Consider the following 144,179-nt stretch of genomic DNA (forward strand, 5'->3'; position numbering starts at 1 on the left):
ATTTCCCTCCAAAAAATCTATGTTTATCACTGTTTAATTAATTCTTGTTTTTATAAATGGCATTCTGTATTTTTACCATGTGACCATCCCACACAGTTCTGTAGAGTACATTTAATGGAATAAATGGAAGCCTGCTAAACAGAAACACAGAAACTCAGCAGAGGCAAACCACTTAATACCAATGCCTGTAATGAATTTCCTAACTAACTGAACCACTTCATAAACTGATAACGTAGACAGAGACTTAGCTATAAAGGCCCTTGATCAAGCAGTGGGCAGAAACAAAATGAGAGGCAGAGCTGTAGCTATCAAAATCCATTTTGGTCAGGCAAGCGCCTGAGGCACTCCCTGTAATGGCTTATTTGCTGGCTAAGTCAATATTTCATTCCTGCAGCCCAACTGGAGTGGAATGCTAAAATACAGAATTTCTCAGTCCACCAGTGTTGTTTCAAATAGAGCCTGAATAACATTTGGTTTCTTTGATTTTTGCCTGTGACTTTCTGCAGAACAGCTGCCAGGCACAGAGGTGCCCCGGAGAAGTCAGAAGCTAGGTCAGGACACACCATTGTCAGGGCTTGCCACTATTTCATGTTGTCTTGTACTGGTCATTCCTGCTAGAATATAACAGCATCCACAGTAGTTACATATATATATATATCTATATATATTTAGGAAGAAAGATTTATTCTCCAGGCAGAAATCAGGTTGTCAAATATTACTCACTGTTGCGATATTTTTAGTAATGTCCTGTGGTTTCTGGCACAGATTTTGGGTTCGAGAATTTGAGAAAGCATGTCAGTATCAGTATGAAATTTTTATGTATTCCAGTATCCACAGATCTTGGTGCTATTAGAGGGACAAAATTAATAATGTGGTAAACGACCCAGCTATATACTCTTGTTCGGTCAGTTAGTTTATTAAGATTGTGTTTGACACAAGAGGTCTGTGGGTTAAGGATGTATAGTAATGCCTTTGGAACTTGTCTTTGTAGAAGGACATAATCTTCCTTCTGTGGGAGTGATGTTGTTCAGCTCACCCCCCTTCCCACTATGTAGAGTGCTCTGTACAAGGGTACCATTTACATTTTCATTTTCTCTGTTTCTCTACAGTTCATTTTAAGCCTAGAAAAATGTATAAATAAGTCAAAATATTCCTTTCACTTTGTCGTACATCACACTGATTAATAGAGCTAGTTGATATATTTTCAATTTGTCAGAATACGTCATTTTTCTGAAGTCAAACAAGAATGGGAGTCTGAGACTCACTGCCAAGCATGAGGATTAGCAAATAAGTCATGTGAGACACCTACATTCAAATCTTGAGGTTGTGCACGATGTGGGGTGTAAAAGTCTGATATAAAATAAACAGATGACATGTATGGATGATTTTTCAATAAATGTGAAAAATATAATCTTTCCAGATTTTTTTTTTGCTATGGTCTGTCTTTGAAAGAAAGCAAGGCTTTCAAAATCTTTAAATGTGGGGAAAAAAACCTGTGTTGTCATCTACTCAGCTCTAGTAATCAGCAATGAATTCCACTGTTGTACTGATTTTTATTTTCCCAGTTACATGAGCTTTCTTTGAAATTCCCTGAGATTTTCCTTTGTATGCCCTAATACTAATTTAATTTATATCTGCAGGGATATATTCCCAGTAAGCAAAATACACTATTACTCTGGGCTTTAAATTTGGCCTCTAAACATGGAGAAGTGATCAATTTCTTCAACAAGGTCCTGCTCCTGAAACAAATTCACAAAAAAAAATGGATCATTGCTGCTATTGTGAGACACAAAGATCAAAGAAATAAAATTTTTCCTTTGATACCCTGTGTATTATACAGTCTTCAATTTTAATAAAAGCAACACATTCATACTCATTTAAATATTACCACATTAGACACAATTTCTTGAAAATAAATGATACTTTCTTATTTGTCAACATCTTTGGAATATGCTGCATAGCCCGCTGAATCATTAGTAGTAGAAAGATTTTTAGTAACATTTGGATATAAATGAAGTTCATGGTCTTAATTTGCTATGGAGCTGAATGGCAAAAATGCCTGGATGGTATGTGGGCAAGGTGAGAGAGGGGAGGATCAGAAGCAAGACCTTGCTGCTCCTGTGGCTGCTCCTGAAGGACCTGGGGAGGCTCTGTCTCCATTGCAGTTGGCTGCAGCGTCACCCCAGGAAGCCCGTGGGCCTTGGGGAAAAGGAGGTTTTGTCTTATTGCTCAACACATGCAAACACCTAAGGGAACTTCTGCTTTGCAGTGTCACCCCATTTGACAGCTGAAAAAGAGGATGGACTTCAAAACTGGTGGTTAGCTCTGTTTGCACTTCATACTGCACTGGCTGCTGCAAATGTCTATGACACCCAGGAGGGACATCTCTGGTGTCTTAATCAAAGAGACGTAACACAGCACCCAGTTCTGTGGATATTTGGGCACAATCCTGAAAATTGCTGTGCACTTGCTGGGGAACACTCAGCTCTTCCCTGACAACTGGCATCAATGACAATCTGGGCAAGGAGACTTCAGTAGTCCAAAGGACCTCAGTAGTTTCAGGAGGTGCTGAGCAACTGCCTGGATGGCTACCTCCATCTTCCGGCCCAAGGGAGTATCAAACAATTCAGACTACCTCAGGGAAGATCAAAACCTTCAGATGGAACAGAAGAAGTTATTCAGCTGCCTAGGAAAAAAGACAACCTTGAATGATTAACAACTGTGTGAGAAAGATATTAATAATCACGTGACTGAACATGGTATCTAATAAATAATTCATGAACTCACAGAAAAGAATGGTTCATCTGTCCTTGAAAAATAATTAAGAAAGATGCCTGGTCATGCTAAGAATTCACCAAAGCGCATCATTCTGAAAAAGAATGAAAACATGTCTGTATTTGCATTCTATTAAAGAAATCCAAAATTCTTATGAGAAGGCGAATTAAACACAATGTTTCAAATAACTATCAATCTCCTATGTAATTGTCAGAAAATCAGTTTCCAAAAAAAGCCCCAAAAAGCAACAGTTTCCAAAAAATCTTGACTTACATAGGCAATAAAAGAAATAGTATAGCCATAAAGCAATCCACAAATTGGACAAGAAAAAAATCACCAAATTTCCATGAAATAAAGCTTATGGTTTTTATTTTTCAAGAGAAGCTGACGAGGTTCAATCTCTTGTCGGGAATGGTTGACCAGTGCTATGTTCCTTGTACTAAATTGCTTCACTTCTTCCCAGAAGGACAGGAAATGTGTTTCCTTATCAGGTTATAAAACAATACTGGAAAATTTGCAATTGTAGTTAATGATGGCTGAGGTCAGTAGTTCAGTAATGTGAAAAGCTAAATTCAAGAGGTGTTGGAAGCATTTTGCAATGCACTTGCCCCAAAATATTTTCATTTTCTTCTTTGCCAAAATAGGTCAATCTGAGAAAAGTCTCTCCCAGATTATTTGCTGAATGAAATACATAATTTAGAAATATTAGGGATAAAACACAATGGTTGTTAGCTAAAATATTTCTTCTGTTCTGAATTTCAGCGTAATGCACCAACTCTTTCAGAGAGCAAAACATACCACTGTGATCCCAACGGTATTTGAAAATGCCAAGCAAAAAAATATCACAAATGAGTCTGAACCACCCAGTGCTGAGAGGAGGGTCATCATGTCCTTCCTTTGTAGACCATGCTTGCTACCAATGGGAATTTTACACCATTCTGCACCTGTCCAGGATTGTGTTATTTCAAGTGTGCACAAGTGTGTGCACAAGTGCAGGTCATTTTCTGCTTGGGCATTTCAAATGGGACCATGCTGGGAGTGTGGTAGTCACCAGCTGTAGGATGATGTTCTGAGAGGTACCTTTAAAGGCAACTGAGATATATATGTAAAGCTGATAAAATGACTGTGCATGGCATGTTGTCCTTCCACGGGGAGCAAAAGATCTCCATACAGCTCTGGATGCACACTTATTAAATACCAACAAAGCTTTCATGTGATTAGCTCTTCTCTGATCTGTTAGGATCATAGGGGACAGAAGATTAAATGCAATGTGTCCTTTGGGTAAGGGAAGCATTTCACCTGCATGAAATTAAAATTTCCCAGGGACTTTTTTCCTAATATTTACTATAGTAAGTTGCTTATGTGAGTTTGTGCATGTGTGTTACTGTTATTTTACAATAACAGTGCAGACTTGGTTATAGCACTCACCCAATTCATTTTACATTTTAGCAGCTTAAAGAACTGCTTCATTAGGAAACAACAGATGAAGGTCTTGTTATCACTACCATGCAGATGAGATACTTAGGTGTATACAGGTAATACTCACAGAGGAATTGTATATGTGCTAAAGAGCAGGTGCTTTTTCTTTGATTTTATGGTTAATGAGAGACATCAAACATATGATATTTGCCCTGCTAAGCATTGTTTGTCAAGAAATAAAAAGTTACTAAACATTCACAAATGCTCTAGCTTAGCTGTGTGAGTACACCGAGATCAAGTTCGTTGTCTTAACGAAAGAACATATCTCTTGTGGAGAGTAAAGACCAGTTCTAGTGTTGTTGTATATCCTCTTGATAATGGTAATTACATTGCTTTGTCCGCTTTGCCTTGCTGTTTCTGAATTTAACTAGATGAAAGCCTTCAGCCAGTAATGATAGCCAGCTTTCTTTTGGATCTCTGCCAGCAACCTATAATTAAAGTGTTTTCTTGAGAGGGGACCACGGTATAGTACCTATTGTGCATTATGTCCTTGGAACTTGACTGCAGTAATTGAAAAAAAACACCCAATTTATACCTCTTTCTGTAGCTTGTCACCTCATGGGATTGTCGTAAGTGAAATTTTATAACTGTATTTCATGAGAATGTAAAAATGGACATAATAAAATATCTAGCAGTGAATTAAGCTAGCTAGAATGAAGGGACTAGTTCCAGAATAGAAGTGTTCACACACGGAATTATCAGGAGTGCCCACTGAGCTTTAAGCGCACACCCAACATTAATCTTTTAAGTTTTCTGGTATAGATAAGACCTACTAATTCAAGTCTTCTTGGCTATGTAAGTCAATATTGTGGAGCAATAGTTTTTCATAGTGGCTCCAGTCAGAGACCTTTGAGAAGCTACTGTATACACTCAGCTCCATCAGGCAGATGGAATGGCTTTTTGTTTCCTAAGAGCCGAACCAGAAGAAACCATCATCTAAAACCTGAACTGTCATGGTAAAGCTGAAAAGATTTCCATGGCTGACAGTTGTGGTGTATGGTGTTTTGATGATCTCTAGCAACTGCCAAAATGAGATATACCTGGAAGTCAAGAACCAACCTGCAGAAAGCATTATTATTTGTTCTTAGGAGAGAAGCAGTGCTTTTCAGGTGCATTGGTTATGAAAAAAGAAAAGCATAAAAACTATAAGAACGTTGCCTTCTACATTAATTCCTACCAATCTTACTGGTGATATTTTATATTTTGGATATATGAAACAATACTATTTGTATACTTTAAGGGTAAATGGATTCGTTTATACTACTTGTGCCAAGGAAATATCTGGTTTATTTATAACAACAATCAAGGTAGGATCCCTACTCAGAAATCTTTCATCAAGTTCTAAACATTCACAAAATTACTGTGAGCAAGGCCCCAAAATATCGATAGAATATTGCTCCATACTTGATATGCCTCAGTAGAGATGAAGCTACAATTAATTACTACTGAAGCAGAAACTACTAAATATTCATGGCTTTGTTATTTTCCTAATGAAATCTGGGAAATTTGATGCAGACTCTGTTTAAAACCTTAAACTTTTGGTTTGGTTTTGGTTTGGTTTAGTTCTTATTTAAAGAAAGAAACTAAAAGCATATCTACGAAGAGACAGGATGTGTGCTTTAGAATGCTTTGCTCCTGGTGGCTTTCTGATCATCCTCATCTCAAAGACACTTGCAGAAGTGCAAAGTCAGACTGTACTTCAGGAACTTTAAAGAAACAGAAATTACATTTTCAATGGGAAGACATATTCAGAAGCTTTCCATACATTTTCTGAAGTGAGAAGGAGTTTTGAAAGAAGCACATTTTGATAAAATTCTTGGATGAAAATCTGGCTGAATTTGGATTTAGAAAATCCATCTTTTTATATGGGATTTAAACACTGTTCCTTGCAAAGTTATTATTGAAATGAACCTCAGTATACTGATGATCCACATAAAGTTTGTACACTTAATTTTTTGGAATTTCTTAATATATACATGCAAACTCTGCTGTGAACACTGTACTTGTCTTAAATCGCCTTAGTTTATTGTTGTGTTGTGTTAAAATTCCACGTGATGGTGACATACAAATGATGTTAAACTTTGAGGATCTTTTATTCACATGGAAGCTGCTTTAACGGAGAATTGGTTATTCTCTTGAGTAAATCAGGATTTCAAGTGTCATTGTGCTGGAAAAGTCTATTTATATACAGAATCTGCCAGCATCCCATTTATTTCCAGAAGCAATGCCAAATAATCATAAATGATGGCAGTACTCTTCTGTTTGTTAGAAAAAAAATACTTTAAGACCTATGGAATTAATATCTCCTGTATAATCCTCAGTAGGATGTTGTACATTCCAGGTTGCATGATGATCTAAGGAATCGCTATGGCCGATAGTCTGGTTCCTTTGCCCAGAGCAAAAATAGATCCAAGAAATAAGAAACTTGGAAGCAAAGCTGGAGAAGAAAGAAATTTTGGAGTAGGTTTAAAAAAAAAAAAACAACACTCAAACACAAAAATCTCCAGTTGTCTATACAACTCAGAGTACATTATGAACTTATTCCTTCCATGTATGAAAACATCTGGTAGACAACTTTGATTGAGCTGCTAGAATCCTTGGACATATGAGGCCTCTTAAGATCAGTAAATTTAGTTTAACAGCAGAGGCTTTTCCTCGAGGTCTTTCCCTTTGCCAATTACAGATTCTTCAAGGCCAGCCGGTTCAATACATCACAAGCAGACATGCTTACTGTGTTAACTTCTAATGTTCTGTGCACATCACATGGCAGTTTGCTGCCAGGCACAATCAGGTCTGAAATAACTCTGCTCCACAGGTGGGAGTGGAGGACTCCTGGCTGATTCTCTTAGACTTCAGTATGGCTGCTCATTTTTTTTTAATCAAGGTAATTTCCTCTTTATTATTACTGGTACAACGTGAGAGAAGACCAGAGATTGTCTCCCTCAACCGTAGATGAGTGTATAGGGGTTAGGGGATCTCTCCCACCTTTTTGAAGACTGAAAGATGGTGTCTCTCCCCTTAGATGAGCTAATGAAATGGAAAAGAGACTGAAACATTTTAGAGTCCAACATGTGTTTCCATGTATGGATGCAGTGTCTGAATCCAAAACTGGGGCTAGGCAGAGTTCTTCACTGAATGTATGATTCCTCTTCGCCTTTTTTTTTTTTTTTAAAGCAAATCTTTACCATTCTATAATATTAACAGTTTCTTTCATACTAAATCATTATACTTAGTTAGCATTTTAACCAGCTGCTTATAGATTTATGTTATGGTTATCAATTTTAGACTTCCATATTATAGAGGTAATTTCAGACAACTTTTCTGTGATCTTTTCCCAGCTAGTAACAGTGTCTGAGGCCATTGCTTATCCCATTTTTTTTCCCAATGTTTGTTTTATAGTTCATTTAACTTCTTTTTTTTTTTTTTTTCTTATTGTATACAATCTGATGCACTTCTGAATGCTTAAATAGGTTTTGCCTTAGAAAAAAAAATCCAAATAATTTTCTGGTAATCAGACATAAGAACAAATGTTTCTTTAACCCAGAGATATTAATAGTAATGATAAAGTAAGCAAGTTTGGAAGTCCAAGATTCCTTCTAGAGATTACTATTTCAAAATTTTTCTAACTCCATATCAGTGATCCAATGGAATTTGGAACTTGAATTCTTTAACCATAGTATTCAGTGAAAGCAGTACAAGAACGACATAACATTCGCAAAAAGTAATTTTGATCCAATTCCAAGGAGAACATCTTGTTTTGCTACAGATGTGCTTTAGTACTAATTGATTTTTACTTTAGCAGAAAAGCTATTTAGAAGTGTTCCAAGATACAAAACTGACACTGCAACACAAACTGTATGACATCGAGCTATACTGTATTTTCTCTTTGCTCATCTTGCTGAAATTAAATACGGCCAGAAGAAGTGATACAGCTTCAGTGAATCTTATGTTAATGCTTTCCCAGAAAATGTTTTATTTTCTTCCTAAATTATTGATTGTGCTATTAGAGGTCTGTAATAAAACTTTAATTACTTGTTAGAGGCTTCACAAAGTATGACCTGCTGGAACATATGGATAGAGTTGAAAGAGAGTCATCTGACTACAGGAATTGCAGCCAGCAGGACAAGACATTTACCTGGGTAGAAACTTAGTACCTCTTGCAGATTTCTAGTGTTTTGGGCAAAGTGATTTTCAGCTGAAGGGTGACTGAATGGTTTTCAGTTGACTGCGTTATGAAGTATACCAAAATACAAAAAATACTCTCTTGAATCATGTCTACTGTCATTTTGAACTGTGAATGTCATATTGTAGTGTCCTTTCCTGTCCACAAGCTAAAATTCATCAGTCTAGGGGGATGTGATGGTATGACTGGCTGGGTAGATGCGGGAAGAGCAGTGGAGGCTGTCTACCTCGACTTCAGCAAGGCTTTTGACACTGTCTCTCACAACATCCACATAGGCAAGCTCAGGAAGTGTGGGCTGGATGAGTGCATGGTAAGATGGGTCATGAACTGGCTGGATGGCAGAGCTCAGAGGGTTGTGATCAAGAGTGCAAATTCTGGTTGGAGGCCTGCCATTAATGGGGTTCTCCAGGGGTCAGTGTTAAGTCCAGTCCTGTTCAACCTGTTTATCAATGACCTGGATGAAGAGACTGAGTGCACCCTCAGCATTTGCTGATGATACCAAACTGGGTGGAAAGGCTGATGCACCAGAAGACTGTGCTGTCATTCAGCGAGACCTCGACAGATTGGAGGATTGAGCAGAGAAGAACCTGATGACATTCAACAAGGGCAAGTATAGGGTCCTGCATCTGGGGAGGAATAACTCAGACACCAGTACAGGTTGTGGGCAGACCTGGAAAGTAACACTGCAGAGAAGACTTGGGAGTTCTGGTTGACAACAGGTTGATTGTGAGTCAACAATGTGCCCTTGTGGCCAAGAAGGCCAATGGTATCCTGGGGTGCATTAGGAAGAGTGTGACCAACAGGTCAAGGGAGATTATCCTCCCCATCTACTCTGCCCTGGTAATGCCACATCCGGAGTAGTGTCCAGTTCTGGGCTCCCCAACTTAAGAAGGACAAGGCATCAGGGAACTGCTGGAGGGAGTCCAGCGCAGGGCAATGAAGATGATTAAGGGAGTGGAGCATCTCCCTTATGAGGAAAAGCTGAGGGAGCTGGGTCTCTCTAGCTTGCAGGAGACTAAGGGGTGACCTTATTAATGCTTACAAATATATTAAGGGTGAGTGTCATGAGGTTGTGGAGTCGTCTTCTCTGGAGACATTCAAAACCCACCTGGACACCTTCCTGTGCAGTCTCATCTAGGTGTTCCTGCTCTGGCAAGGGGATTGGACTAGATGATCTTCTGAGGTCCCTTCCAATCCCTAACATTCTGTGTGATTCTGTGAATTACTGGAGGGAGTCCAGTGGTGGGCTACGAAGATTATCAGGGGCCTGGAGCACCTTTCTTACGAGGAGAGACTGGGAACACTGGGTCTGTTCAACCTGAAGAAGAGAAGGCTGAGAGGGGATCTCATCAATGTTTATAAATATCTCAAGGGTGGATGTCAAGAGGATGGGACCAGACTCCTTTCACTGGTGTCCAACGAAAGGATGAAGGACAACGGGCACAGAGTGAAGCACAGGAGGAATATGAGGAATCTGAATATGAGGAGAAACTTCTTTACTCTGAGGGTGCCAGAGCACTGGAACAGGCTGCCCAGAGAGGTTGTGGTCTCCTTCTCTAGAGACGTTCAAAACCTACCTGGACACGTTCCTGTGCGATCTGCTCTAGGTAAACCTGCTTTAGGAGGTGGGTTGGACCAGATGATCTCCAGAGGTCCCTTCCAATCCTAATCTTTCTGTGATTCTGTGATACTGTATCATGTAAAACATATCCATTGTCTGATCTCGAGACTGTTATTTTCAGATGCTTTTCACTTTGTATTCTATAGCTCGTTGCTTGAGATAAAAGTTTTGAAAACAACAGAAGTTGTGCCTATCTATCACTAAGAACTACCTCTTGTAATATAGTTGAAATAGAAAAAAAATAATTCCTACTTTATGTGCATTTGGATGACACTGAGGCTCAAGAATTCAATGATCTGTCTTCTTGGCTGTCTATTTAGACAGAAACATCTCTGTGCCCAAGCATATTTAAGTTTGTTGTAGTTGCACTACTTGTACCCATCTTGGCCTGTAGCATTGCTCTGGTGATTTCATTTCAGGATAAAAGCTTGGATTTAATTATCAGTATAATTGTTTCAGGAAAAGTGACTTTCAGCAGATGGGAAAATAACAGTATTAGCAATTATGATGATCTTATTACAGTGTTTGCAAAGTTTGGGAAGGTTTATTAATGAATCTGAAGTCAGATATATTGTCATATCCAAAATATACACCCCTTATTATTGTCATTGGGACTTAATATTTCCTTATGGAGTACAGGGATTCAAAAAAACCCTGGTGAAAATCTAGGAGCATGAAATCATGTGTATTAATAATAAACTTTAAGATAAGTGAGAACAGGTTTATGTGACACTTCAGCAAAGAGGGATGGGTGCTATTTTTCTCCAGACAGGTAAAGGAAGACACAGGTCAAAATAAAGCAATCCTCACTAATGATCTTGCAGTCTTCTGCTTTTCTCCCTAGTGAGATTGAGGTTAGCTTACAAACTACAGGGCACTGAAGAACAGCAAGGGCAGCAAAGAGTGGTTAAGAGAATAGAAAGTCCTCCTAATATGAAACTTCAGGAGTAGTAGGACAGGAGAAAAGTCTTGTTGAATGAAACAGGAAGACTCAAGAGAAAGGAATAATAGGAATCGGACCATGGTGGCACCAGAGTGTTCAGAAAAGGAACAGTATGTCACAGCAACTGGGCTGGCTAAATAACAGGCTTTACAGTTCACAGATTTATTTTTTTTTTTTCTTTTTAATTTGGCTTAGTTTCAAATTGGAACAAATCCATTTTTTTTAAGAAAAATTTCTTGAGAAAAAAAAAAATTCCAGGAAAATGTTTTGGAAACACTGACATACTGTGTTTCCAAAACCACACATTTCCCCCTGACCCTTACAGCTGCTAAATGGAACTGGCATTCGTGGAAGGCAAGGTCTGTGGCTCAGCTTAAGGCTTTCTGGTTTTGGGTCAGCAACCATGGGCAGGCAACAAATAATGGGTTTGAACTGAACTTTGACATATTTTAGGTTAGGGTTTATGTTAAAAATATTTTTCTTTTTTATGTGTATTTTACATGTATTTATATAGCCTTTTTTAATATATATATATGTATACATTTATCTATTTTTTTACTGGAAAATTTTGTCTAGAAGGAATTGTGAACTTGCTTGTAGAGGGTTTGTATGTGTTTGACTTCTTCACATCTCTGCATAGCAATTCTAAGCATAACAGATTACTTGCTTTTGCTATTTTGCTTTTCACAATCTATTTTAAAGGAAATCCATAGGTCATCAAACTCTTGCAACCCAAAGACTGAAAAACTGAAGTAGACAGATGACACACTGCAATCTCATCTACTCATACTTATTGTGACTATTTGAGTTATCTGGGATATGTCAGTATAGCCTGGAAAGATAATGGTTAATTTTTTTTTGTAGTGTTCCCTGTATCCTCCTTTGAAATCTTTCTCTAAATGCTTCCTTTCCAAAAAGTTTGGCCACTGTATGATTATACTTCTAAGATCCAAGAACAGAAATAACAACCCCCAACAACTCACAAAAACATGGCTAGTTTTAAATGACAAATAAATTACAATCTGCTGGTGGATACCAGCATGCAGCAGAAGTATGAATAGCTCATGTCAATTATTCACAATGAATCATCCACTCAGACTAACAGCGAAAGAAAAAAAGAGTGAAAGATATGAAAGAAGTGGGAAAAAATCAGAAATTAGAGATAATTCAGAAGGCTTAGGTTTTTGTCTAGATGTGAAATTATTTAGAGCTCTTATAAATATCAGCATTTATAGTTTTGATTAAAAATGTAGTGTGATTTGCTATCTGAAAAAATAACTGAATGTCTTTTACTTCAGCTAGCAAAAATCTTCTTGTTGCCCATTAAATTTGCAGTTCTTAACAGATCAGTGTTTCCAAAACATCTCCGGATGCTTTCATATTATGTACAGTGTGTTTATTTTGTTATTTGAAGTCTGAACAGTAAAAACTATTTGGAATACAATCGAGTTAAGCTTCAGATATGACATGATATATTTAGGAAATTTTTGCCATCTTTGTTGCTATTTTCCATAAATAATTAGGTTCTTTATTAGTATTTAATTGATTAGATTAGGTAACTGAAATAAGTTACATATCAGCTTTCCCAATGATTTACTCTAACATGAGCTCTTAATAATGGCTGAGATATGTTTCCCTTCAACAATGATATCTCTGCTGGCAATGGAGGCCCAAATGCAAATGACAGATGTTTCACAGCTCTCTCTGAAATATTTTTGTAGTTGAAAAAGACATGAAGATGAATTCAAAATTACCACATTTTGGAATTTGCAAAATATTTGAAGACACAACTGAACCCACATTTAAGATGCTCTCATGAAGATATTATGGGTCTCTTCAGGAGGAGATCTTATTTTAGGAGAAATTTTATAGCTATAAAAAATTCCTACAGACAGATTTCAGAGATGGACAAGTAAACAACTGCACAGAGAACTTTGCTCTCCCACATTTCAAAAAATGTGCAAACAGTCAGTGTTTGTAAATTTTTTTTTTTTTTAATATTTCACTCTCACTGTTTGAATAAGTTTGGCTTACTGATTGACATTTAAGCTCTGTTTCTTTGTTACAGGACTGGTTATAACCGTCACAGGTTATTTCCTTAGATTTCTGATTAGATAGATGAAAATCTTATAATCCAGTTTATGCTGAACATGTTGATAGGAAAAGAACAAATTTGTCTTACATGTTTTTGAATGCATCTAATAAAAATTCATTTGAACATTCATCCTGAGAATTCAAGACCATTTTTGAAAGCAAAGTCATAATAAATTAAGGCGTGTTTGAGATAAATTATCTCTGATGTCAACCAAAAGATTGCTTTGCCTTTAGGAACAAGTCAGTAACTTATTTGGGAACAACATTCTGGTGTTTTAGCATCTTTAGCCCAAGTTTAAATGAAGTTTAAATGAACAGCTAGTACCAGTTACTTAAATTAGCAGATTCAAAGCATAAGACTTCTTCTTGTATTCCTGTGTATCTATATAAATAGATAAATATATATTAAGGAATTTAATACAGATTAGTTTCAGGGTTTGATTCTACTTTTAACTTGACTTACTATTCACTTTAAAATAGGTGATTTCTCTCAGTTTAAGGAACTCACTACAGCTTTAAGGCCTACAATCTCTTCTAAAACCCACCTTGCTCTGTATTCTGAAAGATTTTGTGAATTTTCAGCACTTGGTCTTTTGGAATTTTTGTTTCCTGAAATATAAAACCGAACAGTTAATCTTGCATAAATATTTATAGATAATAAAACTGATGTGTAATTTGATACTTTTCTCAATTTAAAGGAAAACATTTGGTGAACTCTTGATTATATTAATTGTGAATAACTTGGCAGTGTTTCCACTTTTTAAGGTGTCATTTTACAGTTGTATTGTAACACTATCTTATCTGAACTCTGTACAATCTGTTCCAAGGGTAGAGAGATTAAAGAACAGAAAAAAAAAAAAAAAACGGAAATACGTGTTTTCAATATATAGACAATATATAAATTAAAGAGAGATTATTTTTAGTTTTAAATGCATGTTGTTATATTTGGAAATACTCAGTTTAAAATGAAATGCTAGGGTGTAAGGACATGTAAAGATATCTCTTTACATTAAACAGAAATCGTGTTCAAGGCCTTCATTTTAGTGGTTGCCTTTTCTATAGTTTCACCCATCTTATTCTGAAAATCTCTTTATAGTACTTACTGTAATAAGCTGTACATTTTAGAATGCATTCGGGGAATTTTAGTTGGGCTATTTTACCCTAATGTCCCCAAATACTATGCAGTATAATAAAACACAATGTGGTTAGAAGATAGTTGTAGAGCTTGTGCTGTACTACAGTTTGTCACTAGTCTTATTGCTCTCTTCTTCATTGCCTGGGATGCAATGATTAAAACCAAGGGAGAGCCTTCAAGTAAACCAGAATGAGTCTTCCTACTGAAAGAAAACTTCCTCGTTGCCACTGAATTTTGCCACCCAAAACACATGGACAGAATTATTATCTCAGTTTACCTCTATCTGAAAAACTTGTTATTGGTCATTCCTGGGTTGCTTAGACAACCTGGACATCACCACATCCCAGATCTACTTTTTATTTGTATGACTGGTTTAGAGCCATGTTTCTTTACTTCTCTTTTTTTTTTTTTCTCCCCCTGGCTGTTTCCATGGAAGCTGCCACTTTAGTTCTGCTATACTCCCTTAAACACCTGTTAATCATCTGACCCTTTCTGCAGACTTGATCCCTTGAGCATCCCCAGCACTGGCAGTGAAAATTCAGAAAGATGTCAAAATTCGTTGTTGCAAGACCTGCAGGGTACCATCCCCACAACTTTAATTATTTTGTGACTTCACATTGCAATAACATTGTCACTTAGTTTCCTACAGAGTTGCTGCCTTGTTAGATTAAGGCAAATTTCTTTGTTTAGACTTGATTCCAGTTCCACAGAGAACCTTTCCTCTGTTTTTCTAATATTTATGAATGCTTTGTCCTTGTCCATGAAAATGGTTTTGCCTAGTGATTTTTGAAGTCAGATTGGCTTAGCATACCGTAAGTCACTAAGGTACCAATATGAATTTAGTCTCTGTTATCGCTCATTCCCCTCTAATACTTTTCATCACATCAGGATGCCACTCATTGACCTGAATCAATTTCTTTTCTCATTCAGAACATTTCTGGTCTTGAGAAAAACCCAGCACAAGTTTAAAATACTGAATTACTGGAAAGATAACAAAAAACCGGAACAACTTTTTTAAAAAAGTGTCTGCAGGATACCCTGTTACCACGTCTCCTCTGCCTTGAAGAGTCATCCTGAGAAATAGTCACCATTGCCTTTTAGTAGGTTTTACAAATCACAGCTACACATTTCAGTCTCACAGTAATACAACGACTCCAAAACATTACTTTTTTTGACAATTTCTTTTATATCCATATTTATTTGCACTAATCTTGACTGGTTTCTGACAATCTATTTAATCCATCCACTACTCACTAGATCTACTTTGCAATCAGTGGAGCAAATGAGGCTCAAGTTCTTAATGTTTCTTTTTACATCAGTGTTTTAGGAAACCAATGACTGGTGCCCACTGTTAGGAGTAAGTTAATGTTGTCTTATGAGAATAGTGTATAGCTTTAACTGCATTTACTGATTACTGCTGGCTGAAAATCTGGGCTAATTAATAGATAAAAACCTTCCTAATTCTTTGACTCAGTTTTCTTAGTTTTAGTTTTTAGAGTGTCTTCTCTAGCTGTTTACACATTTTTAAATATTTTATTTTCTTTTATGTGTAGTCTTAACTCATAATTTCCAGGTATCAGTAAATAAACAGGAGAAGCAATCTTCCATTTTATATAGGTGGAGAAAACAAGTTATATCTCAGCTTTAGTACTGCTTGGGCCTCAGACCAGTAATCCCTCTTAGAATCAATATTGAGTTGGTAACCTTAATTGAAAATAATTTTGTTTATGCTCTCTTGAATTTGTGTTGTTGTATACAGCTCTATGACTTTACAACAGTAGCTTTAATGCACCTATAACGTATTACATTAAAACAAATACTGAGTGCTAACATTCCTTTCCCCTCTCTGCTCCTCCCAAGCCGTCAGGTACAGGTAGCTAGCAGATGATAAACCTAGTTTCTAGGTTACGAGCAAACCAGATGGTAACACATAGGGAAAGAAAAAAAAAAAAAGGAGAAAACCACGTTATTTTGTTGTTGTTGTTGTGGGTTTTTTAGTTTTGTTTGTTTGTTTTTGTTTGTTTTTGTTTTTTTTTTTCCCCTGCACTTATTTAATTAGGTTTTCATATTGTTCTTTACCTAAGTAAACTTGTGCTGAAAACACATTTCATTCCAGGAAAAAGATGCTGCTTTTCAAACTGTGACTAAAACACCTATGAGCGTTTCAAGTTCCTAACTGTTAAAACATGCTGTCATGCAATATAACAACGTCTAATACATGCAAGTGTGTAATTATGCATAATAACTAGTTCTCATTGTGTATGTTGATAGGAAGGATAAGGGGGGGCTGTTGAGTATTTAGCTGGTCCTCTGCACCTGCATAAAGCAGACAACTCTTCTCACTGTGGAGGAAACAAGATAATGACAGTATGATATTAAATGCAAACATCAATTCTGTGGAATAAAATACTAGGAAGAAGTCTATCAATTAAGGTTTGTTATTGTGAACGGGAAAATTATGCTGCATGTCAGCTTGAAGACAAATAAGATACTAGTGGAATGGAATCCTTAATTCTCTGTTTAAAACATAGCTGTTAAATCCATTATTACTACTTTGGAGAAGATTTATATTGGGTATTTAAGCTTCTGTTTGTGACAAACTCTCTCTATACATATTAAACTCTGCTTGGGTTCTGAAGTAAATAATGAGACCGTTAGCCTGTGTGATCTAATATTTTAGACTAAAAGAAAAACAAGCCACTGTGAAAACATAATTGTACTAATACTGGGACTCTCAGCAGGTCTTATTAGCTCAGGCGTAGCCCTGCATTAATGTAGCTAAATGGCTTTTGGATACGAGATGGTTTGCATCCAGCCAATTTAGAGGTGGGTGGGACTAGACCATGGTTTTCTACATCCAACAGCATAAGCACACACTAAGCCGATGAGTTATTTATAAAAAGCAAATTAATGTGTTTAGGAAAGATTACATTCTGCTGAAATATTTGTGCTAGCATAGGGATGTGGATAACTACTGTCTGGGGCTGATGAAAGCTGGTAAAGACTGCTTCCAGAGATAAAAACACTGCTTTCAGAGAAGGAAGCACTCCATAACACCATAGCTGTCAAGATAGCAGTACATGTTACCAATGATTTCTCCATGACTTTCCCCAGTAAAGGTCTTTGGAAGAAGAGTAGTTAGAAACTATCCTCTCTCAGATTTAGCTGATCTTTAAATTACTAAGGATATTGTGTCACATCCTTTATATTCTGAACCTTGGACCAGGACCTCAAGTAGACACCATCAGACAGCGCTGGTGGGCAGGTTCCTTGTGGCATCTCAGAGGCAATTTCTGTTGGTTTCCCAAGCAAACCTGTCATGTGTTGCTGTTAAATTGTAGCAGATACAAATATGAGATGGAGAAAGCCAGATCGCAGTACTCAGGAGTTTAGTCAGTCACAATGGTTACTCTAATCTTTTTGAGGGAAACATCTCCATCGGACTTGTTAACAAATTAACTATTCTTTGGTACTTAGTTTGGTTTCTTTACATATCCAGCATTTTTAAAAAGAGAATGGACCCTTCACTATAGCACTGGCAGCAGATAGTGCTAGCAAGGTTTTGTAGTGGTTGGTATCAGCACTGTCACCTCGTTGTCACAGTAGCTGTCTGAATAGTCTTTCATTTCAACATAGTACAGATAAGAAGGCAATGAACTTAAATGCACAGGTTAAATAAATGCTTTGAAAGTAAGGTCAGATGAAATTGGCTCTGGACAGATACTGATATTGTAAGGTTAGAATGGAGCAGAGGGTCTTACTGTAGTTACTGTTTAACATTTAGTCTGCTGAACATAAACCAACAAGGGCTTCAATAAGGTAATTGCTTGTTTGCTGTTCAGCTCTTAGAACATTCTTGCAAATCCCGAATACTCCCACTGCAGTCAATTATGTTGTGTTGGATTTAAATGAGTAACTATGTGCAAAACCTCAACAACACAATCCTAACTCATTGTCGTAGCCTGGGTTGCTGTGCAGGGACATGGTATGAGAAGGTTTCTGTTGAACAGCCCATCTGCTTCTAATAAAGCATATATTAATGGTAATTAAATACAGTAGAATCAAGAGGGAGAACAGAAGTTGTGTTCACATCATACTAGAAGAACATTACTATATACTTAGCATTAATGTGCAATAATCATATTCAAAACCTGACAACTCCAATCAGCATTGTAGAACTATACAATTGAAGTATCAGTGTAATTAAGAGTAAAGCTTTCTGATAGCCCACATTAGAAACAAATGACTGTAAATTTGAATAATGTGCTTATCATGAAATTGGCCATTAATCAGATCACTAACAGCATTATAGCCAATCATAAAATAAATGGATTATCTTGCTTAAGAACAAAACACTACCTTTCAGCTCATCTACAGTCCAGGTTATATGTGTGCGCGCATATTATATCTTGAAGTCCTTGTTTCCTGAGCCTCTGATTTCCTCTGTCTATGATTTTGTGAGATTTGCATGGAGTTGAGGCAATACATGTCAGAACTGGGTAAATGGAAGGGAGAAAGTAGTCACTCAGTCACTCTAAAGCCATCAAAATGAAGAAAACGTAAAGAAATCGAAACAAACGCTATTGACTTTGCTTATTTCTTTCCCTTCAGGAATACCATTTTCAACTGTGCAGATTTCCATCAGTGTACCCAGAGTTATTGCCAACATCAATTTCAAGCTTACTGTTAACAGAATATTTTCACAAATGTCTTGAGAGACGCTAAGTGTTAGAGATGACCTCTGAGACCGTATCACTCCTAAAAGGATTGTGGACACGCTTGCCTACTTTTTCCTTGGCATTATCTTCATTAGTTTTGTGGTAAGTTGTATTAGTTTCTCGATCTGACTGGGAAGCTGATCTTCCCAGCAAAATGTTTTCATTTGGACAAATTAGCTGAGTTGTTTCACCCCAGAATCATCACAGGCCAAAGAAGGCAGCAAGGCAGGGAAACAAGATGGGGCTAGAAGTTTAGAGCAGCTTAAGCAAACCTTGAAAGTCATTTTGAGGGTGGTGATTTTTATGATTTCTGACTTACACCAAAGACTCAGAAAACAGCTAGAGTGGTTTCATGGATTGCAATAGGCTTTGAATGGAAATAAACACCAGGTAGTTTCTCTGAGAGCTTTCAGTTACTTCCATACAAGAAGAATGCAAGGCCTGCAACTCCAAATGTTATTTTATTACAAATAAATAAAATATTACTTTTATAATAATTATAATGATGAGAGATTTTGACTGCCTGTTTATAACTAGCCTCCTAAAGACTAATTAACAGTCTGGAAGCAAATTCACCTAGCTTCAAAGTGTGAATTAGTGCTTCAGAGTATTCATCTATTAATAGTATTATTGTTGTTATACCTGTGATAATAAAAGTAAATAAATGAGATTAATTTTGTAGAAAAAAGACATGTCTCTATTAGACCCACTTGGTACAGATATATAAGATTTTTTTAGTAATGCAAATCATTCTTCCAAGCAAAAATTTTCCAGCTGAAAATAGTTGGAGAATAATTGCTTTTATCTTAATGTAATTTCATTAAATAATTAGACAATATGACAGAAAAGGTGACTGGGTTCATACCCATGAAGCAAAGGGCAACATTTTCAAGCAGATAAGTGATGAGAATATTGGTTGGGATGGGACAATAACCAAATAGATTAAGATGATTATTATGTTAAAGCAATGGTGAGGCTCTAGAAATCTCATTCCCTGGATAAATCATGCAGCTAGCTATTGGAATTCAGTCTCAAGCACTTGAAAGGCAAAGGCAATCCAGAAACACACACAGATCATGCTTGACAAGCTGATTGCCCTTTTTAGTGATATGTCCAGTTTTGTGCACAAGAGAAGAGTTGTGAACATGACATATCTTGCATTGCGTGAGGTTTTGGACACCATCTCCCACAGCATTTTTCTTTGTAAGTTGAGAAACTGTGGGCTGGATGACGGGACTGTTAGAAGAAAATGACTGGACCAACAAGTTTTAAGGGCAATAATCCACAGTTTGAGATCTGGCTGATGGTCAGTACTGACCATAATACCCTGGGTTTGATATCGAGACTGATATTGTTCAATGGCCTTGAACAGTATCATGAATGTTGACACAGAGTGTACCCTCAGCAAGTCTGTAATGGGAAGGCAGTTGACTGAGAATACTAACATCTTATTCTGGAGAGACTTCAATAAATTTGAAGATTGTTTCTACAGAAATCTTGTAAGCTTCAACACAGAAAACTGGAAAGTTCTGTTTAAAACTCTTGTTTGAAAGAGAGGAGATAAACTCCACTCGGACTCCCACTCTACTTCATACCTTGTTCTAAATAATTTATTTTTTTGTAGAGACTGTATGTAATATATATCAAACATACTGTATGTGAAGTTTAACAGACAATCATTGCAAGTGACAGGAATCTATACTATGACAAGGCAAGGATGTAACTCACGGGAAAAGAGAGAAATATACTCTGATGATCTTTTCCACAAACTTTGTTTTTAATATATTTAATATAATTGTACAAAACAGTGAACATTTTTCCTTCCTAGTTGTGTAATTTCAAGGCAAGAAAAAGAAGCATAACAAGAACATATGGAGTAAGGACTTTCAAAAAGAAACAGTTGGCAAAACTGTGCTTCAGATTGCTGTCAGAATATCAGCCTTTCGGCAAGCTTGGAGTAGAACAGATGGGAAAAGTCAAAACTGGTAATAGTTTTCCATGTTTGACACAGGAGAGCGAGTTAACAGTCTAATTCATCCTTGGCATAAGATAATTGCCTTTTTAATTTTTTCTTTTGATTGTATTTCTGGCCAAGGTCTTTTTGTTCTCTCTATTCCTATACCAGGGCCAGAAAATTGCTATAGATTATACGTATGTGTTGAGGCTTATGCACTAGGCTATGAAGAATGAGGTAGGACATGAGATCTATTTGTCAGTGGAACACTAGGCTCCATTTCATCCACACGGCATGAAAAGAAAAAAAATGTGATGAATGGGAATGGGGTGAATGGCTTGTGCCTTTCTCCAGGATGTGTTTCCACAGGGTGCCTACCTTTGACAGGCTTCATTTCAACAATTTGGATAATCCTTTTGATTTCAGAAGCTTTTTTTTGGGACTTCAGTGGGACTTTTCATGGACTAACAGACATGCACATGCTTTAGTCTCCTGGTGTTGTGCATTACTGGAATGATAATGCACATCTGTATTGAAGTGACGTGACAGATTCTCAGCATTTTACAAATACAACTTGAATATATTTAACCTTAAAAATAATAATAACACAGTTGCTACATGATGAGATATAGTTAATATCACAGCACATGTAGGTCTTGGTACTTGGTTCTAGGACTAGTGGAGAATCTATTCTCTACATACAGTTAAATGCTAAAACAAAGGCCAGAAAAACAGCCCATTTTTTTTTTTTCTCTCTTCAATGACTGTGTCAAATTGTCTCCATATACTGGTATCTGCTGTACCACGCCTCAAAGTGGGTAGTGTAAGAGAAGTGGGTGATAAGAGCTGTGAAGCTGATTGCTTATGTAATAGCACAGTATAAGATCAGTCCAAACGTGAGACAATAATGATAAACTTTGCAATGTAGCTTATGATAACTCTTGTCCAAAATAGTTTAGGGTGTCAATTGAGGCTTCTATCTCAAAAGTAGGTGGAGGATGTGTTTGAGGGACAGATGAAGATGCAAGGTTCCCAAGGTCCACCTTCGCAGTGATATCAATGGAAGCTGGGGATAATGAATATCTTATAAAATTAGATGTTCTTGAATAGATGGAAGCCTTCCGGAATAGAGATAGCTTTCAGGATAAGGAATATTATGATAATCCGCAAACAATCATGTCATACACTAACTTTGTGAAATATGTCCTCTACCTACTTATTTCATAGCAGCCTAGAATTTATGTAACTTGAAAGTGAGTTTTCCCTGGTACCCTTGATTGACTGCAATACTACTGTTCCTAAGAAGAACATTTTTCAACCTCTTTAGCATGCGTGTGTTTGATACCTACTTTTGTAATTTTACACTTGGAAGGTAAGAATTGTACCTATAATCCTTCAATAAGGCAGCACAATGCAACATAATTTTCTGAGTGAACTTCTGAAGGAATAGAGTCATTTTTAGTGGAATAGCACTTGAACTGCATCAATTTTATGTAAGAAATTTAAACGTAATGAATACACATAGAAACTCCACAATTCCACGTGTTTGCTTGTTTTTTTTTGATTTTTTTTTTTTTTTTCCCACCCCAAAATATTGGAGTCCTGTTAAATAGGTGTTAAATACTTGCAGGCTAATAGAGCTAAAGCTGTTGAGTTTTATTGAAGCTTGGATGATGAATACTACTAGCTTAGTTAGTTTTAAAACACCTGGTTATAACAACTAAAAGGATAACATATACTACAAGCCTTCTTGATTTTTAAGTGGTAGAAAGAATGCGTCTTCAGGAGCAGTCAGGAGGAGAAACTGAAAATATTCAAGCAATATAGGTTGATATTTATTATCTCAGATCAGAAATGAGATTTTGACCAATGCACTGTTGCACAGTTATACATATGCATTCTGATTTGATCCTTTCTACCATGGTGGCTCATATGATGATTTCAGGCTTACATGATGAGAAGGTATTTTTAGGAGAAAGAGGGATAGAGGGAAATATGCAGATTCTTTTTTCTTTTCTCTTCTGTTGGCAAAAGGAATTGTTGATTTACTTAGTTAATTGATAGTTAGTCTGAGTCAGAGATCTTTAATTTTAATTTTAAATAGAATACAATAAAAAAGGTGGAATTGAGAATAATTTCTTGGTGTTCTTCCTGACATTGTTCTGTTTCTTTCTGTGATAACTCTGAAGACAGTTTTGACACATTGGAAGCTCTTACGAAGCAGCACTAGGTCTATACACTGTGTGGCTGTAACCACCAAGTCATCTCATTTGAACTAGTAAATAACAGGACAGTTCAATGTATTAACATCTTCTGCACTCCCTCTGCTTATGTTCTTTTCTCAAACATCTGTGGAATCAGCAAGCATGCTGTGGTTGCTATGAACATTGTGGTACAAGTTGGTAAAATAGAGAGCACTTCCTCTTCCTTCTCTACGTTGCTCTGTTGCTATGTTACATAGCTTTTAAATTTTTACTATCAGAATGATGTTATATGACCAATTCTGCTGTATTTCCTGGTAAACAGGAGCAGCAGGACTTGACTTTACTTAGCTGTTTACATCTTTCAGGGTCATTTCTACTAAACGTATTGAATTTCAGAAATTCCATTTAATAGGTAAGTATCAAAAGAATTTATGAGAAATCTGTGATTTTGCAGACATGAATAGTTGCAATGTTATCCCAAAGAAATAAGGCAATGTGTAAATTAAAGAAGGAAGCTTCAAAGCTGATAGCTTTGTGAAACAACTAGGAACATATTACAACATACTATTAGGGAGGGTTCACAATTCATCTGAGCTTGACCTTGGAAACAAAGTGATTCAAATTCATCTGAGCTTGACCTTGAAAACAAAGTGATTCAAACAATTTCAGCATTTCTAAAAGATGTAAAAGGAAAACGCAGATCAATAAGAGCCAAAATATGCTTCAATAACTAGATTTTGAATGCTATCTTTATTTAATATCTTATTTAATGGTTGGTTCTTTTGGGAACATTTTACTTAGTTTACTGTCCCACTACTATGTAGGGTATTTTTTTGAATTTATTTAACTAAGAAGCTCTTGTAAAGTATATTATCAATGACTTGCTAAACAGTCCCAGAAAAATCATTCTTGAAGTATTTCAGTGCCTAAAGTGTTGTTGCTGAAATGGATGCAGGAACAAATGGAATTCTGTGATTATATAAATCAAAGTCGGACTTGAGGTGTGGAAAAAATCTAAATACTCTGCATGACTACTTAAATGATAGTAATTGTTTTTCCTGTTTTTCCTTTGGAGTCTGACGATAAAGATACTTTTAATTCATGCTGGAGCAACTATAATAGCAACTGTGCACAAACTGTGGTTCCTGCATTTATACCTTCCTATGACACTTCAAACTCTTGCATTTTAACTCAGTTTCTTACAGAACAAACTGAAATGAGTAGATCTCAAAGGAAATGAAATATTAATGGAAAAAAATAGATCTGTGCCAGATGATAACATATGCCACAGAACAGGTAAGTTAGTTAATAATTGACAAAAAAGTAATTTCTTTAACACATGGAATCATATACACTCTATGGTTGCTAAAAAGAAATGTTTCAGGCAGTACTGACAGGTGACCTTGGTATTATTAATTTAAAAAATGAAATTAAATAGATCTCTAACCAGAGTCCATTAGTGACTCAAATCTCCAGAAGTTAATATCAAATTAAAAACACTGAGATTCTTTTTGCCCCACAGTTTTTGAGATTCAATACAAGTTATTAATATAATTTATAGTTTCGGTGATCAGTGAGGCAATATTTGGAAAAAAAAGGTAGAAAACCAGGATCTATTTTTGTTATGCTGGAGGCTTACTTGTTCTGAAAGACAAGAAATGAATTTTCTGTTCATAAAATGAGCTAACACAAGGTGTTGTAGACCATTTCAATGCTATTAAACACTTGCATAATTTAGCTGGTCTCATATTGATCCTATAAAATGGGGTTAGTTCCTGTCTTAAAGAGGATCGTCCATCTGAGTGGATCCATTTCAGGTGTTGTTGAGGCATAATCAGTTGCTAAAGAGCAGGCTTGGATTCTTTAGGTAATTTCTGTCATGTATATATTTTATTTTGCTCCGCAGTAATCAAAAATGTTAGATTTTCAGTGTCAATTTTAGCTCAATAAAGATCCTTCTTGAATGTCCACTTTATGTCTTAACAGTATTTGCTGTTGTGTGTCAATAGCCCTTGTAAAAAGAACTACTAAAAGTATTACGTTCTACAGTAATATGGCATTGATTTCTTCTTAAGGAAAGATAACAGCTTCTGTAATATCTCCACCACCAGTCTCAGTTGTTTGCTCCCTTCAGTATCACCTGCAGTATTATCTCTTTGCCTTCACCAGGAGGGGCTCTTTTACGTGTAAATGCAATTTTGGATTGTAATTTATTTTAGGAATCCATTTACTCATTTACTGTGGAAATCTCTTTAATTGTGGCTGAGTTTAAGATCTTTACAGCCAGACATATAGCCTAAAATGCAAACATTCTTGTTAGATCAACAGGACACAAGTCTGTCCATGTAATTAGAAAGGAAATGGGCAAACATGCATATTTGTATTTCTGTGATACCTTCTATGGGGACTGCATCAAGGGTGACAACCAGCAATGCATGGAGAGATTGCAGCTCCTCATACCAAAGAAAGAGCAAATCATGATCAGGCCAAGTAGTTCGGACTCTTTCAGTTTTAGTTCAGTGCATGATTCAAACTTTTCTCTTCAGAAAAACTGATTTTTTTTTTTTTTATTTTTTTTTTTAATCTTCTCCTTACTGTAGGGACTTAATGAGACATTAGCTATTTTTTTGGGTAGCAAATCTGAGAAAAAGCTCTATACCTTTTTATCACAATGTTTACAAAAACACGTGTGATTACAAAAATTTTTAACTCCTCTCATGTAATAAGTTTTGTGATTGGAATAGTGTAACTTCTGATCTTTGAATTTTCTTTCGAAAGACATTTTCTTCTATTGGATTTCTGTTAGAAGATTGAAGAATTACTGGACACCATGAATCCTTAATGGGAAATTATTATTCTCTACCTTAGGGTGAAATGAGAAAGGCGTTATTTCTTCTTTAACTTACTTGGCTGTGGAGCAAAACAATTTCTGTAGTACAAGACCCTTATCAGAATTCTGTCACTTGAAGTTATCCTCACAGATCAACAGTAGCCTTGATAGATCTATAGCTCAAAGAATAAACTGACTATGTTGCTTTGGGTCTTTGATTGACACTTAATACCTTTGCAAACTCTTCTTTGAAATTTTATCTGCATTTTAAGACATGAGGAAAAGCATGTAATAGAGGGGTATGCTCTAAATCTACAGACATGATTGCCTAAAAGTAATTTTTGCCCTGCTTATTTTGTTAGTAACAAAAACCCACAATGGTCTTAATATCAATGCTATGGCTTTTAAGCAGGTTGTTAAAGTAGCACAAGTTCTTTTAGTTCTGGTATATTATTCTTTAATTTGCTATTATGATATATAGTTATATTATTAAAATAATTTTGCTTGAATAACTAATTCCCTCAAATTCCTGCAACTGCATTAAGAAACAAACCTTCTTTCGCTTAATGACTGAGAGTGAGGATGCTGTCAGATTATGACATGCTGTCATTGCTGGTACTGATCCAAGAAAACTAGTGAGAGACTTTTGGGATGTAGGTACATGTGTTGGGTTTGTGTCGCAAGGTTTTGGTAGCAGGTGGGCTACAGTGATAGAGCAGCTTGGTGGCCATCCGTAGTTCAGCCAGTGTCAACCCACTACAGTACAGCAGCAACAAATAGAAGACCAAGGAAAATGGGAAACCCTCGTGAAAAAAAGCACATGAAAAAAGCTGAAGTACTCCATGCTTTCTGCCATTGATTTTTATGGGAGAAATCATCTTTCAGGCTTTCTGAGTCCCTGCAGCAGACTGGCAGACTCTGGGGAGACAAGTACTACCCATACTAGAGGAAAATCAGGTTAGGGACCACTTCAGCAAAAGATAAAGGAAAAGGCTTAAAGTTGTAGCATGGAAAATTCGAATTAGATATGAGGAAAAAACCTATCATATTGAGCTCGTTCAAACACTGGAGCATATTGTCATCGGACACAGGCACCTGAACACTTTGACAACCTGGTTAAACTGCAAAATTGAATCAAGCTATGATATTGCATGGTCAGCTGAGGCCAGACATTGGCATTAGGACCTTCCTGTCTCATTCTATTTCCAAGCAGTTCAGAGCAGCTGCTTGATTTTCATCTGTTTGAGACAAAAGACCTGAAGGGAGAAGATGTTGAGAGCAAGAAGCTTAGTGAGACTGGAAGGAGAGTCTGCAATGAGAGCAGGAGAATCAATTAGCTGCCAGGGTGGGACCAGAGACTGGAACAGTTTGGAGAAAAGAGACACAGTGACAACACTCTTCTGGTCCCAACAGTGAGGTGTGCTGAGGAAGGTGTTGGGACCAGGGAGGATTAATATGTGATCAAGTAATTAAAAATCTATTTTAACACCTATTCAAAAGGGAGGTGAAATTATTTTTTCAGAGGAACATAATTGTGGAATTTATTTTATTTTACTCAATGTTGCAGTTTTATTTTTCTTTGAACATACCTTGTGTGCATGTCTCATTTGAAGCATTCTTCAATATACGGAAAGGTTATTTTAAACTGGTTTTAACTGAATAGCAGTGGAACTGGCTTTCAATTGAAGAGGAGTAAAAGACAGTAAACAAATCTAATTTAAATATAGAGTTTCGTGCAAGTGTTTTCCTGATAAGCATTATTTCACACATTACCATTCTCCTAAACTTTTTAAAAATAACATAAACAGACAAACCACACAGTAAGGGAAGTATGCCCTTAAAAATAAGCAAAAAAATATTTCCTCAGCGGGCTTGCAAAAATGGTATTTAAAAACTTCACTTCTTCCCCACTATTTTAAAGGCTAAAACACTGGGCACAGATCTATTTCTGATCATTTATGAGCTAATTGCTGCACTTTGTACTGAAATAGCTCTCTGGGATTAGAAATTCTGGTTGCAGCTGTGGAAAGAGAAATTCAGAATATTAATGAAGCAAAGACTTTTGTTATTTGAGTATTTTTATTCAGTTTTTTTTTTTTTTTTGTATTCTCTGCTTTTCCAGTATAAACTGTAAGAGAGACACAGAACAACAAGAAAAAATGAGAACGGTTATTTGATTATTTTTTAAACTTTTATAAGAGAGAGAGGAGCGATACAGACTTCATATTATTGCATGCTAAATACAACTTCATCACCTCAACATCATTGGAATAATGGGAATATGTAAGTGGGGAATAGCAGAAGATAAAAGCTCTGGAAAACTGAGACCAACTTTTCCTTAAGATTACAAGATGTAATGTGAATTAAGACAATTCTTTTAAAAGATACGCAAAGAAGTAAACTGATTTCTTTTTTTTCCTACAAAGTATTTATTGGGTCACTGCTACCTAAAATGTCTGGACATTTGTATTTGTTTTGCTATGTGTGCCTGAGCAGAGACAATATCCCTGGGGCTTTAGGCTTCCAGTTCTAGACTTAAGCCTTGGCAACCATCCACATGCAAAGTAACAATCTACCTTCAACTGGAGATGCTGCTGCTGCTGCTGCTGAGACTCGATTAAAACTGGTGGAACATGGTGAAGTTATCTAGCAAGAAGAAGCAGGTCACTTAAACCTAATATTTCCACTGAAGTTTATTCCTGTGCTGAAGGAAGTTCTTCCTCTCAACTGATCCCTGTGGCATTTGACTTACAGCTGATTTATGAACTGGTAGATTAATACACGTACTCTCTGACCAACCACTTCTCCCAGTTGCTCCTTACAGCCAGGCAGGAGAGGCCAGAAGCAGGTTCTTCTGCCAGAACAGGTCCTGCTGCTGGCAAAGCGTTTTCCTGGGGCCTCCTCAGGCTGTGGCAGGAGCAGACTCTGTGCTGGCTGATCTTGGCATGCCAAATCCCGGCTGTGGCAGGAGTTTGAGCTGCAGACAAGCCCCTGGTTTCTAAAACACTTTTCTCTTTGAAGTGGAACAAGTTGTCACTAGACTGCTTTTTACTTCTGTCACTTAACTTAAAAGAAAACTTTCCAAAAACATACTTTTCAAAGGATAAAAAGAAAAAAAGAACATTATTTCAAATTCGTGACTCACAATCTTATTGGTGTGAGTATTAAATTGTCAATAAACTCAGGTTGACAAAAAATAGTTCCGCATTTGTTGATAATGGAGAGAGCTATAAAATATTTCTTGGGGAAATAAACGTTTTTGAGAAGCCAGTAGTTTTTCTCTGCAGTGATTTTTTAAAAAGAAAAATGAAGAAATATTTAGTGGCAGTAACTATTATAGTTTTGCTTTGGAATCACAGCTTTTCCTCTAGGAAAAGGCTTCTATGAGGCACAATGTTTTGCCTGCTCAAATGCATATAGTTTCTCTGAATCTCTTTGCACTTTTAATATTGACACAAATGAGTTGGGCTGAGCCAGCATTATGTAATGGAATACAACAGAATAACACAGCTAGCCCAGGAAAAGCGTTTTGCATAGCTGGACCACATGCTGGCAGAAAGCTTCCCCATTGTGTGGCAACAGAGCATTACACATCAAAAGTTACAAAATAGAGGCCTTGTATACATATGCAGTTATTAGAAAAATCACAGAAACAGTTTAACCACAGCACTCTGATTAAACATGAATAAGAAAAATGGATTAAAACTGCTTTGGAATGCCGTTTTTCCAGAGTAAAGAACTTTTTGCATGCATTTAACTTTACTATGAATACTCCCATTGATTCCAGTGGGACTGCTCTCAGAAATAAGTAAACCACTTCTAAATGTTTGCAAGATTAGCCCTTTCCCAGTGGAATTATTTTGAATATATATTGGCTCAATAGGGATGGGAGTAGATCTAATTTATCTAAGAAGTATTTCTCAGATAAAGTGATACATGGAATTTTATTTCTAAACATAGTGTTTTGAGACTCTTAAATTCAGGCTAAATTTGGTATAGGTGTGTTCCTCACTGTGCTTCAAAGACTCCAGAAATCTGGTGTCCTGAATGCTAGATCCAGATCCTAAATGATTTAAGATGTAGTGATGATCAGGCTACAGTTCCATTATTTGGGATATGAGATCAATGCTATTTTAAGGAAGATCTGCCTCTCTCCATCATATCATGTGTGTAGATACATCAGTATCTCTATATATCTATGTATAAATATACATATATACATGGATTAATCAATTTTTTTGACTCAAGGGAACAGGTCTACAAACAGTTGTACTAGCACAACATAGGAGATGTGCTATGGTGGGAACTCCATAATCTCAAAAGGCAGCCACAGTTTCTTCATTGCAGGATTACTGCTTCAATCTTACCATGCTTAGCTCTAAGGGGCCTGAGCTTGGGGTTGAAACCGTAATGTTTAGTGAAGAATCTCAAGTCTCCAGACGGTGAGAGAGTTGGATGGTTGGGATTGTCATGTGTAACATCCACTGACAGGATCATATCTAGGTCAGGCGTTGTGAAATGGAAAGGAGAAGGGTTTTTGCATTTTATTGGAGGCAAGCCTTGTTGTGAAAGATTAGTAACAGAACATAAAATGCTCAAAGAGAAAGTAAATTTTTTTAGGGCAAACAGCATAATAACTGCACCCAGAGTAGAAAAACAGGTAATAATAACTTACCATATACAACTTTTATGTAGAAGAGAAAAACAGAATGTGATTTCAAGTGTTTTATGGAAATATACTAAAAGGATATTAGAAAGAAAATGAGCTAGTAGAAGAAAAATATGTTATGGATACTCTGTGACTGGCCTTTGAGAAGCAAAGAAAAGCAAAAGTGGCATGGCAGTAATTAAAAATATATAGTATCATCTTTCTCTGTAAAGCATTGTCATCAGAGTCAGTGAAAGTCTGTAGAGGGATCAGTGACCATTTGTGACTTTTGAGGAACAAAGAATACCTTTAAATATTCTGTAGCTGCTGATAAAAATCAGGGGATACTTGGAAATTAGTACCTATTCTCTTTCCCTGTAGACAAGGAGACAGAATTTCTTGTACCTATTTGCTGTCAGTTTGATTGATATAACTGTGGAGAGGGAGTTCATGCTTAGTTTGCTTAGCAGTTTATTGAGAATGGATAATGGTACCCCATGATAGACCTAGCTCTATTGTGGTAAGCGCAGTCCTTCCCAAAGAGCTGACATTTACACAATAATAAATAACTATAAACAATGAACAACTATTGCATGGCAGGAACCTAAAGAACATTTACTATTTGCTTCTTCCCTGGAGCCTCTTACTGGTTTTGTGCTTCTGACATTCCCAGGTATGGCATTTTGTACTTGTTTCAAAGAAATTTTATCAAGACAGCAAGTGCTTACATGCTATTGTGGTGCTAATTTAAGAAATTGCATCCTTAAAATATTATTAAACTGTTGTTTGCAGTGGTTGACTTACATTTGGTTCTGTCTTTAGCTTGTTGTTAGGAACTGCTTGGAACAACAGAAAATGTTTGGCAAAAAATGGCAGTCTGACTAGGTTTCTGAATACAGACTTTTTTTTTTTCTTTTGTTAAACTAAACTTAGCAAATTGTAAGTTACAATGTAAAATTCAAGTAATTAAATCCTAAAATATGTTTTAATGTAAAGAATACCTATTAAAATAAAGAAGATCAAATAGAAAAGGTCTATTAACAACTACCTGTGTAAAAAATCTAACATGGAGGAATAAATGTTCATGCTCTCACACACTCTTTCACTCTCACACATACTTGTTTGCATTATAAATTAACGTGGAAGCCTTTCATTGGTGAAACGGGAGAGCTAGTTCTTTCCAATCACATGCACAAGTGAAGGCATGGGTGTAACTAATTATGCAGTCACTTGTGTCTCAGACGGAAAAAAGGATTAACTCTCCATGTGCTCCCTTTTTCCTCTCCAAATGTAGAATGGAGTCAATTAAGATTTTAAGTGTTTAGATAGGCAATAAAAGACTCTTAAACTGGAAATGTGAAAGAAAAGGCCTGTGAAATGTTATTTTTTTAATATGGTTACACAATGAATGGATTTCTTTGTTATAAATTGAAACTATCCACTGGATTAGATGGATGTAAATACAAAAAGGAGTGTTTTAGAATGCTTTGTAACTATCAAAATATTTACATATATTTGTATAATCATAAACTTGATCTTGGAAATGTTGTACTTTTAAATTGTTGCATATGGTTTCCTTAGCAATGCATAAACATTACAAGTGAAAATCTGAGCTCTCCTTTCAGCCTGACTTCAGTTTTGGAATAAGTAGAAATCACCCTTTCACTGTGTGTGTGTTTTTTCCATATTTAGTAAAGTTTTATTTAATATGCAGTTCTAATACGTATTTACTTCAGTATGTCTTAATTTCTTTATCTCTTATAGTAATATATGTATTAGGAATATATAAGGAAACTCTTATGTAGAAATCATTAAATATAGTGGGAAGATTTTCTCTGAAACAACTTTATTTAAATCAGACCATTTCTGTTTGTTTGAGTGGTCATAGCTAACAAAAGCACATTATACTCTGTGGGACATGCTTCTTCACATAAATAAACCGACTGGAATCTTCTTTTGTATAAAAATGCTATATTTGCCAAAATATAGTGTTTTATCAAGAAACTTGCAAGAAAAGCAAAGAAAACTAAAGGCCAATCAACACAGGTTATATTAGTTTCATATTTAGCATCCACACAAGCTTGAGAAAATAGACATAAACTGAAAGTGAATTGAAATGTGCTTTCTCACGTAAGTATTCCAGTTGCTGGGCTAGACGGTATCAACACTGTGTCTCCTCGAGTCTCTACTGTGTGGTACTTTCCCATTTTGTGCACAATATTTTAATGTTCATTAAAGCAGACAGTGTGAGATGTGAATAACATTTTAGCCTGTGAGTTAAGGCACCTGGGTTCCAGTCCATGGTCTGGAAAAAGGTTTAATAATCCATGAAAAGGGAACAGCCTGAAAAGGAAATACTGAGGAAGCCCAGTAAAGTGGCTTTGTGACTTCTAGTTCCGGAGTTAACAGATATATTTGCATGGCCATTTTGTATGCCAGCTCTAAGCAATACTTGGTCCTGAAAATCAGGGCTCTACAGCTGTAAGATTTCCAGAATTTCATACACAATTACTGAAGCTCTTCAGTCTTGATCTAAAAGGAGGAAAGAGTTTATGCTGCTTATGCTTATGCACTTAGCCTCAGTCAGAGAACTGTACTCTCTGTTTTTTTATATAGTGAATGAATGGAAAGAGAGTAAGAGACACTTCTCTGTAGGGTGAACTGGAATGTGAATATAAAGCAGATGCTCTTATTTTTCTCTGTGGAACTGTCTGTCTTTATTAAATATCAGATTGGTTCTTGAGAGCTTGTGCCTCAGGTTAGGCAGTATGACTACCCCTGCAATGGCTACTGTAGTAACCAGCCTCTCCAAAGCACAGCCATACATGGGAAGGACTTGTGTATTTAGGGCCCTAAGAACTGAGCAGAATAAGTGTTTAGTGGGCACACGCAATAGGATGTTAGTAAGTATATGATGGTTCTAGCATTTAAAAGGTATTTCTTATGAAACCATTTTTTCTAACCCTTAAGAAACCTAACATAAATAGTAAAAAAAAAAAAAAAAAAAAAAAGAGACAGTGTAAAAGAGAGACAGTTGACCTTCGTACTCTCCAGAGTCAGTGCCTTTACTAGAAATTCACGTGAGCTATTTCCTGATAAATTTGGCTTCTCAGTTAGAGTAAAACCTTTCTGGTGCTTTTATTTCGATAGTTTTTGTTGACCCAACTTTTGTAACTGAACTTGTCAGGGAAATCGAGAAAATAAGACTGAGAAAGAGCAGAAGGAACATGGGAGAGGACAGTGAAGATGTTTCACTGAAGTTACTTATACAGTATTTACTGAAAGGCTTTCCTTTTTAACTGCTTCTCTGTTACAATCAACTATAATAAATAGTTGAATATCTCATGCTATGGTAGATGCCAAAACATATTTGGGGGAGTATAGGAAGGCAGGGACTGCATGATTAGCATCACTTTTCGTATCCATTCCCTCTGAAGAATCCAGCAGTTCTTGGACGGGAATTGCTTTGGCTTTGCTGAAAAAGGTTTCCAAACAGCAAGAATTGGAAAACACTGCTATCTTGTGGCTGAATGGGAAGCAACAACTGGAAAAGACAAAAGGGTGTACTCCCTCAACTGCCTATTAGATCCAGCTTTTTATCAATAATAATAAAAATAGGTTGCGTAAAAACTGGAGTCTTGAAAAAACAGATAATTTGTGAGACTTTGGAGTGGGGGAGTGAAGAATTTCTCCAGATAAACTGAGTTTTCCTCTGGCTATGATTTTATGTTACCCTCCGAAGTCCAGGTTTTTAATTCTGGAGTTTGCACACATGTCTGGTTAAATTCAGTTTGAAGATGCTGACTTGATAGAAACAATGCCATTGGTGCATGCTACCTAGAATTTTCTGAGAATGTTTGTGAATGCTAGTTCACTGCAGGTTATAGCTAAAACAAATAAATGTTTTAAGATTTTAGAAGTTCTTTGCACTTTATTTTGGAAAGTTCAGGCATTTGGTTTCTGACTTCCAGTGCTAAAGGACCAGACTGTCTTCTCTGGTCTTAGCCAACAACTTCTATATCTCTTATACTTCCTGTGATCTCTTGCAGACTCATCTTGCACCTGCTTGAAAATGTAATTTCAAATGACTAATAATGCAGGGCTGAGGTCTTTGTAAGGCATTTCCATTGACTTTAATGGAGTTCTGTGCAGTTTGGCAGAATCCAAAAATCTAGATGCCAGTTTTACTTGTTGGTTATCACTTAACCATCTTCTATGAATGAAAAATGCCTTCCAAATTTCTGTCTATTCTTTCCAATGTTAGCCATGAATTTTATTTCCAGGATAGGATCCTCTCTTAATTATAGCTATTGAATTTCAATCTGTAACATCTGTCTTCCGTGACTGATAATCTGTTCTCTGTTCAAATCCCAGTGAAGCCTTCAATCCATAAAATTACTTGTTTAGTTCATTAATATCTTAAACTCAGGAGAAAACCAGAGGCTTTGGGGACAGTGACAGGTTTTAAAATAAGATGTTCTAATTTGCTAGTGTCTTTACTACAACCTAAACCATGATGTTATTCGTTTGGGAATGTTCTCACTATAATGTTGGAGTTGCTAACATTTAAATGTAGATTCTTTTTCTTCCCATACATCTGATATATTTTTTTCCTAGATAGACTGCTGTAAGCCCTAAAAACAGAGGGAAGGAATAACTAACAGAAGAAACAGGAAAATGTGTGACTGCACATAACTTTGTGATAGGAGACAGGATAGGAGTTTTGGCAACTGAATTTTGCCGATAAATGGGTTAGGAGTGGATTGGAAGGCTCTGACGCAAGGTTGAAGAACCCCTTCTGTTCATGTACATTTCTTTGCTTCTATTCCGCTGTCGCAGGATGAGTAGAATGCACCTCACTCAACAAAGAAGCAGAAACATGTTTTATTGAGGTAAAATGATAATTTTACAGAGTTCAATGAATTTGATGCAGTTTAACCAGGTTAACAGTGGTTTGACAAAGTTCAACAAGTTCAGTCGGAAAGTTCACCTTAATTACTTCATGGAGGAAAATTGAGTCAGTCTCAAAATTATTTACACAGAGACCAGAGATGGAAAGGGTATGGAAAAACCTCTCATTGAGTCATGCATTTCAGAATGGACCCCCTTGCTTTCTAAACTCCTTCTCAGAGAGGAGTCTAGGTGCAGCTGTGTCCAGACAGTCTCAGACTTGGTCAACAGTGAGGATAAAAATACAAGGAATGAAGGAGAGGAATACGGAGGTTAAAATGATTAATATTGAATGTTCACATGGACTGGTAATGTTTCATTAGTATCAATTAAACATGCAATCAAAATTACCAAGGCAAAATCAAAGTTACCATATTACAAGGTTATGCATGGTATTGGTCACTTATCAAAGATCTGTCATTGGCAAAAGGTCTCTGCCTTGATGAGCAACCTTGACAGGTGTCTCAGTTCAACGGGAGATCACTGCCATGCACCCATGCTGCCTAGCAGGGAGAGCTCAAAGAAGGCTCACCCAGGCTGTCATATTTATGGAACAAATTGGTTTGCTTATAGTAAAATCATATGCAACAGGAAAGGGATGCATGAGACTTCTTGTACCCACATCTTTCTTTATTCCTTGACAAATGAGTCTTGGAAAAGCCAGCTGCTATTCATATGTCTCTTGATTTTTTTTTAAATTTTTTTTTTTTAAGAAAAAAATTCCCTTGCACATCCCTAAAAAATTAACTCTCAGGTTTCATACCCAGTAGGTTTCAGATGTTCACATTTCACCTTGGAAGATATGACATTTGAGGGAACCTGACACTGAATATGGAGTAAAAGCACTGAATTTTATAGGGTACAAGATAAAATCCATGAGTTTAAATCTCTGAAATAATTAATGGTGAAGGATAGGAACACTGAAAACATGATGAGCCATCGTGGGAGATGCACTTCCTCCCAAAAGCAACAGAAACTTCTAGGCTGATGGACCACTATGTTCATGCACACGCCCCTTCTTTGACAGACAGGTCTCTTGACCAATAAAACACCTTAGTTGAGAGAAGTTTCTGGATCACTACCATAAATGACTACAGCTCAGAGACAACTATGGAGCTCACCAGAGACCAGTTTGGTTGGTCTTTCTCAAAGTAGTGGGTCTGCAGTGGAAAGCTTTCATCTTCAGACTAGGTCACCATCTAAGGAATGTTCCTTGAGGATTGTGGCACCTTGCCTTATTGGTGTGCAATCCTCTGGGTACCCTTGAGAGTCCTCACTTTTTATGAATGGGAAGATGTGCATTTTGAATCGTCATTCTAGAATTTTGGGGTCCCTTGAGTCTGAATTGTCTGGGTAGTAATTGAAATCCTAATCGGTACCTGAATCTGTATTTCATAATGTTGTCCAATAATTTTGGATAAACCCTGTTTCTGGTTGGATCTCTGCTAAACAGTTCTGGTTAGAATAATGTCTGTTTGGAGCTTACCTCCTATTTAAACTGATTTTTGGGGTTCCTCTATGACAGTTTTGGCTAGAAATTGGAGATGGTGTTTATTGAAGCAGTTTTTCCTTATTCTAGGAGTTTTGCATAATCGGTATTCATTTTTCTACAGATTTCTGCCAGCACAACTACAGAGGGAGGGTGGCACCTGACTGCATGGCTAATGCATAAAAAGCCTGTTGTTAAAATGCTGTGGCAAAATTTGACTTGTTACTTGTTGGGACTTTGCAAAGGGTTTAAAAGTTCTACAGCTCCCCATTAGCATCTTCTGCTGCAGAGTGTGTATTTCTGATTTTTGTGATGCTGTGATTATTACTTATCTGGCAAATTTTTCTCATCCATACTTTGGCTATATCCATGCTGGCTCTGCATAGCTTGTTTCTCTTCTCCGTGGCTAGAATAAGCCATATGGATTAAAGCGTGTGGTCTGGCAGACAGAACTTAGGTCTGTGCTGCTAGTGTTTTGCCAATGCATTATGTCTACAAGGTGGACCTGGTGTTGAATAAAAGAAGGACAGTGTAACATCTGTCTCATCTCACATCATATAATGAAGACATGCTTCAAGCGTTCTCCAGTTCCTCAGGCTGCTCCATGGGAGTTGGGAGACAGAGAAATCAAGGTATCCCACAGGGACTTTTGAATTCCTACTCTTTCAGCAGTCCAACAGTTGTTGCATCTGTAGATAAAGAGGAGGGTCAGATTCTTCTTAGCATTTCTCCTGTGGAGTCTGCATCTGTAGGTAGCCTTGAAGACTGTGACTGGAGCATGTAAGATGCTCAGCCTGCCGTAGTCTGGCAAGCAGACACGAATCTCTGAGCGAGGACAGGGACAGCCGATAGGTAGTCTTATGGGAAACAGCGAAGATGCGAATCAAATGACGTGCATTTTTTTTGTTAGGTAAATGAAGCTTGTGCCTCAGTGACTATGTTTCTTGAGTTCAATCGCAGCATTCAACAATCCACCAAAGAGAATTAAATTACATATGTGCTATGCATCACTTACAGATGACCAGAATGAGTCCTCCTCTACGAAAGTATTTACCATTGTGACTGCAGCTGCGGAATTGGGCACATTTTCAGCTTTCAAATGAGAAGAAACATGGCTGGAAAAGTAAATGAAACCTGGCTCAAGCTCCTTTGCAGAATAACTCTTCAATTAGTTGGGGGGTTTTACATTTTGCTCTGCTTTGTGAGACATTTGCTGGAGGAGAAATTAAGACTATCCTATTAACAGAGAATTTTGGTATCCTATTTCAGTCTATTTTAATTGTTTTGAGTACAATCTCATTCTACAGGTGCTATGTGAACAAAATAATAGATAAACAATAAGCAGCGTTATTAAAGTGCCTGAAAATGACAAACACTTTCACTTAATCTTCTTCCATTACATATAATGAAATTCTTTAAATATTATAATTTATACAGATTCATAGACTAGTCAATGTTTAAGCTTTCAGAGGATTTCTATTTTTGATGAATCAGTATTACATGTTAAACTAGTTCTGAATACAAATTGCTCTATTCACTTACAAATGCAGTAGCTACATCATTTTGCAGCTTGTGGAACTGTTAGGGATCCAAGGGAATCATGGTGTTCAAAATCTCATTACTTATTTTGAATTTCAGCCCCATTTGTCACATTTGTCATCTTGTAATTGCTGTTTGGATTATAGCCTACGAAATTCTACGAAGTATTTGGTGGGTTAACATTTCTATTCTCTATGCAGGTGCATATTTTGGCTCCCTATAGTATGTTTTGCCACTGACTGATAACTTTTATGGAGTGAAGAAGTGGAGTCCGAAGTAATCATTTGCACCTACTAGTGAAAACATAACATGCTGGGACACATAAAATTACTTTAAAAACACCGCATAGATTTGATTCACCCATTTTGTGCAGTGAGAGATTGTTTTTAGATCTCCAGTAAATGCATTTTTTATATACCCTAAGGTGGGATTTTAAAACAAAGACACCCTAATAAGAAGGGAAACATTTTTTTTTATTATTATTATTATTTTTTTCTTTCCAGCATCTCTTACATTAAATATTAAACCTGAAGTGCCATACTAGATTTCTGTTATGAGAAAATGTCATGTCAACAGGCATACTTTGGATTATGTTGTAGATTTTGCCTAAGTTGTTTCATGTACTTAATGACGAAGCTTAATTTTTGAGATAGGAAGAGCACGAGTATTATTTATGGCTAATGATATCTTGACTATATTACACAATTTTGTGTGTGCGCTTTTGTATGAGCATGTGTATAAAATACACATTTTTAGGCATTTTGGAATAGTCATTATATGTTTAACCAACTATTTTAGAAAGGAAATGTTTAAACAATAGCAAACCATACTATTTAGAATATTAACAGATGTTATTTCCACATGTAGCTCAAATATTGGGACATACTTCAATACTTGGGCTATTTCTGTGTGTCAGCACACAAAACAATACTCCTGAGAATATTTATTCTCTTGTCAAAAGCTGAAGTTTCATCAGCTAAAATTGAACAGCACTTAAACCAATTCATTCTGGTGGTGGAAAAATTTTGCACTGTAACTATAGCATTTTACAAATGCTTCCTTAATACTTTGTCAGTTGCTGCCATGTAGAATTTGGATAGCTCCACCAGGAATGTACTGGAATTGAAATCCATGTGGAAGGAACATTGCCTTGTATGGGAAAAAGCATTCTGATTAAAAAAAAAAAAAAAATTAAAAAATATTGTTTTGTTCCTAGCCAGGAAGCTGGTTTCGTGTTAAGGGGACCCTCTGTGTGCCAGCTAGATTTAAAGAAAAGTCTTAAGCCTCCTGCTGCTTCATTGTTGTTCTTGGATTTGATTAAACTTATGCAAAAAAGGCACAATGGATTAATATATTAGCTCCAAAACAAAACAGTAATGTCAAAGAAAGCATGAAACAAAACACAAAATGGGAGAGAAAGTCATAACAGAAATTGCAGAAAATTTGTGAGGTACCTAACTGGTATTAAAGCTTGTCACCAGGGACAGATGGTCACCATAGCAATTTTTTTCTATGGTTGTTTATGCTTTCAAGGTTATTTCCTTTGTCTATTGTTCAAGTTTGTATCAGTAAACATTATTTACATTTGTATCCATTTACCTTTAATTTCTGGAGAAAGCTTTATTTGAAAAACATTACTACTATTGAAGTTGTGTGGATGAGTGTGTTTCACATAGAGAACATGGAAGATGAGCCCTGATCTTCAAATGTTTTATTCCCGTAAGATTTTAGGGAGAATCTGAGAGGAAAGAAGGGGAAGATGCTTAGATTGAAAAAATGGCTTAGAATAGAGACTACAATTCAGGGTATAATATATTACAGTATATTTGGCTTCATCATTGACCTCTATCATGAATCCAAGAAGCTTCAGAGTAGAGCTTTCAAATTTGAGATATCTTAAAGTCTGATATTTTACTTTAAATTTATTGCATTAATGAAGTTAACTGATAGCAAAGCCAAACATTATTGCAATAGATTTGACACTTTGGAAAAAGAAGTTTCCTTAAAAACCCCAAAAACCTGATTGTCCTTCAAAACTTGTACTGTCATTAGTGTGAACACAGTGGCTATATGTTATCATAATAAAGTTTTAACTCTGCTGTTAGTGAAACAATGAAATATCTATGGAGGATTTATGGAGCACTTCCCCTTGGAACCCCTTCCTTGTGTCTTTTCATGCAAAGCTAAGGTTAAAGGGATTAGGTGAGAACCTGGAATGCAAGCAAGAGGGACGCCAGGATGAACACAACAAAGGACAGAGGTTTGATTTATGAACTGGAGGGGCACAGAATAAATACTAGTAGAAAACTGCTTCAGGTTAACTGGAGGAACTACCCACATAAGAAATTCAGTGATGATGTTGATGTTGATTAGAAAATGGTTACATGACTAAGGTTGGTTGGGAGACAATACACTGCTTGGAGTAACTATATTGGCCTGAGGGTGTTACTGTTCATCTAACAGTTTACCATCATGGACAAAACAGGGTAGTATTTGCCTGACTTTTGAGGAGTCTGTATTCAGTAAAAATTGTCTCTATTGTTGGGAGTATGCCTAGGATTGAATCTTTACCTAAAAAGAGATTTGGTATGTAGCGTTAACAGTTGGACTCTGTATCAGTAGAAAGTATTGGTTTGGGGTTTCTCTTATACTGGGTATCCAGGAGTTTAAATAGGAAAAATCACTCTTATTCTGAACCAAGCAAGTCCACAAATGGAGATTATATATTAATAATTATCTATTTGACTGTGTTACCATCATTAATGGTAGTAGCTTCTGTTGTAATAGCTATTCAGCATAAACCCCAAGAGTGAGGGTGGCCCAGTAGTACGGGAACAGCTTTTATTCTCCATCTAGCTGTATGGAGGAAGGCTATTTGTCTTCTTTTTGACATGGTGTTGGTTTTGGAATGCTCCCTCCCACCTGTGAATGAGGTTGGGTAGACGGTGCAGTCATCTGTGTCTTCTGTCAAAACATCTTGATTCAGAGCAGGATTCTTCGATGTCTGCAATGTCTCTCGCTGAAAAAAAAAAAAAAAAAAAAAAAAGTTCTGCTTTCTTGTGGAGTTCTAGGGAAATCTGTCATCTGATGTCTCTTAAACTTCCAAACAATTTTGAGTGGTGACAGTAGCAAGCTTGATGCTTTTAACTGGATATCTAACACAGGAAATCAGTAGGACGGTTTCAAGAGTCAGATGACCTCCACAGAGATTTTGGATTTTGAAACGGTTCTCCAGATCCTGCTGTGGTTCATTCTTTGCTTGGCCACTGCCAAGACTCTGAAGATGTTCATACAGAGTTCAGGAGCTGTAGTGGCCTTCCTCCGACACACCAGTTAGTCTTGCCTTTTACAGCCTGAGCCGTTACTGGCCATGACTGTATATCATGATGCCCTGGAGTTATAAAAGCTTCCAGCTGTTAAGGACCCCTTTTCTTACCTGTCCACATCTGAGCCATCTGGCTAGGCAAAGCTAAAAGATCAGGAGGTCAACATGGAAGTTCAAATTACCCTTACTGAGTCTTTGGAGCCTCTCAGGTCCCAGCTGTCTGGGATCTCAGCCAGTGTGGAACCTCACTGGGAATTTTCTGCCCAGTGCAAAAGCCAAAGGCAGAAACATGCGGTGTCCTGATTGATCTCCTGGTAATTCAAAAGGTAGATGCAAAACTCAAATTACTTGTACATACAAAAGAAAAAAACATTCATTTATAGATTAGTCATAGCTCATGGGAGGTATGACTCATGAGCACTTAAGACTTGGGGATGGTAATATTGCATTCAGTGTGCTTTCTATTTCATACATAAAACTGGTATTCATGCAAAGTGATGGTTGAAAAATTACCCAGCTTGAAGTCCAAATTCAGAGTTACAATTGAAAACTCAACTTGAACACTGGCAATTCTGTTATGTCTGAAAATGAAATGTTAGAGATTACAGGGTAACACAAACTCTGCTATTTCCTTCCTCAGAATGTGACAATCTGGTGAACCTCAGCAGTTCCCATCTAGGGTTTCTCAAAAGTGAGGGACAGACAGGAATACTATGGGACTGCGAGACTAAGTGGTCATCATGTGCAATGAATGGACCATAATGCAGAGGGATATAAACTCACACCACCACCAGTTGTTAAGTAGCGCTGTCAACCTGCATGGATCAATGTGAGCCAATCTGTGTGGCTTTGAGCTGACCAAGACTACCTCTCAGTTGGGCCACGCTGCTGCTGTTGTGTGACCTGTGCAGATCTTGCCATATCCAAACTGTTGTCCATTGAGAGTATTGATGTACACAGACTCTTCCCTGCAAAACTGCTACGGAAAAACTTCCTGGGTGAGAATGTGTGGAAAGAACTGAGGAATCAGACACCAGTTTTCTGTCTCAAAGGAAAATTTTCTTTTAACTTCTTTCAGTCTCCCCCTGAGCCCTCTTCATGTCAGCGTATTTGTCTGAGGCTGTGCCATTTAAAGACACCTAAGCTTTCTCAGAATAACTGAACTCTGGAAGAGGCTGACCCTGTTCAGAAGAGCTTTATGAGAGCCTGAGAGCACTGCTCTGCATTTTACCATTTCCAGGGTGCACACTCATCCTCACAGCTGGAGCTGGATATTTTGCAGTATCTGTTGTTGCTCCTCAGGCTGTTGGCTCTAAGTGGTAGAGCACTAGAGCTCAAGACAACTTGCCTTTTTGTTGTCAGTCTGTTCAAAGCAGAGTCACCTAGAAGGATGACAGTTGTGGCTAATAGCCCACCTATGTTCTTAAATGTGCTCAAAGGTATTTGAGTATAGTATTTGTGCATTTACTCAATTATATTAAAAATTATACACAGAAGTTGGTGTCTTTTTAGCACATTTCTCAGTGTGAGATAGTCTGCCGTTTAGAAGTGCTCACTTTTCTTTGTTGACTTCAGAACAAAAGCTATTAGCTGTGAGTAAATGTCTCACTTTAGGGCAAGCGATGAAACTTGTCCTGAGCTGGGAGCAGTGAAAGCATGTAATATTTCTAGGATACAGTATCACTTTCCTGGGTTTTGCTCACTAGGAAGTCAAAGACTGCAGAGTGGTGAATGCTGCCCATGACAGATTTTCTGGTGACACAGATCATATTAAGCTGCTAGAATAGGCAAGCAAATGACAGCTAGAATGTCCACTGAGCCTTGTGGCTTTTTTTTTTTTTTTTCTTTTGTTCCTCCCATGTTAATCCTCACTTCATGAGCAGAAAAGCATTTTTACAAACAATTTGCAAGAATGAATGCACGAAAGGAAACTACAGATACAAGAAAGTATTGGACAATTTGTCAATATTGTTCATCAGCCTTGACATTCATCTGATCTCTTTCACTATGAAAATTCACTACAACTTGAAGAATAACTAGTTTTGAATTAGTTATTCCAGAAGGCATGAGACAATTGAACTACATCTGATGTCACACGATGCATAGATAACTCAGCTATTACATCTTAAAAAAAATATATAAAAAAATCCCTGAATACCTGAATATTCAGAATCATTAGAATACAACCATTGTTAGCTTAATGTCTGTTTGATGTGGGTTTTTTTGGTTGGTTGGTTTGGGTTTTTTTTTTAATTTATTTTGTCTCCAAGTGTAGCCAGTACCTAATATTTCAACATATTTAGTGGTCTGAAAAGGATTAAGGATCTATATTACCTCCTTATTAAAATATTTGGGATAAAGAAATGACTGACTCGGATGCTAAACTTAAGTTTTAATTATTTTTATCTCTAATTAATGGTTTTGCTTTTTAATGCTTGTAAAACTCATTCTGTGGTGAAAACTGTTTTTTGAGAGAGAATACAATGCAACTTTGAAATGAATCCCCAAATCTGAATTTCTACTTTAATTACTGAATAAGATCGTGATTCAACTGTACAGCCAGCTCCAGGGCACTGCTAGTGCATTGAAAGTTAATGAAACAGTAGATGGCGCTCAACAATCTGCAGGATTTTTAACAGTTTAGATACAGTAAACTTGTTCTCTGCGGGTTAAAGTCAGAGTAACTTTAATGGCAACAATACTAGAATTTACATCAATCTAATCTCCAGTGAAGGGGTCTGCTACACAAACAGCAGGCTGATTAGGGATTAGAAGCTCACTCAAACTGTGAATTTTTCTTTGTTTTGCAGTGCAGATGCTGTTGAGTGGTATACTTGTCAGGTTATTGCTAAATGTCTTGCATTATATTATTGTTAAGCTGTTCAAGCATTTGATTATTTATTGATTGGCCTTGTTATCAACAACCATGATTTTTTTAACTACTAAATTTGTATAAAGAGGTAAAAAACTACTTTAGATTGCCCCGTTTCCCTTTCTGTTCTTATATCCCACCCACTCTTGAACTTCATTGCACCTAATTCAGAATGGTTTAACCTTACGCATGGTTCGTGCCAGTTCTTCCTCCTCTGAGATACCATGAATCAGTTTGTGTCCTGTAATAGTGTCATTTTCTGGGTTATTTCTCGTGAGGTGTTTGCTTTCCAGGCTCCCGTTAATGTCCAAGATGTCTGTTTTCTTTCTTCCATCAGTGCTTTCATTGCAAAAACATCTGGGCTGGCCCACTGGTTCAGCTTCCAGCTAGAAGCACTGGAAGCATGACTGTCAGACCTGTCATAAACTGGAAAAGCTCCTGTCTTCGTGTTGACATTGGCACTGAAACTGCTGCACTGAAACAATAAAACTGGACCCAAAGGAAACAGGAAGTAAAATAGAGTATTAGAGTAAAATGAGAAAAGCTCATTTCTAAGAAACAGGGAATTTATTATGAAAAGTCTATAGCTGTGACTTTTTGGGGGGAAGAAAGCCCTGTATGAAACTGTTCTCTCAGTGCAAAGCCTTGTCAACCTTGGCAGAGAACAGAATGGCAAAACCTGTGGTGAGTTTCCCTTCTCCAAAAGCCAAACCACAGTGATACTAAACTCTGAATTACCATGATAGGACCTATCACCTCCTTGACCCCTTTGTCCCTTTGTACCTACTTTCTTACCTCTTGTTTGTCTTATCATTTTTGGATTAGGAAGTTTGTTGGTTGTTTTTTTTTTTTTTTTTTTTGCACTTTTCTGATGCCTGAGTCTTTCTGGGTAGTGCTGGAAACAAACAGACAAAAATAATGGGAAATAAAAAGAGGAAGAAAAATCTGTTTAGTGGCATGACTGTTAACTGGTACTCCCTTGGTGCAACTCAGTAAAATAAAACAAATAGTTTTCTGACAAATACACAGAAGCAAGTTTGAACAGTTTTCCTTTTAGCTCCTAGGGTATATTCTTTTGCAGAATAAACAAGACAAGTATGGCTGAAATGTTTTCAAGGGAATATTAACCTTCAGGAAGCACAATAAACACAGACTTGATTTCCTTTTCCTTCCTTATATAGACAACCCAAGAAATGCTGCAGAAAATGAGGAAACCAGAAGCCAGAAAGGAAGCAACATACAGAATCTGAAGCACTACAGGTCTTGTGAGCATTAGATAACCATATGGGTCTACAGAAACCATAGAATAATAGCCATCTTAATTATAAATCAGTGATGAAAGCAAGCTTAACCTTAACCCCATTAAAACAGCAGCTGAGGAGATCTCATCACATTGGAAAAATGCAGTAGAGTGGAAAGGATGCCCGAAGAATTATATCTAAAGAACCAATGTAACAATCTCTGTATGGTCTTACAATAGTTGTGTTAACTTAATTTGCTTTTAACATGCACTAGCTTTGTTGCAACTGTTGCCACAGGAATGAAGATCATCCTTCCCTGTCTTGGATGGCATGTCTCAAATAGTTGCAAACTTTGCTACCTGCTGTTCATGACAATTCCCTTAATTCAGGTATTCAGTATAAGCTGTTTATACCTTTATGCATGAGGCAATTCCCTTCCTTTTAGGCTATTTTCTGGGGCTAGCCACCATTTCAGTGTCTGCAGTAACTGAGCTCCTGGTGTCCTCTCTGCTGACAGTATTCCACTACTGTAGCTGGTCATTTGGCATGGCTGAAGGTGTTTTGTTTCAGAGGAACTGGGGAAACGTACTGGTGGAACGTACTGGTGGAAGTTATCATGTGCTTTCAGTGCCTTCCATTTCTTAGCTTTGACTCTTCACCAATCCAGTTCTGCATTGACTTTGTCTAATGGAAAAACTCCTGGCTCACAATACAGACTAAATTTATACAAGAAGTTTCTGGCACGTGTAGAAATACTTCTAATCTTTCCAGTACAAAAGTTGTAAAATTTTAGCCAAGAAGTAAATCATGTTTGGGATCTTATTTTTGTTCTTTTGATGACAATTTTTTTTTGTTGTTGTTGTTGTTTTGTGACAGAAATCTGGACAATGGATGAATTAATCTGCTATCGTAAATCTGCTGTGTGGAGGTCCATATAGTTACCCCAGTTTATTTTTGTAAAAAATGGAAACCAACATGCCTCCAAAGAAAGTCTTCTCGCTCTGACTGTTTATAAGTTTAACTTGTGCATTACTAACATTTCTGTCATATTCCTTACAATTCTTTTTGTATTCTGTGTTGTGAGCAGGCAACAAAGATATTACCAGCTATTACATGCTCTTACCATGCTCTTGATGGATTTATTTTTCTAAAAAACTTGATCCTTTCTGGTTTAATTTTCATCAATATGTAACAGACCAGCCCGTAATATTCTTGAAGTACAAACTGGAGTTGTCCTGATGAGATGGTGTTTGGATCTAGATCAGGTCCACAATAAGTTGTTGTTCATGTTGTGTTAGAGTTAGTACTTCAGATTTGGCAGGACCGATTCCTTAAGCTGTTTTAGATTTTGGCTGTAAAATACCCAGAAAAAAGCATCTGAAAATCTTTTGTGTAAACTGTCTAGCATCAGTTGTCATAAAATATGTAGATTCACTTGTCACGAAGTTAGAAAATAAAAAAAAAAGATTTTAAGTAATTCCATTTCTCCTATAATCAAATCCTGTCATGAAATAGTTTCAGATTTTGAAGTAAGATTCAAATTTGATTAGTTGATGACTTTTTGAGTTGGTTTGCTGGAACAGGAATTGTGTCAGTGTATCTGGGTGATGTCGTAACAGATCTCTGATGTTGGAGAGGTACATTTGCCATTGTAAACTGAATTATCGTGCTTATGTGAGCTAATACATAAAGTCATACTAAATGGGTGTTTCTGTACTTCAGGCAATTACTGGAGTGTTTAGACCTCTGCCAGGAATACAGACACTAGCCTTCAAAGTTGGTGCAAGACTTATCTCAAATAAATGTTGTGTGTGCCAAAAATGCAAATTAATGAACCAGTTCCCAGGAACCTGGAGAAATAACTGAAGGTAATATAATACTAGATTGCTGTCTGCTGGAATTTAACGTAGTTGGGGTGTTGCACAGGGTCTTCCTCCAGGAATTTTCCATCCAACATATCTACCAAGGGAATCCTCACTTTGAGAGAAAACCAGAAATAGCTCTTTCAGTATTCTCATGCTGCTTGCAGTCAGACAAAGAAACAAATCAAGACTAAAGGGTTAATATTCTGTGATCAACATCACATGATGATATGATGCATTTCAGTAGAATCACACTTGACCTTTAAAGAATTCTATAAACAGTGCCTGAAAAATGTTAGCGGATGTTCTGTAGCAGAAAATGCAAAGTTCATTAAAGGTTTGTACAAACAGTTTGGACATGGAAAACAAGTGAGCAACTGCTTGGTTGTGGAAGCCATCTGAATCTGTCTGGGTTTCAGAAACTTTGGATGACGGTGTAACAGGGGTAATGCTGAGTGAATTGCTGTTTCTTTTTTCTTTCTGTTTGGTCCTTTAATAATTTTTATAGTGAAATTAAAATTGTGAGATTGAATAACATATAGTTACTGTGAGGACCCTGAGGACACTAGTGGGCGTCATGGTCCTACTACCTGCACCTGGGACCTCTATCCACAGCCACTGCCTAACCCATTGTATGAAATAAAACTAAGTAAAATGAAAATATCCATCCATCTTCAAAGTAATCTTCTTTCCTTAATATTTGGGTACTTGTGAAGTTTTTTTACCATTCCAGCCTCATAGAATATTTCAAGTTGGAAGGGACCATAAGGATCACAGACTCCAATGCCTTGCTTCTCACAGGACTACCTAAAACATAGAATACAGCTTCACTCTGTGCTCAGCTATGCTACTGCAATTCAGATACTTTAGATCAGATTTAGGTTTGCAGCGTTTTTTGCTCATTTGTAGATGACCTGTGTTTCTGGTCAGAGGATCATAACTTTTCTCAAGTGAACAATGAGGGTAGTTTGGCAGATATCATGAAGTATTACGTGAATTTCATTGGAACTTATTCAGTAAGTACTCTAATTCAAACAAAGTGCAGATGTCATCATCAGCTAACTACCTGTGCGCTACTGCCAAAATTTTATGCATGACAATTTTTTTTTCCTTATAGGAGGATCTTTGCAACTTTCCTACAAAGCATTTTGTTATAGTCAATAAATATTAATTACTCTTTGATTACCCTATTTGGTTACCCATACCACTGAAGATCTAAAGCTCAAGGCAAAACTTCAGAGCAGAGTGCCCCACAACAGCCTCATATAAAGGAGAAGGCTGTCTATTTCCAAAACAATGAGAAATGAGCAAGCAGGAAGAAATAAGAAAGCTGTACTGGATTTCTCTAGAGCTGTATCATGTATTGGTAACTTTTTTAAAAATCAGGGAAGGTTGGCTTGCATCAAGTGTCCTCACCACGGGAACAGAATTTAAGTATGCTGGCTCCTACTTTTCATTCTAACTACTACGTGACACTTCCTTTTGGAAATTTTCCTGCTGAAATAAAACTGGAAGTTATTTCAATATTGCCAGATATATCCAAGAGTTTTTATTCAAGCTCATAATAAAAGTGCAAGACAAAAAAACCTCCAGTCAAACCATTGCAATTTTTATCAATGTATGTATCAGTACAAGGCACTGATTCAATACAGCAAATATTTCCATTTTGCTTCATACATGGTTGCCATCAAGAGACCCTTATCTAGAGTGTGAAAATTGGCTGAACAAACACTTTCTTTCACTGTCCAGACTGATTAATTGAGTGAAGTTAGACATTGCCACAATTTACCATCTTTCCTAATCAGATTAAGATTTGACTTCATATGACTCCCCTTAAGTTTATGAATGGTCATAAGTTTCTAAGCTCATTTAAAATATTCAAACACTGTTTTTTTTCCCAAATAGAGACTGTGAGTTGAAAATTTTACCTTTATAAAAGGTAATTGTTCAAAAAACAATTCAAAAATGTCACAATAAATCCTTATGAAGTAGGAAGGAACAAAACTGCTATTTCAAGGAATTATTTATATGCCCCTGGTTATGTGTCAGGTATAGCTCTTCTCTCACCCATTTGAATGGTATTATATTTTCTTATCCCAGTAAGGACTATATCTTTAAGTGTGTTCCACTGTACCACCTGCTTTTTGGCATGAGGGTTTTGATGTGTCATTTAAACTTTACTGCATTTCATTCATTATACTGCTAATATTATGAAACACATCATTATACTCATACTGAGTGTCACAGCTCTGCAAGAACAAATCTCATCATTCTTGTGTCTGCAAATCAGTTTTGAGTGAAACCAACATGAAGAATATTTCTCCTACATCTCTGCCCTTCCCCTGGCTGCTGCAGAAGATGCTAATATGGTTCTGCTCTTTTTTCCACTTTTTCATCTGTGAAAGAAATTTCACATTTGGTTTCTACATTTGCCTGCTGGATTCTTTACTGTGGTACGGAGCTCAGGAAATGTCACTTCCATGCATCTTTGGATTCCTATGTATTTGAAAAAAAACGAACAAAGCATCTTCTTAATCTTCAGCATTTCTGAATTTCATCTCTATACAGGATTTTCCTTAATTGACACATAAATATGTATATATGATTTTAATGAATACTGAAGTCAACTTTTAAACTTTTCATAGTACTGTTGTGAAGGTATTGCTATACCATTAATTTGTTTTCTATTGAACACACTTGAAAGACTTATGGCAGTTATTGTATTTTATTTATTTAAGTTTTGAATAGTGCCTTTAAAAAATCCAATTTTTCCTCCATTCTGCATTTGCATTTTTGTTCCAAAATACAGTAATGCTGCCAATGAGTTATGAGAGTTGTTATTGACAATACATATTTAGAACCATGTTAATAGCATGATGGTGTCAACACACTATTGCTACATTGAAGAGAAGCTGGTGCTCCTGTGCTATCTACTCTTACATGTTAGCATGAGAAGTGTGGATTTTTTTTTTTTTTTTTAAAGTAGTATTTTATGAAGAATGCTACCTTTCGTGGTTATGGCTATATTACAGTGGCTGTGGCACATGTTGCCTGAACTAGCTTTACATTATCTACTGGGATAAATGTCACAGTGTGGCGTAGAGCAGCTGGATGTTCACTGTGAGCCAACCACCCAAATCTGTACTCAATATGTCGAGTGTTTCTTGCAACCCAAGCTGAGCTTTATGCTTTTGCTGGCTTATGCATCCATATCAGCAAAATTGATACCAAACCACTTGTGAAGGTGGCCACTTGCCCTGTGGGGGCCTTTCAGGCACATTTCAGAGCATTTCGTGGTCCTCCACCAGATGACTAAAAACACATACAAAGAGTGGATTGTGAGCCACTGGAAAAAAATCACAGTGTTTAACTTCAGGATTCTCTTAACAAGAGCTGAGGAAGTGGTTTCTAGGAACTGGCCTGTGTATCTGAAAGAGGAGGGGTGGATTCACTAGTTTATATCTAGCATCAGTATATAATTGATTCTGAAATTATTAAACTATTAAACTAAACTTTTTTTTTTTTTTTGTGTGGTTTTTTTTTTTTGGAAGACAGAGGGATTCTCTGATTTCACTGCAGTCTGCCATCTAATAAGGAGACTGTAGGAGGAAATAACAGCCAAAACTCGCAGCCAAACTGAGACATCTCTGAGAAACAGGATTAAGTAAATGGAGAAAGAGAGTAAAAAGAAACATACAGTCCCTTCTTTGAACAAGTAAAAGGTTGACAGTTCTGTTGTAAGTATCAAAAACAGGTATAGTACCAGACAGATAGAGATGGAGAAAGATGATGTGGTACTTCAACCTGCTAACTTCCATCAGCTAGAGACCAACTCAGATTTCAGCCTCTATCCCAGGAAATCCGGAGAGCTGGAAGGCTCCTTCCTCTTCCCTGTGGTTAAGCCTTAGGAAGGAGCATGAACAGATGGAAATGCTGAGACCATGGTGGCTGTCCGTTTTGGCTTAGCTCTTCTGTCTGCCTGCACAGGTGAATGGCTGCTCCTTTCTCCATACTGTAAGCTGGTGGAACGTTTGCCAGTGTTGAAGGAGTTGAACCTCATACTTTGGGCATCAGATGGACAGAGAAACCTTAGCAGGCTTCATTTGTAACTGCTTCCCAGTAGCTTAACCCATTCTACAGGAGAGATGCAAGTGCTGGAAAAAGAAAGGCAGGATGTAAACCTTTCTATGTACCTTTCTGTATTAGGGTGAACCTTGTCTGACCTGCAGCACATGGCTTGACCATACAGCTTTAACAGGGTGGAGTCCAGAGAAACAAGACTTTCTATGTAGCAATTGTCTTAAGTTTTCTTTATTGAACTATGTGTAAACATTACTTTATGATGAGAATGCAAGGTGTTTCAAATGTTATTTGTGGAAAATGTTGCAGCTGAGTTTATTTCAGTATTTCTGACATACTTGCAAGCAACACTGAACAGATCATTGCACAGGCAAGTCTAGAGAAAACATGTTGTCTAACCAGAACAGACTGTCCTACAAACAGCTCCAGGAGTCATGATTACTTGCTGTGCTTCAGCTTTCAGTAAACAGCATGAGTTGAAGCTACTCAGCCTTATTCAGGGATATGGCCAATAACTGAAGAACAGTCATCTGAAGGTGCATTTCACTATATTGATCCCATAATTAATAACATTCAGATGACCTCACTCCCTTTAATGAATGATTTAACATCCCAAGCACTTGCAACTATTTAGCATTTGAAACATGTTAATGTTCTCAACATTTGATGGGAGAAGCACATTTGAATAATTTACCATAAATATTTTTCAAATATTTTATTGTTGTTAGCAAATCTGACGTGGCCCATTTGCTTCATCATATTGCCTAAAACTGCAGCTGCATACCACTAACAAAAGAGGATTAAAACCAGAGTTGCACATTTCTGGATTTGCATATTAGCTGTTTCACTTGCTGTCAAACACCATGCAGCTGATATGTCTTTTGGGAAAGGTGTACGGTTTTCTTTGAAACTAACATGCAGACTAAAGCATTAGAAGTTATTTATTTAGTAATTTATGTTGGTACCCAGACACTGCAGTACTATATCTCTGAAAAACAAACAATCAACAAACGACTGCTGAAACCTGTAGACCCTCCTGCACGTTAAATCTTATTTTGCATTTTCCATGAATGCAAAGGTAAATTAATTTTTTTCAAAGTAGATAAGTTCTTAGCCTTTAACATGATGTTCTGATGGACTACTGACAGAAGCCTTGGCCTGTCACAAAAGATGCTTTATCAGAGACCTTGAAAATTCAAGCTTAGTGTCACAAGGGTGAGATGGTAGATATAAATCCTGCTCTAGGAGACAGAAAAGTGATCTCACATATAAATGGATTTTTTTTTTTTTTAACAAATTAAAGAATGAGAAAATACACATTCACACAAGGGGGAAATAGTTATACACTTTTCAGAAACACTAAATGAAAGATATCTGTGTAACTGTTGACACTCGGAAGGTAATCTGATAATTATGCAATGCAGCATTCAACCTCACTGCAAAATGTCAAAAAGAGAAAACTGAGGTGTGTTTTTTTTTTTTCTTTATATTTCCTCGCAGCCATTCTGTTCATTTACTGAACAACTCTAGCTCCTTGAAGAAGGGAAAACAATGTCTATAAGTCCTTAAATAGATAAAAACAATATAGAAATTAATTGATACTCTGGGAAAAGCTGAACCATATTATGTTTTGGTAAAATAATACTGCAGCTACTCTTAGGGAAAATTTACGTCACAGACACACAGAATCATTAGTGTATGCTAAGGGTGAGGGTGGAAGCCTGCTGCATGGACCTTTTTAATTTTTTATTTTTTTTTTAATTTTCCAGGAATATTTCTGTTTCAAACAGTAGTCAGGTGCTTAAAATTGAGAATATCTATATAATACATGCATATATATAAGTATACTGACAAATTAGTATCTGTACCATGGCGATTAAGTGTTTTAATATGATTTCTTAATTTTCTAGCACTTCTGTATATACTGTGCTCTCTTTAGCGAATAAATGGGTGTATTAGGGAGTGTAGGACAGAAGAGGGGAGACAGTGCAAAAGTGCAAAAATTTCTGAATGGTTTAGGGCCATTTTAAGCATCCAGTCTGTCCTGCTAACATACCAGGTCATAAAATTCTATTTATTGATTGCATCCAGACCAACAATGTGCAGTGAGTGAGAGTATTTATCTTGTTTTCTGTTGCTTTGTAGAAAAGAATCCAACTTTGGTTGGAAGTCCTCAACTATGGTCAAGTCCTTAATACCTGGTCCTTCCTTAGAGAGTAAGATTCTTGTTTGGTTTTCTGTTATCATTTCACCATCTGGAATGGGAGGAAGTAGCAGGAGGCAAAGTTCAGGATTCTTGTCTCTTTTTCCTCTTCCAGCCATCAAAAACTGCAGTCTTGTTTTTTACATTTTTGACAGCAGCATGTAATTTATGAATATGCACAAATACAAATAGGGTTGAAATTCAGTATCAGAATCTAGCAGGGGATCAGGATATTGTGGGCAGGAAAAAAGAGATGTTTCATCATTCTCTGTTTTGGTGGGTCTGTGAAGTGAGATGTCTACTTAGGAAAAACAAACAAACAAAACCTAACAACAACAACAAAACCCCCAGAAAATTTCGTTTTTTGTCTATGATAATTACCTGACAGCATTTCCTCCCCAATAGGTAAACTCAAGCTAATCATAATCAACCAAATCTGAGTGCTCTGTCACAATAAGGCCTGAAGGTTAAGATTTCAAAATTCTTTGTTTTTTTCCAGACTTTGTCCTATAAATTAATCAGAAGGGTTAATTTTCATTTTCAGCCATTTTCCTTTTCTATTTATTTATCTTACGTCATATCCAGGTGTATTTTATAGATTCTCACAAAAGAAAGAGTGAATCAATTAATATTCTGTCATCATATAACTGCTCTCAATATAAGACATTGCACAGAAAACAAGTAAACTAGATTAAAAATAGAAGGTGTTTCTCTTCATAATGTTTTAGATGAAGTTGCAAATTGAATGAGAAGTCTAATTGCATGATTATATTCAGATGCTAAGCAAACAGATTTTAAATGCCTTTAAACTGTGATTGGAAACTCTCTAAACTTGTTTCCCAAATCCCAAGACAGAGGTGTATGGTAGATATTCTAGGACTGTGATTTAGCTGGCAAGAAGAGCATCAAAAATGCTAGCAAAACCCAGCAGTTGTACTAACTGTGAATCTCCTGTACACGGTGAATCCAAGATTACTGGAGGTTCTTTCAGCTTACTCTTCTGTGTGTTGTGCATGTATGATGAAACATTAAGAAAAAAACAATCCCTCTTTAATTACTGAATTACAAATATACATGTGAAAAGTGCCAAATGCTGTCACCTCAGAAGAAAGTCTTTGGTTTGCCTATTGGATGATATTGCTCTAGCGATGTCAACTCCCTACTTTAAACAGCAAATGTACTGGGATCTGACCAGCTGGAACATCTTTTTGGGAAAGAATAGCTATTTAGCTCTTGTACTTGGAGACACTTGTTACAAATCTAGTAACTATTCACAGACTATACATATTATACTCTGGAGCAGATATTTCTTCAAAATCTTAAATTATTTTAATCTGAAAAATAATGGAAATCCCTGCTTAAGGCTGTCATCTCATCCTTGTATTATTATATTTGTAGAACCATTAGTAGGATTAGAGGAGAATGTCTGTGTGCAATTATAAGCACATCCTGTGAGATGTATTGTGCAGAAATATTCCTGAAAGCTAAGAATATTCCACAGGAAATTTTATTGGGCATTTGCAGTAGACTTGAGGCTCATTGAAGACTCCATGTTTTGACTTATGACAGTGTATGAAGGGGTAGTTTCTGAGGTACTTGAATATCGCATCAGTCAAATATTTAGATGTAAAATTACTAGCCCATGCATCTGAAATGGAGGCTAGCCAATGGGTGATTTTGCCCTTTCTATTAGTAACCTCTTTAAATAGTAATTTAAGTTCTAAAAAAAGAAACCACAGTTCAGCCTGCATCAACTAATTACTTTTATTGACATGCTATGAGTAAACATGCTGTGATCTGACCCCGTTATTTGCCGTGCGTACTGATTTCACTGTGTCCAAAGTGTCAGGGAAACATTTCCCTTGAATGTTTGTTTCATTTTCTTGTATATATGTGGATAAGACCATTTCTTGAGATATAAAGTGAGCTTAAAGTATTATTATCTAGAAGCACTTCAAATTTTCTGGAGTTCTGGAAGTAGTTAAAAGAAACAGCAATTTTCAGTTGTCACCTGCATTTCCTAGAGAAAAGGTTTCTTTTCAAGTTTAAAATTTCCATGTTTGCTGCCTCATTGAAAGAGTATTTTTTGGAGAGTCTGAGGTTTCATAAATGTACATGGTACTTCATCTACCATTATGATTTGTGCTGGTAAATGTTTCCCACTATTTCTGTTGTTCAGCCAGAAAGCTGTGTTTCTTCATCCATCATGAGGGCAGAGTTGAGGTTAGGTCAAATGGTGCGTGCAAAGTGTTTCTCAGCTGTTGTTTAAGCAAGCTTTAGCTATCTCTGCAGCTGATTTAGAGTTCCTTGATCTGTCTCATTCACTGTAAATATAGAGAAGATGTAACCATGACTGAGGCTGAAAGCAAAACATACTGACCTTAGTTACCTCTGTGCTAAAATAATGATGGGAGGCAGGAAAGGAAAGAAAGCAGGAACAATGAATTAAAGTATAAAGAACCTGATTCTTCATTTATATCAGTTTGTTCCAGTGGATTCCACCTAATTCAGTAAATTTAGTTCTGATTTACAATAGTGTGTGAGAGAGCAAAAGCAAGCTTCATATAATTGCAGAGAAAACTAAAAGGAGACATGATTAATGTTCTGCACTTCTCATGGACCACAAATAAATTAGATTAAATAGATTACAATAGATTGGACCAAGGAAATGTTTAAATAAAAGGCTTCTTCAGGAAACCTAGGAGCTATAGAATAATTTGTGATTTAGTAAAAAACACTCTTGTGTGATCACTGAGCCAGTTTGTTGTCTATGTCAGTGCTCATGGCCTTTTGCTGTCAGACAGAGAACAGTCTGGCACTGTGGTAAATTTTTAACATGACAATTTTACTTCCTTCTGTTTCTCCATAAAATTTTTCACTCCCAAAGCTGATTTAGTAATGTTACTGTGTTTCAGCCAGGAGGCAAAGTTTTCATTTGTTGGAAAAGCACTTTTAATCACTTTGGGGTGTTTGGCAATAAATACTGTGGTAAGATGTTGAATAAAAGACACAGTGACCTTATAGGAAAAGAAAAAGACAAAACAAAAGCTTGAGAAGATCAGAAACATGTCTGAAACTGATCAGGCTCTATTATGGATATCAATAATATGAAATCAGTTATCTTTTAATGCAGCTGACTTTTTTATACCATACATGAGCTATCCTGATCCTATGGGGAAGGGTAAGAGCTCACAAGATGCTATTCAGTTAATTTAGTGCCATCCAGTCATTGCTGTGCTTCTTTTTGTTTACTTCCCTCCATATCCCTTTCATGGGGCACATTCCTCTTCCTTCAGTGCTGACAGTTTTTTCTAAAACTGTTTACCTTCTTGTTCAAGACTTTCTTCTTTATATTCATGTGACCTCTAGACCAAGATTCCTGCAATAACTAGATTTATGCATTGTAGTAATCACTTTATAACACATGCCTAAGAGAAGCATTGGAAGTATGAGCTAAGTAGTTCAAAATTTAGACAGCTAGTTCAATTTTGAAATTTTAAAAGTAATTTAAAAAAAAGTGTTGTTAATCTCCACATGCATGTTCAAAATACATAAATAACAGAGAAGAGTTTTGAACGTGCCACATATGCCTTGAGCAATGACGACAACATCTTTTTTAAGTGTGATGGGTACTAGGACAATTTTTGTCTTACCCAGTTACTAGTTCTTTCAGGCAAACAGTAAAATGTTTAAGAGCTGCTCATACTTTCTTAAGGTTCTTGGAGCATGTCGTGTTCTGTGGAGTTAGGAGTCGCTGAAAGAAGAGGAAATGAGGGAAACTGACCATGGTCACTGCTGGATGTCCACAGTTCTTGGAGAGCTTCTTCATACCATTGTGAACTTGGAGCTGAAGGGACTTGTGCAGTAACTCTGCCTCAATCTGGCACGACACATCCAATCTAAACCATTCCAAAGGATAAATACCACTTGGACTTTCAAAAAAGAAACACTTTATTTTGAATTTGCTTAGCCTCAGCATACACTTCCATTACACGTTTTCCTGCAAGATCAAAGCTGGTTGCTGTCAGAGATCTCCTCCTGGTATATATATTCAGGAGTTCTTCACAAAACTTTGCAAATTTTAGCGGAAATAACAGAATAATGTTTATTTTTAGAAAGTGCTGATATTGGCTCTGTCTAGGATGTGAAGCAAGTACTTTCTGCACTTAGGCCGTGTTCCAAATAAAAATAGAAAATGAAAGCTGGGTGCATAGTCAAAGAGAAACCTACAGTGTGCTTCACTATGTACCCCAGACTGCATCAATCAAAAATAAGACTGCTGGGCACACTGCGAAGGATACTTACCCTGCAGAATGTTTGCAATCAATAAATCCTAAGCCTTGTATTTAGTATTCACTGGGGAGGAACAGTTTAAGAAGGCTGATTTGTTCCTTCATGGAATATGAGAGTTGCATTATGAAAAAAGCCACTGGGATGTTTCCTTCTGCAATCTATCAGCTTCGTTTCGGTTGAAATGCTGATACCTTTGTTTTCATTGTTGAAGTGTTCCAGCTCATATACACTATGTACCTACCAAACCTAGTTTCTGAACAGAATTGGTATCTGCTTTTTATATTCAATATCTCTTATGTTGCCTAGACTGCAGGCAGACATATTTTAAAAGCATCAGTAAACTCAGCTGTAAGTTCTCTAGCTGTATCTGTCTGGGGAACATTTTGATATGTCATTGTAATTTTTAAGCAATGTGATACCAATCTAATTTCAAGATACATTTAAACTGTTTAATAGAATCTAAATTTTCTAATAATGATAATTCACGAAAAGTGTTTTCTGGAATAAAATATATAGATTAACTGTTTTACCAGAGGGAATACAGCTTTAAGATATAGGTAGATGAAACAACAGTCTAGCCTGAAAATAGGAAGAAGGGAGACATAAATCATAAAGAATATTAAACAGGGTCTGTCTCCATATAGTCTCTTAAATCTTGATTTAGTCTTCTATTAAAGTTTCAAAATATGTTCAGAATTAGCACCCAGTCCAGAAAAGATACATATTCTTCAGCTTTTCTGAAAATCAGACCATTATTCCAGTGCAAGAAAAAAGAACTTAGCAACTTAACTTCAAATACTTTTTGGTTGGTTGGTTTGGTTAGTTTTGGTCATCTTGGAATATTTTTTCTTATTCTGTAGCAATATTCATACTCTAAGCCTGAGCATCCAACACCTTATGTAGCATGGAAGCTGAGTTCTTGTCTGAGAACCAGAGTGTTTTTTGACACCTCCTGGGTATGTTAGTGGTCTAAACCCTCCATCTCTTTATCTGTTGATAGTCAATTAAAAGTTTATCCAAAAAAAGAGCTGTTTTGGAAAGAAGGTAGAGAAATAAGACTGATTTTAGTTTCCTTATGAGATGAATATTCCTATAAACTGTGTTGACCAACATTATTTACTTTCCATACCTGCACACTTTTCTATGAGCAAATCAGTTTGGACAGTAGATACTGTTAACTATTAATAGTGATTTTCCTGCAAGTGACTTATTAATTTTATCTTAGTAAATCTTAAGTGTAGTATTTGAGACCTGATGTAACAGCAGTAATACAATTTATAGATGAAATGCATTGATCTTGGGCAAAATGTAGCCATGGGAAACCACATAATTGGTTGGAATTCAATAATTAAAAAGAGGAAATAATTCTATTTGAACATGACCAATGCACAGGGACTATTTCATTATGTTTGTGAGCAAACCTATTTGGAAAATTAAATGCCTCTGAATTTTCGTGGCCTGAGTTTAATATTGCATCGAAGGATGGCAAACAGTGTCTGATTTACCTAGCCAGAAATACTACAGACATTGCCAAGGTTAAAAAAAATTTAGTTCTTTCTTATTCATTTACTAAGTGAAAATTATGTGACTTTAATGCTAATGCGGTGCAATAAAAATGAAATCTGTGACAGTTTCCTACTGCCAAATGGACTACTCTGCAAACAGTATGGAACCATCAATTAAGTTAAAATCAGTTTCTTAACTTTGAGAAAAATACATTGACCTTGTTGAGTCTTTGTTACAATTAAATGATATATGAAATGCTTATAGTGCTCAGACAGAATACACACAATGCGTCTCTGTTATTTACAGTAATGTTGTCCTCAGAAGTGGTTAGAAAACCTATCAAACATGGAAATGCCAGCTTAAAGAAGTGAAGGACTGATGTATGAGGGAATTGGATTAGAATAACATACAGCTGTTTTACTTCTTTTTTTTTTAATTTCCTACCCCTCAGGTGCCCATATGCCCAAACAAGCCAATGTAATAAGTTTTTGGAGTTGTTAAAAGCACTTTGAAAAATCTTGCTAAAGTAAGAAGATAAACAAGGACACCATTGTGTCTAAAATTCACCTAATTCTTTGTTAATGTAGTCATAGAAATCTCTCTTTTCAAATAAAATACTGTAAAATTAAAATATTTGTCTATATTTTGTATAGGTCTAGGAGCAATCAAACAAGATGAGGTTGGGAGGAAATAGCTTGGGGGTTTCAGGAAAGGAGAGTTTCAGGCAGAGAACTGTATTAGATGCGTCAAAACATCCACCTTATGGAATGAGGTAGATATAGGTAGGAGTTACCTGCTAGTTGTATATGTGGCCCCACACAGAGATGGATTGGAAAGCTGAAGTGATCATCTGGAAAGATGATTAACAAACAAGGAATCTGATAGCAACAGGAAAAAAACTTGCATCCAGTGAGCATAGCAAATCAAGATGAGGGCCCTGATCTGGCAATATTATGTGCATGTTTAACTATACCCTTGGGACTTGTTGGATTTATAGGAAGTATTCACATAAATAAGGTGAACCGTCTGCAGAGTTGAGGCAAAGGGCCAAAGCATCTGTCCTCAATCTTATAATACAGTGATGCAAAATAAATTACCTGAAAAATAATGGAACCTTTAATTCCAGTACTCTGAACCTTTAATTCCTCAGTGTATTACATGTGGGTTCATTACAGTATATGCAATGAGTCTATTTGAACAGCTAATACAGCATGTAAAATAAACTTTTCTGATGTAGGAAATACATTCTCGTCTAAGTGAAAACTTATTTTGTTTCATAATCTGGTTTATGTCTTTCACATGACCCAAGTGATTAAGGCCAAGTAGAATATATTCTTGGTAATACGTGCTGTAATAGTCATGGGTTTAGTTTGCATAAACCTGTAATGTCATTGCTAATGAGGAAAAAAGATTTTGTTTTTAAGCAGAAGTTGTCCTTTTAAGTAAGGTAAGGTTTAAGAAACTGCATAATAATTTTTGCATTATTATAATAACCAATCTTTATTTTTCTTGCTCTACAGTGTTTCATACATAAAATACTGGGGATCATATCTATGGCTAACAAAGATCGTATTTTTTATAGCTTACTAGCGTAGAGATAATATCTAGTATCAGGTGCAAATCTACTTGAAGGTCAAGCCTGGAACAAAATTTAAGGGATGTTTTCAGTGAGAAATCCGTCAGTTAACTTTTGATTAATTATTTAGGAAGGATTCGAAATATGCTTCCTGCAAAAAAGCAAAAGTTGAATGCTAGGCACCTATCTCAGGTAGTTATATTAGTTCATATTGTGACTGACTTTTTCAATGAAACTGAGAAGTATAGAAGACAGAACAGTGGTCAGAAAAATGACATTACTTTTCCTGGAACAGCAGCTGTTAAAGGGGCTTGAGCTGCCTGGATGTTTTAAAGTGGGCTAAAATCCAAGCTTTAGCAGAAGGAATTTGAAAAATCAGCAGAATATTCCAGTGTATGTACTTTTCCATTGTTGTTGAATAGAATGGAAATTTATGTTCCAAAGAGAGAGTGAGGTAACTTAAGCTAAACTTAATAGTGTTTGTTTATAACAAATCATCCCTTTTGAACAGATTTTGACAGTGTTGCTGAGAATGTAATCTTCAATGTCCAAGTTTAAACCCATTCAATAGTGTCGGATACAAGTGTGTGCATTTCAGCTGTCTTTACTCTTTGCAGTTTCTGGATATTTGAGGCTTCCATTTTCTGCTGGCTTCTTTGTATTTATTACATTTTTAGTATGTATTAGATTAGAATTATTGCTGGTTTATTCCCTCACCTCATTGCTCACCTCAGGCTTTTTCAACCCTTACAGTCTTTTAAAAGTTTATTTCCATTTTCATCAGGTGCTGGCTTTTCTCCATACTCTGGCTTTTTAATTATTCAGGGATGCACACTGTGAGCCAACTTAATAGTTTGCTGCCATAACTCGGTATTCAGAGCTTGCAAGGAGATGAACTGTTTACATTCATTTTTAGCAAACGCTGATGGATAGTATTTGCCCTTCTGTTAAATGGTGAGAAAATTGATGCTTTACGTTTCTCTTCCTAATTTTTATCCCAAATCCCAAAGGCTCTGCTTTATGTTGTGCATTAATAGCCCTTCAAAATTTCAATTTGGAAATCACCTGGGCATTTGAACAGAAAGCTGGCATAATTTCTTCTGAACTGGCATGTCTCATGCAGTGGAATACCTACCCTAGAAACATCCTGCAAAGCAGTGTACCTGGTCCCACACCTGGGAAGGTGATATTGGTCAGCACAGAGGAAAGAATAGGAGATAGTCTTACTCATGGAGGCTCCCATGAAGATGTTTTTGATAACTTGGGGCATATCAGGAAAAATCTTAGCTTTGTGAAGATAGTGGAAAAAACTCTCTGTGGCTTAGGCTAGATTTGACCTGTGTTGTGGGTTAACCCTAGTTGGCAGCTGAGCCTCACACAGACACTCACACTCCCCCAGTGGAAACAGGAAGAGAATTAGAAGGGTAAAAGTAGAGAAAACTTGTGGTTTTGGATAAGAACAGTTTAAAAGGTAAAGCAAAAACTGCATGTCCAAACAATCAAAATAACAAATTCATTCACTACTTCCCATCGACAGGCAGGTGTTCAGTCATCCCCAGGAAAACAGGACTCAAGCATAATGGTTACTTGGGAAGAAAAATGCCATCACTCTGAACATCCTCCCTTCCTTTTTCTTTGCCCAGATTTTATTGCTGAGCATGACATCATATGGTATAGAATATCCCTTTGGTCACTTGGAATCAGCTGTACTGGCTGTGTCCCCTCCCAGCTCGATGTGCACCCCCAGCCTGCTTGCTGGTAGGGCAGGGTGAGAAGCAGAAAAGGCCTTAACTGTGTGTAAGCACTGCTCATCAGTGTAAGCAATGATGTGTTGATCACAAATCCAAAACATAAGAGCATATGAGGTACCATAAAGAAAACTAACTCTGTTTCAGTCAAAACCAGTAAAGCTTGTAATTAGAAGACTTTACGTGAATTTTGCATTAATTAGATGAAGCACATTGCTATGATGTCTGATAGCCTCACAAGCATTTACTTTTCTCATATCAATGCTGTTTTCCTTAGTTAACATACTAAGAACAGAAACATTGATTAAAGGTCACTCTAAAATGAAGTTTGTAGCTGGCTTTGGGCAGTCACTTGTATTGTGTTTTGCAAGGTACATTCAAAGACTCCCTTGCTAGAATAGAGATCAGAAGGAGAGTGCTGACTTTACTGTGGCATTCTGGCTAAGCTTGTTGAATTAGTTCCTTCTGAGTTAGATTTTAGTATGTAAACAAATCGTAGGCTTTTGATCAATGTCATTCACTAAGTCTCTGGCAGATCAAATCTTAAATCTAGTTCCTGTCCATGTTCTCACTTATGACTGAAAAAATTAACACTGAGTTTCTTATTTGAATATTTCACGAATTAGGTATGATGTCTTGTTTTTTTTTTTTCCCCTTCCTCTACCTCAGGCGAAGAGGAAAAGAGGGTCTTATCTCAGTTAAAGGTATTGTGCTTTTAATTTCATACTATGAAAATGTATCTCTGTGAGGTATTCTTTTATCAGATTCTTCGGCAGCTCTGAAAGACCCTGAAAACTAACGTCTGAATCCCTTAAACTTCACTACTACTGCCAAGCAATTTAAAACCATTGTTGATACAGAGGCTTATTAATTACTAGTATAGTCTTTGTAATTGCCTAGTCTAGAAATTGATGACCAAAGTCATTTCAGAAAGCAATCAATTTGAAATCTAATTTGTTGGAGAAATGAACCATATAAACAAAATACCACTTGCAGTTTGACTAAAATGAGATGTGCTTAACGAGCCTATCTTCATCTGTGATATTCATCATGATGGGTCACAGTTACATAAAATGTTATAAATCTGAACCAATGCACATGAAGTTGAAATATACTATTGTATTCTGAAAATAATAAAACATAAAACAGATGGCTGCCCCGTGGAAGCATCCTTAAATCTCACATGTTCTACTCATTGACTTTTGGGCAGATGAACTGAAACTAAGTAGGGGGGAAAAAAAAAAAAGCAAGGAGCCAACAGTTCTAGATCTGAGCCGTCAAACAGGCCATTTTGGAGTAAAGGGGTGAACAACTTTTCCTTCTTTATCTTGCAGAACTCCAGACCCAATTGTTTAAGGCAAAATATAGAATATTGCAGGCCACATGGTGAAAATTGGAGGATTTTTTTTTTTTTTAAATTTTGTAATTAGTAGTGAAGAGTAATAGTTGTAAGTGAAGTCGTGAGTAAAAATTATGAGATGGCTGGATACTAAAAAGACACTCAAAGGGCTAAGGAACGTTCCTGCCTGAGATAGTATGAAGCCTAGTTTCTATTTCTTGAGTGCTTAGCTAACCAGACAGCATGTCTCCTCCTTTCTGACTCATGACCCTATCTTTCCTTGGAATGTCTAAACCAAGAAATCTGTGCTTACAGCTTTCCCATTTAATATCAGATGATTGGATGTTTCCCAGCAATCCATTTTTAGAGAATTCTTTATTAAAAGGTATCTGAAAGTCTAGGAAAAAAAACAGGGATTTGCTTAAATATGAAAATGGTCTCCTGTAAATAGTGAGAGAGCAAAGTCTTGAGTACTTTTCATGGAGCTTCAGTGCGAAGTCTTACGGTTAAAAAAGAGGGGAAAAAAGTATTCAAAAAGATGGAACGAAATAGAGAAGAGGACAGGAAATATATTTGCTATATATTCATTGTCTTGTACGACAGATATTTATAAAGGGATGTTTATATAGTTATGTATGTATGCTTGTATGTGTGTATATGTATGTTATGTGTGTGTAGATGTATCTGTATACATGTAGAAATTTCGTATATACTTACATGTGTATGCATGTGTTGGAAGAGAGGTGAGATTACTGAAACTCTGTTCAGACACATTTTCGTGTACAAACTATAAAACATATGCAATGTTGATAAAAGTCAATCTCTGGTAAAAACAAAAAAAAGTTCTTAAAACTAATGTTCTCAAAAGAGAAAAGCAATAATTTTTGAGAGCTTTTTATTCTTCCTCCCCGCCCCCCCCCCCCCCCTTTTTTTTCTTCCCTTCTTCATATTATAGGAATGGGAAGCAAAGGGAATCATCTTAGATAGCAGACTGGATTGTGATCTCACAACAATATAAATTCATTGGTTTCAGTTCAATTATTCCAGAATGACAACATCACAACAGAGAGCAGAATTAAGCCCCTAGTCACTGAACTGTTACTTGATGGTTTTTAAGATATGAAGAGTCTATTCACCTCTGCTCTCAGAGGACAATATCTCAAAGCAGTGTGTGTATAAGCGAGAGAGACAAAATAGAAAATTAAAATTACTGTTGCAAAAATATCCTTACTTTTTCTCAGAAAAATGTTTTTTCAAAGAGAAAATAAATATCAAAATAAGGGGGAAAAGTTTGTTTGTTTGTTTGTTTTCTGGAATTATTCTTTTATCTTGCCTGCACCACCAAAAAACCCTGGAAAACAAAACCCAAACCAAACAAAAAAACCACAGTTTTCAGGAACATACTGAGTAGTACGTGGATTAACACAACAAAGAAGGTACAACTCCCATCAGATTATCTCTGGCAGAAAGCTGCAGAAGCAATGCCACCCTGCCTTTGGTACCTGAGCCAGCCAAGGGGCCCTGAAGGTATCTTATCCCACTTGAGGCCCCATTAAAAGGAAACCACTTGAGTCTGTCCACTTGGGAGATGGTCCTGGTGAACTTCCCAAGCCCTGGTAGTTGTGACCAATTAGGACCTTTTCCATAGAGATAGTCCTTAGGTAACAACGTGCGTAGGGACAGCAGCAGGGCATTTGTAGGTGACCCGTTAACACACAAACTCCTGCTGTGTCCTCTCAGAAGAAAGTACTAGTTTTCTGTCATCCAAGGGACATTGTCAGCTTTACTTATACAGCTGGAATTACTTGAAGGAAGTGGTGTGATTAGCTCAGATCTCTATTTAATTTGGAGGAGTGTTCTTGAGGAGAGAGCTTTGTAGATTGTCTAATTGATTAGCTCTTCATAGGAAAACTGAGCTTTGTAAATTTAATGAAATCAACGAGTAGCTATAAAGATTTTTTTCAAAAATTATTTTTTCTAAGCAGAAGTACAGAAATTTCTAAAAATCATTATGCCTAGTTAATATTTCTATAACAGCTCTGCTAACATGTAACACTGTTTGAAATTGACCTATATGTCTCTTGGGTACTTTATTATCTGGCACATTACTAGGAAAAGGTATTCCTTTAATTTTCTTAAGGTTTCTGCCTCTTGTCTTTTGAAATGGAGTCAGAGACTAGGGAGAAATCTGTTTTGAAAATAGAAAAAATAATAAGAATATGACACTCTGCCAAGTAGAGTTGAAGCCAAAGAAGATCCTGCTTGAAAAGCTGAATTAACATCGTCTTGGATAGGAAAGTTTAAAAGTGAGTTGACAAAAATAATGTATCTTTAAAGCTGTGATCCTTCACTATTACATTTCTAGGATCTGTGTGCTTCCTGCAGGTACAACTAGCTTCTCAGCTGCAAATCCTCAAGGAAGCTGGCAGGCAGCTGGAGGCTCAGCTGAAGCCCAACCATAAATAAGTACAGCTTTAAATGGTTTCAGCAGCATTGTCTCTCCTGTTGTGTTTATTGCACACTGTAAGCAGCACTGCTTGGCTAAGCCTACAAATACTAAATGGAAAAACTGAGAACTCAAGACTACTGTATTTCTGTATTTTCTGCTGAAACTGAGAAGGTTTTATAATGAGAGCGCAGCAGTAGAACAGTGGAGCAGAACTGATAATTTTATGTTGTGGCAGTTGCACATCCCCCTGCTATCCAGAGCCTTCAATAGGGCAATCGATGGCCTCTTAGCACCTTTTGTGCCCCATTGTGCCTGTCCCCACGTACACATCCAGGGTGGTACCAAAGTGCTGACAGCCACATCCTCTCCTACCCCGGGGCAGGGTGACTTCATCTCCACCCGGCGGCGGCGTGGGACCCTCAGTCAATTGACAGGGTCCTCAAAAAGGAGGTGCCCAAAGAAGCTGAGAAGGTTCTGGACCATGTTGTAATGCCCACAGCCACATCTGACCAGGCTGTAAAATGGAATCCCCGCTGAAGCCCCCCTTGGAGTGGTCTTCTCGGAGCAGTGGGTCTGTGAACTGGAGCCCTCTCCTTAGACTGGGACACCGTCTAAGACTTCCTGGGATTGAGACCACCTCACCTCCTCATTTGGGTGAGTGGTTATTTACTGAATATATCCTTGAGTGAGTCCTTGCCTAATCGAGGCGAGTGTGAGCCCTCACCTAACCCAGGCGGGTGATTGTTTCTTGTGGGTACCCTGGAGTGAGCTGCCTCTGGTTTTGTTTCTTGTGAGTGAATGTGTGAATGTTGTGAATCCTCATAATTCTTCTGTTGTCGTCCCCCAACAATCTCCTCAACTGATATGCAAACCTGTATTTTATGTTGTCAGAATGCTAAATATTTGTATAAACCCTGTTTCTAGTCAGTTTATTGGCTACACTTTTCTGGCTAGAATAAAGTCTGTTTTGGAAATTGTCTGCCTAAAATTGACTTTTGGGATGCCTCCATGACATATATTCCTCAAATGATTCTGCTAAGAGAAGAATAAATAAAGGAATTTTGTGTCTAAGAGTAGAAACTTAATTAGACTAATTTCTGTACCTAGTCTTCTTTAGCAAGTTTTTGAGTAATAAATACACTGAAATGATTTCTTGCATGGGCTGATCTATAATTATAACAACAGTGGGAATAAACAGTTATATTTAATTTATGCTGAGAGCAAGGGCATCAGTGGCAAATAGACGGATATCAGAAATACAGCATCACCGTGATATAGATAATTAATGCTTTTCCTAAAGTACACAAGAGGAATTTATGTGCATTAGTCCATCCTTTCCTAATTTAAAGTTTATGATCCTTGTAATATCAAGATATATGAATTTCAAGGATTATGCATGTCCTTGGACCACATTTCTCAATAGTCAATGAAGTGTGACAATTAATTATAATAAATAATGCAAGTAGAACTTATGACAAAAGGCTGGGTCAGTAACTGAGCAAAATGGACAAGGTTTCTACTCAGCTTATTTAATATGCAGAAATATAAGAACATGGAATTTACTACAAAGAATTATAGGGCCATCTGACATGAGAATGAGGAAAGGAAACATTTTCACAATGTCCTTCCTTAGATATTGACGAGGTTATACAGCGTGTCTGGGATAGTTATGTTCTTTAACTTGCTCCAGCTCTAGCATCTCATGCATCAAATGATGGCATAACCCTTGCTTAGCTGCTTGGGAGTACTGGCTATGAAGTGAACTTTAACATCTGCTTGCAGTGTGTGATCTGTGTAAGCTCTGGGATGCGGTTACCTTAGTCATTTAGCTTGCATTCAGATCATGATGGTGGAGCTTCTCATGTTAGAACATGTGCCTCTATAATAAAAGATTTCTGCAAATGGGCCATAATGGCAAAAGTCCAAACTTCCTCTTGCAATTTCTTTGCCCATCACTTCTTGTGTTTGCACAGAAGACTTAAAAAGTCTGTCAAAGGAAGTGCTTAACCTATCTGTACTTGCTAAAAAGACCCACAGAACTGCAACATCGCAGTGTCAAGAATACTACGAATGTGAAAGACACCTCACTCCATTGTCTATGCACTTTAATTAAAACAAAGCCTAAAGATACATATCCAGAGTTCCAGTCATTCTTGTGTATTACTACACATGAATGCTTCATATTCCAGTGGTAACAGATAAAACAACTGATATATCATGGCTGGGGAGAGAGTCTCTGGATGAAGTCTTTACTGAGACCAACAAAACATAGTTGGTACCTAAGTGAAATAATATTTGTTGTTATTTTTAGTTTTCTGGTTGATCCCAGAATTCACTTTGGATACTCTGGATAGGAAATGAGCGCACATTTTCTAGAGATCAAAGGATGTTTTTCTAGCTTATTACTAATCCTTTCAACCCATTTAGACTTATATCCATTCTCTTGTAGACTGTAACCAGAATAGAGACACTGTCATCGCGATCAGCAACTTGAAATTTTGAGATACTAAGAATGCTTTAAAACACCTGTTAATTCATCACAATCATGGATGCTATTTTATTCTTTATTTTCTAGTAGATGTAAGCAGCCCCAACAAATATGAAAATTCTATGATTTCTTCCTTTTAACTGAAGGAGTCATGAACCACATCTTTACACCAAGGGTAAGACATTTAGAGGCAAAATCAACTAGTATAGTAGTACAAAAGTATTATGTCACTTCCTTTCTCCAAGCACTATGCTCTGAAGAGTTTGCAGTGGAAACATTTGCAATAAGACTAAATCTCAGTGAAGCCCTTGTGCTCTGACAGTGTTGGAGAGAATTGGATACATCAGTGAAATTTATCTCCTTTTTAATGGAGAAGGTTTATTAGCCTGTGGTGTCCTGGAAAAATGACTTGTTCCAGAAACAAGTCTTCTCTCATGCAGAACTGCTTGGAGTTTGCACCAAGCACCCAGAATGTCTGGGTTCTAATTGTGGCTTATCTTCTGTTTTATCTCTGGACACTGAAACTGGCTAAATCATGGTTATTTCTCAGTTCCTCCCTGTGTTACTTTTTAACTGGATATTATGCTGCTCCCTTTTTTGATGCTGTGGGTATTCATGACAATTAATGTTTATATGGAATTTTGTTCTCTGGGAAGAACATGAAACCTTCTGTATGATTTCACTGAAGAGCATCACCAACATCTTAATCCATATAGCTAGATGTTATACTTAATCCTTTTAAAGTTGACAGTATCATCAATGACAGTGTTCAGGTTTATTTATAGACTCCAGAGAAGGCCACACAAAACTAACTGGGTAAAAACAAAAAACAACCAGTAATCAAAAAACCTTTCTATTTGCAAGTCACATTTGTTTAACTTTCCCCCTGTTCAGATGCAAATCAGTGTCAGTATTTGTTGACTGAAAATATAAGCAACAAATTAATGTGCTTTGAAATCTGGATTTCAAAGTAAGATTTCAGAGTGTCGTTTGTAAACATACACACATAGATATGACATTTCCTAAACTGCAAAATATGAACCCAAATTTTCAGACTGTCTACATAAAAAACTAACCACAAGTCACCTGAGCTTAAAGCTGTTTAAATCTATAACTTTGGCATGAACAAACAAAAAATTTGCTTTCATGCTTGTGAGGTACATGTCTAAGGAAATCCAGCTGTGTTGTCTCCAATTCACAGCGAATCTATGCTTTACCTGTTGCCTAAGTGTATTGTAGATTCATGAATATTTGGGAGTTGGATAAATTATTTCCTTTGAGGCTCTTTTAGCATTCATTGTAAAGTAACACACAAATTTTGTGCTCAATTTTAAGTACCAGTATACTCCATAAGATAGCAGGGTGAGTGTGGCGGTAGCAAATTCGACGAATCCAGACGCCGGCATAAGCTCTTTGATCGAACGGGCGGGCCGGGCGAGAGTAAGGAGTCTAATTCAATGTGAATTTACCATCCGTACTCTTTAATGAACTCTTAAACAACACTGAATATCAATGTCCCCGAGACCACGTTTTTCCAAGCCTTATATACTCTATACCAAAAGGCCATGCGGCAAGTGCAGGCTACAATTGGTTACACTCACAGTCACTCATCCCCCCCCACTATGGTGATTGGCTGCAGGGCACTGTTCACAGACTGTTCATGCGCAGCGGCAACGCCCCTCCTGCAGCCTGGGTTGAGGGCAGACCGGCTTCTGTTTACTTTCCTTTTGTCTCTGGTGTCTCAGGGAAATCCTTCCGTGTAGCACAGCCGCATCAAGCCCTGGCTTGTTCACAGCACACAGCCAGAAACTCTCCACAATTCCTCCTTTTTTTTTTTCTTTTTGGACAAGCCAGGATTGATTAGCTGTGTGTTCTAATCCTTTTTTGATATGTAATAAAAAAAACAACTTATACATAACATATAAATAACAACAACAATCAACATAAACAGTGCACTTTGCAATAAACCTGAGGTATTCCATTGCCGTTTAAATATCGCAATGGATTGATTAAACAAATTCCAAGAACTTTGGTTTAAAGATACTGAACTTATAACAAACGATGTGCTGGGTGTTGATAAACTTACTCAAGAGGTAGTGGTGTTTAAAGATCTACTTATATAACTATAGTACGCATACATGTCACAGCTAAATCAATGCAAAGGTTACACCTCACTCTGTGACCTCCGAAGGTTCTGCTGCAGGGAGTTGACTTGGTTGAGTTTGTTTCAACTCCGGCTTTACTGCTCGGCTTGGAACCCACAATGGACCTTGATCTGTGGAGAGACACATATACCCTCTACCATTAAAAATAACAGGTACTGGTCCCTTCCACAATCCAGTGGTGGGATCACGATATCTCACCATGAATTCCGGTAAAGTGTTTTTCCTTCCTAGTCTGATCTGATAATGATGAATGATCACAGGAGGCTCCTCATGATCTCCAGTTAGACATAAATAATTCAAGGTAAACAACACCTTTGCTAAACGCTGTTGACAATCTAACTCTTCCTGCTTCTGTTTGCTCAAATACCCTTTAATCATTTGATGTGCTCTCTCGATGATTCCTTGGCCTGTTGGGGAATGAGGTATACCTGTAACGTGTTTCACTCCCCATTTCATTAGAAAAGTTCTAACTTTCTGGCTAACATAGGCAGGGCCATTGTCTGTCTTAATCTTTTCTGGGACACCCATTACAGCAAAACAAGCTGTAAGATGTTTACATACATGTAGTGCTTTTTCTCCTGGTAAAGCAGTAGCCCATATCATTTTTGAAAAAGTATCAATTGTGACATGCACATATTTAAGTCTTCCGAATTCTGGCACATGTGTCACATCCATTTGCCATACTTCTAAGGCTTTTAAACCTCGAGGATTGACACCGATTCCTATACCTAACATCTGGCTTCCACACTGAGGACATGCCTGTACAATACTTCTTGCTTCATTTAAAGTTAAATCAAATTGTCTTTGGAGACCTCTGGCATTCTGATGAAAGCTCTCATGACTTTGTCTCGCTTGTTGGAATTTATCTGTTGGAGGCATGTGCTGTACTGAACTTACTAAACTATCTGCAATTTGATTTCCTTCCCCTAGACCAAGATTCCATTGATGACTGCGGATGTGAATCACACAGCAGGGTTCTTTTCTTTGATTTAAAATAGCTCTCAATTGTACAAACAATTTTCCTAATCGAGGATTATTCGATTGTCTTAACAGGGCATTTTCCATTCTGGGTATTACACCTGCTACATACAAAGAATCTGTGACAACATTTAAAGCAGATTTCAGCCAATTATTTAAGGCCCATATTACTGCTGTGAGCTCTAAAGTCTGCAATGAATCCTCTTTTGAACCTTCAATTAAATGCTGTTTCCATTGACTATTCTCTTGCCAGACACATGCTGCCTGGTGTCTTCGTTTTCCTGCATCTGTATATACTGTAAGGCCTTCAACAGGTTTTGCTTTTACTTTGCTTCTCTCTAACCACTGATTTGTTCTAAGGAATTGCCATAGTTTACCTTTTGGTTGTCGTGAATGTACCTTGCCTATAAATCCTAATAATGCATTCTGTATAGGCATCGAATGTCTCAGCCACCATTCTAAATCGGCTCCATTTATCGGAATACTGATGTCATCTGGTTCCTGACCGCTAATTTCTAATATTCGAGATCTTCCTTTTCGAATCAATTCTCCAATTGCTTCTGGTCTCGTTTGAATACTGAATTTTGGTTGGACACTGAGAAAAATCCACTCTAATAATCGTAAATCATTTTCTGTTTTCAATCTGACAGTGGCACAAAAGGAAGAATCTGTAGCAACATCTATGGGGAATTCCCCGTTTTTGTTTTGCCACTGGCAGATGATTGCACACGGATGTTCTAGATTGCTAATAAGGAGGGAAATTGGTCGATCAGAAAGTCTTCGGCTAGACCAATTTGTCTGTACTTTTTGTATAATATCAGAAAGACATTTGAGATGCACGGACTCTAAGCTTATTTTCTTAGCTGGATCACCTCCTTTTAGAAGTGAAGTAAGAGGTGCTATATCATTGTTAGTAATGCCTACGCAATTTCTAATCCATTGTATGTCCCCTAACAATTGTTGGACATCATTTAATGTCTGTAAATCAGTATGTAATTCAATTTTTTGTGGACGAATCTGTGCATCACAAATGGACCAACCAAGGTATTTCCAAGGTGCAGACTTTTGAACTTTCTCTGGAGCTATAACCAACCCCTTTTCTTTGAGTTTGATAGTAATTTGGACTATGGAACTTTCTGTGAACTCAGCTTGTTGACAGAACAGAATATCATCCATATAATGATAAATAATTGTTTGTTTCCATGATGCACGAATAGGTTGAAGTGCCCATGCAACATACATTTGGCACAGTGTAGGAGAATTTTTCATACCTTGCGGTAGCACTACCCACTCATACCTTTTAGCTGGTTCCGCTTTGTTTACTGAAGGCAGTGTAAATGCAAAACGCTGTGTATCTTGCTCATGTAAAGGAATGGTAAAGAAACAATCCTTTAAATCTATAATTAGAATATGCCAATTTTCTGGTAACATTACAGGTGATGGTAATCCAGGCTGTAAAGCACCCATGGCTTGCATTTGATCATTTACCTTTCGCAAGTCATGTAATAATCGCCACTTTCCACTCTTTTTTGGTATTACAAAAATTGGGGTATTCCATGGACTAGTAGAAGGCTTGATATGGCCTGCAACTAATTGCTCTTCTACTAATTCACGTGCCTTTTGCAGTCGCTCTTCTGTTAATGGCCACTGGTCAACCCAAACTGGGCTATCTGTTAACCAGGTCAATGGAGGGTTGGGCAACTGCTTTCCAGTGACCACTAAGGAAAAGGTGAAGTAGTTAACACGGCACCAAGTTGCCCCAAGACATCACGGCCAATAAGCGCCTCAAGGCTGCTTGGCAATTCCATTACATACACCCTAAGGGTAACACATTGACCTTCAGGGAAACTAATCGAAATGGGATCAACACTTATATTTGGAGTAGTTTGACCCCCTACTCCAGCTACAGTGGAAGAGATTGATTTTTGAAGTTTCCAATTTCGTGGCCATTTGAATTGACTAATGATGGAGACATCAGCTCCAGTATCAAGCATTGCATTTACCTCTACAACAACAGTAGAATCAGACTGAAATAGTTGCACATGTAACATGGGACGCTGAGTCATTGATGAGGTGAAGCAAACTGCAGGACCTGTCGATCCAAATCCTTTATCATGCCTTTGTGTTGAGGATGCTGGAGGAACTCCTGGAAGCATTGGTAGGCAGTTTTCCAGTGCTACTACCTGAGCTATTCTACTCCCAGAAGGAATATAAATTGGCGGATGCAGAGTGTAGGCCAGAATTTGAACAGTTCCTGTGAAATCTGCATCAATTATACCTGGTATTACTATAAGACCTTTGATACTAGCAGAAGAACGGCCAATCAATAGGCCTCCAATGAGACTATCTTGTCTAAATAAAGGTCCTTTAGCATTCGTTGGTATTCTATGAATTGCAGTATTGGTCAATGTTATATCTACTGCTGTCTCCACATCAACTCCGAGGCTTCCTGCGGTGCTTGGCTTGTTGAGGTGAAAGAAGCCTGGTTCACAGTTGTGTCGCTGATTGTGATACAGGTTCGGAGATGTTCTTTGTGTTTGGTAGCTGCTGAACGTATACCACAGTTTGTGATTATTTGTTTTGCTTGTTGCAAAATTTTCCAATCATGTGGTTCCCATACCGCTGTGTGAGTGTTCATATTTTGAATTACCGGTAGGGCTAATTTTGCTGGAGACCAATCACCTTCTAGAATGGCATCTTTGATGACCCCTGACCATCTGCTACGTCGGGGCTGCGGCTGGTCAGTAGAATCTATAGGCACCTTTGATTGCATTGTTTGTGAAGGGCAAGCTGGTTTTTGAAACTCAATTTGTTCCTTATTTTTCTCTACATTTGACACTCTTAAGTTAAGTTGTTCAAGCTTGTTGGTAATGACTTGCAGTAACTGCTCTACTGCTTGGGGTGAGCCCAATGATGTAGGAGGAGGCTCACAAAAAACTTCCGCGGGTGCTTGCGGAGGCAAAGTTTGAGGCGGCCCCGGCCCCGGCGGCTGCGCCGCGGCCGGTCCGGGCCGGGCCCCCACGTTTTTCTCGGAGGCAGGGGGGGCGTCCGGCTCGGGGCAGGGCAGAGGCGGAGCGGTAGGAGGAGGGCGGCACTCAGGGCCTCCCACATCCGGACAGTCGACTAGTTGCACTTCCGCCTTCTTGGCGCATTGCCCCAGAGACTCGGAGGGGGAAACTTCCGGTTCTTTGTTTACGAGCCGCGCAGTTTCTAATCCGCGTTGCAGATCGGATTGTGAAAGTATTGGCTGAGCCGGGACCCCGCGACCACCCCGAACGGCAGGCAGACCCCACAGAGTAGCCCACAGGCCCCTCTTTTCTTTTGGACAAGTTTTATCAGTCCAGGTTTGTTCTGGGACAAGCGCCTCCGCGGCTCTTAGGGCGGCACGTTGTTCCGATTTCATAATTTCTAATGATTCTAATACGGTTTTCCACAATTCTCTCACAGATTTAATTTCTTTCTCTTCTTCCCCTCTGATAGTTTTGTCCCACATAGTGTCCCCCACTGATCTCCATTCCGTTGGGGAAAACAAAAGTGGAACTTCCCCAAAGTGTCCCCACTTCTGAGCTAAAAAAATCAATGTGATTAGCTTTTCCTGTGACGATTCAATACCTCTCTTAGAGAGAATAGTCGTCAGCAGTGCCGCGGCTGTTTCAATATCCATTATCTTATCAGCGCGGTCTTAACGTAGGATGCGAGTGGCCAGCTCGACTGGTGCCCGTCTTTTGATACCGGACTAAGCACACTATCCCACACCCCGGCTTGGCTCCGTTTTTATGAACGCTGCTCACCGCAGTAATTTCGATCCGGAGCGATATGCTTTGCTAACGATCCATCCATCTGCTACCATATGTAGATCCGAAGCGTTATGCTCTGCTAACGAACCATCCTCTGCTACCAAATGTGGCGGTAGCAAATTCGACGAATCCAGACGCCGGCATAAGCTCTTTGATCGAACGGGCGGGCCGGGCGAGAGTAAGGAGTCTAATTCAATGTGAATTTACCATCCGTACTCTTTAATGAACTCTTAAACAACACTGAATATCAATGTCCCCGAGACCACGTTTTTCCAAGCCTTATATACTCTATACCAAAAGGCCATGCGGCAAGTGCAGGCTACAATTGGTTACACTCACAGTCACTCATCCCCCCCCACTATGGTGATTGGCTGCAGGGCACTGTTCACAGACTGTTCATGCGCAGCGGCAACGCCCCTCCTGCAGCCTGGGTTGAGGGCAGACCGGCTTCTGTTTACTTTCCTTTTGTCTCTGGTGTCTCAGGGAAATCCTTCCGTGTAGCACAGCCGCATCAAGCCCTGGCTTGTTCACAGCACACAGCCAGAAACTCTCCACAGGTGAGAGAAAAAACTAGTAGCTGGTGTGTTATATTCCTTGGAATACTTGAGGATCTATTTTGAAAGGATTTTAAATGAACACTCAGCATGCTAAAGAGACGTGTTCACATTTTGCAGTTTGTGTTTGCATTTTGTGTATGCACAAACACACACACCTACATCTACACACATATATATGTATCTATAAATTATTGGCTCAAACACAAAGATTGTCTCAGTAGCAAAACCAGGAAGAGAACTGATGTCTCCTAATTTTAATGGCACTTTTCTCTGTAGCGAACTACACATAATAACCTCTGGCTTAGCTTCAATTTTTGATATTAAGCAGACTGCATTGAACAAGATTACTCAGTCTAAATTAGATCTGATTCCCTAACATGTCCTGTCATTAAATACTACTGCATAAGTAGCCAGTTGCACTTTTACCCACAAAGATGATTCAAAATGTACAGATAATGAATGCTCCTGAACGTTTCATAATGTAGAGAAGACATAAGTCTTCTATTAAAAAAAATATCGTAATGAAGATGTAGTAAAGATGTGCTTTTTTATTTATTTATTTATTTTTTTAAATGGTTCTCTTAATCATTTCTGTTCCGAGACACATTTCTGGCTTTATTTAACATGAGACAAAGTGTAGATTCAATGCTTTAGCTCATAGATTCTGCTAGCTCCCTATTTTCTTTCAAAACATGTTCCAAGGTTTCTGAAGTGGTTTAGCTGATGTACCTATACTATTATTTTGAAAACTGTTCTTCACCCCACTGCAACATCTAAAGCATGTAAGTGAATACATTTACTCTAATAGGCACATTTAGCAAATAATAGGCTTGACATGATGTCCTTAAATAGAAGATGTTCAAAGTTGGTTATTCAACAACATGACCTCATAACACACAATTTAAAAGCAACATTTTTTCCCCCCAGTTGAGCATGCATTCATAATTTAGCTTGTTTTTAGTACAAATGCTAATGCTAGTCTTTAATAATCTGAAATAGTAAGAACATTTAGTTTCTGAATTGTTCTGCATATGTATTACAGTTAACTCTGAGGTTAGGCTGCTTGGAATTTTTAATAATCCTTCTGGAAATGGTTTTATAAATATCACTTTTAGAAAACTGATTTTCCATGAAGTATTTTATGACTATGTTGCATTATCAATCACTTTTCACTGACATGGAAACAAGCAAAATTTTGCTTTTCCCAGTTTATTGTTTAGTTTGAGTTAGGCTTACAGGTAAAAAATTCTGTCCCTTCACTCAATGCCAATACAGGCTTTGTATTAAATGGTTTGTCTATCCACATGTCAAATTGATGAGAAATCTGTCACGACCTGTAGAAGGCTGGGGTGTGCTATAATCAAAGCTTGTTATTTCGGTATTTCTCTTTACATCCAGTTGAAATAATAATTTGGTTAAATTTTTGCTTTTCTTAAATGGGATTTTGTTTTTAAAGAGGCCTGGAAATTGTGTCCTTGTCCTAGACATGTACTAATTACAGCATGTGCAGAAGATATCTCAATTTGCTTATTCTCAGCTAGCATGAGTGATGGTGGCAGAGTAGCTACACAGATATTGAATAATTACCCAAAGGTCATGGACAGGAATGTGCAGACTATTCTGAAGCCTATGCCACTTTGTTATCATGACACCATTATCAGAGATAACTGGTCATAACCTATGGTAGCAAAGTAGAGAAATGCTTGTTGTCACCAGATTCAGTCTGTGTGTGTATCTGTGGATGTACATCCAAATCTATATAGCAGATCATATCTATTTAGTGAGAAAAAAGAAGTGCTAGCTTTTTACTGTTTGCCACTTCTGTTCACAGATAAAGGTATATAAAAAATTAATTAGGTCTATCTGGGCTTTCTTTTCAGTTCCTTTTTATGTCAGTTTAAATCACAGGGTAAATTTTTCCTTTAACAGTTGCACTAAGCGATCAGAAAACAATGATATATAAAGATTCAAGAACAGCATCTACCTAACAGAAAATGGATTATTTTGCCTGATATATGAGGAGGAAGAAACACTAAGGAATTGGCTGAAAAAAATGGTGTTTGGAAGGTTAAGAGAGCAATGCCGAACATGAAGTGACCAGGTTTTCAAATGAATACTGGAGATACATACCAAGAATGGACTTGATCTGTGGTGTGGGCTTTATTTGGAGGTGTATAGAAATGCTTTTGTGAAGGGGGATAACAATCCAAGGCATGAGATGAGGAATGAAAGAGTTTGTCGTCTCAACTTCCTCAACTTCCCATCAACTTCCAGCAACCCCATTCCCTTTCAGATTCTTGTGTTTTAATATGGAAATTAAATTATTTTAAATAAAGGGGTGAACATGCCATTCTTCTTCTTGTTTCCCTGTTTTATCTTCCATTTATATGATTTTTAGTATTTCCTAGTTCAGACCTTTCGCTATTATTTTTATTTGGACCTGGTGGCTTTTTGTATTTTAAAGGCTTTTATTCCAGTTACTTTGATTTCCCACCCTTCCCTTTCCCAAGTTTTCCATTGAAACCTTCCTGAGTAGGTTTGTTTCTTTATTCTTTTCCTCACGGTATTCCTCGATTGTCCTTTGCTTCTCTGGTACAGATTAGCTATGATTGTTCATTCCTCATCCACCCACTTACTTGCTTTACTTTTCTCCTCATGCTAACAGTTGCCTACGTACATGGTTTTATTCCATTCACCATTCTGTTTCTTTCCTGTTTGACTCCATCACCCACTAATTCATGCCTTATTCTGCCTCACACTTACAGTTGCTTATTCACTCAATTTTAGGAATCTGGATGAAATTCAAAGAGGGTAAATGTAAAAAGGAGGCATAAAGAGTGAGAAGAAAGACATAGGCTGTGAAAAGGGTGGAAGTGAACTGAGAAAGGTGGTCAAAGAGATAGAGAAGGAAATCTGCTGGAGTGAGAAATTCTTGGGGTGTCAGGAAAACAGTTAAAATTGAGGTGTGTTTGGAGGAACAGATGGTGGAAAGGAGACTTTTGGAGAATCAATAGATGGAAGGAAAATTGCTGTTTGAAAGAACTACAGTCTTCTCTGGAATGAACTTGATGTGGGAACTCTGGCTGAACCTGTTCAACAGCCTTTATTTTAAAGCTGATAGCTAACTTCTGGCTTTTTACCTCAGAACTTTAAGTGGTCATTTTAAAAAACTGTCACAAGACTGTCATGGTGAACACCAGGAGGGTCACCAGGTGTTTCTGTTCTTCATCTCAGGTAGACCTTACGTATCGGTGTATGTTGGCTTGGAGCAGTACTGAAACATATTGCACTATATCAAAACAGTGAGTGATAATGCCAAAATCTTACTGCAGTGTGAACTTATAAACCACAATCATTACCAGTTCTTGTATCTCAAAACAGACCCTTCTTCTCACAGAGAAATGGGCTTAGAGGTTTTCATCTTGCATAATTACAAATTATATATAGTGGCCCAATATACATAAAATTGAGGAGTGTCTTATGGAGTACACAGAAAAATGCAGCAAAATAAATTCAGGTAGTGAACAATAAAGAAATAAAAATTACATGTATCCTCTAAATGTGTAGAATAAACATGCAAGAAGAATAAAATTATAAGTAACATGCTGTACAAAATTTCACTGAGCGAAAGTATGTTAGTATTGCCAGGTAATATTTCAAATTTATCAAGTAATCCTACAGCTGCTAAAGCATGAATTTATTTAAAATAAGTACTTGCAAAAACTCTGTGTATTTATATTAATTTGCTGAATGCAGTGTAGAAAAAAATGTGACCACGAGATGGCAGAATTCCCATTCAAACCTGAGACGTTTTTACCAGAGCTGCACATAGAATTAAAAAAGCTTACCTGAATTTTGTTTATTTTGGCAGTTATAATAGGACACTTCTGATCCAATTGTCCATTGAATTTTTCAAAGCATGGGAATATGTGAGAAGGTTGTTTTTGTGTTCCAGCTGTCTTGTGTATTTTTGAGCCATTCTACCCTCCGTCATTAGTGATAGTGCCATTTTTCTAACAGGTATTAACCTATTGGAAATGCTGTTTTAAAACATAAATGTATTTCTTCAAAATAATTGGCATTAGCCTATGTTGTTTTAATAGACTAAGAAAAATGAAGAAGATATTTTCTTAAATGCACACACAATAAAAATATTTCCCATGGATGCTGTCCTGCAGACAGTTTGATGAATATTAAAGAACTCCCATTCTCACATGCAGCTAGACCTTTCCTTATTTACTGTGGAGAATCCAAGATACTTCTGTCTGAAACTTTTCAAAGCATATTCTCTTCTAGAACACAATTCATCAAGGTAGAATTTTTAAGAAGGCTTGGTGATGGCTAAGCTCTCTGTCCAGGGAAGCAAGGTTAGCAGTTCTAGAGGTGTTCTTTTGTTTTGGATGGGAATCATAATATTGTGTGTTTCCATTATGACTCAGCTCCTTGATTTATAACAATATGCAAAAATCTCAGCTTTCATTTTAAATAAATTTTTCTAAACCTGAAGGACCATGGGGGAAAACACTTGGAAAACAGATTGGTAAATGATCTAAGACACAAACCAAAAAGATCCACATATTTATGATTAAAAAAAAATAATTATTTTAAAGGCATTCAGTTTTTCTGTGGCCTGACTCAGAAGCTTTTCTTTTTTTTTTTTTTTATGATATAACTTAAAGCTGTTATTGACATAGATGTGTTTTGCCATTGACAACCAGTGAATCAAGGCCAAAACTGAAGGGTTTTGATTCCCCTCCATGTACATTTTTAGAGCGAACAGAAATCTACCTGTCTCATGCTTAACTTCAAAAATAAATTCAAATGCTAATGTACTGATTACAGGTAGAAGAATTTTTTCTTTTTTCCTGTGAATACAGGGGATATATTTCCCCTTGCAAAGAGGAAACACTCTCCATTAAACAATAAAGAATATAGAGAAAATTACCTAGATTACTTTGAAATCCATTGTCTGGATAGTTCTAAAATAGTGAACTTTAAGAATTTATAGTGAATTTTTAATTTATGAAATGACAATATTAGTGCCCAGGTGTTGGGTTCTTATTTATTTATTTATTCATTCATTCATTCATTTATTTATTTACTTTAGCTTGTGGACATTTCTATCACCATATCGTCCTAAGCATAATAATATAAAGAAGTTCTCTGAGCGGTGCATCACTTGTTTCTAGTATCATCTATATAATGTAAGAGCATCTCTAATCTGAGAAAATTCCATGGTTGTTGTCTTGATTTATCGTTTTAATGTATCCAGATTGCATTATTATTGCATAATCCAAATGCATTTTAATAAATTACAGTGAAAGAGAGCCACATACCAGGTTGATTGGCATGAATAATACACCAACATTTTTATAAAGACAAATTCCCCAGTGTGAACTATTCAAAGTGAATTTAATGTCCTTTGATGCACTCTAGAGTAAGTTTGTTGGGTTAATATTTTTTTTAATATAGTGAGTTGGATGTTAGGAAAGTGACAATATCTGCTTTTGGCTTTTTCCTTTCCAGGTCACTTACTCATGCCTCATATTTGCCAAACTTGATGCATTTGGAGAGGACACAAAAAGAGACCTAGTAAAACCTATGTGTTAACACCACCTTCATGGTTCTGACCAGTCATTGGAACCCACTCTACAGGCAGTACCCTTACCGTGCTAAAATCTTAGCCCAGATTTTAAACCCAGAACCTCACTAAGCAAGTGTTTCCATTTTGTCCTATTAGTTCTTTCTGTGAAAGCTGGGTTTCTGTTAGCACTTAGCTGGAAAATCAGTGCCAAAGAGCAAAAAACACAGCTGAGTTCTCTTCTAGCCAGTACTGACTAATCTTTTTTATACTCACATTGTAATATCATAATTAGTTTTAGTTGTTTGTCAGTGGCAGTGTTAGTTTGTCTGTAGATGCCAGTGTTTTTATGTCAGTGGTATCTAAGATGCTGAATTATTTCATAGTATTAAGAATGAAAAATGAGTTAGTTTTCCCAGACAGGTTTCTTAAAAAATCCTCAATGTCTGCATGCAATGAGAACAACAAACTTTGGACTGTGACTGATGAATTAATCTTTATCATTTTTCATGGGTTTTAAGAACTGTATTTCTGGAATATTTTAGTATGGGAAGCTCAGTAACTGACACATATTAAGAATCATCAGTAAACTAGGAACTGAGCTGCAACAGGTAAGAAAATGGTTTTGCTTAATATGTTTTATAGTAGGCAGTCTTTTGTGATGTAAGTCTATTTCCTTCAGTCACAGAAATATGAAACTACATTTAGAAACAGCCATAGATATTCACATACATCTATGTACACATCTAGATACATGTACAGGTTACTTTTGAATTGTAGTTTTTTCCTCATGGTACTTTTCAGGACTCCAAATCAAATCCGAATCAGAAAACAAGGAGAATGTGACTGTTAGAAGTACATTAACATCCTTATCATCTTTTACATGGTGAGATTTTAAATTAAGTGTTCTCTTTTTATCTGTACATTCCACAACATTCATTCAAAATATGGTTAGTCAGAAAAATGAGCTGATGTGAGATGTTCCCGAAGGCACTAGTAAATTCCTAAGGAAACTAATGGTATGGACAACTGCTTTGAAATAATGTAAATTCTTGATGCAGGTATCTCCTGAAGAAAGTTGTAATTTATTTAATTTAACACGTGTAAATCAAAAGTTTATGAGTCTGTGTAGGTCATTCCTTTTAACCTTGTTTTTTTGTTTCTGTTCTCTCAGTGGAAGGAATATTTACCTAATGTCTTCTTTCTAGGAATGTTAAAAATTTCAGGAACACTTGGTAGATTCATCTTATGTGATTTAAAACACTGTTTCCAAAAGCTTGTCCAGAAGAATACCCAGTGTTTACATATGGTAGCTAAAATGGATTATGATTCTCTATGATAACAGTTTCTGCATTTCTACCGAAGTAAGCAAGAATAAAAGAAAGATTTAACTAATGAACTGGTAAGAAGCATGAAAATATCTGCATTGCCTCTTTCAAACTGCAGGGAGAAGGTACAGAAAGATCAGGGACAAAAGCTTCAGTGTACAAGAGGAGCTATTCCAGAACAGACTAACAGCTTTCTTATTCTATTATTCCATCTGACAATGGCCTTTACCAGATGCTTTAGAGGAAAGTGCAAGACACCCTGCAGTGAGCACTTATGAAATATTCTGCCCATAGAGGAAATTTCTTGTTAATCTCTGTCAGTGATGATTGGTTTATATCCTAGAGCAAGATGGCTTGAAGGTTAAGTATAAAATAACTTTAGGATTGGTACAACTTGTACTACTGTAAAATAAGCTGTTTTTTTCCTGAGATACTTCAGTTTTATAAAGTGATAACAGGCACTGGCCAAATGATGTTAAGCAATGTTTTGCTGTTTATGGTAGAGGCTGGATAATGAAGGAGAACTTGGATAAAAACAAGAGGTTAAGTCTGTGTGATTTACAAAGCATTGGTGAAAAGAGACATGCCGTATTTTATGACTTTTTGCTATTTTACATACATATGATGGTGGAGATGGAAAGTCTTGCCTAATTTTGCTAGAAACTTTTAGGAAATCTTTAACCTGTTATGTTCCCTCTGATGATACTGAAGGAGGAGAAGTTTTTTAAGCTATAATAAATACATCTTTATAAAAAATACCAAAATATTAGCTTTTGCACTGAAAATGTTTTCTGTTATCTGGTCACATTCCTGACTTCTGCAGAATCACTGTTTCACTATTCCTTGTAGTCACAGAATATTCTACAGGTAAGAATTGAAAAAAGTCTTAAAGAGAAAAAAAAAATCTTCAAGCTTGCTTTTCTTATGCTGAAGGGGTAAAAAGGCATACATCCGAAAATCTTTTGTCCCTTTAAAATATGGTTAAATAAGAAAAAGTGACACTCTCTTATTTTTGAATCATTCATAGGCCTTTTATTTTTTTTTCTGACTTTGTGGTGGGGAAAAAATAAAAAACCACAAACCACAAACCAACAAAAAACAAACCACAAACAAAACCCAACCCAAACCTAAACAATGAAACACCTCTAAATAATTTAGACTGTCTAATATAAATAGGGTCACAAGAAGATCTCCTCTAGATCTAGCCGTGCTGAATGAGGATGTTACTCTGCTCTGCTCTCCAAACCTATAATCCGCCAGTTGGAAGTTGCCATTCCCACAGCTCTGCTGGACAAAGGAGTCTGAGAGCTTTGTCTTATCCACTTCAGGCAAAGTCAGTTCTTTTTTCAAACTGCCTTCATCAGCTGATAAATACCACTGTGATTCCATATGGAGTTCTCACATAACCCATTCTGCCAACAAGCTGTAGAACTGGCAGCCTCTTGGGAAGAGAGAGGAAGAAACACTTAAGGTTGCTAATATCTTCAATTGTGACTGTTCTTTGCTAGATGAACGTTTGTCTGCACCCTACAAATGAGCTCTGTATGAACACACTGCTAAGAATATTGCTTTTATTATGCTCGTGTTTTTGTGCACTGCTTGTGAAATTTTCATCTCTTTGCTAGCCTGGCGGTCTTAACTTAGCTAGTTGTCTTGAACTTAACTCAATGTTGTGTAGTATGCCAAAGGACAAAAAGAGGGAAGTCAAACAGCTAATGAACCAAACAATTGGAAGTTTTTCATTATTGTAAAATAGTCAGGATTACAGACAACATTCTTTCTACTCACTTTAGATCCAGGTTTTCTCTGAGGTTACATAGCAATATACAGGAACTAGAGCAGGTAGCAGAAAGTCCGCAGTATTTTAAGTTGTGGAGACTTCTTTCTCTGTGTCATTTATATGTCTGAAAGCTAGGTAAGGCAACATCTGAAAATCATTAAACCATCTCTCAAAGGATATTCAGTGTTCAGTAAGACTTCCCAAAAATTTTGTCATATGTAGTAATCATACTGCAGGTTATTTGTAGACAGTTCATATCTGTTGGAAGATCAGTTAGCCAAGTTACCAAAAGCACTTCCTGACAGACTGATGTACATAAGCATGTACATGTGGTGTGTAAAATAGTGACATCTATTCCTATACTATGGGAGCGAGAGGGAAGGAGAGGTGTTAAATAGAAAAAAAGACGCCAAGAGGCAGTTGATGCACTGCTTTGCCCAGTGCTCTTATGAGGACAGTTTGGTTCCTGAATGCTGACTCTGGTGCTTGCTGTATTGGGCATGAATCTGCTGTTGTTCCCAAGGAAATTCTGACTTTATTTTGCAAATTAAAGAGAGTCCTACACTAAATAAAAATCAGATGATGACCTAATAGAAAACAGAGAGTGGTCTTCATAGAAAATGCACTGTCTGGAATCCTTACTGGAATATCCAACCTGTTCTAAGACATAGTACTTTTAAATTACCTTTTTTGTATTTGACTTCTTCATTGACACCTTTGTCTCACTTATTTGGTTTACTTTTCCATGATATGTAGCACTTGAAAGTATGGCTCATCATTAGGAAAATTAACAAACATTTGCAGGTTCAAAACTAAGGGCACATAAGATCAACAGATCCCTGACTTTTTTATATAAAATCCTGTTGGTTTCCAGCTGGACTGATTTTTAGATGTAAATCTGAATGCAAGGTTAGTAATTTTTTATACCTGTGAGATATATAAAAATAATTTATAGTATATAAGTACTAAAAACAAACTTTAGAAGAAATTGGAGGTCTAATTCAACATTTTTTCAAAATGATATATATTTGAAAAGACATTCAAATACACTTTTTTGTTTGTTTGTTTAGATTTTAAATTCTGTGTGTTCTACAGAGAAAAATCTTAGGGAAGATAGAATAAGTCTGCATGAATTCATTGGAGGTATGCCAGCTGTTATCTGGTGAAGTTTTGGTCCCACTTTTATTTTGATAACATAAGGGCAGATGAAATGAGATTTTTTGCCTTTTCCCTACTAATGGCAATCAATATAAGTAGACCAGAACATTTGCAGCATATGCATCTTTATTTTCTTTGGGAAGTCATAAGAAACAGTGACTGGAGATATATTAATGACTAGATAGGACCTGGCTGCCGACAGACCTTTTCATGTTGATTATGAAAATAAGTTGCTGTCATACTTAAGTGTAAATGAATTTTATTTCTAAGTGTATTTTCAGTTTCAGCAGGGCAAATTTAATGCCTCTAAGTAGGAGGACTTTGTCTAACATAGCATGACTCAGACTTTCTTTCTATAATTTATTGTTATAGTAGAAGATGCTCTGAATCCATTTCTGTTTACATGAGATCAGGAAGGCTTTCCCTGTGTCAGCATAGATCTGACTCAACTGGAGATCGACATCAACTATTTTTCATTTGTACTTTTTGCTTCTGTCATTATGTTGTTTGGTTTTAAAGACATGAAGTGATTTTTAGAGACATCACTTTCTGGAGATGATGCATTAAAGTTGTGGCTTCTTATATATTCACATGCATAAACAAAACGACATACATAAATTCTGCAAACTGGTATCTCTCAGTATTGGAGCTTGCCCTTGGCAGTCTGTCAGTATAGGTTGTAGCTGTTCTAGTAAAGAGTTGCAAGATTGGGGTTTTTTATCTTTAGTGCTATAATTAGAAACTAATAGCAGAGATAGCAATTGGTTTCACTCACGTGTCATTTTTACATGCATAAATTTCAATGCTTAAAATACAGTTGCTTTTGAGGGGTATGGGCTCTGGATTACTTGTTCTTATTCCCTCCACTTAGTAGCAGAGTCTTGAAATTAAGAGGGCACCCATAGGCCTCTTTGGACTCCAGTGCCTGAAGTCCAGAAAAATTAAGAGTTGATGTAGATAACATTTTATTTCTAGAATGGATAGAAACAAACAATGACAAAGGAGTCAATATAGTAAATACATTAAAGCCAGTGCATTGCAGAAAGTCTTAGCAACTTAAAGCAACTTAAATTGTACCAGAAACAGTTCTTAGATCAGCATAGATAACAGAGCAGAGCTGCTATGTGCTCTTTGTGTATATTGCTAAATAAGCAAAGTCTGCAAAGTCACTGTGTGCAATAGTATAGATGGCATTTCCTGAAGTCATTAACTTGAGAACAAATCAGGTAAGCAATCTCAGTGTTATTTCCAGGCAGTGCCTCAGTGCTGCTTGGACAGCAGCTTCCTTCAAATGTCCCCCATTGTCAGGCTTGTATTGATTTAAAGGCTCTGGTGTGCTACTTGGGCAAGACATCTTATAATATCCTTCTGGGATGAAATAGCCTCAAAGCATCTGGATAACAATACCTTTATTAATCATGTGATCAAATATAAAAGTATTGATTTTTAACATTTATTGTCAGGCTAATGACAGTGAGTTACAGCTTATCTAATTGCAAATGATATAGTTTTGTAATGTGAATTATTTCTGATGTACATCAACTGAATACTAACTGCATGCTATGTAAAGCTACTCTGATATAAGATGACTTTGGTCTAACATCTGAGAAGAAACTTGGGAATCATACTCTTTCATAAAGTTTGTTGCTAAACAAGTAGTGGTAAAGTGTTTTGAAATTCATACCAAAAGTGTTCTTTTTGTGAAATATATGCAAATTAACTGTGAATTTCATTAATTGTACTCTCTTGGGAAATCTGTGGCATCTAACAATACCGGGTGACATTAGCTGCCTTTTAAAATGCCAGCTGTAGAGCTCTATAGCTTTGGTTTTAAACGCGAAAATGACAATTTGTTGAGCTCAGGAGAGGAATACCTAAGAAGTTCCTAATAAGGCTCAACTGTTTGCTGTCAGCTCAGACAATGCATGAATGCAGTATTCCTGAAAGTTCTTCAGGAGTTTGGGGCTGCTCCCTCAGAGTGACTGTCTTCATTCATACTCAAGCTTATCAGCTGGAGTTTCCAGACTGATCTGAAGTGGTTCATTGTAAAACAAGGAGTCAGTGTCTGCAGATGCACCTAGAAACAGATTGCAGAAAAATGCAGGTTACAGTCTATAGGGTCAATAACCTCCATTTGGCACAGGATTTTAGATAAAGCTGTCTTGAGACTGCCACAAATGATAATGGTGTTCCCTCTAAACTAAAATCGACATTTAATTTGTATAAGAGACTGCTTCACGAAGCATCTATAGGAAAAATACATTTGTGGAGCAATCATTCTTCTAATTTTATTGTTTACTTCTTATCAAGTGATTAGATCAAAGATCAAAGGCAAAACCACAAAGTTATGCACAAAAAATATGAGAACATGTAGAAAGATTTAAGTAGACTAGTATTCTGGCAGTGGCCAGTAGCCAAAGCTTTGGGAGAGAATAGCAGAACACGGCAAATAGAAAGTAAAACTTGTCCTACTGTTTATTGCTTCTAACTTCGGTCACACCACATTTCAGGGACTTTGTGAATGAAAACTTCTTTTTGTGTGTGCATGTGTATGCGTGTTACATAATAGCCTTTGATGAATTTTTCCTTCCATAAGTTTTTCTAGTTGCTTGTTAAGCCCACCTAAGCTTTTGACATCTCCAACATCCTGTAGCTGTGAGTTCTACAGTTTAATTATGTGCTTTGTGAAAAGTGTTTCCTTTTGTTTGCTTTAAGCCTGCCACTTGATAACTAAGTCTCTTAAGTTCCTTCATGGTGGGAACCAGGGAATAGTTATTCTCTGTATGCTTGCTTTAGTCTAGTCGATATTTTATAGGATTTCATCATATTAATCTCCTAGGTGTTTCTTTTCCACCTAGTCTTTTTTAATCTCTCCTCACTAAATAACAACTCTTTATCACTCTAGGTCACTTTTCTGAGTCATGTCTAGCTCTCCAGAGTCCATTTTCAGTTGCGGGGTAGTAGAACTTTGTTCAAAATCCAAGAAGATTCATTGTGTATTCCTTTTCCAACTGTGTTTACCATTCTGCTGCTTTCGTGATTTCTCATGTATTGAGCTGAAGGTTTTATAGATATGTTCATAAAGACTCCCAAAACTATTTTGAGTGGACATAGCTAATTTAGACTCATCATAGCAATAGTTGTTTTATGTTTATGGATGCTGATATTAGTCAAACATTTTCTTGTCCAGACACTCATTATTATGATAATCTTCTGTAGATTGTTGCAGCTGGCTTTTGTTTTCTTAACCCTAAATAATTATCATTGTCAGCAAAATTTGTCATCTCTTCATCAGCATCCTTGGAACCTGCATGTAAACTCTGAATAGAAGAGATATACAAATCATTTTCAGGCTTTTCTCAAAAACTCACTTTGCAGGAGAAAATTTTTTAAAAATATTATTCCTTATTTCTTATCCCTTAACAAGTCAAGAATCTTAGGGAATATGTTTCCTATTATTCCACATAACTTACTGTCTATAAGATCCCTTGGTGAGGAACTTTGTTAAAAGTTTTTTGAGAATTCAAGTACATTACGTCAGCCACATCTCCCATGCTACTATGCCTTTGAATTTTTCAAAGAACTGCAATAGGTTTTTGAGACACAATAATACACTACGAGACATGAGTTAACTTTTCTCATTATATCATATTTATCTCTGGATCTACCACTTTTTAAAATTTAGTTTCCATTTATTTTTTCTTTTTCACTCATAAAGAAGTCTGATTCACTTGTGCATATTTTCTTCTAGTCCAGCTGAAACCTGTCAGAAGTATTGGCTTACTTTTGTTACCATTGATTCTCTTAGCACTGAGATCACTTTCAGTAGTACTAATGCTCTGGCAATTTCATATTTGACTTTCTTTGACTAGTAGGTGAATATCATGTCATCGTGGTGATTGGTTATTATTCATTTTATTGATTTGTTCTAAGATTTTTTTTGACTGGGAGTCCAATTGCAGGTAATTCCTACAATTCTCCCTCTATAAAAAAGGTTCCTATGTGGAAACCAGTCTAATCTCATCTGTAGAGAATGCCAATATGCAGAATTAATATAACTGTTCAGCTCTAGCATTATCTTCTTTTACAGCTCCTCAATCATCTGTTGGTCCCACAGAGTCTTTGGCAGACTGCCTGCTTTTGATGCTGAAAAGACTTTACTATTAGTTTTTATGTCTTTATATAAAGTTCCATAAAATATTTTTATACTTTTTATGGCTTTATATTTCACTTTCTAGACTTCTATTCTCTTCTTTCTTCTTTCTACATTTTCACAAAAATTTTGATTTCTGAAAGTTGCCTTTATACTAGCAACAATTTAATAAAACTCTGTTTTAAACCTATTCCACAACTTCTTTATTTTAATGGCATCTTCTATTGTTTGCATAAGTAAAGTTATTTGAATAATTTTATTTTCTTATGACAAAAAGACGAGTAACACATTCTTTTGCATAACAGTGACCTGTATTACAAGCATACCCGTGGTGTATATAGTTGTACTGACAGCCCTCAACCTCAAAACTTGAGTGTTTGCATTGAAGTTCGGGGTTTTTTTTTGCTGATGGAACTACATGGTGTTAGTTCTGCATTATCTCTAAATCTGTGGAGGCACAAAATTAAGATCTGAGGTATGATGCAGGAACTGTTAATTTGGAGATACAACCTAAGGACACAGTTTTATAATGATTGTAATAATATAAAAAAGTTAGATTTAATCTTATTATAAATGTGCTTCCAAGTAATTATACTTAACCAGATACCAAATGAAGGTTCTTCACTGTTGAGTTCTGTTTTAACCCAATGAAGTAAAATCAAGCATGCAATTTTATTACTGTTTCAAAGAAGATCTATTTATGTTCTCAAAATTTATATGATTTAAATGGTTTTGAGACTTATTGCTGTTCTGTGCTCTGTTTCCTTGTCTGGTAGGCCATCTATGTGAAAGATTATTATTAACATAAGCAAGTTAACTCACATGTACACAGAAAAACTATTTTAATAGTGTTGTATTTCAGTATACCTACGACCTCAAAAACAAAACATGTATTTTATGTTTAGTGATTATGTACCTGAGAAATCTGTTTTTCATAGTTTTGATAAAGATGGAATTGATCATGCAGATAGTATATGTGACTTTCTCTTTCTTATGCTGATTTCATTTCTCTCCTGGAGAAAACCATTTTAAACTATTTAGGACTGACATAGAGTCTGGTGGTTGCAAATCCATCAGGCCTTATTCATGCAATTGCTGATAGCATGAAATAGAGAGGACTTTGTCATTGCCATAGTGATGAATATCTCAAAAATGTTCTGCTTCATTTCCTATTCATTATGTAAATGAAATATTTACATAAATGGATATGTTCTTCTGCTGGTGTTCAAACTGCCTCTCAATATTATATTATCACTGCCACCTCACCCACCCACAGATGAACACTACTAACAATCATTGCTAACTATAGAGACGTTTCCAATGTCCTTATTTGAAACTTGGACACTTTTCCACTTCTTGGAGACGAAAAGAACTTTTTAGGTATTAAAATCACCAGTCAGTTTCACTATTTGTGTGATAATTAAGCATCCAGCTTAAAATCAGCCCGTAAACCTTGCTATTACTATGGACTAGGACAAGGGCAATTATTCATGTTATATTTGAGTAGCGTAACTCAGAAAAATAGCAAAATTTGTTTGATAAAAACATAGTTCACTGGACTTTTAATGGGCCACTATTTTCTATCTACAGAACTAAATCCAACTGGAGATGTGGAGAATTTATTAGTGCATCCAAATCTAGGATGTGAACATACAGCTTGATAATTCAGTGGGCTGTCTGGTTACTGCAGAAATTTGTGCCATCTTTACTAGCCCACTGCTTTCCTCCACACAATGCGTTGGAAGCAGAGGTGGCTTTGAAGGACAATAGATTGGGTAGTCTGCTGAGCAAATGGCAGGCACGGGGCAATGAGGAAAGGAAGGTGTAAATCCCTTTTCCTTTCAGGGTGCTAATGCACTTTAGACCAGTGCTAACAGGTCTGTTATTACAGGCTGATTGAGAATTTGTCCGCTTTCAGAGTGTCCACTGTGATACAGCCAAATTGTAGAAGCTTAATTGTTGGGGGAGATGTTTCTTCCTTTTCTGTTCCTTGTTATCTGCATATGTCAATACATTTTTGATTTCCTGCCTGCCTGTTCTTAAATTTATCATCACTGTCTGCCATTTTACAGCAAAATACCTTCTATTCAGATAAGGGAATACCAATCTTTTTATTGATTCAAAAGATGAAGTAGAATTTCCAAGAGGAGGAAGGGAGGTGTGGCTTTCTTCTAGTTCTCTTTCACCCACTGTAACAAATGAGAGGATGTTTTTAGCCTTCTAACTTAAATATTTTGGAAAATTTGAAAAGCAAATGGATTTTGAGCTTAAATCCAGATGATAATAAATCAAAAATCTTTACTACTGATGAGCCACTTCAGACATATTTCACTTTATTTCAAATCTTCCTGACCTACCTGTGTTACGGCATTCCTGAATAGGGAGGTGCATGGTGATAGTGATGCCTAAATCAAACAGCTGATGCAGCAACATTGTTATTTAAAGTGTACCATAGTTTTGTAATAAGAATTTAAAGCATCTGTATCTGTCCTATCATAGGTATTATCATACCTACATAATTGCAGTTATGGGGTCTAGAGTCATGTAGTTCAGTTGGAAGAAGAAAGAAGTGAGAAGTTCATGGATAACCAGGAATTAATTATTTTCTGTATTTACAAATAAACAGAATACAGAGCAGCTCAGCATTGTTATCTGCCTAAGAGTAATCTGGCTTTATGCAAGTCGTTTGATCCAAACTCTTGACTGCACTGAAGTGCGACCCAAGCTAATTTTTCCAGGTCTTAAAACTCTAGCTTTGAAGCTGAGTTCCTTTATTTCCTGTTTTTACAACTTATTCAACCCCAGACAACTCTTCTTTATTGGGAGGACTGTTTTCTCGTATATGGGAGAACATATAGGGTTGTTTGTGTTTTTTACCATCGTATCACATTTATCCCTTATCTGTACAGGTCAATACCCATATCGTGAAATTAGATGTATTTTCATGAGGATTTACTGGAAAATCTGAACTGGTTAACAAAACAGATAAGTGTTTTAAAATTTTGTAGTTCCCTTGGACTTTCCACCAAGCTTTTGGTGGAGATCCTCAGTGCTATTAGAATACTTTCCAGCAATATTTCATTTTTTCACCCTGCATGGCCCTTCTGGAGTGACCTTTCCTCCAAACTGCCAAGAAATTATTCCAGTGTCTCCTTCAGCCATTCTTTCTTTGTGCTTTTTCTTTGCAAGTCTGGAAAAAACCTCATCTATGCCAAAGCATTTCTCCTTCATTTATCTCATTAGCAAGCATTCAGCTTTTGAGAATAACTTATACCAGAGATGTTGGTGTAGGCCTAATGTTAGTGGTATGTTTAAAATATTAAAGCAGAGGTTTCTAAGCTGCCTAGAAAGTTGGGCTTTTTATAATAAATCTCTCAATGAAATAATAAAGAAATGCTCATTGGAAAACTGCTATTTTATATGCAATATATTGTAATACTAGGCCTAATGATGCCGCCTTTTGATATTCATTTCAGTACAATATTCAGGTTCTCCGATAACCCTGCAAACAGTATACAAGTCATTATATCGCCCTCACAACCATGTAAGTATATTTTCTTCCAACCTTATGTGGAGATTGTGTACGTAAGCTTGGAGTTGACTCGCTGTTTGTGGGAGAACAAATTAAAGCAGCTGGAGTGTGAATATTATTGTATCCATTTCTGCTTCCTTCAGAACCCCTCTTCAGAATTCTGCAAGCTGTCAACCATGAAGCTTTCCTCAATGCTAGAATTTGACTTTACAGTTTGTCTTACTATACATTAAGGTCAATCCTCCAGAAAGCTGAAGTGTTTAAAAAGACCTTTATGCATTTTCCACAGTAAGCTGACAAAGAGGAGAAAAGGTCCATAGCTATTTAAAATCTGTGAGGAAGGTCTTGAGGGCAGTGAGTTGATCCTGCAAATTTCATGCGGCTTTCAGATCTTCACAGGTGAAAGCAAGGGACCTGCAGCACAAACAAGGAGAACATCTATACATAAGTCTGAGCTGTGCAATGACCAGCCATCCCAGAGGATCTGGGCCAGTGTGTTAACAAATGCTTTTCCAGGCTACAGGATATTGTTTTTCAGTATATGGAAGTCACAAATACTCAGTCATAAAATAGTATGACTGTTGTAAATTAGCTTTTTACCTAATGAAATGAGAATAAGATCTGATGGCTTCCTGTGATATCCACCACATATATATTCATTTACACAGAGCATTTTTAAAATACAGAATATCCTCATTACTACTGAAATCTTAGGCGTATATAAACTTCTCTTAGGAGCATACAAATTTCTGTAAATGATTTTTCCAAATACAGTGTTTTTTAATTCACATTTTTAGTGAATCATACAATAAAGAACTCTAATTCAATACTATAGAATGTGCTTGTAGTTTTGCCAAAAATGCCACAAGTAATTTTTCTTTAGAATACTGAATATTTATTATGTGTTTGAAGTATAACTTTTCCCCTTCTTTGATGTGCAGTTGAAGAAATTAGTCACTATGGAAGACAAAATGATTTTAAACTTCGGGGAAAAAAACCCCACACCTTTCTATCTGTAGTTATTCTAATTCAGTAGCATCTCACAAACATGATTATTATGTTTATTGGTGTAGTACAGATAGTTAACTTTCAATAGCCAATAGATTCTTAATGATAACTCTTTTCTACCAGGTTTAGCTGGTTTAAATTTTTAATGTCTGTAAACTGATAATATCTTAACATTTGTTTAATTTTGATGGTGTTGGTGGATTTACTATCACTGAGAAGCAAATGTGACATGAATGTATTATATGCTAACCTAATACATTTACTAATATTACTGTCTTTTGATATTTCCATGATTGTTAGATTAAACTTGACAAATGAAGCTCTTTGCAAGCAGGACAAAAGCTTGTGATTGTGTTAAGTGTTCCTAAAAGTGATCAAAGTGTATGGTGTACTATTATTTCATATATGTTAAAAATTGTGTTAGGTCTATAAAACTCAGTATGTTAAATTTGTCATGAAACTATTTTGAAATTAAAGGGCTGTGAGGCCCAGGGTTATGTGTTGCAAAAATGAGAATTTTATTAACATTGGAAAATTGCCACACTGATTCAAGAAAACTGTATTGTCTTAATTTGAAATGGCATGAAATACTTTGCTAGGATTTCACTTCACAGTGTTCAGAATATATGGTGTCAGCCTGGCATGCAATCACTGCAAGTGTGGGCACAAGTAGAAAAGTATCTGCCTCCAAAGATTATGGGTTTGGGTATCAGTGCATTTTCTTGGTGCTCTGTGACTTGTGAAAATGTTGATTAGAGTGAAGATAATATTGCAAAGGGGTAAAGTGTTTGCCCAGTGCTTTATATGTATAAATGCTTACATAAATGGTTATTAAAAACAGTGGATGCATCCTGTGGCATATTATTTATCTGTGTGTGCACAGAAGATACTAGGAACTTTAGACTGCTAAAAATTAATTTAACAAAATAACTTTGAAAATTATTATAATCACTGCAAACATGCTTGTAACGGGCAGCATACAGAGATTAAATGAGTACTTACTATAGGCTGATACCAAAAAGATAGGAGATGCACCATCCTGTCATGGAAATGGACAATGATATGACATAACATTGGAAAGTCCAAGACAAGAAAAAAATCAAAACATACTTCCATTACACAGAATCACAGAATGTTAGGGATTGGAAGGGACCTCAAAAGATCATCTAGTCCAATCCCCCTGCCGGAGCAGGAACACCTAGATGAGGTTACACAGGAATGTGTCCAGGTGGGTTTTGAATGTCTCCAGAGACATTAATGAGGTCACCCCTCAGTCTCCTCTTCTCCAAGCTAAAGAGACACAGCTTCCTCAGCCTTTCCTCATAAGGGAGATGCTCCACTCCCTTAATCATCTTGGTTGCCCTTAGTGCAGATTTAATTGAGAAATTTGTGTAAATACCAATGGAATTCTTGATGTAGAAAAGCCTTTTTATGCAGCATTTACTTGTCTCTAAGCAAGCACTTAAATATTTTTCTGATTTACTACTATTTAGAGATTTTATTTAGAATTCTTTTCTGCATTTATGTGCAGAGAAGTGTATGTGGTCTCGTAATGCTCAATGCATGGCTGCCCAGCTGGGGAGACTCTTCAGCTCTGCTCCTTGTTCTGGCTTTCCTGCTCAGGTCTAACACAGAGCTGGGGTGCCACCAGCTGTGCACCTTGGCTGAGAGGTTAAGAACAGCCTTGTATCCCATAGGATTGGTATGTTCTATTTTGCTACAATTTGGATCACTTTGATTTTAAAATGTATTCTAAAGAGCAGCTGTAAATTACATTTTTATTCAGGTAGGGCTCAAAATTGCTTAAGGCTAAAGTAGTTTAATCTTCCAATAAGATACAGACAAATAATGTTGACACAGTTAATAAGAACAGTTTTAAACGTAAGTTGGAACCTTCTTCTGGGCTTGGAGTTAAATACTACTCAAGTGCTGTTTGCTCTCATCCATAATGGCTATTTAAACATTGTTATACTCATTTTATTCTGAAAACACTTCTTGTAACATGTTTTAATGTAAGTATTTCTGGCCTGCAGTATCGGTCAGAAAGCAACTGCTGTTGGCAGTTATTTCATTTCTAATGTGCAATAACACAGCAGAAGCAATTCAGTGAGTCACAGAAGTAGCTTCAGGGAGCCCATAGGCCATAGAACTAATTTCAGTCAGTGAGTAAATAAAAGATGTGAAAATACAGTTCCCACTTTCTCAGTGGAATCAGAATGACAAGGTCAATAGATACAGATTACTGAACTGTACACATTTACAATATTACTACTTGTACCACATTGAGTATAGATATACAGATCCTTCCCACCCTGTCATTCTAATGAGAATTATGTTGTTTACAAAACAGTGATACAGTATTTCACAGGAAAACAACATCATTTACTTTTGGTTTAATTTGCAAATAATTTTCAGGATTCAAATGAACCAATTTTGGAATATATCCCCATAATGGCCACAGAGACTGCTTTTTGTTTTCTGATTCAGCCTGAGAAAAATATTGGGTTTTGATATGCCACCCATTTCCCCGTTTTTACTATGTTTCAGTGATAGTTTATTTATAAAAAATATTTCACAACACTAGGAACAAATGGGAAAAAAATAGTTCTTGTGCCAGTTGCTGTCTGAGTTATAAGAGTTAGCTGGAATGTGTAGCAGTATTTTCTTTGGTGGCCATTTTCCAGGTATAGGAGATTAGAATATATTTCTTATTCTCTTACAGCCTAAGAATTTTAATATTCTAAGGATGTAGTTTGTAACACTGCATTTAATATAACACAGCTGCAGCCACCAGGTTTGCCACTGGCCTGAATTTTGTCCTGGATTATAATTTTGTTCTGTTTCTACATAAATGAGTCTTTTCTCCTTAGTGGGTGAACAGTCCCTTCCTCCTCTTCACAGCTTTCAAACAAAGAGAAAACCTCTCTGCCCAGAAAAAAAAAATAAACAAACAAACCAAAACACCAAGCAAAAGCTATTCAGACCAATTAATTCATACAATCCATGCATATTTACTGGCAGTGATTTTTGTTTCTAATTTATCTAGACAATTAACAGACACAACTCTACTGTCTCCTTCCTTGCCCCACCTGCCTTGCTATCTCTTTAGGCACCGAAACTCACTCAAAGTCAGACAACAATGAAATCAATAAATTAGATTTTAATAAGTTAAAACCTCTACACTTGACCTGCAATGCTTAAGTGCTCGATAATGTGATTTAATTGCATTTCTTTGATGAAATCTTGTGACAGGACTACTTATTAGCATTGAGTATCTTGGAAATCCATTGTAGTGCTTCTAAGACACCTTTTAATGGATTTGAAATGAAAATCTATGCCATTTCATTATGTATCACATAGAGACCTCCTCTTAATTGTCCAAACTTTTACGTAAGTCATACACATTGTATCATCATCGATTTGCTTAATAATTAATATTTTCCTTCTGCCTCACATAATAAAGATTTTCTGCAGCTCATCAGAGCTCACGAAGTGAGAGGAGCTGTTGTCTGTATAATGTCTGGCTGAGTTACTGCAGAAATGGGCATATTTGCCATGACCAAGGGAGAATTCCAGCGAAACAGAAATCTTCACAACTGAAGAAAATGAGTATGCTGCCACGAAAACAATAAATTCTAACTCTCACTGAATTTTTGCAATGGTAAGTGAACCAATGTAAACCAAAATTCTCACACATTAATTTTAATTTTCTAGAACACGTCATATTTGTTTGAAGACATTTTATCTTGTACTATTAACTATAACTGAATCCAAGAGGCTTCCACCCTCAAAATAGATGATACTATCTAAGCTTCAGTACTGTGAGAAAATCATGTACAGGTATATTAGAATAGGCATTTGATGTAATGGATGCATTTATCTTACATTTTCTCACTTCCCTATTTGTTAATTGAAGAGTATAATCCTTTTTTCTCACAGGATTGTGCAACAATACGTTAATTGAAGTTTGAAAAGTATTCAGATTCTCGAGTACTGAGACCCTGACTGAAAAGCCTCTGAGAAAATGAGTGATTTGGTCCACAAGGAGGATTTGGATACTGCCCAATAAATAAGGCCTATAGATCATATTGAAAAGCACAGAGAAAGTATTGAAGAACTGCATGTCAAGTAACTGCTGTCTCTGTGCTTTTCTGTGCAAAGGTACAGTGTGTGATTCCAACCCATACACAACACAATGGATTTGCAACTGGCAAAGATGTGTAGGGGTGAGTTTTTGCGAATATGTGAACTCATGACAATCAGGTAACTAGTTTAAAGAAGTTTTTGAAAACAAGTAAACAAAGAACTAGAAACTTTATCAGAACTATAGAGCCAGAAAATCAGAAATCAAATGAAACATTGTCAGTCTCCAAGTATTATTAAACAAACAAACAAACAAACCAACCAAACCAAAACTACCCTGAATTCATCTTCTTAGATTTTTTGGTTTTATGATGATTACTTTCTGCCTTCCCCCCCTCCCCTGCCCCGTATCTGTATGGAAGACCATCAGAAATAATAAAGGAAATGTATTCTTTAGGCTTCCCTCTAATGGAGCCACTAGGCAGTTACTTAATTCTAAGAATGTGAGTGATCTGGAATGCCTCAGCAGAACTGCATATGTGCTTAAACATATGGTTTGGTGTTTTAGTCTTGCTTTGTAGATGACATCCAGAAAAACCTAAATGCTCAGATGAAGAATGATTTAAGCTAATACGATATTCCACAAAGTAATGTGAGTTTCCTCATATGGCCTTTATGGAGGAAGAGGGCCTATAGCTGTGTTTCTAAGAGCTGCTCTGCACAAGCAGAGAAAAGCAGTTCCCAAACAGAATCAGTTTGCTTGGTCAGTGCCATAACCTTCCTCTCACGTTTCCATTGCATTCCAGGAAAAAGTCACTTGGATTTCACACAAAATTAGGATTGCTTTACATCTGTGTTATATACAAGACATGAGTAATTATTTTATTTGTTAAGTTAAAAACGTGATCTCAAATTTGTCAGGTGTACACTGTGAATATACACCTATCTTCTATTTTTCAGCACATTAAGTGTTATTTTTGAAGTATACTGGACTTGATTTTATTGTAATTGACTTTGATAGAAAAACTTCCAAATATTATAAAAGTCACAAAGCGTATTGAAAAAATTTTTCTGTAACATCTCAGTTACACATAGGATAGCATCAAATGCAGTTGTGGTGTATGTTGTTCAACTGTGTCTAAGTCAATGGTTGATTAACTACTATGGGGAGTGATAGGAGCTCTATGATTCTTGACCATTTACAATTATTTGAGAAATGATAGGATATGTGGTTTGTAAGGAAGAGGTACTAAAACGCAGTCGACTAGCAAGTCATTTGACCGATTCAGTAAACTTAACCTGTACATTTGAATAAGTCACATGTGAAATCAAAGCTTGTAAGAGGACCATGGACTTTATATTGTTATACACCTATTGTGTACGCTGATCAGAAAAGAAACCATTGTTATCAGTGAAAGAGAAAATTAATAGTGCTTTTTCAACTGTTCTCAAACTCTTAAGAAGGAATGGTGGTGTCAATAGATCTACTGAAGTTACAGGATGGGTTTTCAATGCGTTATGTTTAAAAAAAACGAAAATCAAAATACATCTGTACATGGAGATACATCCAAAGTCCTGTAGAGCTTCCCCAAGATGATGGAATCAGAAAATGTCACTATTTGAGGAGGTTGTCCTCTGCCCTTAAGAGTAAATGGAGTGAGGATGTCAGCTCATATTTTACCTTCTCTATGACTCCAGATATTGAACTGCAGCACTGTGGCTCGGTTTTCAATGTCTGTTTTTATGGAAGTGTCAACTTTTGTTTCAAATGCACCAGTTCTTATTTTTGCTTTCCCATTGACCCACGATAGCTCACCAGTCAGTTTAAGAGAAAATAGTTTCAAGAATTCATGCCTTGGTGATATGAACACCTGAGCTCCCTTGTGTGTTTCAATGCAGGAGCTAACGAGTGAAGACGGGTGAGTTGTAGTGTAGATAATACACAGTTGGGTATCCCAGACGTGTGTCTATTCCTTTGTCAATGTTAACAAAAGGCAGGCATGCTGAGTAGTCAACCAGTGTTATAAAATATTTGTCAAATGGATAGGTTTATTGGAAAGAAAATACTATTTTTGCTCTTCTAATGTATTAGTAAAATAAACAGATAAAGAAGTATCACAGCTGACTGTCACCTTTTCTTTGAAATTTAATAATTAATTGTTTTTAATTGAAAATGGAAGACCTAATCTTTCTTTCATATTAAGTCATGTTTAGCTTTCTGTGGAAATGTCTGTGGACCTGGATTTTCCAAAATTATGTTTGTGTTTTTAACATAAGTGAGAATTAAGGCCTGAGCTTTGGAGATTAGTGGATTTATGTGGAGTGAATACAAAAAGTTTTTTATATTAGTAACTGGAGAGCACATTGACAGATATACTTTGATGTGAGGATCATTTCTCAGTTATGGCATAAGGAAATCATTAATATAACAATACATTTGACTTGTAATAGTCCATTTCAGAAGTATATAGTGTTAAAAATCCTACAGACATAATTTCAAATTACTTCTACTCTACCTTTTCTCTCTTTTGAAGTTCAAGTAATAGCATATAACACAAAGCCTGTGTCCTCTGAATTGTTACTGAGAAGAGGACAAAGGGAAATTATGAAATGACTATAAAATACTATCATAAGGAGAGCAAAAGCCCATAAATGCCCAGAACACTGGTACCAGCATGTGTAGGCCAGAAGCAGTAGTGCTCAAAGAGCAATTTAAAAGATACAAGACTAATCCCTGGTCCAAATCTTGATATTCAAAAGGGAAATTTCAAAAACGTGCTTTCACATTGAATATTTCTTTGGCATTGCTTCCACCTCTTTATCATTCAGACATAATTTGTTTCCTTGTGTTTCCAATAAATTGCAAGTCCATGAAATCCAGAAACATTATTCTGTCAGATTAAAAATTGTTGAATGAAAGAGATCATGCCTTTCACAAGAATCAGGAGTGAATTAGCTAACTGCAGAAAAGACCTAAATTGCTATCAATTAATCCACTAAGATTTTTCTTATTTTTAATATTTGGGATAGTATTTTTCTTCTAGTTTTCAGCAGAAGTTTTGTTTGACACAGTACACCATGCATTATTCACACTGCATTTCCAGTCATACACTAATTATAATCACCATGTAGGGAGAGTGCATGGCTTGTTAGACTCTTGTGAGGGGAAAGAAAACAAACTGTGTTATAAGAAACAATTTAGAAGGCTGGTATGCCTAGTTCTCTAGGTAGGAATAATTTTCTGCTCTGTACACAGTTGAGACCCGTATGCAAAGAAGGGATACTTGGTAAAAAAGTAAAGGCTGACAATTCCATAGCAAATTTTCGTGCATCTATCACCACTCTTTCATTCATACTGCTTGTTTGTGGTTCATGAAAAACACCCTATGGGAAGTTGAAAAGGAAAGACTTGATTACAAATCTTGCAAAAGCCAGACTCTGTATTGCTTTGAAGTGCGAATTACCTTTAGCTAAAACAACAGTAGACCGCTTAGGAAAACGTTTGTGATATTTGCATATACCTTTAATAGATGAATGTGTTATCTATGAATATAGCTATGCTAGCGAATTCCTGATGACAGGTTGGTTGATCCACATTACAAATGACTCCAGTCTGAACACTGATGATATAAGACAAAGGGGCATTGGACAAGGAGCTTTCTCAGTAGATGAAGCTCTTTGTCTTTTGTTGTCTATGGTACTCTGTGCTAACCCAGCTGCTGTGATGTCAAGTACATACTATAAACGATTTCTTTAAAATGTAGCAAGTTTTGAAAGGTGGCACATGTGCTGTACCTAAGAGTAGTGGACCCTTCTTGGCTCATTGTTTCACTTTCTAACTACATGTCTGCAAGGCTTTGTATTTGCTGGCTGCTTGAGATCTCTTGTAGTCCTCAGACTTCTGGACAGCATGGTGGAGTTCATAAAAGAAATTAAAAGGTATTGTTTTCCCATCCAAACTGCCATCTGTGGCATAGTTCATTGTAGATAGTCACCTCAGCAAATGAGAATCAGCTTCTTACTTCAGTTAGTAGAAAAGGGTTGAGGACATCTAAGTCATGAATGTTTTATAGCAATGAAATTTGTGCACACTAGCAGGGTTTGCAAGGCTTGCAAGCTATTGTCTGCAATATCCATTCTGCAAAGGCCATTATAGCTGGACTCTGTGAAACTGTTGTATGCCTTTTCAGGATGTACATTTTTATAATATTTTAGTCCTAACAAGCCAGATTACATTCACAGCAAAAAAAAAAAAAAAGCAGAAAAAAATACTTCCCCAAGAATGGGCAGATATACTACAGAGGCAGTATAAATAAGGTGAATACATGGGACCCAATCTCCAGCATAAACTGTACTATTTTTATTAAAAACCTGTCTGAAATAGCTTGAATAGAAATGTGGTTCTACTACAGAACGCTTGCTAGTTCCAACACATCATTGTATTTAAGGAAACTCACGTTTTATATTTTGTGTAAAATCCCTGTGCACAGATTTGCACGTTGTATATGGGGTCCCATCAGATATGCTTGAAAATTCACCCATGAAGTCAGTTCCCTAATCTGGAAAAGCACGTGTCCTCCTTTGTTCTCATTAGTAACTAGTTCCTTCCCTCTCTGACAGCCCCCATATTTTTAAAGCTTTACTGTTAGGGAGGAGGACTAGCCACAGGTTTTGGTTCACATTGAATTTGAAAGGCAGGATTCTTGACAGTATCTCTAGCACCACGTTGGGCTATGGAGTCTTCAGCTCAGCACTGACTTGGAGGGAAGCATGTCCAGTTATTCAGTCACCAGCACCACCTCCTGCATCATCTTACTTTGATTTGAAGAGGTCTCCTCTTCAATGCCTGTTATTACTCACCTTATGAAATCTGACAGGATCACAGCCTAAGATAGAACAGCTATGGGCCTGTTTTGCATTAGTTAAACAATGCAGTGGACATAAGGTTTCCTGCCACGGGGGGCAACTTCAAAAGCAATTTCAGCTCAACTCTCATGAAAAATCAAGAGAAAGACTGATTAGTGTCACTGCATTTCTGTAATTTAACTTACATAATGCCAGTAAGTGCTATTTCTGTGAGTAAGTGTGGTCTTAAAATACTAATGGAGTTTTCTTTTCGGAAACCTCACTTCCACCAATGCTGCCCCATTAGCAGCATGCAAATATCTAGTACAGCTCCCTGGTTGTGACTCTTTTGGATTCATTCTCTTCCTTGCTGTTCTTTGGATTCCAAATTTCTCTTGAGAAAACATCTAATTGCAAAGTTGATTGTCTGAGATAATAAAGCTTCCCAAATTAATCTTCTTCTGTGTGGCAGCATTGTGATGCAAGTGATTTTGTCAAAGTGTTCATGGCTCATGAGAGAGTACAATATCCTTTAAACAACAGTGATATGTTGGCTAGTGAAAATGTGAATTAATGCTTATAGATTATTCTAGGCAATTTGATCCAGGAAGATGTCAGGAAGAAACATTTTAAAATATGAAATTCAAAAATATCATAGAGTGCACTGATGATTTAGTATCAGTATACACATTTCAAGTGTCAGTATGGCACACTGCTGATGATTGCAATACATCATTTTCAGTGCTATGTTTTGATTTTGAAAGATGTAAGACTTAGAAGATTAAATTCATAAGGTATATTCATTTTTCTCCTTTATTAGTTAGTAAACTCACAGAGCCATGAATCTGGCACTACATATTCAGAGCATTTCATCAAAAGCTTGTGAAATACACACAGTTAGAAGGCCAGACATTTTTGTCACAGCTGCATGTCTAAGATGCACAAATGCACATGTGATATGTGTACATATGCAAAAAGGATGTGTGGGGACATGTTTGAAACAGAATAAAATGTAACTTGAAGTCTTTGTTCCCAGTATCTGTATCCACCCCATTCTCATTGATGCTGAAGATGCTCTGGTGCTTAATCTAGCCAGGGGTTGCTAGACAAGCCTTCCATTCCTAAGAGTGGCACTTTAGTGTGACAAGTCTACTGCAAAGGATTTTAAGTTTTTACCGATTTCCTGAGAACTACTACGTGGGTTGACATTAAAAATGTCTTATACATAGATTCTGACAAGTGACACCTCTAGGTCAATACTGAGGGAAGGGGGCCTAGTTATTTTTCTATTGAAGGAAATATCAGGCAGAGTACTTTTGAAAATGGTCTTTTTGTATTGCATTTGTTTGTCTGTTATTATAGGGCATTATAGAAAAACTGACATGCAATTTCAACTTGGATATAATTTTAGGTTCTTTATTCTCCAGCCTGCATTTAGCTGTTTCTTTTTGTGCTCTGTTTGATACTGAGTTTCTTTATTTCACCTGCCACATCTAAATACCTGTCTGTTCACTGCAAATGATCACTAATATGAACCACAGTTTTCTGGGTACTGTCACTCTTCTTGCATGAAGCCAAGTGGCTAACAAGAGACATCCTCACCATGCTTTATACGTGGTTGTATCTTTATTTTGCTGTTCTAGAAACCTACAGATTGCAAAAAAATAAGACTAAAGGGTGTTTTCATTTTTCTAGGGCTCTTTTCCAGGAGGTGACGGCTTCCTCAGTAGCACAGAAGAGTTCCCAAACCAGACACTCTGCAGTGGTTACTTTCTTCTGTGCTTTCTGTTTAGCTCTCATTAATCTATTTTGTCTTTTTTTTTTTTTCAGTGTCATTCTCTGTAGGTGTATAGCACATGAAACACATGCTTTCTCAACATCTTAGCTCTTGAGTACAAATTCATTAGTAAATGATCATGTAAGTTTTACATCTTTGTGAAATATTGATCTCCACAAAATATCTGTCTTTGATGCCTGTATCAAAAGAAATGGGAAAATTTAATTCCCAGAAACTTCAGTAACTTTAGACAAGTTAGCACCAACTTAATTTGGCTAAGGCTGTGCATACTAAATATTCAAAATTTTCGTTCTGTATTTTCAGGAACAAGACCAGAGTGGCATTGTTTTCCCTATCTGGCTACTTTGACTTCATAAACCCTGTTATGAAATGTTTGTTTTCTGCTCATCCTCTGAGCCTCTGCTCCCCATGGATCTCTCACTGGTATTTTCCATATCCTTCTTCTAATGTGAACCACAAACCTCAACATAGAGGGAGTTTCCTCTGCTAAATTGTATCAGAGGTAAAACTTTCCCTACTTCTGCTTGTTCTTTTTCAGGTTATGCTCGTAAGTGTTACATTAGCTTTCTTTGCCGCAGATTGCTCTGAGAGCTATGCTGATGTAATTATTTACGGTGACCCATACGTTTTCTTTTGAATTGCTGCTTTCCAAGACAATTTTAACCATTCTTGAGGTATAGCTTGCATTCCTAGTTTCCAGATGGAAAACCTTGAACTTGGTTGCTTTAAGATTTCTTTAACCAAGTAATTCAACTCTTTATTTATGACGCACTGTACAGTCAAATTTCTGCCATATGTCCAGCCTCCTTTTGGCCTCACTTACTTTAGGCCTGAAACTGATGAACATTTTACCCAATTTCCATTAACTAGCACTTAACTTTTGACAGAATATTTTAGTAATTCTGTTTGGTTAACATGTCTTTCTAGTAAAATAAGAATAAAGCCATGAGCATTGTCTACTAGGCATGGAACCTGAATAAGAATAATATTGTGTGACACAGCAGTACTAATAGCTTTTCACTGGCTATGTTCTTGCACCAAATACATGATTTCTGTATCAATAATTAGCTGGGAAATAATGATGTTGATTTTGGTGAAGTTTCACCAAGGTTACAATGAAGAAAAACATGTAAGCTATATGATTTGTATAAAATTAGTATGTAGAAGCAATTAAATATATACATTGTGTTTAATGTCTATATGCATGTCATCACTGGAGTAACTATTCCAAATTGGCTTGGATAGAAGTGCTCTCATATGAAGAGGAAACAAAAAACTTCCCGTGTTCGACAACAGGAGTTATTTTAATTATTTTCATTGCTCTGCAAAAGACTATTAAAAAAATCCCAAAAGAACTTTATGCACAAATAAGACAGCAGCAAGAACAGAAGTAAAATTAGGAAAAAAAAAGAAGGAGCAAAATGATAGCTAATGTTGGAGAAATGAACATTGTTTAGAAGACAATCCAAAATGCACAGTCAGAAAGCAAAATCAAAGATTCAGTCACCCAAAAAACAGATGAAGCTCATAGAAGTTACATATTTAGACTTTTCTTAGTTATTAAAATGGGAAGTTTTGTGATATATGTAGGGCTGTCTGTGTAATTTGCACTAGAGTATTTCTTAAAATTCTAGACTCCATATAGTGTTGACAAGTAGGAAGCTCAGGGTACCTAAGTCAGTGTAGTCTGTACTTTGAAAAAGATACCTGAAACTATAGGTGATAAGGTTTCCCACTATATGTATATGCACACATACATGTACATGTATGTCTTACTAATGTTTAGGTCATTTACTTAGAAGTAGAAGTCTTGGAAGGATTTTCTGACTAGCGAGGGGTTTGCTGTCAGTGTTTCCCTTCACAGCAAACTAATCATCAACCTATAAAATAGCCAAAAGGAAAACAGCCTCCAACTTATGAGTTGTTAACCCAATACCCTGTGTCCATCTAGACTAGCAATGGTTAGTTATATAGAGTGATCCTTCTGCGGTGTACTTCCAGCAGTTTGGAAGATTGCGTTTCAAAGGTTGTATTAAATAACCACCAGTAAATGTGAAATAATCCATTAATTTGCCTAACCCTGTTTTGAACCAGTCTGTCTTTTTGCCTCTACAACATCTTCTTACAAAGAGCTCCACAGCTGAACTATATGAATTATGGTTTGACTGATACACACACAATATTCTCACTTAAGGTGTCCCTAGTTCTCTTAATGCAAGAAATACACTCAGTCAGTATTACCTCTTATTCTCTGTGCTATGTTATTCACTAGTTATTCTCTGTCAAAGTACTTTGATCCTGCTGTTCTCTCTCTTCCAAAGCAACTTGCCCAAACTACTTAGTCATCCTTTGTAAAGAATGCGTAAAACTAGGAATATGTGCACACCCGGGCATGTAATTTAGATGTTTAGGGAGTTTTCAGGCAGGTACCAACTGACTTCTAATTTTTCCTAAGAATGGTGATCACAGAAATGTGAACTTCTAGGGTAATTCTTTTAGACTTAGTTAGAGAACATCAAGTTAAGTTTGGAATTGACACAGACCTCCCATATCTAAATATATAAAGCAATTAGAAGGACTGCATATTTATGTCTGATGTTAGTTGTGCTGTCGTGCACTTTTTTTTTTCTGTAAGAGAAGAGAAATTTCTTTTTCTTTTTTTTTTTTTCTTTTTTGTGAGCTTTGTCAGCTTATCTTTCTCAGATTTTTGCAAAGTTTTTCAAATGAAAGTTGGAATTGTTGTTTACTGTTCTAACAGTGGGGTTATTGCCCTGCAGTTCTCTACACATTGTCTGCAGATCTTTTTTTGTCCCTTTCTCTTTTTTACTCAACTATTCTTAGCCTTTGCTAATGCTGCAGGTCTTCATTATGCTCTTTAAATCTTCTTTCCTTCTACAGTGCTGCTTTTGTTATGTTATATATAATGGGTCAAAATGATCTCTGGCACAAAGCCACAGTATTAAACCAGGAATTAATACGGACCGATATTCGTAGACTGAAAAATGCTTACAGTCATCTGAACACCAAAGATAAGAGAGGGAAGCATATTTCTAAAATCTTTGCAAATGAAGGAGACAGGACTGCTGTTTAAGGGAGTTTCAACCGAGCAGAGACAGACTGAATGCAATCAATCAAAAAAGATTTATTCAAGAGTCATAAATTAGACTCTACCTTAAATTCCTTCAGTCTCCCTTTCTTATATATCATCTCTTGTCCTGACATTCAGTCTGAAGTATTTCCTCCAGCCAGTAAAGAAAGATTTTACAAACTCAAGAGTCCAATTAGGAAAAATGTTCACTTGCCTTTCAGCATTGCATTATCTGAACCAGTTCCCTCCAGAGCACTCTCTACAATGGAGGCATTTATAACGGAAACTATCTCAGTAGGAAAGTGTACTCACTTATTGTATGAAAAATTGAAAACTACAGACTGAAAACAGGCACAGTTTGAGTGCTGCAGTATACCTGCTTTGTGTTTGTTTTATGACTGAGGCAGTATTCAACAATTTTGAGTAAAAGACAGGGTAAAGATGGGCTGAAAAGTCTGATGAACAGTTAGAAGAGTGATTCCATATCAGCTGCTATGAGAAGGGTCCACAGTTACAAGTGCTCATTTCAATTTTCAGTAAGGAGTTACTTCAGCAGCTTTTGTTTTAAGGATTCTCTCAGCTTTTGAAATGAGCTCCTTCACTGGCACTTCCAGTTCTTGCAACAGCTCCTGTTCTGTGAGTAGCTGGCATCTCCTGGTCTGTAAGGGGAGGATTTAAAATATAACATACTTTAGCCTCTTTCCCTCCATTATCAAGGTTTTGTCAACAATCACAAGAGGTAGAAACATTCTTGATTACTTGTTCATCGTGCTGTGGTGAATGGGTCTCTTAGTTGTACTGGCACCAGTATCTAGGCACCCACCCGGTCAGCAGACAGCAAACTGATTTGGCTTAGAAAACACTTCTCTCTCTCTCTCTCTCACTTTCCCAAAGTAAACTGTAAGCCAGAGCAATTGCCCAGATCTTTTCTCAGCAGAGACATAGAAGTGGTTTTGCTGGAAGAGCTGAAAGGTTAATGTGATGCACAGGCACGAGTGGGTAACATCATAGAAGCCAGTATTGCTACTGAAACCACAGCCTGACACACCAAGAACTAGTGCTTAATAAATGACGCTTAAGGTTGGAAACGCAAACCCCATGTATTTTAATTATGAGAGAAACAATTTAACTGTCTATTGGAAGTTGCGAGTATATACTGCAGAAATATCACTGTATATTTACCTTGTTTTCAGAGAAGTGTTTCTTGGCTTGAAAGACATGCTATAGTCATTCCAGAGTGCCTTATATACCCTTTTTTAAACATGGTATTGCTGTCTAATCATCAATTAAAATAACTAGGCAAGACCTGACTCTGCTATTGCCTTTCAGTTTGTCTGTGCTATTGGTATTCTCCACATTTCCCATCACTGTAAGTTCATTTGTTTTCCTTGTGACAGCTGATGTCAACCTGATCTGTATTTATCATCTCACCTTCAATATTTGCTGGGATATGCCACAATTAGAGCAGCTGACATTTTGCTGTAGGCAGAACTGGAATTATACTGTGTACGTTCTCTGTGGGTTACTCGTCTGGCTACCCTTTACAAACACACAGTCATTTAGATTCATTGGTAGGCAGTTCTGTAAGTCTGTGTTGACACAATACACCACTCATTTGGAGTCCTGGATTTGGTTACTGCTCCTTTATATTAGAAAGAAGTAATGTGGCCAGGGCATTAGAGAGACAACAGTGAGGGAAGTTAGAAAGGGCAAGGTGATAGAAACCTGAATCAGAAACTGAGCAATGACTAAGACCATTTCTGACCAGTCTAAATGTTGTGATACACCATGATCTGAATTAGTGAGAGGTTGACACTAGCAGCAATGTCTGAACAAAGTGTCCCTGATCCAGGCAGATCCTAAAGATCTGAGTACAGTAACTGGGCTGAGCACAAAATACTGTACCTGTTGAGGACACAGACGAGAGAAGGCAGGTGTCTGCAGACTGTGGTCCAGGAAATAAAAAATGCAATAGGATGAAATAGGTGAGGGTGCAAATCTATTTTCCTTTCACAGAAATAATTTACAAGTGATTTCTACGGTTTCAGAGTAATAATTTGACTATTTTTTGAGACTAATTTAATAGAAATATTGCTGACCTGGGATGTGAAGAAGGAGCACGAAACCAAAATAATATTTTTATAACTTCCAAGTAGTTTTGCATAAGAATCTGAACTTAAAGTTCACCTGAACTTTTAGTGTTGACCCTTTGCAGGTTTAAACACATCATCACTGTATTTGCAAAATTGCCAGATCCACTGTGCAGTCACATTGTGTCACATGGACTTTTGTGCCATCAGGCCTGATAGATAGAGCTATGTCATGTCCATGCCTGATGGAAGCTGGCAGAATGGAGTACAGTAATAAGAAGAATGCCCAAGAATGCTGAACAAATAAAGAATCAGGGTACAAGCACCTAAGTTTCTTACATGAAATATTTCTGGTTGAGGAAGCAGATGTCTTTGCATTTTTCATTTTTTTAAACAATATATTTGAAAGAACCTCTGCTTTGATTGAGCTGCTACACCAGTTATCTAATGATGATTTAATAAGGTGGTAGTGGATCAGGTGGTGACGTGACTGCTAACAAAGTGGCTCTCAGCAAAGTATACTGCTCGGCAGGTTCGAGAACGGAGTCCACAACCTCAACTTTAAAAAATTTCTTACTGTAATAAGTAGATGGTCTCTCCAGTATTCAGGGGCAGTGCGTCTTAACCTCTGGACATCCTGCTCACCTTTGCAGTTGTTTTTTGTATTCATTTAGTTTGGTTAAGCATTTTGTCACAATTTCTTCTTCAGTTGGTTCTCCAGAGCACCTGTGACATCTCATCTTCCTTGAAAACATATAGACTCTAAATTTTACTTTGGGCTGTTTTCAAGAGAAGTTGTGTTGCCTGCATGAAATTAGTCACTTCCAGTACTGTGTATATAGTGTGCAGGGAGGATTAAAGCCACACATGAAACCTACTTAGGTAGATGGGCAACATCGTTCAAAACCAGGCTAAATCTTGAACTCTGAAGCAGACACCAATATTTACTGTCTGAATTTATACCTTCAGTTTACTTTGAAAAGGGACAATTCAGGTGCAAAGCAAAAAATGCTGTAAGCTATTGTTAGCCAGAGATTTCAAGTAGTTAGGGACAGGCAATGAAGTCGATAGTTGGATGAAAATGAGCATTGTTATGTTTACGTCCTAACATTTTGAACTCTATGCAGATTTCTTTTTTTTTTAAGCAAGCAAGGGTTTATAGTGAGAAAAAATATCTTCTGTTAGAATAATTTTAATGCACACAAGTACTTCATGTCTGTGGCAGAGTACAGGTTGACAACACTTGCTCCAAATTTAACTTAATTATGATAATTTGCTAGTTTGTTTGTGTTTAGTGCTTAAGATGACATTTGAAAGCTTGTTAAATGGCAAAAACATAGGTAAACTTGAAGGTGTGTTGTGCCATTGTGAAGTAGAACAAATTAAGAATAATTCATCCTTCAAGCACCCCACAAAGAGGTTAGATAAACTAGAGTATCTGAGGCTACTTAATTTTCTTACATTCTCACTGCACAGAGACTCAGTGTTAACCTCAGCATCTCACTTTATTGACTCTAGAGGGGCAGACAGATTTCAGTGGGCTCAAGTGGACTTAAACTCCAGATTTGGTCATAATCTTAACATTAAGGGTTAATATTATACACTGTCTCCCCATGTTGTTCAACCTAAGTTAAGAGATAAATTCCTAGTTTCTGTTTCCCAGTGTACATTTTTATACCCTTCTAATTAATCATCTTTGGCATGTAACTTCTTGTACCTTTTAGCCTTTCTTTTAGTGGGTTTTGCTGATATCTTGTTCATTGTCTGCTTCAAGAATCAACAAAAAATGGATTTGTTTGCTGACTATTTTAGTTCTATTGGTACATGTTCAGAAAATGAGGATTTTATTTTTCAAACAAGAAGCTGGATTTCAACAATTGGTTCATCCATTATCAAGACAAAAACTACATTTCTTGAGAAAATATACAATTCCTAGATAGCCAAGGTGTTAATGTGCAAGGGTATTCTGAAAGGATGTGGGAAACTCAAAGCAATAACAGTGTTACTGCGGTCTAAATGTATACATGGGGTGAGGTTTGTCAGGAGAACTAGTATCTTGTACTAAGCTGCTATCCTTAACGTTAGCAGACACCGATCACAACATCCGTCTTGTTGGTCCACCCTCTAACCCCACGCTGTAAGCTCTCCGCTCGCTCATCAGCTGTCCCTAGGCAGAGTGCCACACATTCCTGCTGCTCTGTCACATAAAGAGCAACTGCTTGTCCTTGCCGTTCTTGCCTGTTTTCCCTAAAGTGTCTGTGTCTAGCTATGGCAACACTCCAGCTGTGTGAGCCATCCCACCACATCTCTGTGATCCCAAAGAGACTGTAGCTCTGCAATCACACACAAACCCCTGATTCCCCCTGTTCATTTCCCATATTGTGTGCGCATTAGTGTACAGGCACTTCAGACGGGCTTCACTCATGCTGGTTTCCCAGGAAAAGTGTGAGCACGTTTCTCATCATGCTGTCCTGTCTGTATTTCTTTATCAGTGTCCATGCTCTTGAGGTGGTCTCCTTTCAGCACAAATTTTGTGATTCTGAGGTCTCTCTTGCCCACAGCACCCTGCACATTTTGTTTGCCAACCTCTGTTTTTTCTTGTGTGTTTTTTTTAAATGCTCTTATCAATCCTGGTCGTCGTGGGTGCAACTGACATTGGAGCATCCACATGGTGGGTACAAACTGACAGCAGGGCTAAAACTGACTTCCATTTATATTGTGCATGACTCATAGCATTGGCAAAATAAATGTGCTTGCATCATTAGACAAACAATACCAGGTCTTAAAGAGTAATGATAGTCATCTTTCAAGGCTATCTTGGGTATTTTATGGAAGCTCTGTGTTACACAATATTCTCACTTAAGGTGTCCCTAGTTCTCTTAATGCAAGAAATACACTCAGTCAGTATTACCTCTTATTCTCTGTGCTATGTTATTCACTAGTTATTCTCTGTCAAAGTACTTTGATCCTGCTGTTCTCTCTCTTCCAAAGCAACTTGCCCAAACTACTTAGTCATTCTTTGTAAAGAATGCGAAAAACTAGGAATATGTGCACACCCGGGCATGTAATTTAGATGTTTAGGGAGTTTTCAGGCAGGTACCAACTGACTTCTAATTTTGCCTAAGAATGGTGATCACAGAAATGCGAACTTCTAAGCTCTGTGTTACTTTCCCACTGCTCTGTACAGCAGCACATGCTAAACAAGAACAATATTTCAAAAGAGGAAGATCTAATAACTTACTCTATATGAACTTACAGAGAAAAGTATTTACCATATGCTCATTTAAAATAATAGTTTAGTTTCATTTAATTTTCATTTAGTGGTCTTAGTTCAGACTGTAGCACTGTGTTTGTTTCATGCTTTCACTTATGTCTCAAAGACTTCATTATCTTTTAATTCAATACTTGAGCAGTTTAAGATGTTAGACAATGACACTTTAAAGTCTTTGGGCCATGTTTATCTTAGATTGCATGTTCTTCTGTACAATCCAGGCATGGGATGAGCTGGAATAACAGTAATTTAGAGCTGCTTTCAAGATAGATCTTATGGCTAGATACTCAAGAAATGCCATCTTCAGTGTGCATGTTACACATGCATAACATTTGTATTTTACTCTTGCATCTAATGGCATATTTAGATTCCCAGGTTACTGGGATTTAGACCAGGAAGCAGAAAACAAGAAATGCTCTTACCTTAGAGCAGCCTGATGCTTCAAAGGAAATAGAAAATTTTGCCATGGCAACTTCGAAAGTATACTTTTTTGTTTTGGAAAAGGATTGAGATGTATGCTTTCTTGGTGAGATACCCTAGAACAGGAATGGTGCAAGCAAAGTATATTCTTCATTCCAGAGAAAAATAATAAATAATCCCTTTTTACTGGTATAGGTATTGCAGTATTTGACAGCATTGTTTTTAGAGTTTGGCAAGTATCTAACTAGTGATAAGGATAGGTAGAAAGGAGGCTAATGGTGATCCAAGAGCTTCCAGCTTCTTGAAAGTCACAAAGCTGCTACAGTCATCCTCTTGTTGGTAGGACCAGAAGACATAATAAGGGGCAGCAGCTGCAGACTGCACTTTGAGACATTTAAGTTGCCTTGCTCTGAGCAAGAGGATCGCCATAGGTTCCTTTCAACCAACATTTCTATGCTTCTAAGAACAGGAAATGCACTATACCAAAATAATTATTGCATGTTTTAATGTAATATAGATTTAATCTCGTTACATTTTATCAGATGGCTCTATTAAAAGTCTGAACTTTAACCTACTAATGACAAGTTTCCTATCTTACCAATATTTCACATAATATACGCATGACATAAAGTCAAAACTTTTCATTTGTTGTCAAGTACAGCTCTACAACTAGAAAGAAGTAAAAATATTAGATTTAGAGATTCATAGACTGTGATGCTGCAAAGGACAACTCTCAGCACCTAATCTAACCTCCTGACTGCACAGCTTTTTCAAATTATTGCTTGTGTGAACTAGACATATCATTTAGGAAAAAACTTTCAAATGCGATATGCCATTTCCAGTGAATTTGTAAGACTGGTAATTGCTTCAGTGACAATGTTTCTTCAGTCTTTGCATCTCCTCACTCATTAAATTTTTTCAGACATTTGTGCCACCCATGTGATGTTTCTTTTTATTGTTCATTGATAAAAACATCAATTAACATAAATCTGAGATCCTATCCCATACATTCCTCATTAGAAACATAATCCTTTGATAATAAGTCACTGTTCACAACTTTAAGTAGACCTATCCATTAATCATTTCAAAACTTAATGTTTGCTTTTTTGATTTTTTAACCTAAGTGTTGCCTTTTAGAGTCACATCTCATTTTGAAAAATATATCTTCCCACAGTCAGTTTTTCCATGTATCTTTTTCCCTCTGAATAGGTTTCCCACAAATTTTATCTGTGGTGATTTCATTTTGATCTACTCAAAAAAGTGTGGATATTAGCTCAGGGTCAGCCATGACCTCATCCTCCTGTCTCTCCTCAAACTGATGAACATAGTTAAATCTGATGTCATCTGAACAAACATCAAGCCTCAGACTGATTTTGTCTGAGTCTTCCTCAATATATCTGGCTTTATCTGAAATATCACATTCAAATTCTATTTCTAGTAATAAAAAACACACAAAAAAATCAGAAAATAACTTTAAAAGCTATCTAGAAGTTTGAAGGGAACTTATGGAAATAAAGACACATTTTACTTGTACTATGACGAAGATGCAATTAGCTATGAACAAAATTAGTGAAGAACCATCTTAACAAACTACTTTCAGATAATTGTGAAAATCAGATTCTTCTGCCTTTTAATGAACATTTGGTTTTCTTCTAAATCATTGCTGCTGGCTTCCATTTGGAACATATAATGTGGCTGTCTCCCGCTCTCTTAACTGTAATGTAATGTTTTGATTATCTATCACTTCATCTTCTGAAGTGTGACCAAATGATGGGTTGTGAATTTTCAAAAACAAGTCCTGATGACTGGACCACAGCATCTTTAAGTAATGGAGCTTCTACTTAAAGATGTCTTAAGATATTAGCTGATAGAGATTTAGCTTGATTTTTTCAAGCTTCATTATTTAATAGGAAAAAAAAAAAATCTAGGAATATTTTAAGCTATTCCTAATTCTATTTGCATATTATTCTAATATGTTTCTCCTAGGAATGTAAGGAGAGAGTCCAGATACTGCTCTCAACTGTACTATATAAAGCAAGTAAATTAATGCAACAAATGGAATAATTGTGATTTTGTACTGCTCAGCAAAGAACAGAGAACACTGTTCTTAGTGGGTAGTTAGTCTTAAAATCATGCCAAACTGTTCATTTTTTGTTATCTTTTTCTTGAAGTTTGGGACCTCTAATGCAGTGATTTAGAAAAGACTGCATTAGGGAAGCATCACATGCTTATTCTTTATTGCTGCATCGTATAATACCAAGTCATTAATCGTTAGTAGAAAGAGTAAAGGTCCCAATTTAGTGCCCTGGGGAGACATCTCCATTAATCGCTTGCCAATTGGAGGGGACACAATTGACTTTAACCTGCTGGCTATGGTCCATAGGAAAAGCTTTGACCCATTTAATCAGCCTGGAATGTGTTCCATAACCTTTCAAGTTGGATCATCGAATGTCAAGTTCTGTCGAAGGCTTTATTTAGTCAACCATGACTGGTAACCTCCTTATCTTCCGCTTTTCATGTCAGAAGCACAATAGTTTTATCAACACATGTGCGGCTATTTTCTTTTAAAGCTGCCAAACTGTGTTCTGACCAAATGGTTTTGAAAGATTTACCATAACTGTGTTGGTATCATATTTTATGCACAAGCTCAATGAAAAAGTGAAATCTGTAATTGATCTCTTTTGTTTGTCATTTAATCTGGACTGTGAATAGTAAGCATATTTAGTGAGCTTCAATCCACAGTAACTTCCTCAGAAACTTGAGAAATATTAATAAAAAGACCCCCCCTACTTTCTGATATGTGATGTATTCTTTTCTTTTCTGTATTGACCAGAGCAGATATTAGCATGGTACCGTCATTACTGAATAACAGTGAATCAAGATCTTGCCATTGTTGGTTTGATTTTTTCTTTTTTTTTTTCTTTCATTTCTGTGTGCTTGCTTCATCTGCCAGTTCAGATCACCTAAAGAATTTTTTGATGTTTTATGAAAATATCCAGTAATGTCTGCTGTTCTGGAAAGAGTAAATCAGAGTCCCTTATGAGGGAAGTACTGACTTTGTATTTTGGCTTATTCAGAAGTAGGAAACTGAACGCCACTGCAGAATAGTGGCAGTCGCAACAATTAAACTTCTGTGTTTATTTTGTCTGATGAAGCAGCTATCTGACATCTACAGCTGCCTCATAAAATGGGACCAGATTGATGAACTTAAGTTATTGAGTGTTTCTTGTTTCTGTGAGCATTTTGTTGCTTACAACTGTGTAGGTATTTTCTTTCTCTCTTTTGCTGTTTCTCCCATTCTCCATTTTTGCTGGGAAGGAATGCTTTCTGTTTTCAACCTTTTCATTTTACAAATTGGTCTTGCAAATGCCTTGCTACTTGGGTGATAATAACAGTGGAATAATTTCTGTCTAACTATTGGTGCATTCATGAGCCTGACAGAGTGTAAGGAGTAAACTGTATGTTTAATTAGTGGCATTTCATTTCATTTCTAAGTCAAGATCAGCTTCAGTCTGTCATTAGATCTAAAAAGATGTATTTAAGAAACAGTATTGCATTTCCTTTAAAAGATCCTTCCTGGATTTGAATAATAACAGCCTATAAACATATTAATGATAATGAGTGTGCAAAATGTTCTGTACAAAAAAAGATTTGACAAGCATGAATGGTGACAGATGATGGCCGGAATTTTCAAAATTTATGATCTTTACAATGTAAAAAAGTAATTATGAATAATAAAAATCAGTTGTAATAATTATCTGTAATGAATGCTCATAGTAAGGTAAATGAACTGGAACAATTTAAGGCAATAACACATGATTTGCATTTTATACTATGTCAGAACATTTTATCATTAGACAAGTCAGCAATATACTCTTACATTACCACAGTTTTAAACTTTTTAGCCATGCATCTCATGTTCAAGTTTGTTGCCAAGCTGTGGTCTGTACATAAAGGAAAAGTGATGAAAATAATTAATCACTTTAATAAGGCAAGCTTCACTACATTTAAAATAAATATTTTCATGTGAATGTTGGTTTTGTACATATGCTAATAAACCTGTTTGTAAAGTAAACAGCAGTAAACCATTCACGGTTCGGAAAAGAGTCTTCCTAACATGTCAGTGTGTATGTTGTGCAAACTAGGACACATCTGTGGTGGTCTTGTGGAATTTCCTATGTACATTCATTCATGGTGTTAATTCCAAAAGTGCGACCTGTTTGAAATCAGGTTCCACTTTCCAAAGTGGATTGTCTTAGCACGTGAGGATTTGCAAGCACTCAGGGAGCCCAGAGTCAGGGGACAGATTTGGATCTACTTTCAAGTTTGCAAATAGGTCCTTTTCAAAATCTTTCTGGCAGTGAACCACGAATTTCAGGATAATAAGGTGACAATAGACTGACTCACACTGTTGGATCAGAGTAGTAACTCCCGGGTGGACTGTCATCACTAGCATTCAAGGTCACTTTTTTCATTACAGTGGACCTTTCTAAAGGGTCGTAATTCATCATTCCTTAGACATCTCATGTATCAGATATAGGGGCATCTCCATGATTTACTTCAACTCCAAGTCTTCTTCAGTTGTACCATCATTCTACCAAAACAAGAAATAGGAAAGGCTGTTGAGGCTCACAAGGGAAGCTGAATCTTCTTTTTCTGTCTGTGATCTAAAGAAAATGATTCTGAGATCACTGACTTAATACTTCTTAATATTGGCTAATTGTTGGTTTCCCAGAAATACTGTTCACTCTTGCATAGACAAAATGCTTTTTGAAAAGTTTATTGCTAGATCCCTGCTGTGAATCTAGCTGCCCTCAGTTTCATCTTTGTCACAGAGTTTCTCTATTCCTTGCTCTAACACTCATGTTCTCTCATCCCTGAAGAAGTTTATAGCAGAATAGGCAATCAGTAGGTGACATTTCCAAATAGATTTCTAACACAACTCACAGAATCATAGAATCACAGAATCACAGAATGTTAGGGATTGAAAGGGACCTCAAAAGATCACCTAGTCCAATCCCCCTGCCAGAACAGGAACACCTAGATGAAGCTACACAGGAATATGTCCAGGTGGGTTTTGAATGTCTCCAGAGAAGGAGACTCCACAACCCCCCTGGGCAGCCTGTTCCAGTGTTCTGTCACCCTCACTGAGAAGAGGTTTCTTCTCAAATTTAAGTGGAACCTCTTGTGTTCCAGTTTGCACTTATGACCCCTTGTCTTACCGTTGGTTGTCACCAAGAAGAGCCTGGCTCCATTCTCATGACACTCACCCTTTATATATTTATAAACATTAATGAGGTCGCCCTTCAGTCTCCTATTCTCCAAACTAGAGACCCAGCTCCCTCAGCCTTTCTTCATAAGGGAGATGCTCCACTCCCTTAATCATCTTCCTGGCTCTGCACTGGACTCTCTCCAGCAGTTCCCTGTCCTTCTTGAAATGAGAGGCCCAGAACTAGACACAATATTCTAGATGTGGTCTCACCAGGGTAGAGTAGAGGGGAAGGAGATCCTCTCTCGACGTACTGACCATGCCCTTACTAATACACTCCAGGATGCCATTGCCCTTTTGGCCACAAGGGCACAGTGCTGAATCATGGTCATCCTGCTGTTCACCAGGACCCCCAGGTCCTTTTCCCCTACACTGCTCTCCAATGTGTCGTTCCCCAACTTATACTGGAACCTGGGGTTGTTCCTGCCCAGATGCAAGACTCTACACTTGCCTTTGTTATATTTAATGAAACTTTTCTCTGCCCAACTCTCCAACCTGTCCAGGTCTCCCTGGATGGCAGCACAGCCTTCTGGCATGTCAGCCACTCCCATCCCAGTTTGGTGTTGTCAGCAAACTTGCTGACAGTGCACTCTATTCCCTCATGCAAGTCATTGATGAATATATTGAATAATACCGGCCCCAGCACCGACCCCTGAGGGACTCTACTAGATACAGGCCTCCAACTAGACTGCCCCATTGACCACGACAGTTTGGCTTCTTTCCTTCAACCAGTTCACAGTCCACCTCACTACCCAGTTGTCCAGACCACACTTGCTCAGTTTAGCAGCAAAGATGCTGTGGGAGACTGTGTCACATGCTTTACCCACCTTGTTATGCCCTCATAAAAGGCTATGGGGTCGGATAAGCACGACTTCCCCTTGGTGAAGCCATGTTGACTGCCCCTAATGACCCTCTTATCCTTGATATGCCTTGAGATGGCGCCAAGGATCAGTTGTTCCATCACTTTCCCAGGGATGGAGGTGAGGCTGACCAGTCTGTAGTTACCTGGGCCCTCCTTGCTCTTTTTGAAGGCTGGAGTAACATTTGCTTTCCTCCAGTCCTCAGGCACCTCTCCCATTTCCCAAGAATTGGCAAAGATGATGGAGAGTGGTCCAGCAATGACCTCAGCCAGCTCCCTCAGCACCGACAGCTTCATCCCATCTGGACCCATGGATTTATGAATGTCCAGATTGCTTAACTGCTCCCTAACCCAGTCCTCATCAGCTGAGGCAGACTACTCCATCGTCCTGACTTCCTCTGGGGTCTCAGGGGTACAGGGCTCCTCAGGACAGCCTCTGGCAGAGTAGACAGAGACAAAGAAGGCATTCAGTAACTCTGCCTTCTCTGTTTCTTCTGTCACCAGGGCACCTACCCCATTCATCAGTGGGCCTACGCTACCTCTGGTGTTAGTTTTATCTGCCATGTATTTGAAAAAGCTCTTTCTGTTGTCTTTGACTCCTCTTGCCAGGTTTAATTCTAAGGAGACTTTAGCTTTCCTAGTTGCCTCCCTACACCCTCTGACAACAGCCTTATATTCTTCCCAGGTAGCCAGCCCCTCCTTCCATGATCTGTAAACTCTCCTCTTCCACTCTCAGAAGGGAATTGCCTACTACAATTACCCTTCTTTCTTTCTTATCAGAGGCAGTCTTGAGGTGTGGAGTCAACTGCCTCTTCCTATGTGACATTGTAGGCAGGTCTTGTACCACATCCTCACCTACCTCTTCTTCAAGATCCAGGGCCTCAAACCTAGTACAGAGGGGCACATGGGGAAGCAAAGTGGATAGGGAGGGGGGCTTGCCCGTGACGCCGAACTGGAACTTGCTGGTGTTAAAATTTACAGAAGTCTGCTAATTATGAAGAGAACTGAATCAAGACTTCCAGAAACATGTGGCAAATAAGTCCTCTCCTTGCTTTCTTCTGGGCACAGAAGCTGTCATGGTAGCTGCACTGAATTTTGCTATTGAGCTGTCTGATTTTCCAGCAAATTCTCTGAAGCTGAGGGAAGAATTACTGAGCTTGAATTTTATAAGGTGTCTTTGGAGCAGATACCTTTGCCAAAGACTGAAGAGTAATTTAAAATTAGTTTTTAAAATGTACAAATAATAAATATTATTTCAAATTGAAATAATAATAAATAATATCAGATAACCTTAAGGTGGCTTGAATAATCTCATTTGATGTAACCTTTGTTTTTCTGTTCATTCAGAATAAAGCATTAATGGCTATATTTTAATGAAGAAGAAATATGGGCTGATTGTGTGCTTAGATGACTTTTACCCTCCACTAATATCAGCTGAAGTTTTCCAGGTATATTGTCACCTAGGAAGCTTGTGTCATACGGATGAACGGCCAAGTAGAGACCTGAAGAAACCCATTAAAGACGTCTGGGAGTAAGAGTTGCTTGTGTGGTGTGGCTTTTTCATTTGTTTGTTTTTTGTTTTCAGAAATGTTTGGATAGTATTATAGGATCAATGTGACACGTTTTAATTACTTGTTACTGTTTCTACTTACTCTACTTCAAACAGAGAGTCCAGTGTAATATTGAGTGTATCATAGTCCCAGTCCTTGTTGTGTGTTTTTTTTTTTTTTCCATTAACTGTGAGCAATTTGCTTTTTCTGGGTCAAGTGAATTTCTAGATAGACCAAATACTTTTATGTATGACAAGGACAGTAGGACATCAAAACATATATACCCCAGGGAATGGCTTTAAACTTCTCCTTTTGATAATACTCTTCCTGACATGTTCAATGCATCCATCACATCAAAGTGTTTTTTTTTTTGTTTGTTTTTTTTGTTTAAAGAAAGAGCTTAAGTCTGTTTTTCTTAGAGAATGCATAGAGGTTGTCTAAATAGAAAAAAAATATATATATATATGTATGTATATATACTTTTAGAACATTATGCTTGAGCAGAGACATCTGCTATTTTTATTTTCAGTTCCCTGGGAATAGAAATTTGTTGTAGATGATAGTAATTTAATGCAAGAGTCTACCGAATACTGAACATGAAAACCAGTATAGCGATATTAAAAACATTAAATTGTTCTGAGCCTGTAGCTCCATTCTGGATCAAGGCATGCAAGAATCTGGAACAAGTTTACTCAGAACTAAGCTTTGAAGTGGTGCTTACTTGGGTGTTTTGTCTATGCTACATAGGACACTAGACATACTTCTCTCTTGTCATGGGATTATTCTGAAGCAAGTAGATATCTTTGTTTATGACTGAACAGAATTTATACATATATACTTCTCAAATTGGGAAGAAGCATTGCAGACATAGGCATCACCACTTTGTAAACAAGCTTACAACTTCCTCAGGGTTGCCCTTTTTACACAATGAGTTGCCATGTGCCTGGTTTTGCAAGCTGGGAGGGAACCTACAAAACCCTGCTGAGTACTACTGCTTAGGCATAATAGCTCCTTGGTGTGTTTAAGCACTTGTAAGAAGAAATGTGTGGGGAAACTTATTACATATAATAATGAGTTTTTTCCTGGTTTTCAATGTTTAAACAAATATATTCATCTTGTTCGTGTTGTCTTGATGATTAATAACTTACACTGTTACTTATTTTGTTCTGTTACCCCTCTGTTGCCTTATACTGTGACTGCATGTTATTGTTAAGAAAGAACAACAAAGACAGATTTTAGTGAGGTTTATAAAGCTTTGGTGGGAATGGACCTGTCTGTTCCCAGGGCGAGAGTCAGCCCTGACTACAGAAAAGTCAGCTGAGTCACCTGAACATTTCCAGCAGAGGAATCTGGCACCAGCCCCTGAGCATCTCCAGGTGTGATAATGGTGCTACCTGCTTGGAGGAGCAGTGGGACCTGACCACAGCTCCAAATGAACTCCGACCTCAGCAGGAGGGCAAACGCCTGCCCATTCAGGGGTGCAAGGCTTTCTTTGTGTGTGTACTGGGATCTCTCAGGTTCTGCTGCACTGAACACCTGGTGGGGGTGAAGAAGCCGGTTGCCTTGCCTCTCATGGGAGGGATCGCATGACCTTCATGAGAAGCAGCTGCTGCTGGATCCCCATCCCTGCCAAGTTCAGCAGCAGCTCCTGACTTCAGGGCTGAGAATTGTACGCTCACGCTTTCCCATGCTCCATGCTGAACATGGTCAAGAGCGTATCACTCTGTAGAAAAGAGGCCAAGGAACACTGCAAGTAGTGGTTTTTGTCTGCAGGATTTGTACAGTATTGATTACAAGTGATCAGTGACTGTGACAAAATTAGGAAAACTAATTTGTTCAACATTATAAATAAATTGTCTCTCTTGACTAATTTATGTTGAGAACCGGGTTACTTATGAATTTTGTCATAGAATATAGGTTGTCATATTTTCAAATACTATTTGAATAACTGAAGACATTATGATTTTAATATTTTCATCCAGGTTCAGAAATGTGAACTATGTAGCCCACTTCAGTAAGTTGCAGTCTACAGGACTGCAGTGTTTTGATCAGCATTTCTCTTTACACTGTAGACTTATGTTGCTCACATTGTGTCATATTCTGATAAGTCAGAGATTTTTTTATTGCATAAAGCCAACATTATTTAAAATAATTAGATGTACAAGAATGCTGAAACTAAATAAATTTCATATTGTTAAGAGCAGAAATGCAGTTTGAATAGACAAAGAAGTTCTGCTACATTTATCTCTGCACTGTTTTTTTTGTACTTGCAGCCTTTTTTCTTGCTGCAGTTTTGTGACTGGACTGAAGAAAAGTCATAAAAACTTCATGAGATACTTGAAATGTAAAATGTCAGTTTAGATGTAGTCCTCAGTTCTACATGATGACTCTGGTTTATGTGATCATTTGTGCTTCTGTCACATCTTCTTTTCAGCAATGTTCCATGGACTATATTGGGAGGATTAGGGGATATGGCTGGTGTTTTGATTCCCATTATGATGTATATATTATGGCATGCAACTGCTCTATAAACATTGAAACATCAAGGTTCACAGTTTCAATGAACTCTTATCTAGCTGATACATATGATAATATTGATTTTATTGAAATTTCCTGACATAATTTTTAAAACTTTTGTTAAGCATTTTAAACAGAGTAGCTGTTTGGTGTTAAGAAAGGCAGGAAGGAGAAAATGAGAACTGACTCAGCACCAACAGTCTGTGTAGGACAGTGTATAAAAGAGCAGCTTACTGGCACTTTTTAAAGTGAATAGAATTGAGTCCCTGTGGGCCCATGTGGGACTTACAGCCTCTTGCAGAGGAAGGGAAAATCATCCACTTCTTGCAAGGTTGTGATTCATGCTGACTGTTGTAGTTTTGCTGGGAACAGCTGAAAGTCAATACTTTGCAGATGGCAGGAGTGCCCACCTTCCTCTTTTTGGTCTGTGCCGCAATCTGTATTCTTCCTTTCTGTGAATTAGGATACTTTTGGATGCCTAACCATTGTTCCTGCTGACCACTTACATGACTAAAATCTTCACCATTGATAAAGTTAATGAGCTCATAGCTTCCAGACACCATAACATCTTTTTTGTTCCCTCACTTGTCCAAATCACTTATTGATAGAAATGCAGTGAGAAAGAGGAGTATATGAATATTTTGTCCACTACCTAATGCCTCTTAGCAGTGCTAGTGACAGTAAATCTGTAGTAAAACAGTGTGGCACTCCTCTTGGATGAGTGAAATTCATTTAAACATAACATTTTGTACCATAGATTATCACATCTCATTCTGTGCTTTTCACAAGATATATGGCTATAGAAACCAGACTGGTCATAAGTTTGTTCTGCAAGACTTTCAGGTATTGACTCAGCTGTTCAAAATGTCTAACAGTGCTTCCTCTCTGCCTGCCTTAGACATGTTTAGACATTTTAAAATGGATATAACCTCACATTTCAATGCACACCAGATGCAAATACATGAAAGAGGGGGAAAAAAAGGAAATGTACACTATTAGTGTTGTACTTCATGAAACACTGCTAATGTGTGTGACCCTGAGGCTCTCTCAGTGATCTTGCAAGCTGAGTTCCTCTTCCTGCAGGCCTGGAGCCCACAGGCTCCGTGAGAGCGCGGGGTCTGACTGCACTCAATAGCTTTGCAAGGGACTTTCTCTTCCCTTTATGCTCTTCACTGCTAAGTCTATGGGAAGCCAAAGAGATCCAGAATCCCATTGGCACAGAAGTATTGTATTTCCTAGTTTAACCTGTGCTTTTAATCCACATAACGCCTCGTTAGTCAGGCTTTATGGGTGTAATCCAGAGGCCATTGATCTCAGTGGAAAATTGTCCACTGCTTCCACTAGGCTTTCAATCACTGCCTGTACAGGTGGTGTTGGTTTCACCTTTAAATCTTGTGCAAACCTACCAAGTTTGTGACCAGCCCAATTTTTCAAGGCTATACAGAACTGAAATTTAAGTGAAAAACGTGCTTCCCCCCATGTACATGAGACAAAATCCTGCCAAGTGCAGCACAAAGCGGGAAGAGAAGCAGGAATTTCTGGATGTGAATCTTCCCCCATCCCACCCTAGTTTTGAGTCTGGAGGACCCCTGTGCCATGGAGGTTCACAGACTTGGCTTCAACACCTGGTCATGCTGTCTAGCTCCAAACTTGGCCTGGCCTCAGAAGTGGTTTTCCTCAGAACCATGGGTGCCTCCCACAGAGAGCTGAAGGGGATGGAAAGCTTCAGTAGTCCCACAGGGAACTTAAATCCTAATTCAGGAGTACCAAAAATTGATTCTTTGCAGCTGTGGAACAATTTTTCCTTTCCTGAATTGAGAGAAGAAAAGCTCAGGGAGCTCAAATATATATCTAGGAGCCAAATTTTTTACTGTACTTGGAAATTTTTATTTGATCAGCAGCCTTGAGACTTGAAGAGGATTATTCACCTCCCTTCCTTCGAGAACTAGCATAAATAATCCATTTAGTGATAATGCTGTGCCTCCCAGTGTGCTTGTTTATCATTAGAATTCTCCAACTTTCAGTGGGCTAGTGCACTCTGATTTCTGGCTGGATTTATGATATATGTCAGGCAGGAACTCCATCCTTCTGTTTTCAAGCCAAATCTCTTTATTTTTACACTGGATTTGACTTATACATTTATGAAATCATTGGGAAATATTTGAAAATATTAAAATTCTCTGGAGATTTAAAACCAGGCTGGAGGTTTGCTCCAACCTTTAAAGTTATCTGTAAGTCCATAGGTATGCCATTTATGTATTGTTACTTCCATTAAATTTTCTCTAAGGGTCATCATGTGGGTTTTCAGCATGCATATGAAACACATGGCCATTCTTTCCTCACTCTGTAGTCTTTTCGCTTATTTTATTTGTATATTGTATATTTCTCTCAAAGAATCTGAGAATTTTTAAGGGTTTTTTGTAGGTAACAATGCCTTGTTACAGAAGTGGGTACATCAAAATAAGGAATAGTCAGCGAAAAACAATGCAGGAATCAGAAGGAAAAAAAAAAACAACCTGTCTTCATTAGTAAGACCTGTAAGAATAACTGTAAGAAGGACTTGTCCCAGAAAAATTTCATACATTGCTCTGTGTAGTCCAACTGGCATGGTTAAAATCAACATGGCAGGCACTGAACAGATTACAGACTGTCTTATTATACATCTTCAAATACAGTTTGTGTGGGGGATTCAAAAGTGACTGTGTGATCTCAGGATTTCAGTGAAATGCAGGCTTCTAATATAGAACAATAACTGAAGAGGAGGTACTATCCTTGGAAGCAGTTTAATAACTTAAACTATTGAACTCAACTATTTAGCTTGAACTATAATTTACTAGTATTTAAAACTATTATTTACACTAAATAGTTTAATAGAAAAATATGAAGTGGGATTATATTGCTTTTTTATTGAGACTGAGGTATGACCTTGACCAGAATTATTATTTAGTCTCAGACTTGTTAAATTAGAGAGCCTTCAGATAAGATCTAAAATATTTGAGAAATGTACCTGGCAGTGAGAGTTGTGAGAAGCTACATTTGTTTAGCTCAGACAGTGACAGTTAAGGAGGACCTTGGCAGTAATTAGGGGTCGAAGTATCTGTGATCCAAGTACAAGAGGTGCATAGGCACAATCACATTGCAGGAGATGGGTCTGTGCACCCTATCTGCAGTGCTAATGTAGGAGATAAAATCTACCGTTCTTCTTGATAAAAGGCAGCTGCATGGTCTAACAATAAAGATGAAAAGATATTAGTTAGAAAGAATATTGTAGACATTGAAAAAGCCCAACATTGAAGATGTCACCCTGGAAGAGAGTAATAGACATTCTGGATTTTTTATTTTTGAAAACATACTGCTTACGTTTCTTAGAAGTCTGTTCTCATGAACCTTTGATTTAATTAGTGTTTTAATTTATATCAGAAGTAAGCATTTGTGCCTACAATACATATGCACAGATAGAAAAGACTCAAATAAATCCAGCCTTTGTGTTGGCAGGGTGTTCCTAAGTACCATTAATTTCAGTAAGTATTGTAACTGTTTGTGTTACTAAATTTGAATTGAAGATTGATCTGTGTTTTGTATCATGACAACAGAATCATTGTACCTAAATAATAATAATGTTGTGCAAGTTCTCTGCATTCCGTTGGTCACTCTTATCATTCCGGAGTACAGTGTCTCAAAAAACATGTCACTAAATTCAGAAAAGTGTAGTTATTTAGAAGGTACTTAGAAGAACTTAGCTGAAAGGAAAAGTCACTAAAAAAGAGCTGGTCTTCTTGTTTTTTAACAAAATCAGGACAACATGATGAAATCTGTAGCCGGAATTATATAACAGCACCTGAATGAGTTCTTTCTGTAACTAAAATGTTCTCAAGTACTTCTGAAAATGAAAAACCGAAATCCTTATTTTATTTCAGTCCTTGTGTTTCAGTCTTTTGATTTTTAAATGTAATCAAAAAGAAGAGATGGAGTGATGCATGTGACACTTAAATTCATGCTTAGATAGATAGTATTAAGAACAGGTATAATCTTTGTAAATAACACCTGGGGACAGATAATCACCAGCTACATTGATTTTCCTGCTCAGGATTTTAGTCACTGGCATTAATCAGAGCTTTATAAAGGAATAAACACTTCTGTATCAATAGATTTTGTAGATTTTTATAGAAAAGTTTAATTTTAGAATAAAGGGAGCTTTAGAATGCATTGTTCTGCTGTGTTCTTTGTATGGAACCTTTACATATGTTGCTTATGTCAATCCCGAGGTAAATGACAATTGCTTTTTAAGAACTGGATCACTTTTCTGTATTCCTTCCAAGTTCTGACTGAAAGTTTGTGAGGAGCTCAGATGAAGATTTGCTCTCTACAGATCTCCATTTACTATTTTCACCTTGAAGATCCAAATCCTGTGGTATTTATAGCACCCTTACTGAGGCACTGAGTGCTCTCGGCCATGTGTATACCTGTAGTTAGGGAATTGGTGCTTACTTCCATGAAAAAGACACAGGGAATATTTTGAGAAACTACCTCTCTGGTGAGCTCAGCTGAGCTGAATTTGAGCCTCCAAGGAGCTTATGGTCTGTTCTGCTCTGTGTAGCTCTCCATGGCTGAGAGCAGCCTAAATAAACTCAGGGACTGCTTTCAGTAATGGGAATTGAACCTATGCCTCCTTCGTGGGGGGAGCTGACTGCTGGAGGACGATGTGCTCTAAAAATCTATTACTTATTAGGTGACACTACAGCTGTACATTTCAGTACAGGAAACAGCATTCATACGTGACTCAAACTGAAAAGGTGAAGAGCTATGTAATGCCCTTGTCCTGAGAGAGATTATCAGTGACATAAAGAAACTTCTTTTCTGACTGTGCTATAGCCTTAGGACAGATGGGGAAGCGGCTCCAGGCCTCTTGGAGACTGTTTCTTCCTCCTTCCCTTTGCGTACTGCACTGAGCTCCAGTGAACACTGTGCGCTTGAATAGTCTTGGTAAGAAAAGGCCTCTTCTCATGTAACCTCTCCTGGGTGGACTGCATTACTTACAGTTTAAATAAAGTCAACACACCTTAATGCCTTAATGCACCTGCTAGGAAACAGAATTTGAGGTGATCACTTGAAGACTCTTTTCACCAAAATTTTGAATGTAGTTTTTTGGTTTGTTTGTGTGTTTTTTAAATAATTTTCCCCCATTTACATTATTTACCCCAATCTGCGTGTTTGTCTTTGATGGCTTTGCTTCTGGGGCTTTAGAATGTGATCATCTTTTCCGCCTCCTTGAGACAAATGAGTTTCTACTGAAGTCTGCAGTGTTTGACCTTCATCAAAATCTAAGCCACTTATAGCATTAGAAGTCCATCTCAATTAATTTTAAGTATTATAGTATACTTCTTATTGGAGGACAAGTTATAGGCCTTCTTCATGAATACAAGCTGCATTGCAAGCATGGCTCTGATGAAAACTGAAATCCATGTAAAGTCAATTCTTCTATGACTTTATCAAAATAACAGATATTGAGTTGGAATAGCATTGTCTCTTTTTATATCAGGTCAGCCCAAAAAGAATCAGTGAAACCTGTGAAAATGGAAAACGTTTTTCTTAAGTCAGAAATCAATTTTCTAAAATTTTATTTTCCAAGATACAAAATTAATTACAATTATATTAAATTGAAATGCTGAAATAAAGATGGATGACTAATCAACCAACCTCTCCAATATATTGTTTGTTGGGAAGGGAAGAGGTTCCCCAGCTGCAGTAATTTGTCAGTTTTGTTGACAGATGGAGTGCAATAAATCCTGATTGAGAGTGAGACACTCTCAGCTTCACATCATGCAGCAAATGTCTGCAATGCTTCTTCTACATGGCCTTTCCACTGACCTGAAATATAGATTGTTGCCTGATTACTACATCTTTACTAGAAGTCAGTTTTCTGTTAATCTCCTTTAACATGGAGTTGCAAATGAATGTTGGGTAGCATGTAAAGAAATGTTTGGGAGTATTATTTTACTTGAAAAACTATTATTAAAGTGTTTTTGAAATGCTATGATAGAGATCATGGGAGAGATACTTGCCTTTGATTAAGTCAGGACATTTGAGGCCCAGATGAATAAGGCATAGCTACATTTCTTAGTCAATGCCATTTAGAATGTTAATTTCTAAGCAAATGAATATTTTCAATGAGAATTACATCCAGACAGAAAAACAATGAAACAGGTTGTTTCTTAATTCAGCTGAAGAACTGTTGTGTTAAAGTAAGAGCTCTGAAGCAATGGGAGCTGAAGAGTACAAGCCAGGAAGAAAAGAAGAAGATTGCACAGTACTGCATAGTTTTCCTTTCCAGAGGGAAAGAAGAGTTATAGTGATAAGGTGTGTGAAAAAAAAGTTATGTAGTGCAATACTATGTAGGCTGAAATTAAAACAAAGCAAACAAACAAACAAACATAAACAATAACAAAAAGTCATACTTTTTTTTTTTTTTTTTTTTTTAAAGTCAAGATTTGCCATGGGAAATACACATTTACACCTCATATTAACTGCATGGCCAGACTGTCAAGAGCAGTTTTCACATTTCGGCTCTGCAACAAACGATGGACTGTGTTGATTAAGTGATGTTTTATTGCTTCTGTCAAAGTGAGAAATTAAAAGGGAAATGTATGCTTTCTCCAGAAGCATACAGACTCTCTTAAGTTAGAAAAGATGCCTATGCAGAATCCTGGTGATGCACAGTGCTGTAACAGTCATAAGGAAAAAATTATTTCGATAACAACTGAGGTTGTTTTCTCTTTCCACCCCCATGCAGAGTTCATCACAGTAGCCTCCAGCTGTTTTCCTTGGGATACAACCATACTGCTCTGGGTATCCAACCTCCAGAGCACAAAAGGTAGTAATTTTTAATTTCAGCCTCCCAACACCTGCATGAGGGAGAGAGTTCTGGTCCTTGATACCATCTAGTCATTGACTTCCCTGAAAATAAGATTGAGCCATAATACATCCCTGGACAGCTAGGAGACTTTAGGGGCTAATAAGTCTTATGATATATGCATGCTATTGATTTACTATTATAGCTCTTAAAATCTGAATACCATTGGCATTTACCCAGGGATACATGTTAAGCAGGTCCATATGGAAATATCTTCCATGCATCAAAATGATGTACTTAGAGTTTTTGCATTGCATAAATTTATCAAAATCACTCAGATTTTTCTCAGATACATATGTATATACATAGATACAAAGATATATTGGACTAAAAAGCTTTAGATAAAAAACAAGTGTTCATAACTCTTCTCTGTTAAATTCTCGAAGTGAAATTTCACTTTGTCCTTGAAATATAGGTTTAGCAGATAAGGAAACTGAAGATCTGTTCTAGAGACAAGACAAATGCCCACTTGGTGCTGCACTTGAAAAGACAGGCCTCCAATCATGAGGAAGTTTTACCTTGTGAGGAAAGATTTGCAGGGACATGAAATCTAGAGCTTTCTGTTGAGTTTGTACACATTATGCTATCCAAATATAGCTGTTTTGTTAACTATTACAGCCTAGACATGCAGCTTACTATTTCCTAATGTGCATTTTAATTTCTGTTGAAAAGACTTATACTTCAGGATGTAGCCCTGCTGCCTTATCCTTTCAAATGTACACATTTTACTCATTTAAAAGCTTTGCTTTTATTCTCCAAATTTGTCTTACAACAGCAGAAAATTATGTTAAGGTGCTGTCCTTGGGAACATGAAAGCTAGGAAGGCAACAGGAGAAAGCTTGAAGATAATAACATTCCGTGAAAAAACTCTTCAATGACAGGGCACAGATCCATCTAAAGAAGGGACACCCCCTGCTACATGTTAGTCTGTTCCTACTGGTATTAAGGGCTTTTCTTAAACCATAAAATATATATCCCAGCAGAGAATACCCAGTTAACTGTCTAATGTTAGAAGAAAGGTTTTTTTTTGTACGATCAGATTAGTTAAACAGATTTTTCTGTAAGGGAAAAAAACCATTCAAATATGTATTTTTTATGACTGACAATCAGCAGAATGAGTGTTTCATATAAAATCTATTTTCCTTTTGGGACACAATTTGTTCCTGATCTTTCTCCCTAGCAGAGCAGTTTCCAAGGAGGGTAAAAATAAATGGCCTCCTTTAAAAACAAAACAGCGACTGAATTAGTATGCTCCTGTGAAACAGCAATTATTTCTGGCAGGTGAAAAGGCCATTAGACATGAATTGATTTTCACAGGTACTGTGGACTCCCAGTCTAGTCAACAGGGGCTGTGTGTGCTCAGCACCTCCGAAAATCAGGGCGAGTCTTGCTAGGTGCTGAATGACCTTAAGCCACAGAAAGTTTTCCACACATTCCAGGAACTGGCCTTTAGAAATTAGACAAGAAATCTGTAAGCCCAAATGCACACTCCAAAAATTCTGAAACACAGTCCCTGAGCTGTCATGTTGCCTGCTTTAAACAACATTGACCTTGGCACCATGAGGTCCTGAGAAAGATCCCTACCTTCCCTGTGCTATTAATATTTCCATTTTTACTCCTTCTATGTCTTGTTCTTCTGCCAAGTAACAGGACCTGGATCGTCTTGTTCTGCTCATGAATACACTGCCTAACATTACTGGGCTCTAGTGTCTGTTGGAACCACTTATTACTATGAAATGGCTGATCATAAATATGAGAATTATGAAATGCAACAGTTTAGAGAAGGGGCTGTAACTTTGCTAAAACAAAGTAGTATCTCAGTGGAAATTCGTGACTTAGGATACAGGTGTGTTGGGCTCTTAGCCCTCCATTTTCTTCTAGAGCAGAAATAAATTCTGAAATTGTGATCCACTCAAAATATTGAAAACTAATTAATATATGAAAAAGCCAATAAAAACCAGGAAAACAGAAATTTGAATAAGAGATAAAAGCTACGTATTAACACAGATGAGACATCAAGAGTTATACACAGGAGAACATATAATTAATAAGTTGTTTTTTTTCCTAATGTCTTAATTTTCTTTTATCTTTGTGCAGAATCAGATTTGATCTGCAGCTCAAAGGTCAGTAAAGACTTGGGTCCAAACATGTCTGAATTTTGGTGAAGCTCAAACTGAGGCATGATTCTAGAACTTTGTGATATTAGCATCTCTCGTTGCACCATGAGCATATTTTCTTTCATCCTTACCATACATCATCATGTGTGTTATATGTGCCATGGCCAGTTAATTTTGTAGTAGCAAAAAAACCAACTATACAAGCATTATTAATATAAATATGTTGGCTATATTTATGAGTCACCTACAAACGGCTTAGAAAATTCACTCCATTCTGACTGCTGCCAAAGATTCTTTAGTCTAGTCCTTCATTTGTCCTTCATTTCCTGACTATATAAAAAGATGGTAACAGCATAGGTTTTTCCAAAACAAACAAAAAAAACTATGGTGAGACAAAATTAATGTTTGTATACAACATTGGCATTCTCTTGCAGCAGGTGATTTAAGCAGTAACATGTACTGCTTGCTTACATGTCTGAATTTTCAGGGATGCAGTTGCCTGGTGATGCTCACTGACCTTTTTAGTGTTCTGGTACCATAAATGTAGCTGGAAAAAAACCAGTGTTTAGGATTATGATTGCAATAGTATGGATTTTGTTTGGTACGGTGTATGAAATTTTACTCCTTTTTCCATCAGATAGATAAAGGCAATACATATATTTCTGGTAAGGCATTTAATAAAATTATGACCAGAATGGTATGGCTAAAATGACGAAATTTTCCTAGATTTATGTTTCCTGGATTATAAGAGAAAACCTTGGTGCTATGCTTGTGTCTTGTCTCTTGCAACATTCCTCTATAGTCTAGACTAGAAGTTATGTCTTCTCCCAAGTACCAATATTTGGAAATGGTCCTAAAATAAAACTCCTTGATCAAATCCTTTGCACCACGGCCCCCAGACAGGAAATACCAACATGGGAAACCTTGATCTGAAAACTTTGAAAAGCTTGACTAAATTCATACTTGGACTCTTTGAAAAGGACCCTTGAGAAACGAAATGTATGCACTAAGCATTTAAGACCTATAGCTCACAAAATGAAACTTGACTCCAGACAGGTTTCATTAATTGGGAGAAGTTATGATGATAAGCATTGCTTTACTTTTCTTTCTTCCTAGCAATAAAGTTTGCTAAGATTACAATATGCTCTATCTTAACTGTCAGAGTAAGGAGACATCATGTTAAACCGTACTAAATAATTTCTGTGAGTTCCTGGAGGATTCTCATGACTTTCATGTGGCATAACAGATCAGATGAAGCAGGTAAGACTGGAGATCAATGCAGTGACTGGTACGCCTTCACTTCAGTTCCTGTAAAGCTATGCAGAGCTAGGCTTTTTCAATGAAATGAAGCCTTTGTTTGTTGAGGGGAAGGCCATAGTGATAGTTTTATTATTGTCATCTATGATGCTCACATTTCATGCACAAGCTGTCTTTGTGAGGAGTTGCATTTTGAAGTGAGTAAACAATACTTTAAAGATTTGAGACAAAAATACTATACAGCAGCGCTCACTACTTATTTTTTTTATCTTTATTCATTGATTTAGTTCATTATACTGTATGTTATTTGTATTTTGCATTAATGATTATCTTTCTGAAAAGCAGAAGAAAGCTTCTGATTTTTTAGAACTGTTTATAGTGAGTTGTTTTCTTCCCATGATCTAACCCACCTGGCATACTCTGTCCATTTTCTTAGACCTTTGCAGTAACTTCTAGTCTGTCCTGATTCATTTCCAATTGTATTTGAATCACATGAATGACTTGGATTTCAGTCTGTTCTAACTCTAATCTTAACTACCTCTTCATTTTTTATTATGAACTAGCAAACCAATAGATATGAAAGGGTACAAAAAAACTCAGATTAAATGAAAGATGGGTGGGGCTTCATCCAAGCTCTAACTCTAATGAGATTATAACTTAAACAGTCATCGGAAATGGTAATAATTTTGGGAGGTTTTTTGTGTGTTTGGGGATTAATATTCTCAGCACAGTAGACAGAAGTTATTTGCAGGTATCTATCTCAGCCTAATAGGTTATTTTCTGTATGAATAAAGTTGATTTAGCTTCAGATAATGAAAGAAGCATTTTGTTTCTGGTTAATATAATCAGAGGGGTTGATGGACTCATTTATAGAGTTGCATTTTGTTTTAAACTGTCAGAAATGAAAGAAGGAGTAGAAATAAGGCAACCCGTTTTAGGTGACAGATGCCTCGCAATACTAAAACAAAAAAAATATATTTAAGCAAATAATACATTCTGTTCTTCATAATGCAATTACTTTTTTCCTGCTCTGATTTTGCAGAACCGATGCTTTTGTGTGTATTGTGGTTTCCTTAGCATTGACTGATGGATAGGTCAAAAGTGTCAACTATGACCAAAGCCAGAACCTAAGTTTCAAAAAAGAGTTTTTCCTCACACCCATCAGAGGAAATGGCAGGATACAGTTCTCAGTGACCAAAGAGCAAAGGCCCTTTTTTAAAAGGAAACAGGTTGCATGTTACATTAGAGCTCCAAGGAAGTTTAGGGAATAAAATTCTCCATATAAGTAAAATAAATAAACAGGTTCCTATTAGGGCCTTAACATATTTCAAAATAGGAGGCTTATCCTATGCAGACGAAAAAGCTTAATCATCACAGAGAATCAGAGTGGAAATGAAGCTCAGTATCTGTGTTAGGTGTTAATTTTTTTTTCCCCAAGCTTTCTTCCTTTTGTCTCACTGATGACTCTCTGAATACAGATGGAATTGCACAACTAGTAAAGCCAAACCTAATGCATTTGTTTTAAGCAGGAAAACCATATAATTGTATGGGTCCTAATCTTGCTTATTTAAACTAACATAATTTTGTACTGGGAATATAAGGGACCTTTATAAAAAGAGAAAAATGCTCATTTGATGGTCTCTGCACAAAGGTACTCTCCGAATGTGAGCATGGACTTGACAAATACTTCTAATTGGAAAATATCTGCTCCCCAGGGTGATTGAAAAATATAGTAATTTGTCATAGATGGAAGAGCTACATTACTGCATTCCAGTCATTGCCTACTGTGCGGGACCTATAAGAGGCCCCAGGAGCTAAAATATAAGTACAAGCAACTATGAGATCCCGACCTGACTGTGAGTATGGCAAAGATGATGGTTTCTCCTTTCCAACTTTAAGTCAAACATAGAAATAATTAGAAGTTAAGCTTCTTAAATTTCATCTCAGGTTTTCTGAAGTTCGGTTATCACTAAAATGGGTAAGAGCTTTTGTTCTCTGTATCTGCTCTCCTGCAGTGATCATGCTCCTTTTACAGAACTGTGGAGACACACGGGAAAAGAGCTGTTTCTTTTGAGGTAAATCAGGCAGGGGAGACAGAAAGATGTGATTTTAGAATCAGGAATAGTTTGAAACTGGATTAAAAATATGGAAGTATAGTACAAAATATTACAATTAAATGAGGTAAAAACCCTAGATATGAAGAAAAGGCACAGTTCTGTATCACTGCTGCAGGGAATTAAAGCAAAACCAGATTTACTTGAGAAAGCCTGACTAATGGAGAAATGGTGTTTAGGGCATCCTATTTTCCAGAAGAAATATCACACAAGTAATGCAACTAGTATCATCTATGGCTACTCTTAATTGGTGATCTGTGGCGGGTAGGTACCCACTCACATCTGGGTGGGTAGTTAGTGATCAGCCTTGGCAGGTGGGTGGAACAAGACCCACTCTAATCAGTCTCTGGATCCACAGTGAGTCCTCTTAAGTGCTTTACTATTACATCCCCCTTTCCGTCAGGTAATAAGCTGGTTTCAAACTAATCAGGAGTAAGAAAAGGAAAAAAAAAAAATCTTTCTTGTGATTACAGTGTTCTGTTGTGGAATTTAATTTACATTTTTCCAAGTCCCCTGACACAAACCTGTATCAGAATTGGAATACAGATCTAGAGGAAGCAATGGCTGACAGAAAAACAAACAAACAAATGAATAAACAAACCAATGCACAAACCAAAACCCAACCAACCAAACCAAACCAAAACCAAACCAAAACAAAAAAAAACCACCAAAAAACAAACCCCATTTGTTTTCCTTCTATTTGAGAAAAGTTAAAAGTAGTGTCACTGTCCCTGTGGTTGTCACTACATCTATGATACTCAAATGTTTGTCACTGTTGCCATAACAAACTTCAGTCAGAATAAATTTATGAAAAATATGATTAAATTCACTCAATATTAGCCTTTCTTCTCAACAATACTAGCCAAAGATATAGCCTCTCTTGACCATGGTCAAAATACACTGTCATTAGCAGAAAGAATATTTGGGATTTCAATGGATGCATAATCAAGCTCTTATACTGTCCAGCTTAATTTTTTTTGTATATGCTTTGGTATACACAAAATTGTTTGCCTTCTTTGTTGTTTCCCTGGCAACACTTTTCTATTTGGTTGTTGCTATTAGGAGGTTTTATTTAGGTGGCAAATACCTCTATAGCACAAATGTGTCACAAGAAAGTGCTCACATAGTGTGCTTTATCCTACCCTATGTACAGGAGAAATATATAAGTCGTAATGCAGAGCAGAAATAATTTATAGTGAGATGCAATGCCAGGGGTATTACACATTTAGTCTTTACTATAAATGGATATAATATTGTGGCACAATGTGTTGTGAATAAGGAGGGCAAACTCTTTTAATGATATCAGAAGCCAGAGAACCTATTTCTAACATACTGCTTTGAACATTTACCTCATAGCATGTACTATCCTAGATTTTCAAGGATGCATTTTAGCTTTCACAGGGTACAGGGAGCAAGAAGGTTGGAAGGGATTAAAATATCTATAATTTATAACAGGATTTTCTATTTGTATGTAATAGTAATTTAATCCTAGATTAAACTCAATAAATATGCAACACTGTTTCACTGCATTTCATTGTATCAGGATACAAACAATTAATTTTGATGTTGTGTCCAACACAAAAGGGGAGATTGATTAAAGTGTTTTTATAAGTTCATCCAACAACAACAGAAATGTGCCCCTTTTTCTTCCTAGTATTTTTGGCTGATTTAGAGAAACAATAAAACAGAAAAAAAAGAAAAAATGTAATTCATGTAAAAGTTATCCAGATAAGACTGATGTTTATTCACATAATAATAAGTAATACTTTGTCTAATCTACTTATCAACACAGTGTTATCTGACACTTCGATAATAGATTAGTATGACCCTAGAGGTTAACAATGACATTGCTTCCTGAACATGACAGTCCTTACTGCGCCTTTTTGAGCCTGCCTGAAATGTTTTCATTTGCATAATAATGTGGGCACAGTGGTTGCGATATGACAAAACCAAGCTTGCTAGAGGGCTGAAATCTTACCTGTTGTCTGAAGCAGAATGTTCCTGCTCTGCTCACAATGAAGAGCTTGCCTACAGGACTCCAAATTTGTCCTTTTGCAGCTGAGACATGGCAGTTACACTAAAAATGGACACGGGGAAAAAAAAAAGAACACATGTCAAAATCCATTGCTTAAAGGTTAAAAAAAAGAGGTTCTTTGAGTAAGTAAACATCTTTGTTATTCTTTTTTGAAATAAACTTTTCTATGTGAAAAACTTGGTAAAAGCAAACATCAGACCAGAATTTTTTACTCCACTTTATTACCTATTTCATTTTCTTCACCATCAGGTTTGTGTCTAGAGATGACTCTAGGAACATATTTTTTCAAAAGAAGGTAAATAAAAATTTTACAGTGGAAACAGATTTTTAATAGTTTTACGAGGAGATGATAAAAATATACATCTCTCAAGATTTTCAAACAAATCACTTAACATCTGTAAGTTTTGGTTGTCTAGGCTGATTAAAGGCTTCTGACAATCTTACTAGGTATTTATTTTCACCTTTCAGCAGTTAAAAGTATTTGGAAATGTGTTTTCTAGACAAGCAAAAATCTTGAAAGTGGAACTTAAAACCCTAAGTTGCTCACATTTGGTAAATCACAAGTGTTATATATTTCAAGCTAAAGCTTGAAAATTCTCATGCATCTTCTTTCGAGAAGATTCAGTTTCCACTGAAACATCACCTTATTTATTACTGTTTCACAAACTGTTAAGTTTGTGAAACATTCAGAATTATAATTATGTTTGAGGGAACAATATTTAGACAACAACAATTACTCAGAATACTTTTATCTAAAAGTTATATTTTCTATACATACTTCCACTTCTTTCTCTGCATCTTGGTAAATACACTCTTTGGTTCAGTTTTTGAGGTCCGGGTCTCTAGACAAAACTCTCATACTAGAGATCCTATCACTGCTGCCAAAATATTTGATTATTTGTAGACAATTTTGAATACAATTCAATATTTATCTAGAAATTTGCAAGACAGAATTCATTATTTTATCTGGCATTTCTGGGTATATTTCTCATTTCCTTTTCTGGGCGGCTCAGGTTCCATTACTTTAGACCTTCTTTTTCTTATAATCCTTTTTTTTTTTTTTTTTTTAACTTATATTTTAAACTCTCTTTTTTAAACCTAGCCACTGAATCTCAGCTTTATGTTTCGTATAAAAAGGGTTTGTTGTCTTTATTTTGGAATTAGTTCTTAGTTAATCCTATTATTTCTCATACCTTTCTCACACCTTCCTATTCTCCTCTTACTGTAACTTCTCTATGTGACAGGACAGAGAATGAAATAATCTGTGGTGCCAGCCCTCCTGTAGGAGAGGTACGGAAAGCAAAGGAGCTTGTGATAGCTGTTTCTAGTGAGAATCCTTCATCAGAACATGGATTCTTCTGGGACTGAGAGAGGCAAAGTCCTATGCTTCGCATCAAGAGCGGTGACTTGTGTGTATCTGGAGGGTGATCCTTCTATGGTAAGAGCTAGGAAAGGAGTAATTCAGGAGAACAAAGTCTCCACTGTCATACACCATGGGGAACATGTTTACTGACTTGCAAAATCAGCTGCAGGATGTGATCCCTGTCCGGACAGATTTTCAGGTGTCCAGTTTGAGACATCCTCAGAAACAAATTTGCATCGCATCAGCTCTGCAGCTACACTCTTTTGTTCTCATTTTTACTTAGGACTGCCTGGCGGGGACAGTGCCAGCTATGTTTTTGGGGGCCAAAGGTGGCACAGTCTTTCTGCCTCATCCAGTCGCCTCCTGGCAAGTGTGGCAAATCAGTGTCTTGCTGCTCTGTAGGAGAACATGTGTGTCATCTGCTACAGCTACTGGAGTGATAAGCCTAGGCTTTTCTTATCTGGAAGGTGATACAGGACAACTAGAATGTTATGGATACTTTTCCCACCAAGGCACTGTGTGTGGTGTCCGATGACCTGTCTCAGATGTTGTCCTTTCTGTACAAGTGTGAGTAGAATTAAAGCTGGTGGAAATGTATGGAAATCAGAATGACTGAGTTCTGAAGTCACAGAACAAATTGGTGAATATTTGTAACTACTTTTTTTCTATGCCTTATTCTCTCACAAGTGATAGAAAAAAGTTTCAGAATACAATCCAACACACTAAACCAAATAGTATTAACTGTGTTTGCAACCCTTGTCTGATGTTTGAGTTTATCCCCACTTCTTTTTCTTTTCCTGTAGACCATCCAATTTTTATTCTACAATAAGATTATACTTCAGTGACACATATCTCTGAGAAGAAATCTATGACCAACAAAGCCACCTGGTGGCATCCAGTTTTGATAGAGCTACATAAGCATTGGTTTGAGACATAGGAGGTACAGTGGCCTCAATTTCTTCCAAAGTGATCACATTTATACTACTAAAGTGTAACTGGTTTCACAGAATGTACACTCTTGGGGGAAACTAATGAATTTTATTGTGTTTCAAAGGATATATTGGAAAGTTATCTGGTTATGAATAGTATGGGCTAAGCTGTCCATGTAAATCAAAGTAGTTGTATTGAATCAGTGGAACCACACTATTTGATACTGTTAGGGAACTGGTTCTATAATTCCATTTGTTAAAAGAAGTACCAGTCTGACTGATTATAATGATTTTATAGCGATACTGTATGAAGTTATAGTTCCATAGAATGCTGGAATGATTTATCAGGTTCAGCCCTGAGAAAGCTGCAAATTTAGCTGCTTTTCAGAGGAGGTACAGCTGCCTTCCCTACTGCTTTATCTTGGCTGGGAGCAGAGTTAGAATTTTTGAAAACTATCCAAAGGAAAATATCTTTTTTTTTTTTTTGTCAAAACCAAATTATTATGCTTCTTGCAAGTGTTGACCATAGTTCTTTGATGTCAGAAAGTCAAAACATCTGAGACTTTTGCTTCACTTTGAGTATGTTTTGCTCTGATTATGCATTGATTACTTTTGTCAAACGTTCTTTTCAAAATTATTGTTTTATTTTTAGGCCAGATCATATCAGTACATTTAATTACACATCTTTTCATACCTTTTTTTCAAATGACCAAAGAAATATTTTAACCCCATTCTGCAATGAAACCAACTCAATATTTTCAAAACAAAACCATGTATTTTTTAAAAGAACTCCTACAGAAAGGTATCTCTATGGGGAATTTTAAGTAGCTTTCCTGATTTAACAAGAAGTAATTTTTTCAACCTTGGATTTTTCCATGGCATTCCCTTGTTGAACAGCTGTGACCTAACTTGTATTTGCAGAACCTAGGAGATAGCCTTGTACCACAGGGCAAGGTTGGTCCTTCTAATACAGAAATACACTGGGCTACAGCCATATAATAGGAAAAAAAAAAAAAAAAAAGAAGGATTTAATTGAGTTTAATGACCCGCAAGGTGTCTATCAGTATTTCTTGAATGGGAAAAAGAGTCAAAACTGTAGCCAGTATAGCGATAAAGTGATTTTTCTTCATGTAAACCATAATACAAGTTGTTGTGTTATAATTTTCTCATGAGTAATTTGTATTCTCCATTCTATGGGCTGATTTCAGTACTTGAAGTGAAGTATATAATATACAAGTGATAATCTAGCTTTTGAAAATTCTGCAAAAAGCACACACTCTAAGATCAAACTGTATTTGTGAGTTTCTAATATTGTTGTTAAACAGGAGATTTTGCTTAAAGGAGATTTATTTTTTAGAATAATCTAAGGTATGTTTTCTAAGATATTTTGTTCATCTGCTGTTAAACAACTCACATCTAAAATAGTAAATTTTGAATTAATGTATCTCCTAATTTTCATTCAGTGAGAGTGATCTCTGTTCCTTCTAGACTGGCATATTATTCCCTTTTCATTTTACTATTTCTGGAACAAAACTTTTACTTTTAAGGACAGGTTTTACTCCAGGGAAAGCAGTTACCTAGGTAACTATAGGCTGGTCAGCCTGACCTCCATCCCTGGAAAGGTGGTGGAAAAATTGATCCTTGGCACCATCTCAAGGCATATCAAGGATAAGAGGGTCATTAGGGGTAGTCAACATGGCTTCACCAAGGGGAAGTCGTGCTTGACCAACCCACAGCATCCTCCCAGCTAAACTGAGAAAATGTGGTCTGGAGGATTGGTTAGTGAGGTGGATTGCAAACTGGCTGAAGGAAAGAAGCCAGAGAAGTAGTGGTCAGTGGGGCAGAGTCTAGCTGGAGGCCTGTATCTACTGGAGTACCTCAGGGGTCGGTACTGGGGCCGGTATTATTCAATATATTCATCAATGATTTGGAATAGAGTGTACCATCAGAAAGTTTGTTGACACCAAGCTGGGAGGAGTGGCTGATACGCCAGAAGGCTGTGCTGCCATCCAGGGAGACCTGGACAGGCTGGAGAGCTGGGCAGAGAAAAATTTCATGAAATATAACAAAGGCAAGTGTAGAG

The sequence above is a fragment of the Patagioenas fasciata genome, chromosome 4 (genome assembly GCF_037038585.1).
Source record: "Patagioenas fasciata isolate bPatFas1 chromosome 4, bPatFas1.hap1, whole genome shotgun sequence".
In the NCBI taxonomy this organism is placed as follows: domain Eukaryota; kingdom Metazoa; phylum Chordata; class Aves; order Columbiformes; family Columbidae; genus Patagioenas; species Patagioenas fasciata.